A 144,179-nucleotide genomic window follows, 5' to 3' on the forward strand; every position below is an offset into this window, starting at 1 on the left:
ACCAAGAAGCAAAATTTCCTTTCATACAAGGGAACAGTATGCTAAGTTGATGGACCCACTGTGTGTCAGGGGAAAGAATGTTCATAGCACCTTTGAGTGTTCATGGTGTGGAGATATGGTTAAGAGCATAGACCCTCGAGTTAATGCTGATGGGTTTAAATTCTAATTCTAACACCAATACTCTAAGAAACTTTGGATAATCCTCCAGTTTTCTCGACTAAACTTTGGGAAATAATTATCTATGTCACAGAATTCGTGAGATAATGTGACCTAAATGTTTGGTGAGAAAGGATCAGAAAATGCTGATAATGCCTAAGGAAAGAAGGGAGGACCAGCACAGACCTGGAGATTCTTTGGTATGACTGATTATCTCTCTATTTTAAAATTGTATCAAGGAGGAGAATGGTCAAATAGGTTAAAAGTATGGATTTTGGAGCTGCTCTGCCTTGGTTCAAATCCTGGTTCCATCACTTCTTGCGTGTGCGGCCATGGGCAAATTATTTAATACTGTGACGACAGAATTGTTATGTGTAAATACAAATAATGTGTTTGCCTTATTATTATTGTCACTTTTTTTTCTGCCTATAGCTGGAAGACTTGGACTAAACATGTGACAAGATCCCTTGCTATGGACCTGATTATGCTATATTTACAAATCTATTTTTTATAAAACATTAAATTGTTCTTTTTAAAAAATCATACTGCTATATTGAAGGTGGAAATTTAAATATGGAATTGGTGTTCCCCCATTTCAGTGGACACCAAATCATCAGTTTAAGTCATATCTGGAATTTTTTAATGCATTCAGACTCAAGAAATTAAAACAAATAAATAATCATACAAATGCAAAGAACAACAAAGAGAAAACATCTGGTCTGTAGAAGCATGGATTTCCCAAGGATTCCTACAATTTTAGATAATTGGTCCTTTTTAGGTATAGTGTTCAGTATAATTGCATTGTTTCACAAGCTAAGTCATTCTGTCATGAGAACACCTTGCAATTAGATTTCTTGTCAGTGAAATGTTTTTTTAACCGCCATTGCTTTTCAGTAGGTTCAGAATGTGGTTCTACACATATGAAATCATTCAGCATTCTTGAGTGTTCCATCTGTAGTTAACAGTTTTGATTTACAACAGGTAAACTGCTCTTTCAGAAGCCAATGCCAGGATGTGGGGAGAGCCTCAATGAGAGGCAGGAATTTAATATCAGAGCCAGTAGCACAGAACTTAAGCCAGAAAACTTGTAATTGAGGCATTTGGCATTTCGAGCAGAAATTTCCAGGGCTCCAGAAATTGTCCTCTAAATCAATAAGAACTTGTGCAATTTGTAAATGTGGTCATTGTGCTTCATATGCTTTCTCAATAACTCATAAGTTTTGATTGTTAACTTTCTTGAAGGCAATGAAAAAAGAAGATAACACTGGAATTTATGCATTCAACTGCATTGTGGAAACTAAGTACAAGTACAACAAACAGCACATGAATATGCAATAGTAATATGATGTAAATAAAGACATGTTAGCTACATCTAACAGAACAAAGGAGATTCAGATTCCATATGCTTGCAGTTCTGCTTATTGTCAGAAGACAGCACTCTCAGCATGTAAAAGTTTCAAGTTAAACTATTCCAGGAAGAAGGAAGACATGTGATTTAAGAATCCTACATTATAGCTTTTATTTGGACCAAAGATGATGTCATGTTCTTCCTGATTCATGAACTAGAGTCACTTACCTATTCCTGGTTCATCCTGTATATAATAACTAATTGAAATTTAGGCCAAATAAGTAATGAGAAATACAACCAAACTGAGATTTTTGTGCTCTTTGTACAAATACTATTATCAGAGGGAGGTGGGTGAGAAATAGGCTAGATGGGTGATGTGTATTAGGAGGGCACTGGTGATGAGCACAGGGTGTTGTCTGTAACACTGAATGCTACTTCTGAAACCAATATTGCACTGTCTGTTAACCACCTAAAATTTAAATAAAAACAAAACAAAACAAAAATACTGTTCTCAGTGTGCCCTCATGAAATAAAATTTGGAAAATTTGGTAGTTTGGGGAGCTTAAACATTTTTTTTTACTATTGCTAGTTGAGTAACCTTGAGAAAGTTAAACTCTTTGAGACTCAGTTCTTCCATGATCAAGTGGAGATAATAATGGTATCTACTTCTTGTCATGAAATTGTAGGATCAGCTTGGAGTCTGACACAGAACAAGCACTGATGTGGTTGCTGTTGCTATTATTCTTATTCTTATTCTTATTATTTCTGTGTTTTTATCTAAAGCCTCTCCTGCCTTGTTGGGAGTAGGCAGGAATACAAGCAGTAAGTAATCAAAATGTTTAGATTTCACGTGAATATGTTTTTTAAAATATTCTTTTTCTACTTTCTTTTTAGAAAATTCTTAAACACACAAAAATGAAGTTCCATATAGCCATCACATAGCTTAAACAACTATCAATATTTTACCAATTTTTTTTATCCCCAACATTATTTCTCTGGAATATTTTAGAGCAAGGAAATTATGTCATTCTACCTTAAATACTTGAGTAGGCATCTCTAAATGTAGGATTGTTTTAAAAACATATTCACCATGCAAGATTAAAAATAAATTCTTAAGATTATCTGATACCATATTTAAATTTCCATATTTGGATCGGAAATGTTGTTCTGCAGTGGTTACCAGGAGCTGGGACTGGGGGCAATGGGGGAATGTCTGTCAAACGCTGCAAAGTTTCAGGGGTACCTGGGTGGCTCAATCAGTTAAGTGTCTGACTCTCAGTTTCAGCTCAGATCATGATCTCATTGTTCGTGGGATGGAGCCCCACGTAGGGTTCTGAGCTGGCAGCATGGAGCCTGATTGGGATTCTCTCTCTCCCTCTCTCGGTGCCCTCTCCCCCCGCTTGTGCCCTCTCTTTCTCAAAAATAAATAAACAAACATTAAAAAAACACAAAGGCTGCAAAGTTTCAGATATGCAGGATGAATAAGTTCTGGAGATCTAATGTATAGCAGGGTGATTACAGTTGACAACGCTGTACTGTGTACTTGAAATTTGCTAGAATAGGGTTTTGTTTTTGTTTTCCAAGAGAGATCTTGATTGCTCTTACCAAAACAAGTTAACTATGTGAGGTGAGAGAGATGTTAATTAGCTCATTGTGGTAAATATTCACAATGTATACATATATCAAAATGTCACCTCATACACCTTAAATATATGCAATTTTTACTTGTCAATTATACCTTCATAAAGCTGGGGGAAAAAGAAATGTCACTTTAAAATTGATTTGTTCAAAACAGGATCCAAACAAGGTCTACATATTTTCTGTTTGTTGTGTCTTTGAAGACTTTATAATTCACTTTTTTTTATGCCATTAATTTGCTAGAGAATCAAGTTATTTGTCCTTTCTGATTTGGTTGTTTGCTTCATTATGGTGTTAACTTCTCTGTCCTCTATATTTCTTGTAACTTGGTTTTAGATCTTAGACAATTGATTAGATTCCGAATCTTTTTTTTTTAAAATTATTTATTTTGAGAGAAAGAGCTCGAGCAGGGGATGGGCAGAAAGAGAGAGAGAGAGAGAGAGAATCCCAAGAAGGCTTTATGCTGTCAGCACACAGCCTGATGCAGGGCTCAAATTCATGAACTGTGAGATCATGACTGAAGCTGAAGTCGAATGCTTAACTGACTGAGCCATCCAGGAGCCCCTAAATTTTTTTCTTTAGCCAAAAATATATCACAAGTGATGCTGTATACTTCCTGGCTGTTAGTGTCTGGATATCCCAAATACAGTGGAGCTAAGATTGGTCAGTAGACTCAGATGTTGTAAACCTGACCCTTCATTGTAAAGTTCCTTATCAATCTTCTACCTGATGAGTTTAGCCTTCACTGATGATTGTTGCTTAGCTCTGTGACTGTATAATAATGAACTATCTACTTCAATCATTTCTTCTTCATTTATTAGCTGATATCCGTCTATAAGGAAGAATATCCCCCTCATTAATTATTTGATAACACTGGAAAAACAATTTCCATATAAAAGACGAAATAAACTTAATTTTCCCCCTTTATTTATTATATTTAGTCATGAATTGGTTCACTAGAAACCTCTAAGTGATAATTTTGTTTAGATAAATGTATGGATTTTATGTATTTCTAGTGTTTCAATCCATTGCAGTCATTGTTCTTTTTGATACTCACATTGTCCCATCTTAAGCCAAATGAGAGTCCCTTCAAGTTGGCTCCTATGTCCTTTTAACATGATTCCCATTGACATAAGATGAACCTGGGACATCTTTCTTTTTTTAAAAAGTTTTTATTTAAATTCCAGTTAGGTAACATATAGTTAGTTTCAGGTGTATGATATTCAACTCTTCCATACAGCACCCAGTGCTCATCACAAATGCACTTCACCCATTTAACTCAAGACCCATCCACCTCCCTTCTGCTAACAATCAGTTCTGAGAGATCTTTCTTGATAACTTCTTAGATTTCATCTTCTAGGTACTCAGCCACCATTTCTCCATGGATGCTTGGTTCTTTTTAATGGAAAATGATATTTAGGGACCACAAACTGAGTACTAGGGTTGTTCATTACTATTTTTTATAGTTTGTTGTAAAATCGGTTTCCATATAACACCCAATGCTCATCCCAACAAGAGCCCTCCTCCATGCCCATCACCCCCCTTCCCCTCTCCAACACCCTCACTTTGTTCTCGGTATTCAAGAGTCTCTCATGGTTTGCCTCCTTCTCTCTCCCCAACTATTTTTCTCCCTTCTCCTCCCCCATGGTGCTCTGTTAAGTTTCTCCTGTTCCACTTATAAGTGAAAACATATGGTATCTGTCCTTCTCTGCCTGACTTATTTCACTCAGCATAACATCCACCTTGCTACAAATGGCCAGATTTCATTCTTTCTCATTGCCATGTAGTATCCCATTGTATGGATAAACCACATCTTTTTGATCCATTCATCAATTGATGGACATTTTCATTACTATTGAGTCTACATTGTTTCTAGGTCTTTTGGATGACAGAATTCTTTTTTAAAGAAAAAAATTTATAAGTTCATATGGATATTTCCAAATCAAATTTAAGATAATATGATTTGGGGGCACCTGGCTGGCTCAGTCAGTAGATTATGTGACTCTTAGTCTCAGGGTTGTGAGTTTGAGCCCCATATTGGGTGCAGAAATTACTTAAGAAGTTAAAGATGACATGATTTTTACTTGACTTGTTTGATTTAATATTTATGTCTATTTTTTCTTATGCTGAAAAGTTTAGTTCTGATGACATTGTCATAATTATTTGTTTAATCCTAAAATACACCATTAACAGTTTCAAATAAGAGCAATTCTGCTAATGCTAGTAAAATTACTGACTACAATGTATTTCTCCTCATGTCTTTGCCAGAAAAAAACACAAAAGCATTTTGCTTTTTCCACTTAAAAATATATTTTGATGATCACAGACTGTCATTACATAGAGATCTCTCCTTATAGCTGCATATTACTCCATTGTTGTGGATGTTTATTTTTAATGTTTTTGACAAACTTCACATTATTCCTCATCTTATTGTCTGTTGAATGCTTGTGATAATCTACATATTCTAGAAGGGTTATAATTAAACCACAATTCCTAATAATCTGGCTAAATTTGGACAGAATGCAAATATTGGAAAAAAGTGTAAATTTTCAACTATAGTACAGTAGTTTGAATACCCACCAACTGAGAAAGGAAGAAGGACTCCCAAAATGTAGGGAGGGAGAATCTGGCCTGAAATTGTCTATAACCTGTAATTTTACTGCTTGTTAAAAAATGGCCACTATTTGTCTTAATACAGATAGATTCCCTGAAAACAGAGCCTGAAACAAAAGCTTATGTGCTAACACTTAATAATTTTGAGGTGAGGTGTTATGTGCAATCCCAAGGAAGTAGAAGGGAGGGGAAAAGGAAGCAAAGCAGAGGAGGGAGAGCAGATACATGGAGTATGTTTCTGAGCTGGCCTCACCTCCCTAACAGACATTGTTGGTATCACAATGGTGGCAGTGAACTCTGCAAGACTTCCTCGTTTCTCCATTGTGTCACCTGGCCCTGGCAGGCTAGTGCCTAGGCACGGGAGTCTCTCCTTGTCAGTCAGCTTCATGTGTGGGGGCTCTTTGGTCTGTGACAGGGGAAGGTAGAGGTAACAGTGGTCATGCTTTGAGACAACATAGCAGGCTTCTCAAGCCATGAAACTGACGAGGCCGCTGAGACAGGTCCAGCCAACCTGGAGTGGTATGAGCCTTGAGTCCAATTCACAATTCAAAATGAAATCTGTCCCTACTCAGAAATATTAGATAATAAAATTTGTTTTGGGCACAGAACTAGAAAACATCCTTTTTTCAATGTTTACTTATAGGGGCACAGAGAGAGGGAAATAGGATCCAAAGCAGGCTCTGCGCTGACTGCAGCAAGACCAATGTGGGGCTCAAACCCACAAACCCTGAGATCATGACCTGGGCCGACATCAGACACTTAACCAACTGAGCCACTCAGGTGCCCCTTGAGCTAGAATTAAATGCCATCTAATATTTTTCTTTGACTTTATTTATTTATTTGTATTTTCAATATGGAATGCTACATGAATTTGTGTGTCATCCTTGTGCAGGAGCCATACTGATCTTCTCTGTATTGTTACGATTTTTAGTATATGTGCTTCCAAACTGAGCACTTCCTTGACTTTAAAGAAGACTGTAAATAATTTTTGAAAATTCTGAAGGGTATTTCACAATTTCCCTGAGTAGCTCATCTAGTATCTAAACATAGCATTTCTAACCTTAAAAGCATCAGTCTATTCTATTTAAGCAATTTGTGACTTAGGTGAATAACCCCCTAGCTAGTAAAAATGCTAGCCATTTAAAAAATCTAAAACTTATGATAATTAGAGGGCAATAAGGAAAAACTGCCTCACGCATGCTCTGGGTTTTTTTATGATAAAATTCACAATCTCCTTTTAGGCAGAAGTCAGCATTTCTCATAAAATGTATTATAATCAAATTATGATAAATTCTAACAGAATTAAGTATTCTGAGAAATTAACTTCTTTCACTCTCTGTTGATTGTTGGTCAATTGTTTGTATTAGTTTAGCAGGTCACTTTTTTAAACTAAATGTCTCTAATTTGAGTGAATCTTTAAATTGGCCTGTTTTACATCTCTTCTCTTATGGCAATTTTGAAATAAAACTTCAATACATACTCATATTTAAATTATCTGAAAGTTTTAAAATAAGTACCAACTTACTGAGGTTCAGATATCAAATATACATAAATATTGCTGTGGTAATAGTCATGACTCATTTTTCTCCCTTAACAATACTGTGTGTGTGTGTGTGTGGGTGTGTGTGTGTGTGTATCCTACATTCTGTCTCACTCTGATTAGTGCATTATGGTGGCATTAACATTAGGAATCTATGAGAGAAAAAGTTCTGTTCAAACACTACAAAATTAGCTCAAGCTATTTCCTTGACGCGTCATGCTATTAATATGGTAAACATTAATTACATTCACGTGGCAGGAAGGGGTGGGGAAGAAATGGGAAGAAGGGAGAAAGAGAAGGAGATATTTCATGCAAACTCCTCTCTCCCCACCATTGGATAATATCATTATTTGTATAGTAAAAACAACACAGGTGCTTACTAGGTCATTTTTGAATCAGTGAATGGATGACTACTGCTCTGGGGCTATTAAATATTATATACTATTGTTTGGAGGCAAAGACATAGAGAAGCTATTTTCTTGTTCTATGATTCTATGTTTCTTTGACTACTAAAAGTTGGCTAGGTTGCAAATTTATTTTAAAGTCTGAGAAGCAAAATGCTTTCAGATGAAAGGCAGGGAGAAAATACTCTTCAACACGTCCACTTTAGCACCAGGAAGCCCAATCAATATCATTATCATTTACATGGATCAGCAATGTAAGTTCATAAAAGCTATGTATACTAACAGCACTAACTTATGCCTGGAATAAGAAATTGGTGCCAAAACTGATCCTATCCAGTATTAGCTGTCCTGTTTTCGGTTGTGCACGCAAGAATGCAGGTGGCCACCTTTCCGATGTAGTTTCTTGCACTGATAAGGAAAAACTGCTGAAGTCATGAGGCTGCTCCGCTCAGAGCCCTCATGTGAGTCATATGAAAGCTCCAGCATTACTGACCTCTGGCAAAAAGGGAGTGAACGAGAACAGGAGAGGCAAAGGGGAGAGGGGAGAGGTTCAAGTGCGGGTTTTCTCCTTGAACCTAGAAGATTATGGGTCAAGAGCTGTGTACAAAGACTCTCCAGCCTGGATGCAGCTGCCATCGCTGTTGGGAGGGAGGCGAAGCACACAGCTGTCAGAGGACTGCGCCTGTGCCGGCGGAGCCTGCGACCGAGGTATTTGTATCCCCGGAGGAGCATCTTCCTCTGTTGATAAACTAAGGAGCTCAGAGAATCCCTTTTTGGAGCAGAGTCTGATTTCTCTGCGGTGGGTCAAAACCAATAAAAAGAAAATTCTATTAAAGTCATTGAGAATTTATGGCTGTTGCTATCAAGTTTGGGGATGTTCTTGTAAACCAGAAGGGAAAAATAATCCTATGCTTTGGGCTACACGAAACTCTGACTCGAAGTTGAGAAAGTAGTTATTCTCTTGGAATATCTGAAGTACTAAGTTACAGAGCTGAGCCCCAGAAAGCAAGCTGCAGTATTGGTATGCTATGGATTCAAAATCATGATTAGCTTATGGTTATTAGCAATGACATACTAGAAAATTATTCCCCAAAAGAGATAAATTAAGAGAACATGAAAAGACAAGACTGAATAAAACAGAGAAAAATTGGAAACAGTCCATCAGAGAGATTTAGGTTAATCTAAGTGTTAAAGAAATATTTTTAAGTGAAGAAACAATGGAGAGTTTTAGCAGGTGATATCATTATGGCCTTTTTTAAGGATGTGACTTTCCGGAAAGGATTTGCTTTTGGGGTGTAGGAGGCTTAGAAAACATCTGAAGAGTAATAACATTCAGGTAAATGAAGGAAAAATGCTTTATGCCAGCCACTGAGTCTTGACTTTGCATAAATTTTATTCCTGTACTCTCTTTTTTCGCTAGCTAACAGACCTAAAAGAAGCATCATGTTCCATGACTTCATTTCACCCCAGGGGACTTCAGGCCATCCGTGCCCGGAAGTACAAGAGTAAAAGGCCACGGAGTAACAGTGATTCTTTTCAGGAAGAGGATCTGAGGCAGGGTTTTCAGTGGGTGAGTGAACAGCTGATGTTGAAGTAGAAGGATTTAATATGTGCTTGTCTAGGAAGCTGGCCTTTACTTTCAGGGCAAGTACTGAGAGGGCCTTCCCAAGTATACTTGGGCAATGCTGTCTAATTTCTCTGGGAAAAAAGTCAACCCTTAAAAATGTGTTCTTTCTTTCTTTCCCACCTCTCTCCCCTCCCCCATTCCCCTTAAGCAAAGGAAGAGCCTCCCTTTTGGGGCAGCCTCATCTTACTTGAACTTGGAGAAACTGGGTGAAGGTTCTTATGCCACAGTTTACAAGGGGATTAGCAGGTGAGTGACTCATAAGTGGGAGAGACTCTGGAGATGAGGCTCCCACCCCTCTGATTTGAAATTATGGAGCCAGGTGACACATGGCAGAAGTTCAGGACCGGTGTAAGACACCATAATCAAAAGCAAGATTTATAATAGAAAAAGTTAAAAAAAAAAAACAAAAACAAAGTAAAACCTGGTCACAAATGCCCATTGATGGAGTACTGGCTAAATAATCACCATGCAGTGAAATAGTGTGCAGCCATCTGAAGTATGAAGTACATGTACTAATACAAAACGATGTCCAATATTTTAAAAGACAAAGCAAATTACAGAACTATATGTATCCTATATTCTCATTTAGAAAAATTGCACTCAGTTGTACTGTACATGTATAAATTTATATGTGCATTGAGGAGTCTGGAAAAATGCAGAAGAGATTGTGAAAACTAGTTACTTCTAGTGGCTAAAACTGTGGGCAAAGAAAGATTACTCAAACTTTTCACTTTATTCCTTACCACAAAGGCATTACATTTATAATTTTAAAATAAGTTTAAAAATATCTCAGAGATGGATGCCAAATAAATTCAACATCAATTACTACTTTTTAAGACTGAGTGGGCACCTGGGTGGCTCAGTCAGTTAAGTGTACAACTTTGGCTCAGGTCATGATCTCACAGTCCATGGGTTTAAGCCCCGCATCAGGCTCTGTGCTGACAGCACAGAACCTGGAGCCTGCTTCAGATTCTGTGTCTCGCTCTCTTTCTGACCCTCCCCTGCCTGCTCTCTGTCTCTCAAGATAAAATAAAGACATAAAAAAAAAACTTAAAAAAAAAAGACTGAGCAAGATAGGAATAGCATGATAATTCCTCATTATGATGTAGAATATTTCAAATCAACAATCCACATACCTTCTTAGTTAAATACTAGAGACACTTCCACTGACTCAGAGATGGAGAGGAATGCCCATTATCCTTCACTGTTAAAGATTATAGTAAATATTCTAGCCAAAATGACCAAAAAAACCCTGAATATCATTTTCGTGGATTACAGAATTTTCTACCTAAAAAGCCCAAGGCAATCATCTAGGAAACCAGTAGCAGCAGTAAGATAGAATAAGGTGATCAGTTACAAAATCTAAATAAACTTATCAAAAGTTGCCTTAGATATTAACAATAACCAGTTACTAGAAATATAGTAAGGGAAGTTACTCTCACAATAACAAAAACAAAAAACATTAGTATCAAAAAATGGGCAAGGGTTTACTAAGGGATATAAAGACTTGAGACAAAGTCAGACAGGCATTCATTCATTCTACTAATATTTATTAAGCACCTGTCTGTGCCAGACACTCTTTTAGCCAATAAAGATTCATTGGAGAACAAAGGTGACAAAATTCTCGGCTCTTACGGAGTGTACATACTAGTCACAGTAAGATAGGCAATAAACAAACTAATGAAAGACTGAGTTTGTCAAAGAGTGAAAAGTGCTTTGGAAAAGAATAAAATGGTGAAGAGGGATGAGGAGTGTCAGAGTGGGGTGGTGGATGACTATTCTAGAGAATAGATCATCTCTCTAATAGAGAGATGAGAAGGGAACGCTTGAACACAGATGCTGACAAAGATAAGGCCTGAGCCGTGTGTGTGTGTGTGTGTGTGTGTGTGTGTGTGTAGTAGAAGAGAGCCTCATGCAGAGGGAACAGCAGGTAACAGATCCCTGAGGCAGGAGGAGGCCAGGCAATGGAGTGGAAAGTGGAAGGACATGCAGACAGGAAAGAGCTGCAGTTGCAGTAGATTGGGTATATCAAGTCTTATGGATTATTCCAGAGACTATTAAAGTACAGAATATTTGAATTAGAACATCTAATAGTGCAAAGATGTCAGCAATTCTTTAATTTCAAGTTTTAATATTTTCTATTCTTTAAATTAATTTGTTTATTTTGAGACACACAGAGAGTGTGCATGTGTGCATGTGTGCGCGCGCACACACACGTGAGTGGGGGAGGGGCAAACGGGGGAGGGGGAGAGAATCCCACACTTGATCTTAGCCAAAAGGCCGAGAAGCGATTGGAGGGGGAGAGAATCCCAAGCAGGCTCCACACTGTCAGCACAGAACCTGAGGTGGGGCTAGATCCCACAAACCATGAGATCATAACCTGAGCCAAAATCAAGAGTTAGATACTCAACCGACTGAGCCACCCAGGCGACCCTCAAGTTTTAATATATTCTCAATACGTTCAAAACCTNCCTCATGCAGAGGGAACAGCAGGTAACAGATCCCTGAGGCAGGAGGAGGCCAGGCAATGGAGTGGAAAGTGGAAGGACATGCAGACAGGAAAGAGCTGCAGTTGCAGTAGATTGGGTATATCAAGTCTTATGGATTATTCCAGAGACTATTAAAGTACAGAATATTTGAATTAGAACATCTAATAGTGCAAAGATGTCAGCAATTCTTTAATTTCAAGTTTTAATATTTTCTATTCTTTAAATTAATTTGTTTATTTTGAGACACACAGAGAGTGTGCATGTGTGCATGTGTGCGCGCGCACACACACGTGAGTGGGGGAGGGGCAAACGGGGGAGGGGGAGAGAATCCCACACTTGATCTTAGCCAAAAGGCCGAGAAGCGATTGGAGGGGGAGAGAATCCCAAGCAGGCTCCACACTGTCAGCACAGAACCTGAGGTGGGGCTAGATCCCACAAACCATGAGATCATAACCTGAGCCAAAATCAAGAGTTAGATACTCAACCGACTGAGCCACCCAGGCGACCCTCAAGTTTTAATATATTCTCAATACGTTCAAAACCTACAATAATTAAAATAGTTTAGTATAAGAAAAGACAGATCAAAGAAATATGATTTTTTTAAGTCAGAACAGTCACAAACCCAAGTATATGTAATATATAATTTAATATATACATCTAATATATAGTCAGGGTATATATGTCAAATCACTATCAAATCAGTGGGGAAAAGAGGACAGTCCAATAAACAAAGCTGGGATGATTGTTAGCAACTTGGAAGAAAGTAAATATACAATATGAATTCCTAGTAGATTAAAGAGCTAAATGAAAAAGAAGAGATAAGAACTGGAAGAATAGAGAGAGGCATTCTGTGTAACCTTTGGGCTGGAAAGGTCTGTCTCTACAAAATACTGAAGTCACAACCCTTAAGTGTCCATGGTGCCCCATCTACCCATGTATGTTCTAAGGAGCCCTAGTTTTGAGAGAACTTCGGATATTTTATTGAAAGTTACCATTGCCAAATTGTTGCAGGGAACCCTAAAACAAAATAAAAAATGTGATCCTTTATTATAGATGCTCTCAGCATCTTTAAAATGATAATGTGTACTGTGACTGTCTAAGAAAGATTAAGAAAATTTTAAAAAATTGTCTAATGTTTATTTATCTTTGAGACAGACAGAGAGAGAGAGAAAGAAGTAGAGGGGCAGAAAGAGAGAGAAACATAGAATCCGAAGCTGACTCCAGGCTCTGAGCTGTCAGCACAGAGCCCAATGCAGGGCTTGAACTCACAAACTGTGAGATCATGACCTGATGCTTAACTGACAGAGCCACCCAGGTGCCCCAACAAAAATTTTAAAGTATAAAGCATTTTCTAAACATATTTGACCAAGAAACTGTTTGGGGAGGTGGGGAGAATTTCACAGAGGTATGCTCTGAGTAAAACATTTTGGAAAATATTGAACTTCATAAAAATTTTAAAGTTTCAAATTTCAAAGACATATTAAAGTAGACAAAAGAAATTGGTGAAAAGTATATGCAACATATTTCCATTAAAAAGATATGCAAAATATTTCAAAATTCATTGCAAATGAGCAAATCACAAAAGAACAGAAAAAACCAATAAACAAGATAACTCAGGTCCACAAATAGTTAAATAGAAATTAAAATGTGATAATCCTTTTTAGGAAAATTAAGCAGGCAAAAAAAAAAAATGAAGATAAAAGTATGACCCCAAAAAACAAACCCCACATTTATAAGGGTATGTCAAAGGGACACAGGAACCAACTGAAAGAGCTCCCAAAGGACAAATATGGAAAAATTTGAGCAGCAAAATAAACTAATACTGGATTATAACTCAAAGTGTAAAATGAATATCTATGAGTCTACGCTGGTATAAATAAATGGCTCAATAAATCAATAAATGAGAGAGAAGAGACAAATTTCCTGTGCAGCAGACTTCCAAGTAATTTATATAAATAATCCACCCTCAAGGAAGTGAAGCATAAATCCCTACTCTTAAGTGTGACCTACTCATAGTGACGTTCTTCGAAAAGTACACTGCAGAAAGGGAGTGGGGGGGGAGGGAAGAACTACAGTGAAGAAACCTGACAGACACGACCTTAGCCTGGTGATTAAGGCCAATATTAAAATCAAAATTTCTGATGATAGTATGTATCCTTAATATGATGGGATGAAAATGGCACTTTACCTTCTCAAAATTCGTATCACCAGTCTAATCATCAGAAAACCATCAGAAATATTGCAATAGAGAGGTATCCTACAAAATTTTTCACCAGTACTCCTCAAAACTGTCCTGGTCATCAACAACAAGGAAAGTTTAGGAACCTGTCACAGCCCAGAGGAGCCTGAGGAGACGTGACAACTATATATAATGTGGTATCCTACATGGAATCCTGAAACAGAGAAAGGACATTAGGTAAAAACTAAGGAAATCCTGGGGGCGCCTGGATGGTGCAGCCGGTTGAGTGTCCCTCTTTCAGCTCAGGTCATTGTCTCATGGTTTGTGAGGTCGAGACCCGTGTAGGCTATGCACTGACAGCCAAGAGCCTACTTGGGATTCTCTCTCCCCCTCTCTCTGCACTTCCCCACTCCCCCCTCAAAATAAATAAATTTAACAAACAAACCTAAGGAAATCCTAATAATCATACTACAATATATAAGTGTATCAAATCAACACATTGTACAGCTTTNGCTCAAAACTGTCCTGGTCATCAACCACAAGGAAAGTTTAGGAACCTGTCACAGTCCAGAGGAGCCTGAGGAGACGTGACAACTATATATAATGTGGTATCCTACATGGAATCCTGAAACAGAGAAAGGACATTAGGTAAAAACTAAGGAAATCCTGGGGGCGCCTGGATGGTGCAGCCGGTTGAGTGTCCCTCTTTCAGCTCAGGTCATTGTCTCATGGTTTGTGAGGTCGAGACCCGTGTAGGCTATGCACTGACAGCCAAGAGCCTACTTGGGATTCTCTCTCCCCCTCTCTCTGCACTTCCCCACTCCCCCCTCAAAATAAATAAATTTAACAAACAAACCTAAGGAAATCCTAATAATCATACTACAATATATAAGTGTATCAAATCAACACATTGTACAGCTTTAACCTACACATTCTGTCAATTATATCTNTCCCCCTCAAAATAAATAAATTTAACAAACAAACAAACAAACCTAAGGAAATCCTAATAATCATACTGCAATATATAAGTGTATCAAATCAACACATTGTACAGCTTTAACCTACAAATTCTGTCAATTATATCTCAAAGTCAAAAAGACTAAGATAGATAAATTTATTGATTTCATAGTTATACATATCTACCATGATATCTACTTTAAAAGAAATAAAAAGAAAGCATTTTGAAATCACATTGGAAAACCATAATAAACTTATAAATATTATTTTAAAAGGCAATATGTAAGAGCAAATAAATTTTTAAAACTTAAAAATCATCAGGGTGCCTGGGTGGCTCCATCAATTAAGCATCTCACTCTTGATTTCCGCTCAGGTCCTGATCCCAGGGTTGTGGGATTAAGCCCACATCGGGCTCTGCATTGAGAGTGGAGACTGCTTAAGGTTCTCTTTCTCTCCCTCTGCCCCTCTTCCCTCCTCACGTTCTCTCTTCTCTCTCACTCTCACTCTCTAAAAAATAAAATAAAATAAAACTTAAAAATCCTCTGTGAGGCAGGGGGATGGCTCAGTTGATTAAGTGGCTGACTCTTGATTTCGGCTCAGTTCATGATCTTACAGTGTCAGGCTTCATGCTGTCAGCATGGGATTCTACTTCTCTCTCTGTCCCTCTCCTGCTTGCTCATGCTCTTTCTGTCTCTCTCAATGTTAATAAATAACTTTAAAAAATCATCTATAATCCATCACTCTAGCATAGCAATTGCACATGCACATTTTGTCTTCTACTTGCAGTTTATTTAAAGTAACAAACATGGTGTGCTTGCTATTTTGTGTTCTATTGTTTATTTTATCATGAATATTTTCCACTCTCTACATGTCTCTGGACTTGAGCTTTTGACATGAATTCAAAATATTCCATTGTGTTGATGTACCACACATTTTTAAATTGTTCTAATGTTGCACATTGCAGCTACTTCTATTTAGTTCTATTATAACACAGTAGTGAAAATCTTATGTGCATTTGGAATTTAAAAATCATTATTAAATAAGTTTATTGGGAAAAATTCCTGGGTCTGGTACTTTTATGGCTTTTCCTGTGTATTATCATGTTGCACTACCTCCAAAATTACCAATGTATGATGCAGCCCACAAAATACAATACAATGTTACCATAAAAAACTAAATAATTCTTAATAAACTGTAAGCTTTAGTTAATAATAATGTATCAATATTCGTTCATTAATGACAACAAAGGTATCATACTAATATATTGATAGTAGAAGAAACTGGATGGGGGTATATGAGAACTCTCTGTACTATCTTCTCAATTTTTCTGTAAATCTAAATCTGTTCTAAAAAATGAAAAATCAAAACAAAATAAAAACTCTGCCCAGTGTTGGCAAGAAAGTGCTGGAATGGCCATTCTCATGACCAATTAGTGGTGTGATCACTCTGTGGCATAATTTGGGATCATGCATTCAAAGACAGTAAAAACTTGTGCATAGCATACTCTGACTTAGCAATTCCAAATCTACCCTAAGAAAATAAGGGCTGTGTGAAAAGACTGATCTAAAAACATGATCATGACTATATTTTCATAATAGTCAAAAGAAACAATTTGAAAACATTTGGAACTGGCCAAGCATAAACACACTACAGTGTATTTATATGATGAAATATTATATCATTATTAAATACCACACAGTACAAGAATGAATAAAAGAAAAATTAAATGGTGGAAAAGCAAGCTACTAATATGATATGAATCTCACTATACTGAAAATCATATATTTATACTTGTATTAAAATCTCAGTTCTCCAGCACTTCACTTACATCAGTGAACAAAACATTGAATAAGGAGAGAGCGGGAGGAGATTAAGAGAGAGAGAGGTAATGACGGGCTTGGGCAGGTCAGATGGCACCTAGGAGGTAATTTTAAGAATTTGGCTTTTACTTAGAATGAAATGTGACTGGGGCATCCGGGTGGCTCCGTCAGTTAAGCATCGACTTTTGATCTAGGCTCAGGTCATGATCTCGCAGTTTGTGGGTTCCAGCCCCCTCCCCCCGCATCGGGCTCTGCACTGATGGTGCAGAGCCTGATTGGGATTCTGTCTCTTTTTCTCTCTCACCTTCTCTGATTTGTGCACACGCGTGCCCACACACACACACACACACACACACACACACTTTCTATCTCAAAATAAATACATAAGAAAAAAAATTTAACAAAGTGAAACGTGACAATAATGGTGGGGTTTGAGCAGAGAAGTGATTTGTTCTGACATTCCTTTAAAAAGAATCCCCTGGCTGCTCTATTGAGACTAGACAGTAGGGGTACAAACGTACAAGTAGGGAAACTGTCAGGAGGTCACTGCAATAATTCAGATGAACAATAAGGATGGCCCAAATAAGTGCACAAAAGGAAATGAAAGGAACAATATACATCAAAATATTATGAGGATGGGTTTAGTGCCTTTCTGTATTCTCCAAAGTTTCTATAATGAGTATATATCTCCAAGGTTTCTATAATGAGTAAAGAGAAAAAAAATATTTTGGTATACATACATATGACTTTTAAAACAGTTTATTTTTAGAATATTTTGGATTCATATGCTGGAATATATTTGGAAGGAAAAGCTACTTTCATTAAACTATCCTTAGTATAAACTGCTGCTATGAACCATCTCAATAAGTGTGTGTCCTCCCCATCCCTCTCCCCACCCCTGACTCTTCCAGGATAAATGGACAACTAGTGGCTCTAAAAGTCATCAGCATGAATGCAGAGGAAGGAGTTCCTTTTACAGCTATTCGAGAAGGTAAGATCCAAGAGATCTATGTTACAGGTCCTTGATTTGGTAAAAAATCCATGGAGTCTATCCATTTGGCATCTAGCTTTTGATATTTCTAGAAGTAATATTATAATTGCAACTGGAGAACAGTATGGAGGCTCCTCAAAAAATTAAAAATAGAACTACCCTATGGCCCAGCAATTGCATTACTAGGTATTTATCCAAAGAATACAAAAATGCTGATTTGAAGGGGCACATTCACCCCCAAAGTTTATAGAAATGCTATCCACAATCGCCAAATTATGGAAAGAGCCCAATGTCCATCAACTGATGAGTGGATAAAGAAAATGTGGTAGGTATGTGTGTAGATATATACATACACAATAGAATGTATGTAGATATAGGTATCTTCACTCAATGGAATATTACTTAGTGATCAAAAAGAATGCAATCTTGCCATTTGCACTAACATGGTTGGAACTAGAGTGTACTATGCTAAGCGAAACGAGTCAGTCCAAGAAAGACAAATATCATATGATTTCACTCAAATGTGGAATTTAAGAAAAACAACAGATGAACATAGGGGAAGGGAAGGAAAAATAAGTTAAAAAGAGAGGGAGGCAAACCATAAGAGACTCTTAAATACGAAGAACAAACAGGATTGCTGGAGGGGCATGGGGGAATGGGCTAAATGGGTGACGGGCATTAAGGAAGGCACTTGTTGGGATGAGCCCTGAGTGTTATATATAAGTGATGAATCACTGGGTTCTACTCCTGAAACCAGTACTACACTGTATGTTAACTAATTTGAATTTAAATTAAAAAAAATAATAATTGCAACTGTATTCTTCATAATACTTTTCAGAGCATACTTATACTATCATTTTATGATTTATTCTTGAGGAAATTAAGATGCAAAACTATTCTATTAGTTGAGGAAGCCCATGAATTCAATGAATATTTACTAAATACCTTCTGTGTGTTTGGCCCCATCCTAAAGTACTAAGACTATATCTATATAAGTCCAGACAAATCCATATAAACAGGGAGAAAGGATAAAACCACACAAATTCTCAGTAAGCAATTTACCTGAAAATCCTAAGTTGTTTCTAAAGCATTTAAAAAAACTCTTTGGGAAGACACTAATTTTAGTGTTGTCCCTCTATGTTCTCTGTACCCTGAGAGTATAGCACATGGGTAAGGAATCTGGTGTCAGAGGGACTTGGGTTTGAATCCCAAATTTGCCAATTGGTATGACCATGGTTAGATTACTTTACCTATTTTAGGCCCCATTTATTGCAGAAAGAGGATAATAGTACCTTTTTTCTTGAGTTATAATGAGGATTAAATGAGAATAGGCATATAAAGAACTTACCACATTTTCAAAGTTCAACAAACGTTGGCCATAATTGTTCTATTCTTGTTCTTTCTCTTTAGTGATGTCTTGTTCACCATCAAGATAACTAATAGTTTATAATATAAGAATCAAAATTCAATAGAGTAAAAATAAATCATTAAAAATACAATTTATTAGGGTGCCTGGGTGGCTTAGTCAGTTGAGTATCTGACTTTGACTCAGGTCATGATCTCGCAGTTGGTGAGTTCCAGCCCCGCATCGAGCTCTTGGTTGTCAGAGTGGAGCCTGCTTCCCATCCTCTGTTTCCCTCTCTCTGCCCCTCCCCTCCCTCTGAAAAATAAACATTAAAAAAAAGAGAAAAGAATCACCAATCATCTACAATTCTGTATCACAAAATTATTTTAAAAATACAATTTATTAACATTATTACATGAGCCATTTGTTTTTTAAAAATGTTTTAATGTTTATTTTTGAGAGAGAGAGTCAGAGCATGAGCAGGGGAGGAGCAGAGAGACAGGGGATTGACTGGAAGCAGGCTCCAGACTCTGAGCTGTCAGCACACAGCCCAATGCAGGGCTCAAACCCATAGACCACAAGATCATGACCTAACCCAAAGCTGGACTCTTAACTGACTGAGCTACCCAGGTGCCCATACATGAGCCATTTGAAAACAAATGATGATAGGATTGCTATTCATTTCAGAAAAAAAAAAGAAAGAAAAAAGAAAAGAATGAAAGAAAAAAAGATGAAAAGAAAAGAAATGGCTCTTTTTTTTTACTTTCTCCCTTGTCAACTATTTTATTTTCCCCTTCTTTATGGAACACACACTACATGCCCAGCATATTGCTGGACGTTATGCAGGATGAGAAGAAAAAGCCCTGATCTTTCTCTGTATCATTTTCAGTTCTTAACAGAGCAGATGATTCAAGTTACAAGTGTTATAATGGAGGTTAGAAAGAGACATAAACTAACATGAGAACCAGTTAGTCTCAGTGTGGCTAATGGAGTCAGTAGATCTTGAATTGAGCTTGGAAGGATGGGTTATGTAAACAGGCATGGAAAAAGCAATTTGGAAAATGAGTTTATAACTGAATTTGATGCGATTTTCAAAAGTCTTTTAGAACCCCTGGGAAATATGTCATTTAGAATTTGAGTAGAGGGGCCAAGTGGCTGTCAGTTTAGTAGGGAATGCATCCTGGTAGGATCAGGTGCATTCTGGAGGAAAGCATGGTTTTAAGTGTTTAATATAATGGAAGCTGCATTTACTAATGTACTTATTAGTGGTCCCCATGAAAGTATGATCAGATTTAGAAGGAGTTGTGTGGATAGGCTGAATAGTATTTCTGAACATAATAGAAATCCCCAGGTCACCAATATAATGGGAGAGCCTCTGGCCCAGCTTCACCGCATTTTCATGGTGTTGTCTTTGTGTGTTTGAGCTTGCCTATTACTTCAGGCTTGCCTTGCTCAGATTTTGCCCACAGCCAAGTTTTTCAGGTTGACATTTGACTTAACAATGAAAAATTTTGCCAGTTTTGCTAACAGATGGTTCTCAGCATGGTTCAGAAAAGCTGGATCTGTATTGTTCTGTATGGTAGATGTTTCTTTTATTGCATATTTACTGAGAAATTGCCTCTCCTTCACAGGTGTTTGCAATTACAGTTAGTATTCAGCTGTGGACTTTCTTGGTTTGTTTTATGGACTTACCTTACTGAACGCTTTGCTTCTATAATATTAAAAACCACTAGAGGATTTTTGACACATTGGAGGTTATTAGGCATCCATTTTCCAACAATGAATGTTTCTTTTTCCATCATTGAAAAAGCTAGGAGCCCTTGTTAAAGAAGCCCTCTCCCCTCAAGAAGAGATGAGGCCTCATTTGAAAACTTTGGCACTGTCCCATTTTTCCTGTAAGAACTTTAAGGATGTGAGAACAGGGAGACAGGAGGTTAAATGAGAAGGGATGGAAGGCAAAATAAGAACAGCTGGAGTTCATTAGTTAAAACCCCAGGTCACTAGCTAAAAAGGCAACCGAAAGCCACATGCAGAAAAACTGAACGAGTAATGCAGATTTTTTTTTTTTTTTTAAAGAAGCCTTGAAGCAGGAATTACTTTTCCTGAACAGTTTGGCTGCTCTGACGGGATATCTGCCAAAGATTTACTGAGTAGGATTTTACTACATGTATGGTCTCTTTATATATAAGTAGAATACATGTGCTGGTTCAGTAATCTGGTCATTTGGAATACTATTTGATCTTAACATGTAATATTATGAAATTAGCAAAAGTAGGAACAACACAAAGGAAAACCTATCTTAATACACGTGCCAGATACTTTTCATATGTTACCTCTTTCAATCTTTTTAACAACCTTTGGAGATTAGATATTACTATTATTCTAACATATAGCCATGATTCAAACCAAGTCTCTCTGATTCAAAAATCTATACACTCTCTATGGATATTCTACAAGCATGTATTGAACACCTACCATGGCCAGGAACTCTGTTGGCTTCTAGACACATAGTACGGCACAAAATAGACATGTTCCCTACCTTCATTCCTTTGCTAATTAAAAAGGTTAGCTGCCTTTATAACAACTGGAAAAAATCTTCCATAATCAGCTCTAGAATTATATTTTAAATGTTTATTTTTACAACTAGGAGAGCAAAAAAAAAAAACAACTAGGAGAAAATACTTTCATTTGAATAGGTGAATTTTTAAGCTTTTATGTAAGAACACATTCCCTAGTTTTATGAAACTGTGTATCAATAGCTTAATAATGTGCATTATTTTTTAAAATATTTTATTTATTTTTGAGAGAGAGAGAGAGACAGCATGAGCAGGGGAGGATCAGAGAGAGGGAGGCACAGAATCTGAAGCAGGATCCAGGCTCTGAGCTAGCTGTCAGCACAGAGCCCGATGCGGGGCTTGAACCCATGAACCGCTAGATCATGACCTGAGCCGAAGTCGGGTGCTCAACTGACTGAGCCACCCAGGCATCCCATAATATGCATTATTTTAAGTATCTTTCAAAAAAATAGAAACTTTTTGTTCAAACCCAGGACTTTCAGTCTCTTAGCAGCATTTGTTTAGGAAACAGTCATATAACTAACCTTTTTTGAAGACTAGGCATGTGACAATCTTTTCTCCTCCTTTCCCCCATTATTTTTTTTAAAACACTTATATCAACTCTAAGAGGTAAAGCATATTATTTTTGTTGTGCAGATGAAGGAATCAGAAGTAACTTATCTGAGCCTCAGAACTAGTAATCAGAATTATTAGATATTAGAATCTATTCTATTCTAATGCTACTTTACTATGACAAATTTAGAAATCCGTAACTCAAGCACTTCTCCTTTAGCAGAAGTAAAAATAAAAATAGGAATCTGGTTTTATGATACATTTTGTATAAACATTAAGCAAAATGCAGAAGAAATATTTTAAAGAAAATAATATTGTACATTTGTCACTTCTGATTCTATCATGTACTCTACAACATTAGTAATTGCAGTGTTTAAATTAGAAACAGTTTTAGTTGAGAATCTTTTAAGACCATTCTTTAATAGAAAACATTACAGGGACACCTGAGCGGCTCAGTCAGTCGAGCATCCAACTTCGGCTCAGGTCATGATCTCACAGTTGGTGGATTTGAGACCCATATCGGGCTCTATGCTGACAGCTTAGAGCCTGGAGCCTGCTTCAGATTCTGTGTCTCCCTCTTTCTGCCCCTCCCCCATTTATGCTCTGTGTCTCTTTCTCTTAAAAATAAATAAACATTTAAAAATTTAAAAAAAAGAAAACAATAATATTTCCCAGTCCATACATAAGAAAACTGAGCCAAAAATAGACTAAGGAACCTCCCCAAGGTCATACAATGAGGTAGAGGATACCAGTAAGAACCCCTGAGTTGCCTATTACTACAAATAGATTGTGGGAGACCTGGTTTATAAAAAGTCCTCCACTGAATGCAATCAAATCACAGCACAGACATAGCACATTTATATGTGTATAGTTATATTTTTACAAAACAAAATGTCAGGATGATGATATGTGATTGGATTACAATTCCAAAGAAATCAGATAAGTACTTATCTAACATTTGTCTTAACATTTATTTAAATTTATCTAGATTTCTTTTCTTGGAATGAATAACTCAACTCATTGACTGGATTTGTGACACCCAGGCCAGAAAAAAATGTAACATCAGGAACCACAAACTCTTTTTAATTCAATGTCCAGTGGAGGTTGGGGGTGGAAATTAGCTCCATTATGGACTCCTACATAAACTCAATTACAACAGTTTGGTCTTCATTAATTTACAAGCACATATTGAGCACCACATGCCTGGCCTATGCTAGGTACAGGAGGTACAAAAACAAGGACAGGGACAATCCATGCCTTCAAAAGCTCCCAGCCAGCTATTCACTACATAGAGCTGCACCACAGGACTTTGAGGGTCAGCCTTGTCTTCCTTATCATCATCTTTTATACAAAGTAAAGCAGAACACAGCAGAGTAAAATCAAAACATCATGACCCATTGCACTTGGAAAGCATCGATTTTCCTACAACTTCACTAAGCCACAACCCCCAGTAAAATGAACAAAACCAAGAAAATAAATATTTTCATATAATTGCAAGATGAAAACATTTTTAAAAATTATTAAAATCTTACATATATGAGAATCAAATTAAATGTCATTTAATGTTCAACAAGTTGATCATGCTACTTTTAGACATTTAAAATAAATAAAGAGGGGCACCTGTATGGTGTCGGTTAAGTGGCCGACTTTGGCTCAGATCATGATCTCGCAGTTCATGAGTTCAAGCCCCACGTTGGGCTCTGGGCTGACAGCTGGGAGCCTAAAGCCTGCTTCAGATTCTGTGTCTCCCTCTTGCTCTGCCCTCCCCTGCTCATACTCTGTCTCTCTGTCTCTCAAAAAGAAATAAATGTTAAAAAAATTTTAAATAATAGTAAAGAAATATTTTGCATTTTTTAAGTGAGCTGAATAATGCTCAGTTGTGGCTCATTTTTCCTGATCTTTGGGATTATGTTGTTTTCATCAGGTTTTCTCTTTGGTTTTCTGAGTGTTCTCATACCAAGTTAATATATGCAGAGTTCTTCTTACAACAACGCCTGGCATGTGGTAAATGCTCAATGAGGTATCATCATCACTGAAATATTTTGAAATGACTCAAAGAAATTCCATTATGATTCCACTTGTCTGGAGCTTTAAAAACTTTCCAATTTATCTGTGTGTCTTTTTCTTTGACAAAAAACAAAAATAGATATACTTAGAAAATGTGAATTATAAAAACAATAATTTTACAGGAATCAGAACGCTCTGATTTAAGAATCTTTCCCCTTCTCAGGTGGCTTTTGTATTCCTCAGCTTGTGAGTCTGCAGAACACACCATATCCTACTGTGAAGTTTATGAGGCAGGCTTGAAATTAGAAGAAAGGCCTTTTCTTCTTGGGTTTGAGACCCACACATCTGAGGCTATAGGCATTTTAGATCCCTTTGGTAGATGGACCAAACAATATACCAATACTATGAGATAAATTCCTTAAACATCATCTACTCTTTCATGTAAATTGCCTATTATTGCTCACCAAAAGTCACAGTTTCCATAGAAGTATTTCAGTAGTTCTGGGGTGTTAAAAAAGCTGTAGTAGACATGGCAATAACACCCAAACATTTATAATCTAATGAGGAAGACAATGAAGAGAACCAACGAATGAAAGCATTTCAAAGAAACACCCTATGCCAACCAATTATAGATACAGAAATGAGATTAGGTAATTAGTGACACTAATTCAATACTAAATATTTACTGGATGTTTGTAATAGACCAAAGATTGTTCTAGACACTAAAGATACAGCAATAAGCAAAAAAGAAGTCCCTGCTTTCAATGGAGTTTACATTCTTAAGGGTGGATAGAAAATAAACAAATAGAGGGGTGCCTGGGTGGCTCAGTCAACTGAGCATCTCACTCTTGATTTTGGCTCCCAGGATCATGGCATGGAGCCCCGTGTTGGGCTCCTTGCTAAGCGTGGAGCCTGCTTGGGTTTTCTCTTTTTCTCTGCCCCTCCCTCCCACCCCTGAAAGAAAGAAAGAAAGAAAGAAAGAAAGAAAGAAAGAAAGAAAGAAAGAAAGAAAGAAAGAAAGAAAGAAAATAGATATATAATATGTTAGGGGTAATAAGCAATAGGCGCTGTGAAGAATAAAACCAGGGCACAGGGACAGAAGATCACTAGGGTAGATCAGGGGTAGGGAGGCTGCTATTTCATTGAGAAAGGTCATGGAAGCCCAGATTTCATGTGTATGGTTTGAGTGGAGACCTGAAGGAAGCAAGGAGAGAAATGTGCAGAGAATGGGATAAGAGGGTTATAGGCAGAGACAAGGAAAAGTGTAAGACCCAGAGAGGAAATGTGTTGAAGTGTCGGAGGAACAGCCAGGAGGCAAATGTGTTAGAGCCAAGTGAGCAAGGATAGGAATATGAGCTGATGAGGGCAAAGAGGTAATGAGGGCTGGACAGGCCATTACAAGTCCTTTGTGTCTTATTCTGAGCGGGATGAGAGACCACTGGGGAGTTTGGAACCAGCAGAGGCATGCCTTGACTTCCCTCTGAGAAGGATCACACTACCTGGCTGTTCTGTGCACGACAGACTACAGAAGGGAAAGGAGGATGCAGTGAAACACTAGCTGGAAGATGTTTGCATTAATTCAGCAAAGATATGATGATATCTTGGCCTGGGATGGTAGCAGAGGAGATGGCAAGAAGGGAGGGATTCTGGACATGTGGTGATTTGCTGAACTGGATAAGGATATGAGAAAAAGAGTCGAGAGGAGTTTAAAAGGATTTCTGCAAAGAAATTGTGAATTGAAGATAAGACTAATAATATATAAATATAAGTGAACAACAGAGAAGTGGTCAAACTGACACTTTTCCTACTCTTATAAAACAGAAATTATCAAGAAAACTATATAAGATAAAGATTTATACCCCCAGTTGTTAGCAGTGAGCCTCATCCTAAGTAGATACTGTTCCCTGACCTTTTTAGCAAATGATAAGATGAAGCCATCACGATTAAGAAAACATGCCACCACAGTTTTAAAAATAAGCATCACAAGTTTTAGTAACATCAAATTTAAGTAAGAATAAAATTATATTAAAAATAACTTTAAAATATTTTAACAATATTCTTAACAATTTCAGCCTTACCCATGTCCTTTAAAATCTAGTTTTGGTGCATGCTTTGTAATGCGGGCATGTGTGTGTGTGTGTGTGTGTGTGTGTGTGTGTGTGTGTGCGCGTGGGCACACACAGGAAGAGAAAATGAACATAATTCATAAATAAAAATTACACAAAATACAGCATTCTCAATTGACAGTAAGAAGTCATTGCTACAAATATGGAGGGTGCTGCAAACTCTGGCAGAAATATAACATAAACAAAAGTTAAAGTCATTGATCTTCGAGTGGGGGGGTTATTGGAATTCAAGGTAAAAGGGAGAGGCAGAAGAAGCTGATGGCCGGGATATTAATTCTAATTTGCAGCCGTGTGATGTTTTATATTTTCTAAGGGTTCCACACATAACATCTGATTGCATACTTATGCCAACCCTGTGAAATCCAGTCAGAAAAGGCGTTAGCACTTTTTCATAAGGAGTGAGATACTCCCCAGAGCTCACTCAGATAGCAAATGATGGGGCCTCTGGCTCCACAATCCGTTTCTGGTTAAGACATTCAATAAGTATATTTGACAAATTAAGTGCTTACTCTTGGCTGAGCGGCATCCAAAAGAGAGGGAGAGTCACAAAGTCACTCCCTGTATTCCCAAGCAACCTTCAGGCTGGGGCTAGGGACATCAAACAGATGCCTGTGAAACAGTTTCCTACATTTACAAAGCAACATGTTTGTAAAAATGAAATAATAAATTTAGTTCATAAAGATTCAAGGAGCAAAAAGTAAAGTTAGATTATTAGTCATAGAGCACAGTAGGGTTAGCAGGTATAATAGGGCTCCTTTGCTGATTAAAGGTTCCCAGCTCAAACTGATGTTAAGTAAAGAAGGAAAGTCACTGGCTGATAGTTCTGCTAACTATGCGCTAGCAGGACATAGATGATGTAGATGATGTCACCAGGAATCCATACCTCTCCATCCCCAACATTGTTTTTCTCTGTCTTAGTTTATTCCCAGACATGCTCTCACCATGTCAGATTGGTAATCTGGCCAGAGCAGCTCCTGGAGAAATCCTACAAACTCAGCGTTCTTTTCACAGTGGAAAAGAAAGCACTTCTTTCTGGATGACACCAGCAAAGGAGGGTTTTGCCTACCTCTGAAGCAATCACTACGGCTAGAAAGGGCTGTGCTGTGATTAGCCAGACCTGGGGGACACACCCAGTCTTGGGTAAGGATGGGGTCAGCCCCACCAGAAAAGCATGGACTGAGTGGGTAGAGGGCTTATTCCCCAGAGGAAAATGGAGGTGTTCCCACTAGGAAGGAAAATGGCTATCAGAAGGGCAAAATAGCAGAAGATCATTACAACAGGAAAGACTCCTGAAAGGAGTAATTTGTTCTAAAATTTGGAGGTAGTAATTGGGTTTGGTTTTAATCTTATGGGATTCTGGGAAAGAGTTGGTATAGGAAATTCATGACATATAAGCATACCCTGCAGAACATTGATTTGAGTTTTGATACTTCACTTTTCCTTTCCTGTAAGTCTTAAGGACACTATTCATGCAGGGGTGTCCTGAGTCGAGACTCATCTCCCTATCATGCCTTTTCTGGTCTCCACCCTTGTGAAGAGGGGTCTTCGGATCCCTGAAGCTCCCAAAGAGAGCTTTTCAGACTCTTTCCCAGCCACTCACGGGCCTTTTATGCTGACTTCTCCCTTTTAAGGCTGCCTTTACTGACCTAATAATAATCTGTTATTAAAGATGCAAGAGACAGTCCTCAGACCTCCCCACTCCCACTCCCCTGGGCTCCCCAAGATTGGCTCTGTCCTCCTTTCAGGTTTGCATTTTCTCCTTTCCACAGAGGTTGGCAATTCTCCCTTTAAGAAATTCTCTTCCCTCTATTATGTTTCAACAATTCTTCATCCCATACTCTTATCCCTGCCTTCCACTAATCACATCCACGGGTCCTGCTGACCTTCTGTGACACTTTCAATTTTAGAGAATGGTCACATGTTGCAAAGTCCTACTCTAGAAGGCAGAATACTCCATTTCCTGCTCATCCAATGGTCTTTATCTCTCCAGGCCTCTTCTCCTGTAACTCTGAAGCAGAGATAAGATTCCCAGAGGGAAGCATTTGCAAAGTGCTCTGAGTGCTTTGATGAAATTGATTAGATAAATGGAAACATAGTTTTTTGCAACTGCTCTAGCCTGTAAGAAAAATAAGTTATGTAAATGCAATGACTTGCCACTTGACAAATGATGAAGGTCTTTTGTAATTTTTAATATTATTTCACAAGAGTTTTTTCCCAGCAATAAAGAAAAATCAGGATGATTGATTTCAAATGTTTAAAAAATAAATACTGCTTGATATCTTTAAAGCAGTACTTTCATTATCAATGATTGAATTAACATTTTGTTTAATTTGTTCTAGCTTCTCTTCTGAAGGGTTTGAAACATGCCAATATTGTGCTCCTGCACGACATCATCCATACCAAAGAGACACTGACATTTGTTTTTGAATACATGGTGAGTTGCCCCAGCATTTTATAAAGCATGAGGGAAAAGCCTGGTGCTTGTACAATGAATCTGTTAATATTTTATGGCGTGATAAAACTTTCATTACAATGTGGAAAGTGTCATGGAAATTTTCATTATTATGATTACTAGAGCCTATTGTTCTTACACTCCTTCTTTAGTCCTGCTTCTTTACCCACTGTATTTGCTGTCTTTTCCCCCCTTACCGAAAATAATAAATAAGCACTTTGAGTTTGCCTCCTCAATAAAACTTTCGTACTTATTTTTTATCTATTTTTAATGACCATCTGAGCAGAACCCAACATTTTTTCATTGACAATAAAGACATAAATCACAAGGTTTTAAAAAATTGTATACAAGCTTACTAAATAATAACTCATTTTCATATTTTGGAAAGGAAAAAACCATTCAAATATTAGCGGAAATAAATCATAGGGCATATATACTTGACTTGCCTCCAAGGAGAGTGAGAATGCCTGCACCACCATGTTCAGTGGCTGTCATTTAAAATGAGCATCTTTTTGTGATGAGAAACAAGCTTCCTTGTAAGAAGTCATTTAGAAAGATACACTGTGTTTGACCTTAACAGTGAGGTCTTGGGAAACCTGGTTATGTATCTTTTGTACTGTAGTCTAAAAAACTCTGAAGTTTGTAATACCTCTGACAGTCGATCTATGGTCTACTTTAGGACACTGTTCAAGCTCCACTGACATCACTCTCTCCTTCCCCATTTTGTGTAGCACACAGACCTGGCCCAGTACATGTCTCAGCACCCAGGAGGGCTTCATCCTCACAATGTCAGGGTGAGTACTTTGAGGATCAGGACTCAGCAGAAGAATTTTGAAACAGACTGTCATCACAAAGCAGAGACTCATGATACTAAGTAAGAAGATGCATATCATTGATATTCTAGAGAAAAGTTTTTTTTTTTAAGAGTTGACCCTCAAGATATAGAGGGGTTATAAATAGCTATAGCTATTTTCCAGGCAGCCTAAACTTGTTAGTCATTGCCATCATGCAAATGTGTCTTTAAAAGTATAAACCAGTGAGCAAGAATTGCATTAAAAGGAAAGAAGTGAAGCTATGACATTATAAAATATTTTATTCATGGCAGACTACTGTGGTTTGTGATAAAATTTGTGTTGTACTTATATTTTCCCAATAGAATCAGAAAATAAACTACCTTTGTTGGTCTAATTTGGTTATCAGTTTGCCTTTTCTATCAGATCCTAATATAAATGGGACCAAGTTCCATTTTCTAGTTATGAGAATAGAAATAATAATAAACTCTTAACTAGCTGTAATTCTCTGTCTGATATAAATTTTAGAAACCATTTTTATTTCATACTTTTCATTTCCTAAGGTTTTTATTGCATTAAATAATTGATTGGTCCTTGATATAACACATATGAAATTCATATATGATATATTCATATTCATTCATTTAACTAATATTTATATTCCTTCCTTCCTTCATTCAAGAATGATTGAGTACTTCGTATTATATTAAGCTCTGAGGTTTCAATAATGAATAAGTTGTGCTTCTTACTTTCAATAATTTTCAAACTCAGTATGATATATGGGCTTCAATAGCTAATAAGAAGCAAAGTGATAAGGGCTATGGCCATGTTAACTAGAAATGCTTTGAGAATTGATAGTAAGGGAACTTCATTGAGTCCTAGAAACAAGGGGGAAAAGATTTGAGGACAGGGAGTTGAGGAGAGTAAAAACATTTTAAGATAGCTAGTGGAGAATGGAATAGAGACCTAATTAGGCAAAAAGAAGGAATGTCTAGTAGTGTTTTGAAGACTCTGATGAAAATGAAAACCATTAAATCATCTGCATTATCATAGGATTTCTTTTTTAATGGCAGTGCTTAGCAATTCAAGTAGAAGAATGTAAAGAGTAGACTGTTAGATTGATTCAGAGTTGGGGTTTTGCCAGACATGTGAAAGAAAAAGACAGCTGGGCAAGAGAGTTGAGGAGACTGTCAAGAGAGAGGTTACAGTGATGGTCAGAGACTTCTAAATGGGAGTCTAATCTGAGGGAAGGAAGTGAAGATAGGCAGGTTGCTGATAGCTAGGGACAGAGCAGAAGAGTCAACGAACTAGAGATGTCGATTAGATAGAGGAAGGCTTAGAGAAAGAATAACTGTGAGAAAAATAGAATATTTCCAGGCTTGAGTGACTCTCATACCAGGCACTGTGCTAAATGCTTAGGAGGATAAAAAGTGATGTAAGACATGAGCCCTACCCTCAGGGGCCTTACAACCAAAAACAAGAGATAAGAAGTATGCACAAATACTATTACAGGACATTTGTGAATAACGCCGAGTGAGAAATAAGACCTCTTGTAGATGTAGAAAAAAGTAAAAGATATCTTCTCATTTTAAGAGCTTTTATTAAGGCAGGCATTAAAAGATATATTGCATTTCAAGAGACTGGAATAGGGGAAGATGTCACTGGAGGAAGGAATGTTTTCAGCAAAGGTACAGAGCAGAGAAGTAGAGGATGTGTTCAAGATAGAGGATCCCAGAGTCATGGACTGTTAGGGTTAAAGGAACCACACTGTTTTTTAGTCTTCATGTTTTGACTTATTAGTGGGTTATGAAATCAATTTGGTGATTAACACTAGCATTTTAAAAAATGAAATGGATTAGATGAGAAAAGAATAAAAAATATTAGGGTTTGTAACACCTAGTAAGAATATTATTTTGTACAACTTTTGTTCCAGTTGAAACTGTACTTATATCTATGTATGAATGTGAGTACTGGCTACAGGTGTATTTCTTATGGTAAGTTGCAGCAGGAAAAAAAAATCCTTAAAAACCCTGGGCTGGCCTAATTTTCTTAATTTGCAGAATTGGAATCTTGGAATCCAAGGTTTGAGAAGACAAATATTTTGCCGGAAGTTATAGAACCAGTTTTTGCCATTGCTAAAAATGATTCTTGGCTAAGATTCTTTTCCACTAGTGCCAGTACTGCATTTCTGGTCCTGTTGGCCCAAAATAGAGACTATATTACTGAAATGAGGGTATGTAAGTCTTGGAAAATAGATTGGGTAGATGGTTGAGAGCCTTATTTTCTAAGATGTGGACTATATTTCTTAGACAGTAGAGTCATTGAAGGGGTTTGCATTGAGAGAGAATGACATGATCAGAAGGAAATTTATGTAACTGTGGTCTGTGGGATGGCTTAAAGAGTAGGGGATTCCATTAGGAGTTCACTGATGTGGGCTGGCCCAGTGCTTCTCAAACTTCAATGAGCAGATGAAGGACCCAGGCATCTGATTCAGGAAGTCTAGAGTAAAGGCCTCAGCTTCTGGGTTTCTAACATAATCTCCTTGATCGACCAGAAGAATTATAGCTCTATTAAGAGAAATAGAAGAAGTTGATTTGAAGAAGAGGAGAAGGAGTCCTGTTTTAGACATAGTGAGTTTCTAGTTGAGGTGGAAATCCAAAGGGAAATGAGCAGCAGACAATCGGAGAGGAGATTGGTGCCCAGGAGGAAGATATACACTGGAGATGTAGACTTGAGGGTAACTGGAACATGTAGTTTGTAGTTAAAGATAAGAGAGTAGACAACCTAAAGAGAAAATACATAAAGCTTAAGGAACTGATTATAGAACTTTTGCCTTTAGATGTTGAAAGAGGAACAGGAGAGCAAGAGAAAAGAAAGAAGCTTTTAGGAATGTGGAGGATCCAGAAAAATACAGTCTCATGGAAATCAAAGGAAGAGACAATTTCAGGGAAGGCATGGTTGAGAGTGTCACTAATACCAAGAATACAGTTGAAAACCATACTTAACTATTTTGCGGATTTGTGAGGGATACACTAATAAATTGAGGAGTTTTTTAGGGGTATGTAGAAGCACAAAGGAAGTTTTCCATTCAAAGCAAGTAGGGGTAAGGATGAATTTTCCATAGCAATGGCAGCAGTGAAAATGCCTAGATAGCACTAGCCCAATGAAATTATCTTGTCCCCAAGAGCCTCACTGTTTTGGAAACAGGACTAACCGCTGGGGTATGAGAAGTCTTTCTGGAAAGAATCACCCATGATCTGGCTTGATGTTGACTAAGAAAACACCATCAGATTGAGTTCTGTTAATGGTGCTTTGGTGATGTGAAAGAAGAATCTAGGTTGCAAAGGATTCAAGAGTGAGTGGATGGTGAGGTTAGTCAGGGCATACATTAATACTGCAGTGCTTTACCATTTACGAATGCTTGTGAACATATAGGTGGAGCGAGGGAGGAAAGGGATTGAAGAGCAAGAAGGTGGGAGGCAGGTGTGACTAATTCGTGAGAGCATTCTGTACTCCAACATGAAAGGCATTTCAGGCTGGCCCACTAAGAAATTCTGTCTCTGACTCAGCCAGCTGACTCTTCCTTTCCATGTCAGGTTTTAGTTTTCTTTAGTTTCTCTGAATGGTGTAGTGGAGTTAGGCAGGTCTGAGTTTGAGTTTTGGCCCTGACTGTTTCTAGACATGTTTTTAAAGTATTCTTGAGCCCTATTTTTCTTATCTGTAAATTGAGGACAGGAGTTATCTCCCTCACGGGGTTACTTTGAGGATTATGAGAGGTGCTAGGCATACAATAAATGTTTTCCCCTTCCTCCCTTCAGTCCCTCTCCCTCCATTGTCTATTGTTCCCTCTTTCTTCAGTATTTCCACATTGAAAAGCACTGGGAAAACTCATAGACCAGTGAACATTTGAAGTAGGAGTGTCAAGAAATTTTTAACATTCTTAAATGACTCATGAGCCTGACGTAGGACTTGCACGGAGCTATACAGACACAGCTGTGACATGGTGGGCAAACCCCCCAGGCCTCTTCCCCGGTTGGACCGAGCTGCCCCTCGGCTTGGCTCCAATGTTTCCTAGTCATTGTTAGGTCAGTACAGGTCCCAGCATCTCTGAAGTTCCCAGTTTCCAGGATGTGATGGAAAAAGTGGATATATCTGCACAGCTCTGCATCTGCTATTTTGCCTGTGTCTCCAGGAATTCTGGGGCTGGGCTTTCTTTTCTAAACTGCCAGAACACGTTCTCAGTTGGCATAGGTCTTTGTAAACAACTAATGTCGGTGTTTCAATTCTTAATTGCCAGTGGCACTAGAAAAGAGCAAAAGACATTGGAATCCTAAGCATTCTTTTTTTCCTTAAGCTTCTACATTGGTGGGAACCTAATACTGTCTTTGGTTTCTATGCCTTATAACCACACCCAACATTTAAAATTTTGAGCCCAGAATGTATTTTTCCCTCCTATTTCTTCTACTATTTATTCCTTATGCTTTTTTTTTTGGTCTAATTTTTTTTTTTTGTCTCTCTTTTCTCTTTAATCAAATGGCTGCACTATAGCTTATTTTTAGCTTTGAACTTCAGACTTTAAAAATAGGTTTAAAAAGGTAATAGTTCCTTTATTTCCTAATACCATCTAGAGATATATTTCTCAGTCTGGTCTCCTTGTGTTATGTTTTTAAAAGGGCTTCATATCAGAGAGCCTGGAAAACTTAAGCAGTTGTAAACCTTAGAATATCATTTCCAGGTCAACTTTGATCTTATATGCCAAGTTCATTGGTGGGGAAAAAAATTAAATCTTTCACATCGAAATCAATAACTAGTTCCAAAGGAAACTTCAAAGTTTCCCTTTAGATTTTTAAGGAAGGGTAATTCCTCCAGTATCAAAGAAATGAGATGTCAGGAAAAGGCAGAATCCCTTTGTTTAGGACATGGTCTACTTATTTGACTTTCTTTGTCTTTTTTTCCCCCTCTCTGAATGTAAAATCTTTTTTTTTTTTTTTTTTTTTTTTCTTCTCTCAAGGGACACTTTTACTATATTCTTTCAGATGACTGTTTTTGATTTAGAGGAGAAATCAACACATAGTGGCTCAAATCTGCTTAGATAAGGTGTTCATTCTTTCCAGCTTTTCATGTTTCAACTTTTGCGGGGCCTGGCATACATCCACCACCAACACGTTCTTCACAGGGACCTGAAACCTCAGAACTTACTCATCAGTCACCTGGGAGAGCTCAAACTGGCTGATTTTGGTAAGTCTCCCCTTGAGTCTCTTTCTGGGCTATGAACAATGATGCTTTTGTGTGCACGTGTTTAAAGCATTGACTAGGCCTGGGCTTTGAAAAGTGGAGGCAAATGGAACGTGGTGCTTTGTGAGGATGTCAAACTACCATATAGGAAGTGTGAGGCAAGAAACAAGGCAAGATTGGTAGCTTCTTAGGATTCCATCAAGCCTCAGTCTATCAGATCGTAAAACTTGGGCACCACTACTGCCCCATGGCCATTTTTTATAGAGAGACATTCGCGTACAGAGTGAACTGTACCTAGTAGGTTTTCCTACATCTGAATGGATATAAAAATTCAGAATCGATCAAGGTTATCCCATGATGACAGGATAAAGAGGTAAACCCCAGATTTTAGGATGCACTCCTATTGAAATAGAGGTTCCAGGACACTTGTCCTGGTCACCTACATATAGAGCTGTATTGCATGAGTACCTGAGGTTTTTTATTCCTATTAAAGTGACACAGATTTCCCTGGAGCATCGCTGTATCTTTCCATTTTAGCACTTATTGCAGTTTATAATGATATGCACACATATATTTGTGTAATGATTTTGTCTCCTCTGATAGACTGTAAGCATTATGAAGACAGCCGGAGTCTATTTTGTTTATCATCACATCCCTAATGCCTGACACCACAGCAGGCACTCAATAAATACTTGTTAAAAAACTAGAGCTGAGAAACCACTCTTCTCTGTTTGGAAGATATCAGATGACTATTGTACTTTATTCTGATATATTAGTTTTCATCCGGACATGTAAGCATTTGGCATATATTCAGTTATGAATTCCCCACAACAGAGAACTCATCTGTTGATGTTTTTTCCAAGCTGTTCATCATGTGATTCTGCAAGATAAGTAGCTGACTAACAAAAGTACATTTATATTCCAGAGGAGAACTTGGGAGTGATGTGTTCAAGGTCCTACCAAGCTAATTAGTTTGGATTAGCAGTCCCCACCTTGTATGTACTAAACATGGAAGGCAACCACATTAATTGTGAATGGAGTTCTGTTGCTGTTACAGAGACCCCAAATTACCGAGGTGTAAACATGCTATAAGCTTAACTTTCTCTCATGTAACAGTCTGACCTAAGTAGTCAGAGCTTGTATGGTGGCCCCACAGTGTCTCGACCCATGTTCCTTCTGTCACGTGGTCCTACCATCCTTAAGGTATTGCCCCAACTACATATATAAGATGGCTACCACCTCATTCTCATTGTAGCTGAGAGGAAGAAGAAAAGGGAAGAAGGCTTAACCCCTCCAAAAGGGCATGATCTGAAAGTTCACACATCACTTCTGTTTATAGTGTATAGGCAAGAGTTTAGTCACCTTACTATACTTAGCTGCCAGGAAGGCCACATCTAGCTGCAAAGTAGGCCAAAATTTGAGGCCTCTTCACTTGATGAGGAGGTACGCAAGCGTCAAGATGATGGAGTAACTATTAAAAGCATCCAAATTTTGTGTATTTTTTTTTTAACATTGCTTACTCTGCCAGTTATTAACTCCTTGGTAGCATGCATCTCTTCCTGACTCTCCAGAAAGTCATAGGACAGTGAGTTCTGTGCTTTTTCTCTTTGGCCAGGTCTTGCTCGGGCAAAGTCTATTCCCAGCCAGACATACTCTTCAGAAGTTGTGACCCTCTGGTATCGCCCTCCTGATGCCTTGCTGGGAGCCACTGAATATTCCTCTGAACTGGACATATGGTAAGAGCTAGTGTCAAGGAAGTGAAGAAAATGTGGGTTGTTTTACCCGTGAGAATTGCTTTATCATCTGTATTGCATTTTAAGTAATAATGTTAATAATGACAATCACATTTATATACAGAAACATAAAGTACTTTCAAATACATATCTCATTTGATTTTTGCAATCATTCTGTAAGTTTTTATAGTTAAAGAAACTGAAACTCAGAGAGATCGTGCCCAAGGCATATTCTCAATCAGATGCCTCTCCTCCTAGTTCTTCTCTTCAGTCCTTTGTTTCCTCCCCGCCCCTTGTCCTCAGAGAAACACACACGCACTCCCCAACCACACACACACACACACACACACACACACACACATCTACACACTAATGCTCACACATGCCCAAGCACAATTCAGAGCTTAGAGAAAAAGGCACACAGACCATGATTGAGTAGACCCAATTTTCACACAAGTTCTAATTATTCTGAATTATGTTATCTTGAAAATTCAAGTATCTTCTTTGTGTCTATGTCTCTCCATTTTTAAAATGAAGATAATAAACTCTCCCCCTGAGGGGTTAAATGGGGCTATAGTGTAAGTATAAGAATCAGATAAGCATTTCCAAACAGAACCACATCACCGGGGAGGCTCTTCGATTAATGGGGTGCAATAGTGTGGGATCACTCATCATCCTACAATAGCAGTGTTACGTTATCAGATCTTATTTCTGTTAATATCGCAGTCATCCAGGGGCCACAGTTAAATGTGTGGTAACTTTGCAATCATAGCCACCCCCTCAAAGTTAACAAAATGTATAGACATCCTTTAGTTCCTTAGGAGGTCTTCTATAAACAAAAAGCCTCGTTTTTAAAAAATCAATAATGGGTTTTTAAAAAATTAAACAGTATTCTGAAACGCTAAACTAAGCTTTTGGATTTCCCAAAGAATTGAGAAAGATTGCAGAAATATCCCTCCAATGTCTCTGGAGTCATTGATTTCCCAATACCCGGTACCATTTCTAGAAATATCACCAGCTAGTCAAAATCCTCCTGAAACTGTCAGCTCTCACTGCTCTGCACTGTCACTTCAAAGGCCTGTGCAGGCTCTGGCTTTCTCGGCGCTTAATGATTACTTCCTAGTTGTGCTTCACAGACAGACTGAAACTTCTACTCATCACTTCTAAACTTTGTTTTATTATGGAACATTTAAAACATTCAGAAATGTATCATATATATATACCAGTGATTCTCGACCAGGGCCAATTTTGCTCCCCAGGGACATCGGACAATGTCTGGAGATATTTTTTACTGCCACAGCTGGGAAGCAGGTGCTACAGGCATCTAGTGGGTAGAGGCCTGGGATGCTACTAAATATCACAACAAAAATTTATCCAGTCCCAAATGTCAACAGTGTCAAGATTGAGGAAACTGATGTAGATTAAGAAGTATAATAAAGTGAATTTCATGAACCTGCTACTCAGTGTAACAACTAGAACATACTGCCACATTTACCTGTACCCCCTCTCCCATCAACCTGCCCCTCCATCAGATGGGCTCCTAACCTGAAGTTTTTTCTTGTCGCCATTCCCTTACCCCTTTCAAAAATAATATTTTGCATTTTTGATGTGTTCTAAAAATACTGTTTTGCTTTACTTGTGTGTGAGTTTTGTAAAAATGGTATTATATTGTTTTTTTAATGTTTATTTTTGAGAGAGAGAGAGAGCATGTGCGAGCGGGAGGAGAAGGGTGAGGGGCAGGGGGGTAGAGAATCCCAAGCAGGCTCCACACTGTCAGTGCAAACAGCCCAGTATTATATTGTTTTTAGCCTTCTGTGACTTGCTTTTTTCCACCAAGGTGTTTCTTACATTCATACATGTTGATCTATGTAGCTATGCTTTATTTCCTGTTGATAAACATTTCATTTATTTAGTTTGGGTTTTTTGTGTGTGTGTTTTGTTTGCTTTTGCTGTTATGAATATATTTGTTATTTATATTTAAGGATTTCTCTAGAGTACTTAGTAGATTTCCTGTCTCATAGTGTACATGAATGTTCAACTCCCTGAAGTAGTGCCGAATTATTTTCCAAAGTAGTTCTAACAATTTACATACCAGCAGTGTATTATAGCCCTTTATCCACATCTGCACCAACTTTATAATCAAGTAGAGCGGTATGTTGTGATCTAAATTTGCATTTTCCTAATTACTAATGAGGATGGATAACTTTTCATGGATTATTTGTGTTTCTCATCTATGAAATACCTACTTGCGACTTTTGCTTATTTTCTTTTGGTCTCTCTGTTTCTGTCCCCCACTGTCCTTCCCTCCCTCCCTCTCGTTCTTTCTTTCTTTCTTTCTTTCTTTCTTTCTTTCTTTCTTTCTTTTCTTTCTTTCTTTCTTTCTTTCTTTCTTTCTTTCTTTCTTTCTTTCTTTCTTTCTGTTCTTCTAATCTGAATATTAATCTTTTATCAGTCATGAGTGTTGCAAGAATTCCCATGAAAACATGGCTTATGTTTTCATATTTTTATGTTGTCTTTTTGAATAAAAGTTCTTAATTTTAATATTGTTGATCTTATCAGTCTTCTTTTTTTGGCTGGCCCTTTTCTTTCTTGTTTAAAAAAAAAAATCCTTCTCTCCTTGAGGTCAGAATGATATTTTCCAATACATTCTTTAAAAAATTGCTGGGATGCTAGGTGGCTCAGTCAGTTAAACATCCAACTCTTGGTTTCAGCTTGGGTCATTATTTCACAGTTGATGAGTTTGAGCCCCATGTCAGGCTCTGTGCTAACACTGCAGAGCCTGCTTGGGATTCTCTCTCTCTCCCTGTCTCTCTGCCCCTCCCCGTGTGCACTCTTTCATTCTTTTTCTCTCTCAAAATATTAAAAATAAATTTAAAAGTTATAAAGCTTGTCCTTTCATTTTAAATCTTTAATATATTAGAAATTGACTCTTGTCTATGCCAATCAATTGTCTCATCCCATTTTCTTCTGTGATTTGCCATGCCAAATCTCTCATATATCAAGTTTCCATGAATACAGAAGTCTACATCTGGGCTCTCTTTTCTGTTTCACTGAGATCACTTTCTCTGTCCTGGTACCAATGTCCTACTGTATTAATTTCTATAGCTTTACAATATTCGATATCTGGTAGGACAAGTGTCCCTACCTATTTCATCTTCCTCACGAATGTCTTAGCTATTTTTCCCCTTTGATTTTTCATATACATTTTAGATTAATGTTTCAAATTTCATGAAAAATCCTGGTGGGATTTCCACTGGAATTGCACTGATATTATAAAACTCTCTGAGAATAATTAACACCGTTGTGATATTGTTTTCCAATTTTTAAACGTGGTATATTTCTTCACCTGTTTGGCTTGTCTTTAATGTCTTTTAGTGGTTTTATTATTTTTTCTCTAAGCTCTTACATATCCAGGGCAAAAGTCCTTAAGTCTATTTCTATTGTCTATTATTTCTTTTGGTTCTTGCATATAGTATCTTTTTCCCATGCATATTTAGTTGTTTTTGACAGTGATATGCTAGCTTACCTTGGAATTTCATTTGTGGGATTTTTTTTTTGAGGACTTGAATGAAGTAGGTTTCTTCAGAGAAGATTTGCATTTAATTCTGCTAGGTGCATTATTTTTAAAGAAATTAATTTTTGTATTTTATATAAGTATTGGTCTGCCACACAGATCTTGATTTTCTGATACCATTCCCTACTAAAAAGAACTAAGACTTTTCGGAGAAATGGCCAAATCTAAGTCTGGGGCATGGAAAGTATAAGATGAGCCAGGAATATCTTGTTGTGCCAGAACATTTTTTTACAAAGTGGTCAAAAAATGAGGGGATTATGTCAAAAGGACAGGGGGAGTAATTTGAAGACATACCCACTAGCTAAAGATGTACAATTTGAGTAGAATTTGATTTATAACCAAAGTAAGTGATGTAGGTAACAGATTATAGGCCACTGAATAAGAATGCATAAGTCCATACCAAAGATAACTAGCTAGCTTGATAAGAAAGGAAGCATCTCCTTATAGTAGAATGCCAACTAATAACTGGAGAAGAAATGATGGACTTAGAAAATCACTATTTTGCAATATGGTAGTGATTGGTTCAAACAAGAATTAACAATGCTAAACTAGAACAGAAAGTTTGATGAAGACTAAAAAATTTTCATAGTCTCAAAGTACATCTCCACAAATTACTTACCAGTTACAAAGGAAAAAATAGTAACTTTATAGGGGAAAAAAACCCAACTTGGCAGATACCACTTTCACCAAGTGATTAGAGTTAATATTATCAATAATGGCACTGACTGACACCATGGGCCTCCATGAGGCCCTGAGATGCACTGAGAAGGATACAATATCACTTATGCGGCTTTCCAGCAAAAAAAAAAATCTCAACCTGAATCAAACAATGAGGAAACATCAGATAAACTCCATTTGAGGGACATTTGGCAACATAAGTGGCCTGTACTCTTTTAAAGGGTTGTAGGAGAGGGAAAATTTTCCTCTGTCCTCTTAGAGTTTGTGGATGAACCTGCAAATTGACAGCAGATTAATGGGAGACAAGCATATAAATTTTATTTGATGTTAAAAGTTTTATGTGGCATGGGGGAGGGGGCTCTATGGAAAGAAGAGAAAACACCCAAAGAAGCAGCTAGGCTTGGAGGCTTTTATACCATTCTGACAAAGAATGATAAATTGTAGGGAAGTGATAAGACAAAAGAAAGGGGTTTCTGGACTCTTTACGGGCAGTAAGTTGTGGGATAAAATCCTCATAAGGGGAATTTATGCCCCACTTTCAGGCAGATACAGGGAGGCAGAAAGCTCATCCTATGTTTGCTTTTACTCAGTTGCCTTCAGCTCAATATCCTTTATACCAGAGTGGCATATTTTGGGGTGGCATATTTTTTAATGTTTTTATTTATTTCTGAGAGAGAGAGAGAGAGAGACAGTGTAAGCAGGAGACGGTCAGAGAGAGGGAGACACAGAATCCATAGCAGGCTCCAGGCTCTGAGCTAGCTGTCAGCACAGAGCCCAACATGGGGCTTGAACCCATGAACCTTGAGATCATGACCTGAGCTGAAGTTGGACGCTCAACCGACTGAGCCACCCAGGTGCCCCTGGGGTGGCATATTTTGATCCCCCTACTAGGTAAAGAATTTAAAAGGCAAAGAAAGACTGAGGAATTGTTCCAGATTAAAGAAACTAACAGGATATGCCAACAAATGCAATACATGGTTCTACATTGGATTCTGGAGGAAATGGAGCTAAGGAACAGGACTCAGACAATATGTGAAATTTAAATATGGACTGTGGATAATTGCACTGTTGTTATGTAAGAGAATACTTTTGTTCTTAGAAAATACAAAATATTTGGGGGCCAAGAATTATGATCTGTAACTTACTCTCCATGGCTTCAGAAAAAAATAGAGAAAAAATGAAAGGCAAAATGTTGGCATTGGTGAGTCTGTTTGAAGACAGTTCATTCTACTATGCTTGCAACTTTTTTTAAGTTTAAAATTATTTCAAAATTAAAAGTCACCCCCAAAATTGAGAAAAACCTGGTGTTTTAGCAGAGGTAGTATAAGTAGCACTAACCTAGTATGTGATCTCTGTTTGCAAATATTTCACACGTGTTTGAGAAGAATGCAGATTTCTGAATTGTTGGGTACATGTTTTTACATACGTTCAAAAATTCAAGGGTAATTGCATTATCCAAATCTTCTTTATATCTTTTATGTCTGTTTCACTTATCAAAAGTGTGTTGAAATTGTTCACTATATTTTTGATTTGTCATAATTCTGTTCATTTCTGCTTTATGTACTTTAAAGCTATTTTCATTAAGTGCAAATAAATCCAAAACTGTTCATTATTCCTTCATGAACTTTAGATTTTACTTTTGGAGGGTTGCTCGCTGGCTCAGTTGGAGGAGTGTGCAACTCTTGATCTCAGGGTTGTGGGTTCGAGTCCCACACTGGGTGTAGAGATTACTTAAAAATAGTATCTTTTTTAAAAATCTTACTTTTGGAATAATTTCCTTTCTTTTTTATTTCATTTTTAAACTCACTTTTTTTTAAATTTTTATTATTTTTTAATTTATATCCAAGTTAGTTAGCATTTGGTATAATGATGATTTCAGGAATAGAATTTAGTGATTCATCACTTACAGATAACACCAAGTCCTCATCCCAACAAGTGTCCTCCTTAATGCCCCTTGCCCATTTAGCCCATCTCCCCACCCAAAGCCCCTCCAGCAACCCTCAGTTTGTTCTCTGTATTTAAGGGTCACTTATGGTTTGTTTCCCTCCCTGTTTTTACATTAGTTTTGCTTACCTTCATTTATGTTCATCTGTTTTGTATCTTAAATTCCACATATAAGTGAAGTCATATGATATTTGTCTTTCTCTAACTTATTTTGCTTAGCNGGACATTTGGGCTTTCTCCATACTTTGGCTATTGTCCATAGTGCTCCTCTGAACATTGGGGTACATGTGCCTCTTTGAAACAGCCCTCTTAATAACCTTTGGATAAGTACCTAGTAGTGCAATTGCTGGATTGTAAGGTAGTTTTTTTTTAAAAATTTTTTAACGTTTTATTTATTTCTGAGAGAGAGAGACAGCATGAACAGGGGAGGGTCAGAGAGAGAGGGAGACACAGAATCCGAAACAGGCTCCAGGCTCTGAGCTAGCTGTCAGCACAGAGCCCGACACGTGGATTGAACCCACAAACCATGAGGTCATGACTTGAGCCAAAGTCGGATGCTTAACCAACTGAGCCACCCAGGCCCCCCTCGGTAGGGTAGTTCTATTTTTAATTTTTTGAGGAACCCCCATACGTTTTTCCAGAGTTGCTGCAGCAGTTTGCATTCCCATAATTTTCCTTTCTTTTGAAGTAAATCTTTTAGAATTTTCTTTAATGTAGGCTAATCAGTGGCAAATCTGTTTTTGTGTTTTAAGATAAACTCTCATTGTTGAAAAGTAGACTTGCTAGGGATGTAACTCTAGATTGATGCTTATTTTTTCTCAGAACTTTGAGGATATCATCTCCCTGACTTGTCTTCCATTTGGGTTTTACTGGGCCAACAAACAGTTTGTGAAGTCTGCTTTTAGCCTAATTGTGGAGAAATTTGCTTTTAGACTTACTGTCTTTCTTTTGTAGGTGATCTCTTATTTTATCCTGATGCTTTAAAGAATCTTTGTTTGCCTTTATTGTTATAGCATTTTCACTTTAAGGTGTGTGGTGTGGGTTTCTTTTTACTTACACTGCTTGGTATATATTGTGCTTCCTCTGTGTTATGAATAGTGTCTTTGGTCATTTCCTCTTTGAATGTTGCCTCTATTCCCTTCTCTCTCTCTGGAACTCCAATGAAAGTCTATCAGAACATGTCTTTCTATTATCTACAGCTCTCAACCTCTTTTTCACATTTCTTGTCTCCTTAACTTTCTGTGCTGCTTCCTAAATAATTGCCTCAGCTCACCCACCAGTTCTTTAAGTCTGTCTTTTTAAAAAAAATGTTTCTTTAGGGGCGCCTGGGTGGATTAGTTAGTTAAGCATCCGACTTTCGCTTGAGTCATGATCTCGCGGTTGGTGGGTTCGAGCCCCGCGTCGGGCTCTGTGCTGACTGCCAGCTCAGAGCCTGGAGCCTGTTTCAGTCTGTGACTCCCTCTCTCTCTGACCCTCCCCTGCTCACGCTGTCTCTCTCTCCTAGAAATAAATTTAAAAAATATTTAAAAAAAATAAAAATAAAAAAATAAAAAAATGTTTATTTATTTTGAGAGAGAGAAGGGGAGGGGCAGAGAGAGGTAGAGAGAGAATCCTAAGCAGGCTCTGTATCATCAGTGCAGAGGCAGACACAAGGCTCAAACTCACAACTGTGGAATCATGACCTGAGCTGAAATTAAGAGTCAGTCACTTAACTGACTGAGCCACCCAGGTGCCCCTAAGTCTGTCTTAAGCTACACATCCCTTACCTTTTTACTGCATATACAAAAATGTGTGTTTTTAACATTTCATGAATAAATGTTTCATAAATTTAAGCATCAATAATAATAACACAAAGTAGAAATTCAATTGTAGTTAAAATTATTGTCATTACTCTTATTCATTCTATTATTATTATTATTTGCCCAGTAAAAGTCAAAAAGTAATATAAAAATAAAACAATAGACATCTTCCATTCCGTTTACTATTATTTGCTCACTCTCTACATAATTGCTAGCTATTGAGTGTTTACAGTGAGATTCCTCTTCCTCCATTTTTTTTTTTTTTTTTTTTTTTTCAGGGGGGAAAAAGGGGAAGGGAGTANGACAAAGGAAGAAAAGGAGGAAAAATCCTATTGTGCTAGGTCACGAAACTCCATAGGGTATAAACTGAGTGCATTTTTGGAGGCAGATGACAGTGGGTGAGCATTAGAGACTTTGTCTTAAAGAAACTAATTATAACATGTAGTGCCAGAGCCTTTTATTCACAGTGAGCCCTGGTGTCAGCAGCGTCAGCGGGGGGCTTGGGGCAAATAGTTAGATTATGGAAAACATACAAGTAGGACGCATTGATTATTCCCACCCTTTACAACCAACGCTCTCTAGTCTCCTATTGTCTCTTCTTTCTTTCTGTCACCTTTTCAGACCTCAAAAGATTCTATTAGCAACTTTGGTGAGAAAATTTAATGTTTTACATAATTACATTTTTTGGTTTTGTTTTTACTTTTTTGTATTATGTTAAAATACATATAACATAAAATTTACCATTTTAACCATTTTAAAATGTACAATTCAGTGGCATTGAGTACATTATTGTACTTAACCATCGCCATTATCCACCTCAAAAACTTTTCATCATCCCAAACTAAAACTCTGTACCCATTAAACAAAGACTCCCTATTACTCCCTTCCTCCAGCCCCTGGGAACCACTATTCTAGTTTCTGTCTCCATGAATCTGACTCTTCTAGGCACCTCATATAAGTGCAATCATACAATATTTTCCTTCTGTGTCTGGTTTATTTCATTTAGCATAATGTTTTCAAGGTTCATCCATGTTATGGTAAACTGATTTTAAAGAAAGATTTATTTTGGCACACAAAGTGTTCCCTTCCAAACTGACTTCAGGCAGCTGCTGGTTTAGGACTATGAAAAGTTGCTCTTGCTTGAGAGAGTGCAGATTTCCTGCTGCAAACTTCCAAATATAAAGAGTGGCCCAGGGAAAAGCAAATGGAAATGTCATGTCACTGTCATACATTATGTCATTCTGAACTAATTTCAACAGTGAAAAATGAAATACTGACTCATTTCTCCCTACAACATTTTTGTATGCTCCTTACACTAAACCTAAAACTCCTGAAATGGTTGATTTCCCCAGAGACTGCCTAAGGAATTTGAAGAATCTTTTCCTCTCTTTTGGAAGAATTTGTTCATGCTCAGAATAGAGAAAAGGTTAGGAAGAGAGCCAGAAAAAGCAGAAAACCTGGAGGCTGTTTCCTCTAACTTGACTGAAGAACCACAGTTAGAGCAATAAAATGACCCAGTGCATCTCTCCTTTCTGGAAAGATTCACTGGTTGATGCCATCAGGTCTTTTCCCAAGTGTAGGAAGTTCCCCTTCATCTACATGGGCTGCCCCAAGTGTATCTCCACAGAGCAGAAATCCTCTAAGAAGCCTAAAGGTAAGAAGGGTAAGAAGAAGAGGTAAGAAGAGCCACAGGAATGAAGATTTAAGAACAAAACAGAGGAGAAAAAGGAAATAAGAGCTGGTTTCTTTCTGAACATAAATGTTCAGAATATTTTAAAGGTTTGCTTAAGGCTAGACAAGGGGTGGACAAAATAGATGATAGTCACACAACTTGTTTACAAAGCAAATTAAAAAATACAATAGCTTTGAAAAACAACTGAAGAAAATAGGATGATGAATTGAATAGTTTTTAAAGAACAATGCTTACACCTAGAAATCATCTTCTGTTTTTCAAACTTAAGGTGCACAGAATCATTTTCTTACCAATGCACTGATATTTATGATACTTGTGGATATTCCAGGTACAGAAATAGAATTGATTTAGGAATTCTGTTTGTCTTACAAGTGTCCCAAGTAGACACATGGGTACTCACACGCCTGTGCTCACTCTCTCTCTCTCTATATATAGGTATATGTATAAATATTACAAATATGAATAAGTAGCCTTAGACTCTATATATTTGTTAGGTTAGAAGTTTTTTGTTTTTTTTACATCTATTCATGTTTGAGAGAGAGAGAGTGTGAGCGGGGGAGGGGCAGAGAGAGAGAGGGGAAAGAGAGGGGGGAGAGAGAGAGAGAGAGAGAGAGAGAGAGAGAGAATTGGAAGCAGGCTCCAGGCTCTTAGCTGTCAGCACAGATCCCAATGTGGGACTCGAAACCCACGAGTGGTGACATCATGACCTGAGCCGAAGTAGGACGCTTAAACAACTGAGCCACCCAGACACCCCAGAAAGGTTTTAATCTACTGCTAGGTGAAGCTTAAAAAGAAGGACTCAAGAAAATGCCAGTAAGGTACCCACCATACAAATGCAAATGGAGAACTTCAACCAAATATTAGCATATTATTCTGTAACACAAATACCTTATGTTACTTTGTACTACTTGCATAATGGCCTTAATGTCCAGCTTTCTCCAATATTTTACATGATTTTGTACACTGTTCTAGTGGAGCAGAAGACAAAGGACACTAAGAAATTGTGTGACAAAAGGACTTCCTTCTTGGTTCCCTACAGCCACTAGTATGAAAAAACAAGTTTTTTCCAAGCAATGAAGACCTTTGGAAGGGATGAAAAAAGTGGACTACAGGTTTAAACCTGATAATAACTATGGTTTTGAACCTTATTTAAAATGCCATCAGGCCTTCTAGTGGCTTGTGAGCCCCTGGGGTTTCTAGAAGGTATTAGAAGGGGCACCTGGGTGGCTCAGTCAGTTAAGCATCCAACTTTGGCTCAGGTCATAATCTTGTGGTTCGTAAATTTGAGCTCTGTGTCAGGCTCTGTGCTGACAGCTGAGAGCCTGGAGCCTGCTTCAGATTCTGTGGCTCCCTCCCTCTCTGCCCCCTCCCTGGCTCATGCTCTGTCTCTCTGTCTCTCTGTCTCTCTCTCAAAACTGAATAGGGGTGCCTGGGTGGCTCAGTCGGTTAAGCATCTGACTTTGGCTCAGGTCATGATCTCACGGCTTGTGGGTTCGAGCCCTGTTGAGCTCTGTGCTGACAGCTGAGAGTCTGGAGCCTGCTTCAGATTCTGTGTCTCCCTCTCTCTCTGTCCCTCCCCTGCTTGTGCTCTGTCTCTCAAACATAAATAAATGTTTCAAAAAATTAAATAAACATTAAAAAAAATTTAGAAGGTATTAGGGTATTCAATAGATAGTTGGCTCAAGTCTTCAAAAACCAGTACATTTCCATTTCTATTTTATATTAGTTAATATACAATTACATTTGTTTTACACACACACACACACACACACACACACTTTTTTTTTTTTTCATTTCAAAATGAAATGGTTTAAGACCTTTCAAGCACATATAAACATCATGGGTGGTGGCTAGAGACCATTTGATGGCATTCACTAACTCGGTTTCCTAGTTGGCTTATCTTATAATTGACCACTGCTAGCAAACAGGATGGTTTTTAACCATTTGACAGTATTCTACTACTTTTATTTTCCTCCACTTTTCCTCATACCTTTTATATCTGTTGCTTTAAAGACAAAAAGTAAAAATTAAAAAAAACCCCAAACTACATGGATTCTAAAATACAACCTGATGAGGAGCCTTAAAATGGCAATAATTCTAAAAATTCACCTCAAGATAATAGTCACCAGATTCTTTTTTCTAAGTTTATTTTATTTATTTATTTTCAGAGAGAGAAAAATGTATATTATTAGCAAAATAAATCTTACCCCTTACTGTCCCTCAGGAATTACACTCCAGTTTGACTACTTAGGAAATAAATTTTATATTTCACCCTATTCCATCTATTTTGAGATGCACACTTTCCGCTAAATCAGGGTGTACCTTATAATCAGTAGTGTCTTACCAAAGCTGTCAGCCAGGCTGCAGTTATGACTCCAGCTACCATTGCACATGTGCGAACATCAAATGCCAGCATCAAAAGTTGCAGAATGGATGTCAGTGACTTGGAAGAAAGTTTTGCAAACAGGAGAGCTTTTTCCCCCCTTCTTTTTAACTAGGAACTGAATGGTGGTGGAGAGGGAGTTAATCAGACATGTTTAACAACATTCTTTAAGGAGTCAAAAGTAGGTTAACTATGTAACTGCAAGGTCAGTTTAGGAGCCCAGAACCAATGACTCTTAGTTTTCTTATGGATTATTTTAAGAAATGCTGCATCATCAAACTCCTGATATAGAGGATGATCCCATGGATAAAAACAGACATCAAAGAGTCTGAGTCAAATGCTGAATGTAAAAAAGTTTCACGAGTACCCAAACCAATTTATTTTACTTACTGTTCCATTTTTGCATGTACAAGTATGATATGTGGTAAAATAATCCTTCTAATTAAGTTTATAATAACCCTTGCCATAGCTATGAAAGAAACATTCTGATTGTGTCATGGTTCAACTTGCAGGATTTTTTTCTTAATCAATACCTATACTAATGGTGCCTCTTACAAAGATAGCATTATAAAAATTTTTTTTAATGTTTATTTATTTTTGAGACAGAGAAAGACTGAGCACAAGCTGGGGAAGGGCAGAGAGAGAGGGAGACAGAATCTGAAAACAGGCTCCAGGCTCTGAGCTGTCAGCACAGAACCCAATGCAGGTCTTAAACCCACGAACTGGGAGATCATGACCTGAGCTGAAGCCAGACACTTAACCAACTGAGCCACCCAGGTGCCTCCAAAGATAGCATTTTTGATTCTGTGAAAGAAAGTAGTCAATGTGGAGATTCAATACTTTCCCCTCTTCGCATAAAATGGATAATGAACTTGAATGAGTTGAAATGTTTATTATCTGTATTGTGTTCCTAAATGCTGGTTGCAGATCATTTTAACAAAAAGCTGCAGGCTGTGCTTATATTTCTTTTTCTTTTCTCTTTCCCAAGACTTTTAATAGCATATGGCCCCTATTTAACTCTCCAAAATATTTACCGTGTGGAGAAATATTGGTAGTTCAGTTTTGCATGTATGGTTTCCTTAAAAGTGTCCGGCTGACTCTTGTCTCCTTTGCTAGGGGTGCAGGCTGCATCTTTATTGAAATGTTCCAGGGTCAACCTTTGTTTCCTGGGGTTTCCAACATCCTTGAGCAGCTGGAGAAGATCTGGGAGGTAAGGGAAGAATTCCTCTTAGGAAGAAGAAATATCTGCAATTTAAACTTTGAACCAAATTCGCTTTAGAGACAGTGAAGTAGTCCATCTGCTTTGAGATATTATGCCTCATAGTAAGGCTGTGGAAACTGTGGAATTTGCCACAGGTGGAAGCACCTAGAGAATGAAGATGTGGTCAGGAAACCCCTGTTGTCCTGTAGCAGCCCCTGAGTCTACCTGCCCACTCTCATTATTTTCTCAACTTCCCAGGACAATTGCTGCTGTGGATACTTAGGCACGTCCCTGCCTTGCCACCCTCAGCTCTAATTCTACCATGCATTTGGTCGTCTGTCCTTGTCAACAGAAGATGAGATGCTAAATATCCACAGAACCCTGATGAAACAATGGCTTACCATGTTAGTGTGAGAAAAGCATACTATTTGTGCTGCTCTTTCAAAACCGAATTCCTAAGGTGTGAGGTGCTTTTCTGTGTGTGGTTCCATTTCTTTCCTTATTATTTATCCTGGCCTTATTTGCACCCTGATGCACTTCATTCTTTTGTCTCTTGTAGCTTATATGCTACATACTATAGTCATCTGTATATGTATAATTTTTGTGGTGATTTGTTGTCATTGTGGTAAAATACACATAAAAATTACTATCTAACCATTTTTAGGTATATGATTCATTAAGTACATTCACTGTGTGCAGAAATCACCACCATCCAGTTCCAAAAGTTTTTTTTATCACCTGAAACAGACGTTCTGTATCCATTAAACATTAATTCCCATCTTCCTTCCTTCAAGCCCCTGGCCTGTCTCTACGAATTTGCTTATCCTAGGTATCTCATATTAGGAATCATACAGTCAGTATTTGTCTGATTAACAGTATTTATTCCACTTTTGTTTGTTTGTTTGTTTTAAACTTATTTTTGAGACAGAGAGAAAGCATGAGCTAGGGAGGGGCAGAGAGAGGGGAAGTCAGGAACCAAAGCAGGCTCTGCAGTGACAGTAGAGAGCCCAATGCAGGACTCGAACTCACAAGCTCGTGAGATCATGACCTGAGCCAAAGTTGGACACATAGCCAACTGAGCCCCCAACGCGCCCCATATTTCACTTATATTCTAAAGGTTCATCCATGTCGTAGTGTGTGTCAAAGTGCTTTAAACTATGCTGTTGTTATCCCAGATCCTGCTCCCTTTCAAGTTTGCTTGCTTCAAGCAGGCATCTGGAGCATTCTTGATAATGAGTTTCTTGAGAGATATTGCCAGAGTGGGGGGTTTGTGTGTAAATGAGGAAATTTGTCTCCTCTTGAACTGCTTTACAATTTTGAGGTAGAGACACGGTTTTGTTATCACAGTCACTGTTCCACGCTCTGAGGACAAATTGAGAACATTCAGCAGCGTGTTGTCTTCTATACTACTTTGTTCAAGCAAGTTAGAAATGTAGACATTACAAACAACTCCGGAATTAGTGCTTCATTTAACGTTGTCTACATGGATGTAAATAGGAAATCTCTTTCAGGTTCCGTGATATTTGATGTAGGAGTTGGTTCTTTGAAAGCAATAGGTCCAGGGTGCCTGGGTGGCTCAGTCATTTGAGCATCCAACGCTTGATCTTGGCTCGGGTTATGATCCCCGGGTCATGGGACTCAGCCCCGCATTGGGCTTTACACTGAGTATGGAGCCTGATTAAGATTTTCTCTCTCCCTCTCTCCCTCTCTCTGTCTGTGCTCCTTTCCCCTGCTCATGCTGTCTCCAAAAATAAACAAATAAATAAACAAACAAAAAATTAAAGCAATGGGTCCGTTCTACTCTCCTAATCTTTAACCCCAATATCTCTTACATTTTTGCCGAGATCTCACTCTCACTCTTAGGAATGAAAACATAATGAAAAATCCCGAATCTTTATTTTGCCATCTTTCTAAAATGCCTGTGTGTGTGTGTGTGTGTGTGTGTGTGTGTTCATCTGAATAGCTGTCACCTCTTTCTGATCAACTTTTTAGAAAGTGAATTCTTATAACACGTGTTTTTGGCAAATAATCCCAGATGTAATTCTAAAATCAGAATAAAATAATCTATGCAAACTTTAAGTCCACTAATCAAAATGCCTTCAGTTTCCATTCCAACAAAGGCAGAAAACAGCCCTGTTCAGTTCACTATGTTTTCAAACATAGCACTCACTGGCTGCCTTTTAAGAGACTTCAGGGAGGGAATAAATCAACAATTGTTGGTTTTCAGTTTCCCAGACAGTGAAGTGGAGATTTAGTAATTGTCTCAACTGAAAACAAATTCAGTAACTTTCAAATAGAAACTGAGCATCAAATTTCCAAATGAAGGAGATTGAATTTTTAAACTTCAAAAAATTGCAAGCTTAAAGTTTTTAGTATAATAAGTTGTTTGGTATCCACTTTTTTGACTTTAATTAAACATAATACAAAGTAACCAATAATTCTAGTAACTGTCACCTTAGAGAAAATATGGATGTGGTCACTATTGATTGCCTTTGTTGCTTTTTCTTCATTGTCTTTGCATTCTTTTCATTGTGCTTTGCCAGCCACCAGTATGGGTGCCTGTGAATCACTTGTTTACATGCACATCTGTGCAAATATATAAGACGGTAGGTTAAAAAAGAAGAACCAGCTTCCCATCCTCTCCCCCTCTCCCACAAAAGAAGAATTAGTCCAGTTGGTTTTTCAAAATGGATTCCAGGATTCTTAGTGTTCCCTCAGGCTCAGAATGGTTGATAGGAAAAGCCTATAATCCTCTCAGTAGCTTTTCAGTTTGTTTAGGGAATGGATCAAAGAAAGATTTTCCTGGGTGGCATGATTTTTTTATTGTATGAGAGAAAATAGCACTTCAGTGTCTTTTGTTTGAGGACAGTCTTAGCCAGCACCACAAAATGTACCTCTCAGCCAGAGTCCTAGTCAGCAAGCTGGTAGACATTAAGATTCTGAATTCTTAATTGATTATTATTAGTCATTGTTGGGCAGTTGACTTCCTGCCATAACAATTGGGCTGGTATCTATATCTTGCATTTTGTAAATGGATTGATTAGATTCTTTCTATGAGAGATGCTTCTAAAAAGGGTTATACTGAGATATGCTTCTAAGGAGAGTTATATTGGGTAGTGGTGTAGTGAAAGCTACTGGTACTTCACTAATATTTTGCAAAAACTATGTTATTTTAGCTCCCAGATATAACTGACAGTGGGCTTTTAAGGTTAAGGTAAAAGAATGGTAGAATCGTGCCCACAAAAGAACTCACAGTAAAAGCACTAACCAAAATCTGAAGTTTTGACTTTGTACTTCAACAGACTTTTATTTTCATGTTAATTACAAACTGGAGCTTCAATTTGGTAATCCAAAGCATAAGTGAGCTCTTTTTCAAGTGATGTTACTTTTTGAACCCACCAGTTAAAAGTCAAATACCATACTCCAAGCTGCCAGGCCACCAAGAAAACAAGGTGAGATGAATTTGGTAGAAAGGACTAGAGTTAGGTTTGGATCACTTTTAGCCAACATTCCACTGCCTAAAGGTCAGTAATCTGAATCCTTTTTAATTTGAACACATCGGGAAACAGCTGAATGCTCATGCTGAGGCATAATTCAGGCTGAGTGTCTTTTGTTGTGTGTGTGTGTGGGGGGTATTTTTTCATCTAATGTAAGGTAAAAGGACAGTCACTCCTGCTTCTTTATATTCCCAACTCCCAGAGTAGCATCCTGCTATTTGGTGACCATGCAATGGATAGTGATGAGAATATGACTTTAAACAAGGCTATGTGATCTACCTCAGAATAAGAACAAGTGAGTTAGTAAAGACACAGGCTCAGGACCTATATTCATGTTCTCCCAAGAAACAGAACCAATGGAATGTATAGAGATACATAAGAGGAGATTTATTATGGGAATCAGCGCATGTGATTATGGCTGAGATATGCCGTCTGCAAGCCGGAGAACCAGGAAAGCTGGCGGTATAATTCAGTCTGACACCAAAGGACTGAGAACTGAGGGGATGCTGGTGTAAGTCTGAGTCTGAAGGTCATAAAACCAGTAGCTCAGATGTCTGAGCAGAGGAGAAGATGAATGCCCTAGCTCAAGAAGAGAGAGAGAGAATTTGCCCTTCCTCTGCCTTTTTATATGGGCGCTCAACCAACTGGGTGATGCCTGCTCACATTAGAGAGGGCATATTTCTTTACTCTTTACTCTGCTGATTCAAATATTAATTCCTTCCACATTTCATAGACACACCCCAAAATATTTTACTAGCTATCTGGATATCCCTTTGCCCAGTCAAGTTGGGCATCAAATTGACCATCACAAGACTTTAAGAATACACTACAGTTTTGCCCACGAAACTGCAAATGTTGGACCCTCAAGTTTCTTTCCTATGTACATCAGCTGGCATAATGTGACATATGTAACCAATTCTTCCCTATTCTCCCTTGATCTTTCACGTCTCCTGCCTCATCTTCCTTTGTCTTTCTTTGGCTTTATATAGGTGTTAGGAGTCCCTACAGAGGATACCTGGCCTGGAGTTTCCAAGCTACCTAACTACAATCCAGGTAATATTTATTTGAGTTTCTGGACTACTCTGAGAATTAGCAATATGAGAGCATTTGCCACACAGATAGGGTGACCTTCTTTTATTGTTAACTCAACAGTAAAGATGGACCTAGATGAATTTTTAAATTCCTATATTCCCTGATAATCCTTTTATGAGAAGGACACTGAAATAGTAGTTGAGGTTAGATCAGTTCTCCAACTCTATACAACACAAGTAGCAAGCTGCATAAGAATTTGGAATGACTATTGCTGTGGAGTCCTATCCATTTCCAAATATCCAATGGCTCAGAAGAACTCAATAGATGGTCTCATTTTTTAGCCTTATGACTATTATTGACTTTATTTGTTAGGTTATTATACCTCATAAAGTATAAAAAGAAAGCTAATGTAACAGAGGGGAGGTAGAGGCTCATTAGGCCAAGGACTGGCCAAGTAAGATGTTTCTAGTTTATACAAGAGTTCCTCCATTGTCTCTGAGCCTAACACTTGGTCGTTCTTGTCACTCATTTGGTCCTCCAAGACTGGCTCCTGGGAATGGATTTGGAAGTGTTGGAAGTGTTGTCTTTGGGGGAAGTCTTTGAGAAATGGTCCCAAGGCCATGCCAGAGAGATCAGAATACCCAGTAGTCATTCAAGGATATTGAGATGGAAGGAAGGAGACGAGCAATGAGCTATAGGATGAAGGATTGTATCAGAGGCTGGGGAAGCAAGTAATGGCTCTATCAGAGCTGGTCTCCATTGCTGGCAGGATTAAAGGGGAGGTAGATATATACAGATAAAGACAATATTGGGGTGATTATGGTCATTATGGCTTAAGTCAGATTTTCTAGTCTTTATATTCTTAGAGTGACCTATCACTAAAAATGGACTTTCTCCAAATTGTTGTCATTACTAACTTTGGTATGAGATTATCCTAAAAGGATCTCATGAGAGCAAAAAATTGTAGGAAGATTTAAAAAGCAGTTAAGGGGTGGGGGAAAGGAGAAAATGGATGAAGGGCATTGAGGAGGGCACTTGAGGAGGGCATTGGGATGAGCACTGGGTGTTATATATAAGCAATGAACCACGGGAATCTACCCCAAAGAACAAGAGCACAGTTTACACACTGTATGTTAGCCCATTTGACAATAAATTATAATTAAAAAAAAGGAAAAGAAAAAAGAAAAAAGCAATTAAAAAAGCAATTAAGCAATTTATAACAGGGGTGCCTGGGTGGCTCAGTCAGTTAAATGTATGACTTCAGCTCAGGTCATGATTTCACCACTTGTGGGTTCCAGGCCCATGTCGGACTCTGTGCTGACAACTCAGAGCCTGGAGCCTGCTTCAGTGTCTCTCTCACTCTCTGCCCCTCCCCCCCTCAAATATAAAAATAAACACTAAAAATTTTTGTAAAAAAAAAAAAAAGGAGTCTAAAAAACAACATAAGAGGCAGGGGATTTTTTTTTTCCTTCTTTTCTCCGTCATATAATACTTATGCTCAAACAGCTATTCATAGGGATCAGGCATCTTGGACTGACCAGGTTATGAAAGCCCTACCACAAGTGAAAGACTAACTGTTAAGTCACTTCAGCTGCCTTATATTATTTGCATTGCTAAATGGCCTCAGGGTCATTTATAAACAGTTTATCACTTCTAACTATTTTGCTTGAGTTTAGCACCTGAGAAAAATGCCACTCTGGCCATAAGGCTTGGAATAATGCCTCTTCCTTTTGGTCTGAAATAGAAAAAAGAACAGACTTCTCATAGAGACCATGGTACAGTCTGCAATAGTTCTGTCTCCAGTTGCCATGGTTTCTAGGAGAACTTGGTTCTATTTTCCCATCCTGCCTGTACCTCTCCTTACCCACTCTCCTCTTGCAGGTGAAAATGGCTCAGCTTCCTACCATGATTATGCAACCAGAAGTTTAGGGTCACAAATGGGTTATAGAAAACAATTTGGGTGATGTCAGTACTAAGCTGCCATGGTGGGCATATGCTATTTCTCCAAACTTCAAACGTTTGGGTATCAGGTTGGCTCAGGCAAATAAGCAGTGATCCTAAACATAGAATGCCTTAGTGAGAACAATAATAATAGAAACTTGTTCAAAATGCTTCCCTGCCAGATTCTGTACTAAGATAACTGGGTCCCAATAAAACAGCAAGAAATATGTTGCATTTTTCATTTTGCTGTCATTTCAAAGTAATGTGCAATTTTTTATTTATGAAGAGAATTCTCTAGGCCCAACATCAATAGGGTTCATACTTTGCATTGTTTTTCTAGTAGGGATTCAATTTAATTCAAATAAGCCAAAAAATTTTGAACACACTACTATCTGCCAGGCATTATATTATGTGTTGGGTCCACACAGACAGATATGGTACATTCTTGGATCTCTGAGAACTTGGGTTTGTATTCGTTCATCTACACTGTCTCACCAGCTCTCCTTATTAGGGGTGGGGGGAGGGCAGCAGTGATCATTTGTGAGCCCTGCTTCCATAGGTTCAGGCAGTGGGTAGCCATAGGCCAGGCCAAGCTTATGAAAGGAAGAGAGTTGTAAACTTAGCTACCATGAGGATGTCCAACACTTAATTTGTAAATCTTAAAAGTCCAGCATGTCTTGAGCATGGGGTCAGGACTATTGATAACTCAATCATAGGGACTGTGTTTTAAAAGGGTTATCATTTTTGTTCTGGGACCATCCCCTTATATCAATTGAGAAGACCCTTTGAACTATCCCGCACCCACCCCCATCACTGAATGGCCACTGCTGCTTCCACACACTTGAACTCCAGTGATCAAGAGAACAGAAGAGGGCATGGGAGCCAGAAAAATATCACAGAGAGAACAGTAACAGTATTCGGGATGAGATTTCCATTCCTTTCCTTTTCGTTCTAAGTAGTAGTAAGAGCCCCCAAACTTGGAATTCAGTCAGAGCCAAGAGCTCAGAACTTGGGAGCACCATCCAGTGTCCATCTCTGCCTACTCTACCCTTTCTCAGACCTTGTCTGGACTATGTCTAGGAGGACAATACAGTTTCTGTTTGCATAGGTTTAAAAAAACACTTGGTGCTGACTCACCTGGACAGGTTTGTCTGGCCACTTACTTGTTTTGTTGGGACACTGATGAGCAGGACTGTAGGTTTTTAGCCATCATCAATTCAGACTCGTGTACCTGATGAAATCTGGGCAAGGGAAGAGAGTATATAATTTTAGACACTAGGCTTCTTTCTTTCTTTCCTTCTTTCATTCCTTCTTTCTTTCCTTCCTTCCTTCCCTCCTACCCCCCATTTTAAGCAAGCTGGCTGAGAACTCTGTGTCCTCTACTTCAAAGGGCCAGTTGTCTTATTTTGATGTGGGCAGATTGAGAAGTAGGCTTTGAAAAGTAGGCTTTTTTTTGTTTAATCTTTTCTCCTGGGATAGCTTTCAGAGCAATATATCCAAGTGTCAGTAAGGGGGTTCTGACGAGCACAGATTCCCAGACTCTCAGCAGGATCATTCTCTAACAGAAATATAAAAGTGAAATATTAAAAACCCTGGAACGTGAACTCCATCTGCAGAGTAGCCAGTGGCTTGCCTGCTTGCACCATGGGAAAAAAAAAGATCTTGAAAAAAGAGGGAGGAGAAAAAAGTGCTTTGAGTAAGAGGTTTACAGGTTTAGTAGAGCATAGTAACATCCCCTCAAAGAAGTGGGTGTTGCTCTGTGACCCCCCAAAATGCTCCACCTTTGACTCAGCCGCCAGAACACTCACCCTCTCCCCCCCCCCCAGAAACACCCCCTTTTCACATGCTAACTGAGGCGCCTGTGATTGGCTGAACAATAAACTGGTCACACTTGCTAAAGGCCTGCCATCTTTCACACAATTAACCAAGACACATTAATCAAACTGGCGGTGAACTGGGGCTGTGCTGGCCTCCAGCAAAGGGGGAGGGGCGAAGTTTTGATGATCCTTAATAAGAGTCCATAGGAAGCAATAATAAAGAACGACATGCTGGACGGAATTCTACTGTCAGAAAGTCTGAAAAGGTTAAAGCCCCCATTGATACCATCTCTGGGATGTACTACTGGGTTTATGGCAGAGAGGATCCCAGAAGCTTAGAGCAAACTGGATATTGGTCTTGGCTAAAATCTGCTCATACAAGACAACAGTGTGAATTTAAAGGGTAGACCCCTATAGACAATTTTACAAAGTTCCCTGGTGCTCTTAGCTTCACCTCCAGCCTCCCTGCCCCCAAAATGTACTCAGGAGTTACTCCCCTTCTGAGCCTCAAGCACTTCGCGAATCCAACTAAGCCAATAGAAATAAAGCATATATAAGAACTAGAGAGCCACTTAGAATCAATTAATGCTGGCAGGGTGTTGTTCCTAAGCTAAATATTTGGAGGGCATAAAAATAATTAATTTTGAAAGAGAAAAAAGATAAGCAAACATTTATAATTTGAGTGGTAATATCTTCGTTCTTTTCTTTTCCAAATTCCCTTTAAATAGATTTTCCAATGGCAATATAGAGCTAATAAGATCATACCTTAGAGACCAGTTTGCTACAGAATCATGTAAGGCTTTTAGGAGAACCAACTAAATATTTAGACGTTTCTCAGTGAAAGTAAGCGAAGGCCTTACTCCTCTGGAGGTTGTCCAGTCACCATCTCATTAGATGCAAAGATCTTGTGATAAAGAAAAACTTTTTTTTTGTGCCCACATGATTGCAGCCCAGTTGTGGTTTTTAATGTGTCATTGATTGTTTCATCCAACTCCTTTTGCTCCACTGAAAGGGTCTGCCGTGGCTCTGTTTGCTTCCTTAAACACGGGTTTTGAAAGCACTCATGCTGTGTGAGCTCAAATCCTAGCATTAATGTACTGCTGGGTTCATTTCACTACACTCAAAAGCGCTGAGTTTAAATCCCTCTCAATTCCATTTGAGGCACCAGAAGACTTTATCCTTCTCCACTAATGGTTCCAAGTTTACATCTAGATACTGGGGGTCAAGGACAGGAGAGGATTTAGAAATAACAGTGCATGACATTAGTCAATGCATTTGCCAAATTGGCAATTAGTTCCTGATGTGCGTGCAAAGCATTTTATTCCTGTCTCTTTGATGCCTATTCCCATTGAGAAGGGAATAGAGTCCACAGAGGCCTTCAAACTTTTAAAGAAATATCTGCTGAAAATCATGCCTGATTTGTGACATGAGCTCAGCTGCAGGGAAGCATCCGGGATTATCCTGGTTCTTTCAGCCCCAGAAAAGAACACTGCACATGGAAAGATTTTCCACTGGAGGAACTTAGTGGAAATCAAAAGGCAGGAAAGCAGTACTAAAAGCCCTGCAGGGACCCAGAATCAGATGTACTATAAACCATAGGCAAAAGGATCCTACTGATGCCGTTATTTTCAGGACGCCTGCTTTTTCAACTTTTGACCACCAGGTGGAAGCAAGAAATAACGGGCATGGAATACCAACCTCAGAATTACATTAGAGCAATCTAACCTCACTCTTGAAATGTTTCAGTTTGAGCTGAAATCCGGTGTGAGAGCTTCATTTCATCTGACACCACAATGGGACAGATGATGATTGCAATCTAAAATGACCCTTGTCCCTATTGGGATGACAAAGAGCTACCATGCTTTGGGCTCAGAGGGTTCTGAGCGTGTCTTTGTGTGTTTGCTGTGAACACAATGTAAGATCTGCATCAGCATCCGCTTTGTCACATGAGCTGTTCATCAAGGGAGTTATGCAGTGGGCTTAACTAGGGAAAATTACTGATAGGAGAGGTTTTAATTATGGACATCACCTCCTCATGAAACAGCAAGTCCAAGCTCCACTTTTTACTACCTGGGGCACTTGAGGAAGTTCCCTAATCTGCACAATGGGAGCAATCCTGTCATTTTAAGTGTTCCCACATACCAGGCACAGAACACACATAATTACTCCTCCTTACTACTGCCTACCAGGGTCCATGCTGCTGAGAATAGCACAGTTTTATGCATGAGGAGGCAGGTTTTCTCCCAGGTCCACCCAGAGGCATTTCCTAGATTGGAGAGGAGTCAATCCATGACCAAACCTTATTCTCTTTCCATTGGGCATGCTGCATCCCTCTGTCTCATTTTTCAGGGTGGTTCTGAGAAATAAGTGAAATTATTGAACCTTATCTGCCATGGTTCCTAACTTCTAGTAGGTGCACAAAACAAGTTAGTTCCCATTCTGTTTCACCCAGTACGGAAATTTATTCAGTGGTTCAGTGACTTACCAGTGTTCAGAGTCAATGCAGGGTGTGTGAGAACTGAAGCTATGCCTGTTTGTCTGTTTAGTTTCCTTAGAATTCCTGGCTTCCCTCTAGATGTTAAGCACACCTCCAAGTGCCAGAACTGACTTCTATGTTAGCTTGCTTAGGCCTAAACCTTGCCTGAATTCATACTCTCTAAAAGCCAACCCTCAGTTTTCAAATTTCTACCTAAGTCAGTGTGAGCACCTGTTAAGACCATCTCTTGCGAAGGCTCCATTCTGCACCCCCCACTTAAACTACTGTGAGATGCCTGCCTGCTATGACATGGGCTCTTCTCTGGCAGAATCCTTAGTGTCTGTATGCTGTGTAATGGGTGTCTAGTAAAAGCTACTAAATCACAAAAGACATCAGTATCATCTTTATTGACTTCACCGAAAGCCTAGTGTGGTAGAAAGAGTACTTAAGTTTTCTACAGAGCAAACTTGACCACATCTAGTGCTTTTAATATTTAACACATGTCCCCTAATTGGCACATAGTAGTGAGTCAATACATATTAGTTAAAGGAAATTAGTGATCAGGAGTTAGAAAATGTGCAATTCTAGTTCCAATCACATCCTCTAGGACTCTAAGAGTCCTTGTTCTACATGCTTGGCCAAGGAAGTACATTATTATTCACCTTATTTCTGGGTAATAATGACTACTGTTTATGGAGCACTAACTATGAGTTAAGCACTTTACTCACATTATTTTACTTTGATTCACAACAGCCTTATCACATAAGGGCAATGTTATCATCCCTACCTTACCCTAGGGTCACCTAGCCGGAAAGGGGATACTCCAGAATATCCAGACCTATTGGGTCTATATTCCAGCTGACTTTCCAGCTATCAAAGGGAAAATATGATGATATAGTAATTAAACAATGCCCTAGACTGGCGATCAGCTAATAACACTTTCCAAGTTCATCTCCAAATAATTATGTCCTTCTAACTAGACATGGTCTTAAAATCTGTGAGCTTGGTGACATGTTTTTGGAATGTAATGTGAATAGAGTCCCCATCCTGGGACTCGGCAGCCCTTGCTTGCTACAGCTAATCTGTGAACCCTGATTGGGCTCATTACCATTGCACTTCTGCAAGGCTGCTGAAGGCTCCTGGGGAGTTACTATTAACATCTTTATTAACCCGTCCCCTAAATCAGTCAGTGAAGTTCATTTAGATACACAGCCTACTTTGATCTTCATTAATAGTTTCTTCTAGTTTCTACATTTATTTTTAGTTTTCTCATCTTTAATTTATTTGGTGGCAATTGTTAGTTTTTATTGAGAAGGACTAGATGATCTTAAAGTAGTTAAGATGAGGAAAAATTGCAAATGAGTGAAAGCAGGTAAAAAAAAATTTTTTAATGAAACCCTGCTATATTCCTTCCCAGTCCAAGAAAAGGGGCCTTAAGATCCCAAATATTGTGAAACTGGCTCAACCTAGAGTCTCCCTCCCCACCTTCATGGGCAGTGCCTCATTCCACCCATCTCTGTAAGGCACAGAGCAAAACATGCACGTAGGCCCTGTTGAGGTACTTTCACATTTTAAGGATAAAGTTTAGTAAATTTATTTCATTTTTATTTTTTATCCAGGCATCAATTTTTCATTCATTTAACAAATATTTATGAATGCTAGGTGTTAGGGACTAGGAGATTAAAAAATAAATAAGACATTGATACCTACCTTCAAAGAATACAGTCTAGAGGGGGAAAAATATAAATAATACAACTTGGAAAGTATTATTCTAGTAGCATCCCCTGGGAACCTCTGAGAACACTAGGAAAAAGGCACCCTTAGTTTGCCTGGGGAATTTAGGGATTTTTTTTTTTTTTTTTTGAGAGAAAGAGATAGAGCTGGGTCTCAAAGATGATGAAGTGGGCTTTCTCTAGGTGAGCAATAAGGGAAGGACATTCCAGACAATGGAACTGGGCACAAAGGAATAAGAAAGGAGGTTTAGGGGCACCTGGGTGGCTCAGTCGGTTAAGCAACTGACTTCAGCTCAGGTCATGATCTCACAGTTTGTGGGTTCGAGCCCCGTGTCGGGCTCTGTGCTGACAGCTATCTCAGAGCCTGGAGAAAGAAAAGGTTTATTTGATATTGTACCAAGCAGGTAAATTGCTCAAGGAAGCTAGAATGTTAGCTTTGTGGTGGTACATTGCTGGAGATTAACTTGGAAAGGTAGACAGGGACTAGATTGAGAAGTTCTTTGTAATCATCCTAAGGATTTGGACTTTGACCAATAAGCAAAGAGAAGACATTGGATAATTTTTAACAGGGAAATGATATGGCAGGATTTAAATTTAAAATTGCTTGCTAAGGAGGGCACTTGTGATGATCACTGAGAGTCAGATGTAAGTGATGAATCACTGAATTCTACTCCTAAAACCAATATTGCACTGTATATTAACTAACCAAAGTTTAAATAAAAATAAATAAATAAATAAATAATCATGATCAACAACAACAACAAAATTGCTTGGAATACTATATGTAAAATTAAATTGGTGGTGCAACCGAACTCAAGTCCATCTGCCTTATGCACAGGAAAGTCAATCACTAAGACATCAGGTATGCATCAAGGAGATCAGAAGCAATGTGGCAATGCTTTAGATTCTAGAAGATGGGGGTGCTTGGCTGGGTCAATTGGTAAAGCATGTGACTCTTGATCTCAGGGTTGAGTTCAAGCCTCATGTTGGGTGCAGAGATTACTTAAATATAAAATCTTAAATAAAATAAAAATTGGGGTGCCTGGGTGACTCAGTCAGTTAAGCTTCAGACTTCAGCTCAGGTCATGATCTCATGGTTTGTGGGTTCGAGCTCCACGTCGCGCTCTGTGCTGGCAGCTCAGAGCCTGAATCCTGCTTCTGATTCTGTGTCCCTCTCTCTCTGCCCATCCCTTACTCACAGTCTATTTTTCTGTTTCTCAAAAATAAATAAACATTAAAAATTTTTAATAATAAAATAAAAATCAATAAAAAAAGAATAGATTCTAGAAGACAAATAACAAGTCTCAACTAGAGCAGTGGCAATGAATAAGGAATGAAAGGTACAAATCTAAAAAGCATCTAGGTGGTTACAGTGCAGGGGAGATTGTAACTGATGGGATTCTAGTGGGTGAATGAGAGCCCCATTCACTGGCACAGAAAAGAAAAGGGAAACAACAGATTTGTGGGGAAAGTAATGAGTATAAAATTGGAACATTTTGAGATTAAGATATCTATGGGACCATCAAATAAAGATATCTAAAAAGCAATGAGAAATACAAGCTTGTGATTATAAGAGTCCAATGTAGAAAACAAAATTGGAAGGAATCTGACTGAAATGATATTTGAAGCCCCCTTGTGAACTCACTTACCCAAGGGAGAGTGTGAAGAGAAAGAAGACTATGATAGAGCCCTGGGGCACCAGTCCTGAAGGGTCAGGCAGAGGGAAAGGGGTCTTTAGAAGCTGAGAAGGAACAGCCAGAGGGGCTGGAGAAGACCAGGAGATGAAAATAATCATAATACCACTAAAATCATATGGACATAAGCTCACTGGGGGACAGGCAATATGTGTCTGTGCATTCCCAGTCCTGAGCACATGCGATGGCCCTTAAACATTTGTAGAGACTATGGAGCAGTGGTAAATGTCAAATAATGCATCATCAAACACCATACACACCAAAAGCACGATCAAGCTATAGCTCAAACATCATTTGTGGAGGTGGACAGATGTTAAACCTGATACTCTCCCAGAACCTCTGCCCCGGGGAGATGAAAGACTTGGATTATACCCATTCCCTTCACCTTCTCCACCTACCAGGAGCAAGGCCTGGCTTCTCCTTCATCTACAGAAACCATTACCTTAGGAAGAGGCTTCAGAGGATGGAATGTTTTCTTAGAATCCACAGAAAGTTTTGATACAAGGTTAGAAAAGTGATAAAGTATAAATGTGAGTTGGAGTGCCAGGTTCCAATGCCAAGGAGCACCCCTCATGGGCTTTCAGCACTCTGGTGACAAAGCCCAAACAGAATCTAAAGCCTGGTAATGCAAAGCACCGGAAGCGCCAACTTTAGACTCCTTGAGCCAAAGACCAAGGAAGTAAGGAGCTGTGAGGGCATGAGTATGGTTAAGGAGGAGGTGAGAGAAGAGCTACAGATTTTTGCAGTGCAATTTTAAAGTTACTGCTTGGGCTAACAACATTATCAACTATTTAAATATATGGTATCTTAAGAATGCATTGTATTTGGGAAATTCCAGAGGTGTAGTTCAGTAGGCTGCATTATAAGATAACCTTAGGGTGATTGTGGTAAGACTATAGAAACCAGAAAATGTTTTACCTTGAGCTAAGACTCAAGATGATTCTTGTGATGTTTTATCAATCAACCAGCAAATCTCTATTGACTTGAATCTGTTGTGAAATGAGCTTTCTCATTTCACTTACGAAATAAGATTTAAAGAAAAAAATGCATTATTGTATTATGGCAGCCACACTTCTGCCCTCATTTTAATTTTATTTCATTTACTTTGGAAATTAATATGTTTGGCATTTTAAGTTTCCCTTTGCAACTTTCTTCACTTTTCCTACCGCAAATTCCAAATGAACTCAAATGAGAACTCTTTTTAAAATAATTACAAAAGAAAAAGTAGAGAATTGTAGAAGGAGGAGATGGAGAAAATTTAGTCTATTGATTTACCATCATTTTTGGAAAGACAAGGGAAAAAAGCTACCTATAGACCTATTATGTTAAAGGCTACAGAAACCAGAGAAACAAACTTGAAATGGTGCTGTGTAGGATGCCTGTTTGTGGATCATTCTCTCATTGATCGCTTGCAGCTTAACTACTGATAAAAATCAATGGGAGAGAGGCAAGGTCATCCAGCATCAGGTTATCTGCAGGAGAGTGGGGGTGGGATGGGGGGGCGGGCAGGTTGCAAGCTTTGGGCTTTAGCTGTGCTTCAAAATAGCAAACTGATCGTACCCTGGACACATCAATCCCCCCCATTTCAGCTAATGTAGCTACAAAACAGATGGGGGAAGAGAGTCAAGCACTGTCTTGCAAGATATGGAACCTCAAATTCAATGTTACATTGCCTCCTGGGACAGCTCTCAGGCAGAATGTATGAGGACTGATCTTTCCCTTGCCATGCTTCCTCTTTTACATCTTTGAAAAATATATTAAGTATGCATCAGACACTATGTTCTGCAATTTTTACATACATTGATTAACTGAATTTTCACAACTAGCTTGTTTGAGAAATGAGCCTCAGAGAAGTGTATGGAAGTCACTGATGAGTGGTGACTTGCTAGACCAGCACCTTCTGTCTTATTTAGTGGGACACTAGAAACATCTGGAGATTATTAAAGACAACAATAACAACACAATAACAGACCAATGCTGGGCTGTCCCCAGGTTCATTGAATCAGACTCTGCAAGGTGGAGCCAGGGTTTCCTTTCGGTTCGAAACTCTCCCAGTTGATTCTAACATACAGCTTAGCCTGAGAACCACTGTGTAGACCATGCTGCCTCTCCAAAATGAAAAGTGAAAACAAGACAAAAAAAAAAAAAGAAAAAGAAAAAGGAATAAAACTAACATTTATTAAGCCCTTACCATATTCCAAGTGCTTCATCTTATCTAATCCTCCCAAGCAACTGGAAAAGTATTCCTGTTTTACAGATTTGGAAACTTCTAAGTTACTTAACCAGAGAGGTTAGTTTCCCTCAAATCCCAGAGCTCGCAAGTGGCAGGAGGGAGATTTGAACCCGTGTTTGGGCCTGTGTTCATATGACTACGTCACACAGCTAAGAAACACACCTTTGGTCCACGCTGAAGATTCAAAAGAAATCGAGTGGGGTTTGTAAGAACTAGAGCTTAAGGCATATTAGAATTTCACTACAGTGCAATGGCAAGTTATTGAAGGAGAACAATAAGGCAGAAATAGCTGAGAGGTGAGAGTAGAGAGAAAAACATGGTACATGAGACCAGAGAAGAGGCAAAAAGAAAAGAGACAAAAAGGTGAGGAAATACTTATATTACACTTAATCATCCTTATTCTCATGACAACTCGGTGGAGCAGAAATAATAATTATCCTCCTTATGCAGATAGGCCTGTGGGGTCCTAAGCAATACCCTTAGGTTTCACAGCTGGTAAGTGGCATGGTATGGACTCAAAACCCAGGTCCTGGGTCCAAACCACACAGGGTTTACATTGCTCATCACTTCTCAAAGGAAGAAAAAGAAGAACAGGATTTATTTTTGTTTAATGCTGAGAGGCAGGCACTTTACATTCACAACCTCACAAATCTCAATGAATTCAATGAATCACTTTGTCCTTGTGGGATGAATCTGACCTCCAACTTGAGTTTAGGAAACAGGCTGGCCATGGTTATACTATCTTGCTTACGGTCTCAGTGAGGCTGACACAGCAGTTTCAAACCCCAGGCTCAGTATTTAAGCCCTAATTCAGCTAATTCCAAGCCTATGTTGTGAAAGAACAACACTTACATTAGAAACAGCTTTAAATACTAAAGGCCCCAAAACACAGTGCATAGGGCTCTAGGACCAGAAAAACAAAATATGGGAGGGCACTGAAATGGATTTCCTTATGTTGGTTGGAAATTGATTTATTAAAAAAATATTTTTTCATTTTGTTTTGAGAAAGAGAATGTGCACACACACACGTAGGGGAGGGGCAGAGAGAGGAGACAGAGGGTCCAAAGGAATCTCAGTGGCATTATGAGCACAGAGCCCAGTGTGGGGCTCGAACCCACAAGCAGTGAGTTCATGACCTGAGGCTAAATCTAGAGTCAGCTGCTTAACCAACTGAGCCACTCAGGCGCCCCTGGAAATTGATTTATGACTGAATGAGGAAATATTTTAATTTTGTTTGGCCAGAGAAGAATTGTAAATAGGCAGCCAAAAGTGGTTTGGAAATAAACATTCTAAACAAATACCAGATATTCTTATTTTTACTGGTTAGTTGTATTCAGGCATAATCATCTGAATAGAGAGTGAAGAAGTGATATATACAAGCACTTCCCTTTGTGCCTACCTGGGACTGTAAATCACCAGCAAAGTGGTTCTCATTTGATTACATCTGACCTTGAAAACTCCATGGACATCACCTTCTTTGAACACTGGTTCCACTCTACAAAGTCTTAGCACTATAAATTCTATTTTTAATTGAACTTACTTTTGAAGTTATAAAATCATGGTTTTTTTAAATACATTTAAGAAAATAAGCATAGAAGTAAAGGGGTAAGCCCCAGAACCATTATCCCTACCAGATGCATAGTCTTCCAGATCTTTTTTTTTTATTTTTTTTTAATGTTTTATTTATTTCTAGGAGAGAGAGAGAGAGAGAGAGAGAGAGAGACAGCGTGAGCAGGAGAGGGTCAGAGAGAGAAGGAGTCACAGACTCCAAAACAGGCTCCAGGCTCTGAGCTGGGAGTCAGCACAGAGCCTGGCGCGGGGCTCGAACCCACGAACCGCGAGATCATGACCTAAGTGAAAGTCAGACGCTTAACCGACTAAGCCACCCAGGCTTCCAGATCTTTTTTTAATGCATATACAGACAATGAATATGCTAGTATTATCAAAATCATTTCTTTGCCCAAGTATGAATAAATTTTTTGTTGGGTAAACAGTCTTGGTGTATTCCATTCCTCTAAGAGCTGGAAGAAGAGCTCTTTTAAAAACACTTACATTTCAGGCCCAAGAAAATATAAGGAAGAAACAACATTTTAAGCGAGAGCTGAAATACTCTTTTCTCAATCTTGAGTGGGTAATAAAGGGATTTGATAAGGAGCATCAGTTTATAGCCCCTGCAGCATCTCTTGTTGCCTGTGCATAGAGGAAGCATTCAGTTAGTACTTCTTGAATGAATGAGAAATTGTCCCCTTTTCTGGTGGTTTTATTTTGGGTTAAATAGTGTTGATACCAGGAATAATAGAAACACATGTGTTCACATGTGAATGTTGTAAAGAGTGCTCCAAAGAAAACGACAAGTCTTATCATCATTCATTTGGAGTTATTCAAGCCAGAATTCACTTCCATTTTTACTGTAAGTGACATATAAAATTAGTCCCATCACTTTTTACCACTTTGAGCCTTTGAGACTTTACCTCATCATTCATCACGTGACTTTTTATGCATGTATGTGTGTGTGTGTGCATACACATGCACACTTTGTTCTTGCAAATGAATTGTAGGCTCCACAAGGTTGGGGAGGGTTCTTTTGATTTCTCCCCAGCACTTGGTACATGTTCTGCACACAGTAGTTGTTAAATAAATGTTCATTTGACTTTAGTGAATATGGTGACCATATTAGTTTGCTAAGGCTGCCATAACAAAGTACCACAAACTCAGTGACTTAAACCACAGAAATCTGTGGTCTCACAGTGCTGGAGGCTATATCTAGAATTGAGGTGTTGGGGGCCACCTGGGTGGCTCAGTCGATGAAGCATCTCATTTTGACTCAGGACATGATCTCACAGTTTATGGGTTTGAGCTCCACATCAGGCTCTGTGCTGACAATGCAGAGCCTGGAGCCTGCTTCAGATTCTATGTTTCCCTCTCTCGCTGCCCCTTTCCCCACATAGGCTCTGTCTCTGTCTCTCAAAAATATCTAAATGTTTAAAAAAGTTAAAATTGAGGTGTTGGCAGAATTGTTTCCTTCTGAGGGCTCTGAGGGCAACTGAGAGGCCAAGGCCTCTCTCCTTCTCCTTGGCTTGTCTTCTCCTTGGGTCTTTTCACAACATCTTCTCTTACCCTGTTTCCACATTTTCCCTTTTTTTTTTTTTTTTTTTTTAATGAGGACACCAGTCATATTGGGCTAGGGCCCATCCCAATGACCTCATCTTAACTAATTACAACTGCAATGACCTATTTCCATATAAAGTCAGATTCTGAGGCAGTTGGGGTTAGGGCCTTGACATACCAATTTTAGGGGAACATAATTCAACCCATGATAGTGACGTTCCACAGCATCATAAAAATCCACAATGAGAAGAGGCCTTAAACATTGCTCACTTAGCCTACCTGATGCCTGAACTCTCTTTGCCTGAACCCTCAAGAAGAACATGTAGAATTTTTCTCTTAATTCTTTTAATGTTTATTTATTTTTGAAAGAGAGAGAGAGAGAGAGAGAGCGTGAGCAGGGGAGGGGCAGAGAGAGAGGGAGACACAGACTCTGAAGCAGGCTCCAGGCTCTGCGCTGTCAGCACAGAGCCCGACATGGGGCTCGAACCACTAACTGCGAGATCATGACCTGAGCCGAAGTCAGAATTAACCGACTGAGCCATCCAGGTGCCCCAAGAGCATGTAGAATTTTAATAATATTTTGACAATGGGAATTTAGGGTTATTTTTGGTTTTTAATGTGTTTGTTTGTGCTTTCCAGAGTGGTTCTCACTTCCTAAGCCTCAAAGTCTTCAGAACGTCTGGAACAGGTAAGCACCAACTTGGAAAGCTTATCTTTCAAGCAGGGTTAGAGGAACATTTCCCTGGACCTCAGTCCACTGTGAACTGTGAACACACAGCCCTCAGCACCTGGATCCCTGGGGCCACAAGCCCCAGGAAGATGCCTCTGGGAGAGCCAGCCACCTGTGAGTCTGTTAGTTTTTCTCTATGAACCATTTTACTTTCAGGGAGTTTGGTCATTAAAATTGTTTTGTGCCCCTCGACCATGCCAGAGGCCCCGAGAACGAGGGAGTGTTGGTCTGCAAGAAAACCTAGTGGGTTTATTATTCTCCAACACAGAGAAACCAAATAACATCATTGAGTGGCTATTGGAGGGGGGGGGGCAACTTGATTCATGGAGGTCATGCTTTCCCAGGCCCTCTCCACGCAGTCTCAGCTCAGACCAGGGCAGACTTTTATTACCAGCTTTCAACAAATCCCTAGTTTCTTTTACAAAGTAAAACAGATAATAGAGACATTCCCGGAATAGTTAGCTAACTAAGCCGTGCCAGGCAACCTCGGGGCTAAGAAGAACTCAGTGTTTTCGGACAATGACCAATTACAATAACCAGTATTATTTGATCTGAGAGTAATTAGCCGAGGCTCTGTTCTTTTTGCTTCAGTGAGGAGGCAAAAAGGGCAGTGAGGAAAACATCAGAGACAGGGGGAACGAGCTCAAATGTCAAAGAAAAACACACTCTCGCAGGTGGGGAGAAGGAGAAGAGATCCTAACTGAACATTTGAACATTGTTCTTCCCTGAAAATGTGGTAGGGTTTAAACCAACCAAATTTTGTTTGATTTTTTTCATACTTACTGTTCATGTGCTTTAAAAATCTTCCCTGGAGAGTGAATATCAGAGCACAAAGAGGTCAGAACATAGAGCTGTGGGCTACCAAGGATCTCTTGTTGGAAGGGACAGGTGTCCTCTGGAGGGCTGCACTCTCTACTCTTATTTTCAAGCTCACTGTATCACCTGAACACCCCCCCCCCCATTGTTTTGGAGACAGGTTCCAGGGAACCACTGTTTACCATTTCGTTCAAGGTGTGCAAACTTTCTCTTGCCTGTACAGTCAGGTTCCCTAGACCCAGCTAGAGATATGTGGGTTTTAGCATTGCCCAGAGCTTTCCTCCATCTCACTATTGGCTTCCAAAATAAATGGTAACTCCAAACCTAACAATCACCTTAATCCCCTATTGCTGCTGCTGGTGGCACTGTTGCAGAGCAGAAGAAAGTGCCACGAGCCTCCTGCTATCACGCCACCAACCCTTCCTTCTAGACCTAGCAGGACCTGGATCCACTGAATGTCCCTCTGGTTTTACTGACCACACAAAAGACCAACCACCTCTGCCCATTTCCTTGTCTCAACAATAACTTTGCCTTAGCTCAGACTTCTGGTTTCTTTTTGCTCAGGGCTTCAAATCAGGGAGCAATATCTAGCGATGTGCTGCTTAATACAATAGCCACTAGCCACATGTGGCTATTTAAATTTAAATTTAATTGTTCAGTTGCACTAGACACATTTCAAGGGCTCAATAGCCACATGTGAGTAGTGGCTAACATATTGGATGAGGCAGAAATAGAATATTTTTATCATGATGGAAAGTTGTATTGGACAACACAGGTCTATATTATCATATGAGAAAATTCTTAGCTCTGAGAACAACGTTGTCATTGAACTAACATTAGGCAGAATGATTGCAATGTGCCTAGCAAGGTGCTGAATATATTATTGCATTTATTCCTCACAAACCAAAGTCCCACTTCAAAGAGGTGGAAACTGAAACTCAAAGAAGTGAAGTAACTTGGCCCAAGTCACCAAGCCAAGTGGAGCCGAGATTCATCCGGTATACAGGTCTCTGTGACTTTGTCAATTGAGTCAGGTTGCAAGTGTGATGGATAAAGAGGAGCTGAAAACTGGCTTTTCTACAAGATATCTGCAAGGTACAGAAGAACTGTGCATGGACTTCTGTGCATAAATGCACCTCAGGGCATTGCCTTGGGTTTGGTGGTGACCCAATCAACATGGGCCTAGTAAGTGCACACTCACTCGTTACATTGATTGGAAAATTAGAGACAGCCTTTGATGTTGTTTCTTCCTAGTATTGGATATATTTCTTATTGTGGGTTTCTGCTTTACCATGTCCTAAACTGGCAACATTAAAAAAGTACCCACTCTCCCGGAGCAATGGCAAAAAGGTAATCATTGAAAAAAACCAATGATATTTGAATAAAGCCTGCAGCTTAGTAGCATTGTGCCAATGGTAATTGCTCAGCTTTGATAATTTGACTATGCTTATGTAGAATGCTAACATTGGGGAAAGCAGGTGAAACATACAACTCTGTGTATTATTCCTGCAATTCTCCTGTAAACCTAAAATTACTTCAAAATAAGAACAAATAAAACTGAAAAAAGAAATTGAAAAAAAAATCCCTGCCCTTTTTTCTTTTTCTATGGATCTAGGGCAAAACAATAAAGAACCCAGGGGAACTAACAATGACCAGCCTTGAGCTGCAAGCAGATAAAACCTTCCACTGCAAAGGTCAGTGGCAGTAATGGCAATGCAGATTTTTATACTCAGAGCCAGGCTGTGCTGAGAAGTCAAGGTTATTGCCCCAGGCCTCTGAGAACCACCAGATTTCACATGTGTGCAGTGATGGCCAGTGGATGGAGCTTCACACAACCACAAAGCCCAATTTTCATTTTTTCTTATTGTTTATGTTTCTGTTCTGGACTTCTAAAATTAAATGTGGATGTCTTCACACCCGGCACTTCCTTTAGGATTGGTTTACAATTTTAATTCTTTTTACAACTTTCATAAGTGATGAGGTCTGTGGCAACTCACGTCTGCTGGAATGAATTTGTTTTCTGTGCACACAGAGAAAGGAACTCTACCAGACTGCTGGTGGAAATGGAAATTAGTACAACTAGCTCATAGTCTTAGTCAAAAACTCCAACATGTTATATGTCCTTCAATCTGGGAATTTCAATTTTCAGAATTTATACTAAGGAAACCACTGCACAGTTACACAAAATTTCTCATTGAGGAGTCACAGCATGATTTTAATTGTAGCCTCTCACACTCCAATAAAAAGGAAACAACTTTGACAAGGGTCTGTCTATGGAAATTATGGTATGCCCACATAACAGAATGCTACGCAGCGATTAAAATTATGTCCTAGAAGATGATCAAAATAGTCAAGTACAAAAAGTAGGTTACAACAGCATGCAGAGTATGATCTCATTTTTTTTGTGAAACAAAAATATGTCCACTTAAAAATAGAGGACTAAAGAAGAAAAACAACATCAAAGCAAAAATGATCATCTTTGAGTGAAGGGGGTTATCTCAGAAGGATGGAGCAGTTTTAATTTTCTTTCTCTGCATTTTCTAAGTGTTTCTAATAAATATGTATTATGTTGTCAATGGAACACTTCTCGCTTCTGGAACTGTTACTACAAGGAAGTGTTCATTGGAGGATTTTTGTCTTTATTAATAGGCTCCCATTAATTGGGTAGGTGGGTTCACCTAACTCTGCAAGATGTTCCTGGCTTGTTTGGGATTTAACATCACAAGCCTAACACATGATATTTACTGACATTTAGCCTATGTGGAAAGATGCTGGTAGGCAAATTAACATTTGTTAATGTCACTTTCCCTCCCAACTTCGATTTCCAAAGTAGTGGTTGTAACCATTGAAGATTTGTTCTAGCAAGAGTTAGAGGAGGTGGCAAGCTGTAGAAATGTGATGATAAAGGCAGTGGATAGTAAGCAATATTATAGATGGCAGAAGGAAGTAGAATGATACAAACATGGAAATAAATTAACATTTGTGCCCAAAGAAGCAAGATTTTTATTCCTAGGGCTCTTTTTGCAGCTCCCAAATAAGAGTGCAACATGCCAATCACAAGGTAGAGATTATCAGGACGCTTCTTCAGATGGGGTAGTCTCACTACAAGTGCTGCTAGTAAAGGCTCATATTCAGGAGGGCATGGACTTGGTGTATACAGGGAAGAGCAACATGAACTTGGCTCATGGGATAAGGAGCAGAAGTGTGCCGTAGCTGTCATAGCCTGGAGGCCATAAGACTGGAACAAACGGAGGTGCCAGGAAAAGCCTTGATACAACCTTGTGGGAAGGATTGGGGGAGAGCTAGTTAGTTGAAAAGAAAAGTCCTAAAAAAAAGAAGCGTTCATATTGCTGATCAGTACCTACTCTCCTTTCTTTCATTGGCGTGGTGAAAATGGCCAGTTCTTCTTATATGAGATCCTTCTACTCCATAAGAAGCTCTATCAGCCTTTCCCTGCTTCCCCAGCTACCTCGTCCAAATACAAAGCGTATGCATACCATGCTAACACAAGTTCAAGTAGGTTTCCTAGTCTTCCTTATCCAATGAGATTGCAGTTCCTAAGCCCCGTCTATAGAGCAATTCTGTAACAATTCAATTATTGTGAGCCAATGGGTAGGAGGGTTGAGAGAACCAGCCATTCACTGGGGTGGGAGTGTGGAGGTGGAAGCTGATGCCCCCCTCACCATCAACACCTACCCACCCACCCCTGGAGTTTCATAGAGTGGGTTCAGGCCCCAAATTTGGCACACATCCCATCCTCCCACCTATAGTGAGAGTGGACTAGGTAGAGAATTTCACGAGATTTTTCCTTCTAGACTGATATCAGACCTTAGTGATCTGTATCACCTTCCCCATTCCAAACCCCTGTTTCATTGTCCCTATAAACCTGTGCCTGGGCAGGGCACCCTGGATGCAGAAAATACCCTCCAGCCTTTTCTCAAGCCACAAGCGTGTTCCTTTCTCTTTTAACTAGTCTGGAAATTGGCAAGGACTGGGGATTTGCAAATTGTCCTCTATCATAAGTCTATGAAGTAATTATTCCTAGGTTTGAGGGTAAAGTTATCTGTTTGTAGAAACAGTTTTATGTCATGGGAATCAGCTACCTGAAAGTTTTTTTATGTAAATCTTTTGCAAAAATTGGCCAGCTTACAGCTCTGGGCCAGAACTTCCAGCATCAGTGCATCAGGGCACCAGGAAAGGGAAGGTATCAGTTCTTTGTTGCTTTAGGTTGGTATGTATATTCAACATTAAATAAGCCCATCTATTTTTGCTTAATTGGGGATTTGCGTGGCCATGCAACTTCATTCTGAATGTCAGACATCAGGCCTGCAGTTAATTGCCTCCTGGAATCTGCACACTTTTCTGTCTTGTGGCTTTCCACTTGTAAACCTGGCTGTGGGCTCTAGAGATGGGTGCACTTAAATGATTGGCACTAGAATAGCAAAGACTTTCAAATGCTCTAAGTGAATAAGAAAATTAAGACTCATAAGTCCTGCAGGCTCAGCCCCTACCACCCTCCTAGCTTCAGGTCTGTCCCCTCTCTCGCTCTGTTCCAGGCCAGCCAACTGGCCTTTCTTCCCTTCCTTAAACTCACTCTTCTCCCTCTAATCCCAGGGTCTGTGTGAGCACCACAGATCTCAGCCTGCACAGCCTGCCCCTCCCTTGCCCTAATTCCTTCACTCTCAGCTCAAATGCTTCCTTCTCAGGGAAGCCTTCCCTGACCAGCTCTGACTCTAAGTCAGATATCTGGGCTTTTTCTTCACAGGTAATTATGTATCTCTGTGATAATTTGGTTAGTGTCTGACTCCCTCTAGTCCAAACTGCCAGAAGGCAGAGCCTTCCCTGTATCTTCCACAGCCAACCACCTACTAGCATATAGTACTTGCTCAACTAATAGATTTGCTCATCTTCGAATTTACAATTCAACACAGATCAACTTGAGGATCTGTCCTTACTGTAATTTGGACACTTCATTATCTCTCTTTCTATGCTCCATCTCAGCAGGAAACCAAGAGAACTTCTTAAGTAATATCCTAGAAGCTGAGCTTCAGGAACACTGTAAATAGGGGTATTTTCCACCCAAGCTTCACCTTCCAAAATTGCTTTTCCTCCTTCCCCTCCAGGATTTGCCCTCGGAACATATGTCCAATTGGGCTTTTCTGTTTGGTGGGCACTGTCGCTCATAGAAGCATCCTTAATTACATGTTTCTGCTTCTATAATGATATTTCTGGGTCCTTTATGTATGTACGTGGTACCCAGAGCCAGTGGAGAGGTAGAAGCTGAATGAGAGCATACTGAGGATAGGTAAGAGTACCTGTGCGGGTATTATTTTTCCGCTTGCCATCAACTATACTAATCCCAGGATATTCTACCTGAAACACTCTTCTAGGCTTCTCCTTTTCTCTCCTTTTCTTCTTTCCCCCTTTATTTCTCAGAAGGAAGACCTCTGGAGAAACTATTTTTCTCTTCTACTTTTCCAGGTTGGGCAGGGTTCCTGAAGCTGAAGACCTGGCCTCCCAAATGCTGAAAGGCTTTCCTAGAGACCGAGTTTCTGCCCAGGAAGCACTGGTTCATGACTATTTCAGTGCCCTGCCTGCTCAGCTGCACCAGCTCCCTGATGGTGAGTGAGGGACCGTGTGTGTGTGTGTGTGTGTGTGAAAGAGAGAGAGTACACATGTGTATATACATGCACATGTGTAAATCTCAGTGTCTAAGCGTCTTCTCCAAGCACTGGAGAATCAGAATTTGCAACCAGAAATGAGCCTAGAGATCAGCGTGCCTGGGAGAAGCAAGAGGGGACCCAATCTTGCCTGAGTTTTCTATGAGATTCTCTAAAACTGAAAAGCACTGGTGGGTTGAAGTGACACAGACCTCCTTGTAATGATCCAAACATTTCACATATACACTCTTAGAAATTGGATGAGATGAAAGTTGCCTCTGAGTTGTTTGTTTTCGCTAGCATCTGCCAGGAGAAGCAAAACCAAAGTTTGTAACAACCCCCTTCTCTCTCCATAGAGGGTAAGATGATAGGTGACATGGAGATGTCACAAGAGGAGAGCTGGCCTGTCTCGATTGGTAATTTGATGCTGCTGAAGGAAGTACTGGGGTGGGGCGCTGTGGGGAGGGGGGTGTCCTCCCAGGCCGGATGCCCACGGGGAAACACAAGTTACCCTGAAATCAGCCTTGTTGCCTGGGCCTGAAGTCATCCTCCAAATCCGAAATCTGCTGAGGGATCATGTGGCTGGAGCTCTCCTCATGTTTCTCAGAATGTGGCCAGGAAGGGCTAGGCAGAGGATGTGGGCAGTGTGGTCATGGCCTGGCTATTTGGGGGGGACCATGCTTAGGTAGAGTTTCTCTGGAAACATCCACCATTCAACTGAAAAAAAGTTTCAGAAGCCCTAAGCAGGAGTAAAGAAGGCTAATAAGGAAGGTATAGGGACTCCGACTGGGAAGAGGGCACTAAGAAGGCATGCAGGGGTGACAACAAGGACAGAGGAGAGAGCTGCTGCCCAAGGGGCTTAGACATATGGTCCAGCCAAAGGCTCCATGGTCTGCAAACACAGCCCTACGCAAATAGGACATTGTCCTGCCTCAGCCCAGAACTCTTAGATTGGGACTTCTTGAGGCATTTCATTATTAAAATGAGTTATTTAGGATCTCCAAAAATAATCATAATCATAAACTGGGGTTAATGTCTTACTTAACCCTGTAGGAAGAGTTAGTCATCAGTATTTATTAAGTCGCCATTAAGTGTCAAGAACATATTAAGTGCTATAAAAATTGAGGGAAGAAAGAGGCTTGTCCTTGACCGCAAGGATCCTACAGCGTGGGAGGAAAAGAGGGTGAGGAAGAGGAAACAGGGCACCTTTGTACACATATTAGCACAAATCATAGCTAAACAGCTCAAGTCTGTACATAATCAGCCACAGATGTTCTGAGGATATGTGTATGCTAAAGGCAATTCTTTGGAAGAATTAGAATAACTCACATGAGATGGATTGGACTGGAGGTGAATCTGGATTGGAATGTGGAAGGAGGGTAGGGACACTGGCATATGTGTGGAACAAAGGACGTTCCAGGCAACTACACTTCTTACCCGCTTTCCAGGACCCTCATTCCCACTGTACCCTCATCTGCTCCCCTACTCTCATCCTGATACACTGTCCCCGATCTGAGCCCCTAGAGCCCTCTTTAGCTTTCTTCTCTTGGGCCCAGGCTTTCTAACTACCACTGCAGGCAAATATCCACATTCAGGAGTGTGCACGCACACACATACTCACACTCTCACACTCCTACACACTCACACTCCCTTCTCTCCACTTAAAGAAACTCCTTCATTGGTCCTCATCCAGGATCTATTATTCTACATACTGAGAACCACTGGGGACTTTCAAAATTTTCTGGGCATAAGCTTTCACCTGATGAACAGTAATTAGGAAGAAACAGTCATTGTCCAAACTGATGTGTTGTTAGAAACTTGGGTTTTGATTCTTCTTGGCTATCTGAAGCAAAGCCACCAACAGAGGGACTCTGCTGCGTGTGTGTGTGTGTGTGTGTGTGTGTGTGTGTTAGCATGCACACCCATGTGTGGGTAGAAGAGAGAGACCCATCTGTATTCCTTCTCTGTTCACCCAGCCACAGAACCTAAATCTACTTTGACACTTTTAGAAAAATGAAAAGATGGAATCTTGCAGAAGCCTGCCTGCGCTGGGGGGGAGCTAAGGAGTACTCACAGCAGGAGGGAAGTTGACTTTTCTTTATACATATAGGGGTTTTTCCATGCAGAGTTTAAATTATGCCTGATAAAAGGAGTTTCGTGGATGTTTCAGTTCTTTCAAATTCTCCTGGCTTCCTCCCAATTAAATGAGGTTTGTCAAAGCCACAGGGCTCTGCTGCTGCTGCCTCGGCCGACAAGCACTTCCTGCAGCGACATCTCGAATCCCCGAGGGAGAAGATGAAAGGGCCAGCGCCAAGAGACAGGGAAGGGGGGGGGGGGGGCGGGCGTGTGTNGGGGGGGGTTGTGTGTGTGTGTGTGTGTGTGTGTGTGTGTGTGCATGAGGGAGGGGGTGCAGAAATAGGTTTAGAGACAGACCAACAGATAGATAGGACATGGGACAAGTAGACAGAAAAAGCAAGGCTATCAGGAAAATTGGAAAGAAAAATAGAGGAGGAGAGAGAGCAGCTGGAGCCAATCTGTGCACCTTGACAGCAGTGGCCCTTACCAAGTACATATCTACTCAGGGATGCACCCCCTTGGCTTAACAGTGCCAGCCTACTTTTACATTGCCAATGGCAGTTAGCCTTTATTAAGAGCCTCCTTTGTGGACAGAGAGCACCAGACAGTTATCACAGTTCCCAACCTGCAGGGACACAGAATCTCTGTCTCTGTGGTGGGCTGCCCCAGGCATAAGAATTGTGCAAAAATAAGACATGCTCTTGTGAGTGGTTTGTAAAGAGAGTTTCCCTGCTGTAATTATGCAAGAAATTTTGTTCTCTGGTGGCATTTCAGTATGGAATCATTTAGGAGCTTATATTTATATCATTTTATTATTCTGGTTTATTCTGGTTGCAGGATAACAAAGTTGTCACTTTAAAATATATTCTGTTTCCCCTTTGATCTGAGAGATGCCAGCTCTTATTGTTTGCCCTCTGAAGAAGACAATTTGAGCATGAAACCTGTGGCTGAGAAATATGTGAAGCGTGGAGGGACGGCCTAAATCCCAGTGGAAGAGTGGCAGAGAGACTTCCCACAATGCGCAAGAATTGTTCCCATCTACCCACCCATGTCTATTTCCCCAAACTTGAGTCATCCCATACAACACTTTCTCTGGATCGTGGCAGTATGCTTATAGCCAGAGGAAAGCAGGGGGTTACTTGCCATGAAATTCAGGGTTTCCAACATTAGTTCCCTTTTGGAGCACTCTTAAGTGGAGAAGCATGAATATTAGAATGGCAAGAATGTGGGAACTTCTGGCAAGCGCTGACATTTTCCCTTATTGACTCTTGAACACCTGAAGAAACATTTGTTGATGGGGAAATTATTGGTAGTCTCTCTCAAAACACACCCAACAGCAAACTAATTGCTTTTGCAGATGGCAGGGGAGATGCTCGCCCCTCTCAGCCGCCAGCTCACGGCCACACTTGCGGTCCGCACGGCTGAGCCAGCAGCACAGAATGTCAGCTGGGGCAGTGAGGACCTAAAATTAGGTCCTTGGCAACTCTCTAATCTTAGCTGCAGGTTCAGCTTCTTCATTTAATTCCCTTTGCCCTCAGCATGAACTTGGGCTCTGGGAAAGGAACACTGTTTAATGATTTGGGGATGGGGGGAGTAGAAAATCATTAAGCTGCCCTTTCTAGAAACTGGCTCCACTCCGTTCTTGCAGGGAGCCTTCCAAATGTTACCCTTGGAAAGTTAAGACTGATTTTGGAAGCTAGCCATTTTGAACCACAGACACTGATCCACGAAAGTTTTTTGTTTTTTTTTTTAATCTGGGGCAGTAAATGCCACGTGATTTAAGAGTCTGGTCCTTAAGCCTCGGTCCTCGATCGTCAGGACATCAAAGGCTGTCTCTCTCTGTGGGTTGGTCCCATTTTGCTTTCCAAATCCCAGACTTGAGTCTCATTCCTTCCTGGAATAAATCCCCCTTCTCCTTTAAAACAGGTTTCAGCATCTTAGTAAAAAAAATCCTGAAACTTGAAAGCTTACAATTGTTTCACAAGTAATTTTTGCAAAAACAGCTTACCAGGGTCTTTTGCCTCATCAAATATTTTCTTCCTTTGCAGGCATACAGAAGGCAAGGCATTTACCCCTCCAGTATGTCATACCACCCTAGTGTCTATCCTCTGGAAGTTCTTTAGCAGGCCTTATCCATATTACCCCATTAACATCTGCGTAATTTTTTTGTTTTGCTCCAACAAAAGAATTTCAGGCCTCTTTTAATATTATCTCTTTAATAGATTTGAAGATCCCTTGATATCACTTTCCAAAGTGATATCACTTTTCTAGGCTGAGTGGCTTTGACTTCCCTTCTCCCCAGTATAGATTCAGCCTCTCTCACTCTTTAATCATTCTGTTTCATTATTCTGTTCTGAACCTTCCAATTATTTTGCTGATCTCTGAGACTATGGACCCAGTGTAGACTCAGATTTCTAACATAGTGGGAGAATTATGTTCCAGTTCATTCATTAAAGATTTACGGAGGGTCATTAGTATGATACTGAGTGATACAAAAAGGAATTAGTCATGGAGTCTGTCCTCAAATAGCTTATAGTCCTTAAGGAAATGAGACAGTTATATAAACACCCACAGATCTAGTGCAAGGTGCTCTGGGTATTCAAAGGAAGTGAGATTAACTCCAGCTGTGAGGACCCAGGATGCCTTTGTGGGTGGTCCTTCAAAATGAGGGGTCTGGATGGTTGAAGACGAATGACATCCAGGGAGAAGAATGTCATTCTCCGCTTAATACCATCTAACATCATAGGGAAGTTGTCCTCTTTTTGATAATAGTGGCACAACCCTGACTCATAATCCATCATGGTTTTTATGGCTTGTTGCAATAACTTAAACATTCTCTCTCTTTTTTTTTTTAAAGCAAAAAATTCCCAGTGTGGGGCTCAAACTCATAACCCCAAAACCAAGAGTCACATGTTCCACCAACTGAGCCAGCCAGGTGTCCCAGTTTAAACATTCTTTAACATGTACTAGTAAAATTTAGTTTCATTCTTTATATGCTAATTTCAAATCCATTTTGTTCTTGCTTTTATTGTCTAGTCATTCAAAATTTAACCAGAATATTTTGTCATTCTTTTTTTTTTTTTTAAATGTTTTATTTATTTCTAGGAGAGAGCGAGAGAGACAGCGTGAGCAGGGGAGGGTCAGAGAGAGAGGGAGTCACAGATTGAAACAGGCTCCAGGCTCTGAGCTGGCAGTCAGCACAGAGCCCGACGCGGGGCTCGAACCCACAAACTGCGAGATCATGACCTAAGCGAAAGTCGGACGCTTAACCGACCAAGCCACCCAGGCGCCCCGAATATTTTGCCATTCTTGAGGCCAGTTCTCAGGGGATGGGAGGAGGGAAGGCAGATTCTGAGCCAGGTCTCTCTTTTCTGCCTTCAGGAGTTTGTAACCTAACTCAGACCGCCTTCTCTAACCTTTCAAATCCTTCATTATTTGATATGTAGGCAGTACATTAAGAAGCAAGAAATTAAAATGTATCCTCCATAACACACTTCCTTACCTTCTATGCTCAGAACTGTCCTCAAGAGATTCCAGTACATGAGAAGAGATGCTGGGAAGAGAGGGAAAAGTTAGAGATTCTTGGAGTGGAAAAGGATTTCAGAGACTTGCTATTCCATATCTTCGTTATACAGATTGAGTCCCTGACTCCCTGGGAATAATAGTGGCTGTCATTTATTGGGCATCTATGTGCTTTACACAAATTCTCATTCAATTTGTAGACTAATTTGTAAGGTTGGAGTTATTATCCTCACATTACATATTAGAAAATCGGGACTGAAAGAGGCTAAAGAAATTGCTCAAAGTCATGCATCTAGTAAGTGGGAGAGCCCAGGTTTGACTTTAGGTCACCGAAGCCACTCTTCCTACTATTCATTGCTGCTTGGTAACCATCAATGGGAACTTAGTAGCAAAATGAGGATTAGAACCAAGGTCATGACTCCCAGCCCTGTGACCTTTCCACTGTCTTATGCTCTATGTTTATTTTAGAGCCTCCCAGGAAAGACTCCACTTGTCCCCAGGTAACATATTTAATATCTCACAATTAAGAAGGTTCAATTTTATGTTTAATAGAGATATCCCTCACCACTTCCTTAATCCTCAATGTCATTTTGTCTTAGTTTCTGTTCCTCTTTTCTTTTCTTTTTTGTTTTTGTTTGTTTTATAATCCACAGTCACCCTTGGGTTTTAAGACTTTTTATTTTTTGAGAGAGAGCACACATGTGCATGAGGGGGAGGGACAGAAGGAGAGGAAGGGAGAGAATCCTAAGCAGGCTCCATGCCCAGGGCAGAGCCCAATTTAGGGCTCAATCTCACAGCCATGAGAGGATGACCTAAGCCTAAATCAAGAGTCTGACACTTAACTGACTGAGCCAACCAAATGCTCTGGGTTTTAAGATTTGTTAATCAATGTTGGGTTTTTTTTGTTTTACTATAACTCATTAAATTTTATAAAGTAATTTCAGGAGTCCAACAAAAAAATGGGAAAAGGCACAAAGTAGCAATTCACATAAGGAAAACAAAAAAAGCGTACCAACATATGGAATAAAAAGACAGCCTTAACAGTGATTAAATAAATACAGATAACTGTTAAAGTAGTTAATTTTTCCCTCAACCTAATGACTCCCAGTGTTAGTGAGATTGTGGTAAAATGATATTCTGCTGGTGGTGTTGTAAATTGGAGCAACCTTTGCAAAGCATTATGGCACACATATCGGGAACCTTAAAAATGGTCACAACCTTCAACCCTACACTTTAGTTTCCAAAAATTATTCAAAGAAACAATTGAACCCCCCCAAAAAAAAGAAAGAAGGAAGGAAAAAAGATGCATAAAAGTTCATTGCAGTGTTTTCTATAATTTTATCTTAAAAAATATAACATAAAAATAAAAGAAACATTCTAAATAGTCAATACTAGAAAACAGGTTGGAAAATGTTATATTGACTCAGCATATAGTACTATGTAACCATTTAAAATAATTCACAGAAGGGGCGGGGCACCTGGCCATCTCAGTCAGTAGAGCCCATGTGACTCTTGATATCAGGGTCCTGAGTCTAAGCTCCCCGTTGGGCATGGAGCCAACTTAAAAAAAAAGAAAAGAAAAGAAATTCACAGGAGTGTTAGGTAATACGGAAATGTTTATGCTATTATGACGTGAGCTAAAAGAAAGGATACAAAATTGCATATTTTAATATACCTGCAAACATGTATTATGCATATCAATAAAACTGAAAGAGCACAAGGGGGATTGTGGGTAACTTTTTTCCTTTTTCAAAGTTTTCTTTAATGTTGATGTTGTATTGCCTTTATTGTTTAAAAGACTGAGGTGAGGCAAATGGTATTGGGAGTCCACGCTCCTGACTGAGAATTAAAGGACCTGAGTTATCTTCTTTTTTTCCAACATAGCATGTGTTACTGGCCTTCATAAACCTCAATTTCTCAGTCTGCACAATGGGTTAACATTAGTTTCCTTTACCCCAGATTGACAGAATGTTTATTTTATAAAGCTTTTAACTCACTGAATGTAAGGGTTCACATAAATGTGGTCCTAGGAGAATGAGAGGTGGGAGGGAAAGGAAAAGATAAATAGGCACTAATTAATTTTAAAAGGAAAGATCATCTGCTTTAATCGGAAATGCATGTGTGCTGTGCCCCCAGTCAGAGTTCTAAGTGCACTCTATGTTAGTTAGCAACTTCAACGTAAAGTAGTACTGTGTGATCCTTTGGGCTTTGAAGATACGAAGCCTATATACATACACATGAGCTAAAATTACTGCGTAGTCACGAGGCTGTGTGCACTCTGAATAATTAAATGCACTAAGCAACTCCAGCTGATGGATTGACAGTGTGTAAGAGCAGTGCAAAAAACCACGTGACTGGGAAATTACAAGACATTTTGAAATGATGGTTTAATTTCCCAGCTTTCTTTTCAGCTCGTGCTTTCTCTTTTAGCCATTACAGGCAAGTAAAAGAGATTTGATTATCTTGTTTCCTGTGAAAGGTTATTTAGCTCCTCAATCCCATTAAGTCACTTTCTGCACTCCAGTGCACCCAGCCTTCACCAGGTTATCAGCCCAGGAAGAGTAAATGGAGACACCAGGATCAGATTTCTAAAGGAAGGAAAGTTAAAGCAAAGTTTGAAAGGGGTGACAGCCAACAGCCAGGAGCTTAGGAACTCAATTAGACTGAAAGACAACTATCTCATTATCTCGTTCCGAAATGATCTAAATACATAAGAATCTAAAAGTTTTAAATAGACTTGTCCTACTGACTGTCTAGATGACTGAATTTCCCTTCTCAAAAAATTTTAAACACCCACTTTCGTATTTATTTATTCTAACTGCGAAGCAGCTGTGATAATTATGCTGTCAGCTTCAGTAAGCTAATGAGGAGTCAGTAGAATGGAAGGTTTTGCATCTGTGAGATTTCTGCAGAACCGCTCTGCTGCTTTTTTCCTTCTCTCTTTTTCTTTCTCTCTTCCTTTTTTTTTTTTTTTTCTTGCTCTTGTTTTCTTTTTCTATGAGTCGGGAAGGAGAGTCAGGCAGTCCATGACCAAATAGGAATCCCTTTGATTAACTGGTTGTTTTCCCAACACTGTTCCACCAGAGAATTTGTCTCTCTCTCCTTCCTCTCTCCCTCTTCTCCCTCTCTCCCTTTTTTCTCCCAATTCCCTCCTTTCTCTCTGCTTTCTTCCTTTCTTTTTTTTTCATATAAATATCTGTTTCCTTTTTTTAAATGTTTTATTTTTTGAGGGGGGAGGGGCAGAGAGAAGAGGGAGACAGGATCTTAAGCAGAGAGAGTCCTATGCAGGGCTTGAACTCATGAACCCATTTGATCATGACCTGAGCCGAAGTCAGATGCTCAACCAACTGAGCCACCCAGGTGCCCCTCTTTCTTCCCCTTCTGCCTTCCTCTTTTACTCTGCCTCTGATTCCTCCTCCTTCTTCCTCTTCTTCTCCCCTTCTTTGGCCTCCCTCACTTTTCCTTCTTTCCCTTTCTTCTCCTCCCCCTCCTTTTTTAACCTTTTCCTCTCTCTCCCTCCTCCCTCCTTCCTGGCTTTTCAGGTGCTGCTGCTTTTGAAGGACAAGGAAGCCTGAGAGAAATCTTCATACCATTATCCCCAAGGCAAGGGGACACTTCTCTCTGAGGGAAATTCCCAAAGTGGTTTCATTTTGCGTTGATAAGAGAATAATCTGTGAAGTGTATACACTGTTTATTTTAGCTGTTTGTTTATGCTATCACATGAGCTAGGAAAAAAGTAGAATACAAAATTATGTATTATAATGTACCTGTGATAAATGTATTCTGTGTACCAATGAAACTTGATGCCTCCCCTTTATAGCCTAGCGAATGTGTAATTCCAAACCCAAGCACTCAAGGCCACAGACTACTCATGACCTCGAAGGCAGATGTCTAGGCCAAGCGAGGCAGAGACGGCCCTGCAGATTCATTTCTTCCTCTTTGGGTGTTAGCGGCCTCCAGCAAACAATATTATTGAGGCATCTTATGCTTTTGGTGTGCCAAAGCTAGAATCTTCTCTTCTTGTTAAGTTGTCAAGTATTTTTTTTTCCCTAAAGTTTATGTATTTATTTTGAGAGAGAGAGAGAGAGAGAGGGAGGGAGAGAGAGAAAGGGAAAGGGCGGGAGAGAGGGGGAGAGAGAGAGAGAATGAGTAGAGGAGGGGCAGAGAGAGAGGGGGACAGAAGATCCAAAGTGGAGTCTATGTTGACAGCAGCGAGCCCAATGTGGGGCTTGAACTCACGAATGGTGAGATTATGACCTAAGCAGAAGTCAGATGCTTAAATGACTGAGCCACCCAGGCGCCCCAAACTGTGTAATATTTAGAGCCACCCAGGTTTGCGTACATTGTCAGCCTAGGAAAAGTGATGCCCAATGAAAGGATGCCCTGAGTAGGTTTGTGGATGTGCTTTGGTAACAATGTGGCTATTGCCTCTTGCTATTTTTCCCAGATGCTATCTATGCTGATAGTTTGTAACAAAGGCTACTAGTTATTAAAAATATACTGTGTTCTGCTTCCATAACAAATTGTCACAAACTTAGTAGCCTTATAACAACAAATGGTTATTAACTTATAGTTCTGTGTGTCAGAAGTCTTACAAGGGTTTTGCTGGGCTGAAATCACGGTGTGAGCATGGCTATAATTCCTTCTTCTAGGCTCTGTAGGAGACTCCCTGTACACTATCAGGAAAGGCTTTCTGCTTTTAAAGATCTTCTAGAATATCCTTATTAGAAAATCTAGGATATTCTCCGCATCTCAAGGAGCTTATAGATGACATTTTTGAAGCCCCATTTTTGTTGTAAATAACATTCACAGGTTTCAGAGATTAGGACATGAACATTTCTGGGAGGAGGTCAAGAGTGTATTATTCTGCTACTCCATCAGACATGCGTTTTGAAAATATTTTCTAATTGATGGTTTGTCTTTTCATTCTCTTAACATTTTAACAGTATCTTCCACAGAGTTTTTAGTTTTATAATGGGAAATTCCCAGCTAAGCCTAGCTATTCCTTTCAGTTTTCTAGAATTTGGTAAATCTTTTTTAAGTCCTTCACACCAGCCCATCCATAGCAACATATCACTGAGTGACCTCCGTTGATGCCACATGGAGTGGGGGATTGCCCAGCACAAACTCTGTCCAACTTCTTGTCTCACAAGATCATGAGTATAATAAAGTGATTATACTTTACAAAAAATAAAAAATAAATATTTTTTCTTGATATTGTGTGTCAAGAACCCAAGATGTTTTGCATATATTATCTCCTTTAAACTTACGGCAACTTCTAGGAAGTTATATCATCCCCATTTTGCAGATGAGTCCTTTAAAATGTTTACTTTGGGAGAACTTGACCTATAACTTTAGTGTGATAAGCACATAGGAACCATACACACTTAACAAACACAGGCATTTATAAAAATGCAAACTTCCAGCATACTAAACCAACCCAATACATAAATCAGATGGCAAAGGTAGTGAGTGTGTGTGTGTGTGTATACATTATATATAATTTACAAAAGTTGTACCATAGAGTCTATTAAATAGATTGCCTGATGTAATGAATACACTAGGATTTTCCAAAATACAACTAGCCCCAGCATGATACTCATCACCTACCATCACTGGGACCCTTATCCAGACTCCTTGGCTTGATATTACTCCCTTCACCATCTGGTTCCAACTCATTTTTCCAACTTTATCTACTAGTCTGTCTTGCTCTAACCCTTCAAGATTACTTTGCAGTTCTCTCAAACACTTTCCTTCCTCCCTGCCTTTGCTCATGCTGATCCCCAGCCAGCAATAGCCACCCTGGAATTCGTTACCTGTTCAAAGTATAAACCTCCTTCATGGGCCCCCAGTGTGCTTGTCCATGCCTTTCCTGTGCTTCCTGGGAGATGTAGGAGAGCGACTGTCATAATTCTTTGTTTGCACCTCACTTTCAGCCCTTGTTTGTCAGTGTGTGTCTGTCCCCAGGTCTATTCCTGTTTTTGGATCTTCAACACCTAGCATAACACCTTTCCCAAGTGTTCATTTGGCAAATATATGTTGAACTGAATCAAATGAGAGGCATTTGGCAACTATTAGTAGATTCAGTAAAGCAAGTTATCCATGAGTCAGTATAAATTATTGGTGGGTAAGCCTGCCTCATGTTTTGATGTCTCTTCAGGTGAAAAATATTACAACAGACATAAAAAATACACCATGAAAGATTCCAGGAAATAACATGTTCGTGCTTTTCTCTTTTCCTTCCTACAGAGGAGTCTTTGTTTACAGTTTCAGGAATGAGGCTAAAGCCAGAAATGTGTGACCTTTTTGGTCTCCTACCAGGAAGGTCACCTCCCAGCCCAGTTTAGCAAATGCTGGTAAAAAGAGGGGGCAACATCACCAACCTCCTTTCAGGTAAGTGGTCCCAACAGTGAGCTTCCTTATGGGTGGGATTGAACAGTCATCACTGCCAGGTGGAGAGAACATTGTTCACAGATTCAGAGCACCACTGCTGTGTCTGGCTCTTTCTTCCCAGTCTAGGACAGGTGGCCTAGCCTCTTCTGGGCACATTGGGTCACAGGGAGGATGATAATGTGCATCTCCTGTCTCTCTCACTCCCAGAGGAATAGTAAGACTCCCAAGACAAAACTGGCAAGTCACTATAAGGCCTTTAATTCCTAAAACAAAACTGGCAAGTCATTATAAGGCCTTTAACTGACACACACGGGGTAAAGTAGGACACTGTCATGTCTCATTCTCTCAACCATGAAGTTTTCTTCATCAGCTGATAGGACAAAATCAGAGGTTGGAAACCATCCCCATTGGCTCAAGACTGAGGAGTGTCCTGGGATGTGGGACATTCAGTGCTAAAAATGGCACAGCCCTGGGTAAACCAGGATAGTTGGTCACCACAGTGGTAGAAATTACTACCTGGCCTGCCTCCAAATACCAGAGAAGACCTGGTTCAGGGCCTGGGCCCATCCAGGAGATGGTTTTAGATTCCTATGCGAGCCATCCTTGCCCCAGGCCTCTTAGGCCACCCCTTCTGCACAGTTGATCACAGGGAGTTCTCTCATTCAGGGTGAGTTCTAGGAACAAGGTTCTGATTGGGAGCCATCCACAATGTCTCAGACACAGCTACTCTCTTCAGTCAACCCAGGGTAGCCCAGCCTTCCAAGGCAATCTTGAGGAGGAAGGGTACGATGGAGAATTTTTCTGGAATTACCATACCCTAAAAGGAGTTCTGCTGGTAGGCCCAGGAAAGCAGGTGAGACAACTGCAAAAGCCACCCGAGTAGAGCCACCCCTAGATGTGACCAGAGCACTTCCCATACTGGGCCTTCTACAGTGGGTAGGGGGGACAATAATCCAGATAGAGAGATCAAGGTGGAGCCCATGCACAATGCCATCCAGTCACCTGGCTCTTTAGGTGACCCTAGCTATATCCCGAGCCACAAGCATTAGACTATGGTTTGACCACCCATTTGGAAACCACAGCTTGGCCATGCTTCCTGACAGAACTTTCAGGGCCTGGTGTGCTCCCCAGACCTGCCGGCTCATAATGTCATCCACAGAGCAGGGTTCAACTCTTTGCCACTTTCTCTTAGATCTCTTTTTGGCTGTTGGTATTTAAAGGCATGTAAAGATGTTTGCCTCCTGGATTTTCTAAGATCATTGCATTTAGAAATTTGGAAAGTTCCAAGGTATCTGGGTGGCTCAGTTGGTTAAGCGTCCAACTTCAGTTCAGGTCGTAATTTTGTGGTTCACGAGTTCAAGCCCTGCATCTGAGTCTGTGATGACAGCTAGAGCCTGCTTCAGACTCTATGTCTCCCCCTCTTCCCCTCCCACACTCACTCACTCTCTCTCTCTCTCTCAAAAATAAACTTTCTTTTAATTTTTAAGAAATTTGGAAAGATTAGAGAAATTTAGAATTATAGCTCTTCCTCAGAGCATTTTATAAAATATCCAAGTTTGTATTTTGACAGTACACAATTGGAATTAACAATAGGTAACACAATAATATGGTATTTCCCAAGCACAGTATTTTCTAAAACAGAGATTTTGCTGTATATTTATGTCATTTCAAACCCACTAGTTATAAGAACAGGATGTACTTTAGCTACATTCTATAAAGTAAAGGATTTGCCCATCATAAAATTATCAAAGACATTGATAGAAATGGTCTTACATGGTGGTGTTCCATAAGTATTACTATTATTTCTGTTATTGATATTTTATTTTACAAGCAGCCTGAAGGTAAGGAGGTAACCCTGCCTCTCTGATCTTCAATGACTTTCCACATAGGATTGTTACCTGTAGATATAAAATGGTCACAATAGAAAGTCAGTTAAATGCAGCACGTCGAACTTAGTGCCTGTGCCAGCAGTTCACAGGGGGAGGAGGCAGATTTAGCCTCAATTGGAGTAATCTCATGATATCCCTAGGCCCTTGGTATTAATATAAGGAGATAAAACCGTAGGAGATGAACCACAATAGGGAAAATCTAGAGCAATTAAACTGTTTAATAAATGACTTGGGATCAGCAAAATCTGGGTGTGCTGGAGTTAAACTAACTAAAGGTAATCACATGGACACTTGGGGCCTGTAAATCTTTTCCACTAAATTGAATTTATGTTAAAATATTCACTTTTCAGAAGATCCAAAATGTAAATTGGGATATTAGGACCTGTAACTGGCAGTAATGTCTCAAAATTAAAACTCATATCCTCAAAATGTCAGTTTCAGGAATGGAAACAAAATGTATACTGATGTCTACGATAGAGAAATAGAAAGGAACTAAAATTTACTGGATATATTATTGTGTGCCATGCACTTTACATGTTTTATTTTCAAGCTTGGCATGTTTTGAACAGTGGAGTATGGTATATCTAGAGATCAATTTTTATTATTTTTAAAGCTTTTTTAGTTCTTATTACCAGGGGTAAGATAATGTCTCTGTTATAATTTATTATCTTTTCTATCAATATATGGAATTCCATCAATAACTTTGCATTAATGTTTAACACATTTTCCTTACTCAATCTGATTCATATCTTTTGATTTTGTTTATTCTTCATTCACTTCCAGGGCCACATTACTACTGTTTCCGTTTTAATTTGCTTTACCTTACTAAGAAGCTTCAAACCTAACTCCACAATGGACCAGGGTTTTCATACCGTCAACTGTGATCTGGAATATTGCAAATGTGATGTCCAAAGCAACGGACATGATACTTGAAGAAAAAGCAATGAATGGTTATTGCTCTTGTCATATGCCTAGAATTTAACAGTGATTAGCTCAAAAATTAGACATAGAGTCAAAGAGTCTAAGAAGAGGATTTCTGAAAATTTTCAAATGTTTTGTTATTTGATAAAGAGATCCCTAGGCCAGAAGGGCTACAGGACAGATAAAAGGCTAACAATTAATAGAATCTGGAGACTGAGCTGGTGCTTACAGAGGCCTGTCCCTCCTGCGTTCACTTACAATTTCCCCCAACAAAAGGACTTCTGTGGCAAGGGGAGGATTAGTCAAAAGTTTAGAAAAGTCTCAAGGAAGATGGTTTCTTGGATAAAGTTGTCAACAAAAGGACTTGGCTAAGACTCTTTGTTAAGATTTCCTAGGGGGTGCTTCTTTCTTCATTAACTGGATTATCAAAACACACTACTACCCCACTCCAGCTAGATTTTAGAAGTTTAGATTGAGCTCCTAGTTAGATTTAAATTTTTGGCTATCTCCTTCTACTGAATCCCAGTTATCAGTGATGATAGCAAAAGCCATGAGGAACCTAAGCTCTGATTTGATGGTAGAGATATTGAACAGTAGGAACAAAGAATTCCAAAGATGGAATTCAAGCCCTGTTACACCATCAGACATACACGCATGTGCTCACACACACAACCCCCAAATAAAATGAGAGATCTGTCTCAGCTGAAACATGTATCATTTTCTATAATGACTCCTTCTAAAACAAACCAGGGAAACTCAAATTACTTCATCTACACATCATCTACTCAGGAAATGTAGTAGTCTAGAAACCAGAGACTTCTATGTATCCTTTTAAAAAAATGTTTTATTTATTTCTGAGAGAGAAAGAGACAGTGTGAGCAGGGGAGGGTCAGAGAGAGAGAGGGAGATACAGAATCTGAAACAGCCTCCAGGCTCTGAGCTGGCAGTCAGCACAGACCCCGACGAGGGGCTCGAACCCATGAACCGTGAGATTGTGACCTGAGCCGAAGTCAGATGCTCAACTGACTGAGCCACCCAGGCACCCCTTCTATGTATCCTTTAGAAGAACAAGGAAGAACCAATGAAGAAAGAATTTAAAAAATAATACCTCTAGACTCAAAGTCTTCCCAAAGATGGGAAAAGGAAAAATGCATACAAATAACCCAAAGAAATCTACCTTAGTAAGTATTTGATTTTAGTAAGGTATGTGACAAAATCTCTCCAAACATACCTGAGAGATGAAACTGTGGGCTGGATTATGGGACAGATATATGTCTCAATGAATGGTGGTTTTTCAACCTAGAGAAAAGTTAATAGTGGTGTGGTAGAAAGTACAGTCTTAAGTCCCATCCTGGCCAAATATTTGTATTTATTACCTGAATAAAGTCAGAGAAGGTCCACAATTTATTCATACAACTCACTGAAGTAGTTATAATTAATATATTACTTCCATTTTACCAAAGAGGAAACTAAGACTCAAAGAAGTTAAATGGTAGTATACCAGAGTTAAGCTACAAACCTCAGGTCTGGCTGTCTCCAATGTGTATGATCTTACCAGTAATCACATACCTATCAGATCTGGAGAATCTGATCTGTTCTCGAAGAAGCAGATGATATTTAGCACTGGATCATAATTCAAAAGACTAAGCCCTTGCTAAAAGCTAATGTGTATGTACCACTATATACCTATTAGGATGGCCAAGTTCCAGGACACTGACAACACCAGATACTAGCAGGGATGTGGGGCAACAGAGGAACTCTTGTTCGTTGCTGGTAAAAATGCAAACTAGTTCTTTGGAAGATAGTTGGGCAGTTTTTTACACAACTAAACATACTCTTACCATATGATCCAGCCACAGTGCTCCTTGGCGTTTACACAATGGAAGTGAAAACATGTCCACACAAAAATCAACACATAAGTGTTCATTCATAATCACCAAAACTTGGGCACAACCAAGATGTCTTCCAGTGAGTGAGTGGATAAATAAACTGTGGTACATCCAGACAAAAGAATATTATTCAACACTTTAAAAACAATGAACTGTCAAGCCATGAAAAGACACGAAGGAGCCTTAACTGAATATTACTAAGAGAAAGAAGCCAATTTAAAAAAACTGCATATTACATGATTACAAGTGTATGACACTCTGGAAAAGGCAAAACTATGAAGACAATAAAGACAGCAGTGGTTGCCAGGAGTTAGGAGGGAGGGATGAATAGAGTACAGATGATTTTTAAGGCTGTGAAAATAAGTATGATACTATAATTGTGGATACATGTCACTATAAATCTGTCCAAACTTACAGGATGTACAACACCAAGAATGAATCCTAATGTAAACTTACGGGCTTTGGATGATAATAATGTGTCAGTATAGGTTCATCAATTATAACAAATGTACCATTCTGACAGGGGGAGGCTATGCATGTAGGGGTGAGGAGGGGCAAGAGTTATATGGGAAGTCTCTGTAACTTCTGCTGAACAGTGCTATGAATGCTAATAATGCTCTAAAAAGCTAAGTCTATTAAAATCAAATGGGGTGCCTGAATGGCTCAGTCAGTTACGTGTCCGACTCTTGGTATCAACTCAATTTCTGATCTCATAGTCGTGAGATCAAGCCCCACATCAGGCTCTGCACTGACCGCATGAACCTTCCTTGGGATTTTCTCTGTTCCCCTCCCCCACTCATGCACACAGGCACACTCTCTCAAAATGAATAAGTAAACATTTAAAAACAAATAAAAACGTCTAAAAAGCTATTGGGCAACAAACCAATATGACTTTTATTCTTATAAAATTTTATCTGATTTAATTTCTTACACTTTAGACTTAAAATGTCAACAAGTTAAGTAAGGCTATGACTTAGTAGACGTTGGCATTTTTAAGTACAATGTGTCTGGCTGTTCATGAAAGGTAATGACAATACTTTTAGGTGATATAAATGAAAGAATAATAAGATGGTGTCCCTGAAGGGTTACTGGGTGGCTCAGTTGGTTAAGCGTCCGACTTTGGCTCAGGTCATGATCTTGCAGTTTGTGAGTTCGAGACACGCATCAGGCTCTGTGCGGACAGCTCAGAGCTGGAGCCTGTTTCAGATTCTGTGTCTCCTCTCTCTCTGCCCCTCCCCCACTCATGCTCTGTCTCTCTCTGTCTCAAAAACAAATAAACTATAAAAATAATTTTTGAAAAAGATGGTATCCCTGAGAAGGGAAATAGTTTACTCTCCACTGATCAGGTCACATCTAAATTATCATTTATCTGTACCCATCACACTTTAAAAGAAAAATCATATTGAAGTAAATATTTATTGTGCATCTATTAGCTCACAGATCTAATTATGCTTAGTCCTTTTCACAAGACTAAGAGGTAAGTGTAGTTATTTTACAGAGAAGAACACAAAACCAAATTTAAGTAGATTTAGTGCTCAGATTCTCTGTCCCCGAAGTCTATGCTTTCCCTACCTCAAAATGCAACTCTGTGCTGCACACACCAAGGATGGCTACTAGGAGACTAGAGGGTGTGGAGGCCAAGGCACAGGGAGAAATAATCCAAAGAAAGTAAACCCAGGGGGCAGAGAAACTCCCTCCAGAGGCTTGAGGGTTCTCATAGAGCAAAGAGGCTGGCCCTGTACTGGATGGTTGTGGAGCCAAGACAAATACATTGAAAGCTCAGAGATCCTAGTTTTGATATAGCAGGAAGAGTCCTTGAACAATTTCACCAGCCCACTACCGATGGAATGAGTTTGCATAACAGTAGGGGGCTTCCTCTGCACCCCAGGAGACATGGAAAGCTGTAGAACAGATCTCCATATTAGGGATTAGAGTAACTGAACTTTAAGGTCCCATCTGATTCCAAGATTGTTGAGTAAGGACTTTAGAACAGCTGTTGACAGACTATACTTGGAATTATAGTGAGATCTTATTGTTGCAAGAACAGGTAGACTTTTGGGTTTTTTAAAAGGTTTTTTTTTAAAGTAGAAATTGATAAAATTATGCCCTTTAATTATAATGGAAAATAAATCATGCTTGTGCTTTATTCTTTTTCTCTCTTAATTAGTAGATCTGAGGCACCGGGGCAGCTTAGCTGGTTGAGCATCCAACTCTTGATTTCAGCTCAGGTCATAATTTTACAGTTTGTGGGATCAAGCCCTGTGTCAGGCTTACATTTCACTGACAGTGCTGGACCTGCTTGGAATCTCTCCCTCTCTCTCTGCCCCTCTCCTGCTCTTTCTCTCTTTCTCTCTCAAAATTAATAAACTTTTAAAAAATGGTGGATCTACCTACTCAAAGGCTTAATAAAAATTATATATAAAACACCAAAACATCATTACAGTCTTCCTCCCTTATTTTGTAAAAGGAGCATTCCTGGCACTCATATATACTTTTTCTTCCCATGTTTTTGTTGATTCTTCTGCATAGACATACACTTGACCTTTGAAAACATAATTTATAATTCAATTTGACATATTATTTTAATGATGCTTACTTTCTCAGTCACTAATACTACTCACCTAATATTTCTGTCTCCCAGGCTCCATAATTGGATGGCACTCCTTGGTCCTCTGGTAAGTGGATAAGGCTGTATGATTAGTGCTGGCCAGTGAATTGTGAGGGGAAGTGATATATGTCACTTCTGAGCCAAGCATTCATTTGATTGCCTGTGCAATACCCTCTAGATCTCTTTTTATTTTTTCCTCTGTTACAGTGACTAGCGGCATTCAGGGTGGTCCCAGAATGAGGAGATGTAGAACAGAGTCCCCAGATGACATATGATGAATATATAATAAGAAAGACAAATAAAACTTTGTGTTAAGCCACTAATATTTGGGGATTATTTGTTATTGTGGTATTACCTAACCTATCCTGACTAGAACTGAGTCACTGTCCAACATGGCAGTTACTAGCTATATGTGACTCTTTATGTATAAATTTAAATTTAATTAAGTTAAAAATTCAGTTCCTCGGTCACACTAACCACATTTCAAGAGGTCAAGAGCCACATGTGGCTAGTGGCTACCATAATGCACAATGAAGGTATAGAACATATCCATCCCTACAGAAAGCTGGTGATATACAGCAGTAGGAGGTTTAATGACATCTTCTTACTTTTCTTGATACTTTAAGTGTGCATCTAATACCATCTTGGAGTTATTCTCAAAAAGTGTCACTTTTCTAAAACAAAATCTCTGGCAGTGTAGAATGGAGATTACCTTCTGGAGGAAAATAAATCACTTTGAAAAGTTACATTTCTTAGAACTAGAGGGCTCAGAGGTCTTTTCCTGTAGGATATATAGCAGAAGATTGACACCTTTTGGTTACTCTTGACAACTTTCATATATGAATTCTCACATCTCCACACCTATTTTAGTCCATCTTCTCTGAACCTATTCACATTTTCTACTTCTAACTTCTCTGTATCCTTAAGTAGGTTAATAGGCACCTGGTATAAGATCTGAGGTGCTCAGTAATAATTCATCCAAGTTTATTAGCATCCTTGTAAACAATTGTTTCTACTGTAAGAACTGTCATTGGATAGTATAAGAAAATCTTGTAGGAGACCCAAACTGAACCAAAGTATAAAATAATTCTTCCCATATATTTATTCATTCATTCCACAACTAAACACTAGAAATAGAAAAAAGTAAATTTCTCCCAAGGATTTTATAGTCTAATGGAGAATTAGAAATAAATACAAGATCCAGTGACAACATAACCATCTGTCCTATCACAGAGGAGATTACAGTTAATCTTTGTCTCAGAATGAGAGTTTGTCAGGCAGGCAATCAAGGGAGTGAAAACAAGACAGCTCTAATATAACACTCCATGTTAATTATACTTTAAATAAATATATACATACACACATGCATACATACATAAAGAAAGGCTGTATGAGGGAAATACGGAAGGGATAAGATATTTTTAGCTGAAAGGAATTGAAAATCCCAAATCAATAGTTTAATCCATGAGGATATTATTTCACATAAGAATTCCAGACATAGGTGTTTCCAGTATTGATTAATTTGATGGGTCAATGACATTAACAACAACCCAGGTTCTTTCCATTTTTCTTCGCTGTATTTTTGATGTCCTTCATTGCCTTATTCTCAAGCTGTTCTAATCATTGTCACCAGATGCTACCAAAGTTTCAGGCATCACATGGGGGTACAACAACGTCCAGATGAAGAATAGGGCATCTCTTCCTGCATGCTTCTTTTTCAAAGAAAGCACCTTTCTCTTCATATCTTAGTAATCAGACTGTCACATCTCCACTCCTAAACTGCTAGCAAGGGTAATAAGATAACTGATTTAGAATGATCAGGAACTATTCCTGATATGAAGCTAGGATCACCTTTCCTGGGGTGTGAACTCCTGAATAATCACAGCTTTCTTATAACTGAGGAAGAAATGAGAACCACTGTTGAATAGACAAGCAACAGTTGATTGTGGAGTCTAAGAGTGCAGGGAGCAGTGTGGAAGGTGGTGAAGAATGGCCATAAGCTTTCCAGTCTGGGGCCTAGATAACTTGTTATATAATTTACAGTCAGATAATTAGTTTGGGAGAGAAGACTATGAGCTCGTTTCTGGACATAGTGAGTTTGAGGCATGCATCAGACAGTTGTAACTGCTGACTTGGGACCAGGAAATGAGGACTGGCTGTATGTGGGCGTCACCTACATAATAATATCCTTCAAGTCTCAAAGATAATGATTGTCAAAAAGAACATATATAAAGAGAAGAAGCACAAGGCTGAGAGACGAATCAGCAAAGGAGACAAAACATTAGTGGCTACATTTTGATGGGTTGGAGGGGGTGGGGCAAAAAACAAGAATCATTCTGGGTGACAAAATATAAGAAGAATGTTCTAAGAATGAATGACTTACAGAGAAAAATGTCAGGGGACTGTGAACTAAGGCTGGCCATGGATTTTGGTGGGTACTGGTCATCAGTGACCTATAAGGGAGTAGTTTCTATAGATAGAATGGTGGTCATAGAACAATACAGTGGGTTAAAGAAGGAGTGGTAAGAAAGTAGAAGCAAGGAATATCTTTCAGAAATTTTCATGAAATGATGCAAAGGATGGAGTACTAGCTGAAGTGTGGAAGGCCTGAAGGAAAAAGAATTAAAGAAGTTGGAAGCATCCATGCACAATCTAAACACATGAGGCATGCTCCCTCCTTAGACTTAGACTTCCACCAAACATCCACACAGCCAAATCCCTTGCCTCCTTCAAGACTTTGAGCCAACGCTGCCTGTCTCCTTCATAAAATGGGGATAATGATAGTATCTATCTCATAGAATTGCTTGTGAGGATTAAATGAATTAATACACTTAAAGTACTTTAAACAATGCCCGGCAGATAGCAAGCATTATAAAAATCAGCTGGTAGTAGTATTGGTGGTGATGGTAATAGTTGTAGCGGTGGTTTGTCTATGGAAATGGTGGTCGTGGTGGTGGTGGTAGTGACGGTGGTGATTGTAGTCACATGATGACCATGTAGTCACATGGTCACAGTAAAATGGAAGAAAAATGGACCACGGAAATTAAAGGTGCCAAAGCCATGGTATTCTAGCTAACATGGTAAGGCAGGGGTCCAGGAGGACAATAAGAAATCAAGTAATATAAAGAATGAAAGAGTTACATTAGGGGTTAGAAGTGAAGTTGAGGGAGGAAAGGTGACCACACCTGGTTCTGGCTGGGTGTGACTGTGGTTTCCTATGGTGAACCTGGCCAAGTTAAAGTTTCAGGCACTTTTACAATGAAGTACACTTGGGTTTTATTAGTGCCTTGCTCTAATAAACACTCAAAACTAAAGATAGGTATTTAGGGGCACCTCGCTGGCTCTGTAGTAGAGCACACAACTCTTGACCTCTGGGTTGTGGCTTCAAGCCCCACGTTGGGTGTAAAGGTTATTTAAAAATACAATCTTTAAAAAGGGGGAAAAAGATAGCTGTTTTAAAATATAAATGTTTTTCGGGACACCTGGGTGGCTCAGTAGGTTAAGCGTCCGACTCTGGCTCAGGTCAGGATCTCACAGTTCATGTGTTCGAGCCCCGCGTCGGACTCTATGCTGACAGCTAGCTCAGAGCCTGGAGCCTGTTTCAGATTCTGTGTCTCCTTCTCTCTGAACCTCCCCTGCTCATGCTGTCTCTCTCTCTCTCTCAGAAATAAATAAAACATTAAAAAATATATATATATGTAAATGTTTTTCTTTCAGACAAATTTCAATTGATACAAACTTGTATGAAATATAATAGTAGCACTGATTTGTTTTTGGTCCTCCGAGATTTTTTGTCTTTTTTTAGTTTTGTAGGTATTTTGTAATTTATTATGTTTAAACAATATTTGAGGAAAGATCTAGGGGATTCAAGGTAGGAAACGCAAAAGGTCAAGCTAATAGTACTAACAGAGCCCACTACAATGGCCACAAAGGGCCACATATCTCTAGAAAAGACAATTCCCCAAAAGGGTGGCTGGGGAAAGCAGATAAAAGACCAAAGTTGGGTCATGTGACAGGTGTCACTTGAGTAACGGTACTGGGGCCAGAGATAAAAGCCCACTCCTTCTGGTCACATGACACAGCTTCATTACGCTCCCAGCAGGGGGTTAGAGAGTCTGGATGCCATTTTTACTTATTTATTTATTTGTGTGTTTTTCCCCTTATTCTGTGATAATGAGAAAATGTTTAAACTCCCATCTCTGTGTTTAAACATTTCTCCCTGCTGACAGCAGCGGGATACCCCTTGATCAACTGTCAGATTGGAAAGTGCAATTTTTCTGGAAAGTAAACAGCATGTTAGCTGGTTGGAAATAATTTTCTGTTTATTGGTAGCTGTTAGTCCAGGAGTGATGGAGCCCTGTGACAGCACTTGTCAAGTGAAGAATACAAAACAAGTTTGGAAATACCTTTAAGACATAGTTTTGACAATAGGGCCTTACTATTTTTTGATAAAAATGTACTCTAAAAAAGTTAAGTTAAAATGGGCAAAAAAACTTTCCCAGTGTCACCAGCTCCTGGAGATCCTTCTTGCAAAACTGACACAGAATCAAAGGCAAACTCATGGGATGCTGGAGTTGGAAAAGTCCTTAGTAGGACTAAATCCAACCCCCCTTGTTACCACTGGGGAAACTGAGACCCAGCCAAATGCCTTGGCCTCATCTACAAATAAGAAGAAAACGTATAACTACCAATATAATAAAGAATAAAGGTTATATTTGATTTTCTCAAATTCACGTGTGAAAATAAATGGAAAATACTGGTGGAAGCTTTTTAAACATTTGGACCTACATTTACTTAACAGACAAGTTTAAGGGCTTAGGTATAATGTGGATCTTTTTTTGTGGAGTGGCTATAAAGACATTATCATAGTCCTTCACAGATTAAACATATTGTCATCAGGAAAAAAAATGGCTCCAAGAGAAGTAATATATATTCTCAAGCAATATATTGTAATCAGTCAATACCTGTCTTGAATTGGGCTAAATTTGAGGTCCCAATTTGTCCCAGAATTTGCCTCCCTTCTTCCTGATAGAAAAGTATTGCCAATTGTTAACTAGGAGCCTTTACCTAGATGTTTCCAACAAATATGTCAAGCCTTATATGTCTAAATGTCTTCTCCCCCATATCATAAACAGAGCATTCTGTTTCTCCATTCCCATTTCGGTTAACAGCAGCAACATCCACCCAGTTGTCTGATCCCCCTTCTACCTACTTCCAAAATACCTTCCGATCTGTTTTCTCCTCTCCACCTCCACTGCCAGGCCACAGATTGGTGGTTCTCACGGTGGTTCTCAAAGTAAGGTTCCTTCATCAGCAGCATCAGGATCACCTGGGAAATTGTTAGACCTGCACAGATTCAGGCCCCACCCTGGGTCTTCATAATTGGAAGGTGGGGGCTGAGGCCCGGTAAGTCTGCATTTTAACAAGACTCACAGGTGATTCTGATACACTGAAGTTTGAGAATCACTTCCCTGGCGGTGGTATTTTCCAGGTCTTGCCCAATAGTCCCCTAAGTGGCCTCCCAGCCACCAATTCTTTCTTCTCCATACCAGTGATTCTCAACTTTGGCTGAATTGGATTCACATTGGAGAGGTTTGGGTTTTTTTGTTTTGTTTTTGTTTTTTTTTTTAAGACCAATGCTGGGTCCCACTGCCAGGAATTCTTATTTAAGCTGGTGTATAGCATTAGGTGTCAGGATTGTTTATAGCTCCCCATGTTATTCTGATGTGCAGCCAGAGCACAGCTGCACATTGAAGCCAGGGCTCTCTTGTTATGATGTCACTATCTCCCTAGAAAGACTTCCATCAGTCATAGGATAATTCTGAACGGGATTTTTTCATCATTCCGAATTTTTCATCATCCCGAAAAGGCAATATTCTGTTTGTAGCCCTAGACTTTCTCAAGTTCTGTTCTCTCTGCTTGGAACATTCTTCTACCTTCTGCCTGGTGGATTGCTATTCATCTTCAAGACTTAACTCAAAAAGTCACCTTCCCTGACTTCTCCAACCCATAGTTAGTTGCTTTCTCCTCTGGGATTCCAGAGCACTTCTTTGCTATTATAAATCCTATGCTCCCATAGGATTGTAATTATTAGTTGACACTTCTTCCTTTACTAAAACTGATGGCATAAGGAGCAGGTCAAAGGAATACTTAGTTTTTAAAATTTTATCCCCAGTGTCTAGCACAGACATTGAGAAGATATTCAGTAAATGTTGGTTAAGTGCATGAAATGAAAACATAATCAACAACATTTGCTATCTTTCACTGAGATCAAATCATAGTGCCATTCTGCTTTCCATTCCAGAAACAGTAATGCTCATATGGCTTGATTTATATATATGACAGGGAGTCAACCAGACCTACACTGTCATTTGCTGGTCTTCAATTTCTAATCTTTAAAAGAGCATCAGAGCATCTGGTTAGCTCAGTTAGTTAAGGATCCAACTCTTGATTTCAGCTCAGCTCATGATCCACAGTTTGTGAGTTCAAGACCCACCTTGGGCTCTGCAATGAACTAAGCAGGGAGCCTGCTTCAGATTCTTGCTCTCTTCCCCCCCCCCCACTTTCACTTGCTTAAACACACAAGCACTCTCTAAAAATAAACAAATAAACATTTAAAATAGCATTACTACCTCAACTGCAGTAATTTCTTATTTGACACATCCCCAAAGGCAAGGGAATCAAGAGCAAAAATGAACTATTGGGACCTCACCAAGATTAAAAGCTTCTGTATGGCAAAGGAAATGATCCATAAAACTAATAGGCAACCAATGGAATGGGAAAAGATAGTTGCAAATGACATATCAGATAAAGGGTTAGTATCCAAAATCTATAAGGAACTCACCAAACTCCACACCTGAAAAACAAATAATCCAGTGAAGAAATGGGCAGAAGATATGAACAGACACTTCTCCAAAGAGGACATCCAGATGGCCAACAGACACATGAAACGATGCTCAGCATCCCTCCTCATCAGGGAAATACAAATCAAAACCACACTGAGATACCACCTCACGCCAGTCAGAGTGGCTAAAATGAGCAAATCAGAGAACTCTAGATGCTGGCGAGGATGTGGAGAAAAGGGCACCCTCCTACACTGTTGGTGGGAATGTAAACTGGTACAGCCCCTCTGGAAAACAGTGTGGAGGTTCCTCAGGAAACTAACAATAGAACTCCCCTATGACCCAGCAATAGCACTGCTAGGAATTTACCCAAGGGATACAGAAATGCTGATGCATAGGAGCACATGTACCCCAATGTTCATAGCAGCACTCTCCACAATAGCTAAAACATGGAAAGAGCCTAAGTGTCCATCAACAGATGAATGGATCAAGAAGATGTGGTTTATCTATACCATGGAATACTACATGGCAATGAGAAAGAATGAAATCTGGCCATGTGTAGCAATATGGATGGACCTTGAGGGTGTTATGCTGAGCGAAATAAGTCAGGCAGAGAAGGACAAATATCATATGTTTGCACGTATAGGAGGATTAGGAGGAACTTAACTGAGGAACAAGGGGGAGAAGAAGGGGGGAAATGGTGGGGGAAAGGGAGAGAGGCAAACCATGAGAGACTCTTGAATACTGAGAACAAACTGAAGGCTGATGGGGGTGGGGGGGAGGGGAAGGGGGGTGGTGGGCATGGAGGAGGGCACTTGTGGGGATGAGCACGGGGTGTTATATGGAAACCACCTTGACAATAAACTATTTTGAAAAATAAAATAGCATCAATAATACCTATTTCACACAGAATTAGTATGAGGATTTATCACATCACACTCAGCAGCATGATTAACACAGAGTAGGCCCTAAATCAGTTACAATTTTTATTATCATAATAAGTAAAACTAACTGAAAACACAGTTGAACTAAGCAGCACATCTGTTTATTCATCTGTTTCCACCTTCAGCGTGTGAGCTCCTGACAGGCAGGAACTGTCTTATTTATCTATGTGTTTCTGGGGCTGGGAACACAGTAGGCATTCATTAATTAATTCAGTCACTCACTCAAGAACACTTATTAAGCCAATGAATGAAATAAATAATATCTGGGTTAGAAGGAAGGCATATGGAGGGCATAGGCTCACACATTTGCCCATCTTACCAAACAGAATCCACAATCTTACCAGTTGTAAGATAGAGATTATCTTTAAAAATCCTTATTTACAAGTGAGGAAATGGAGATACCCAACCAGGAAAGCTAGTTTAATTTCAATATTTAATACAGAATGTCTGGGTTATGAATTGATGCTGATCAGGTAGAAATTCAAGTCTATGTGTATAAAAGTTGGCCCTAACAGAGGCTTGCTGAGTGAACAATAACAAGGCAGGACCTGAATTTTTACACTATGAGAAACTGAAAGGTTGAGAAGGAAAAAAAAAATCACTGATGGCCCTTTGATTATTGTCAATTCCAGACTATATATAAAACAAAACAAAACAAAATAAAAGCATTTCTTACTCAATATGTATGGGTTACCCTGTCCTTTCAAAAGGCAGGCAGAAAACACAATTTGGATCACTTAACAAGTGTTTATTTAAGCAACAACAAAATAGATAAAAGTGTTGACCAAATATAATTGCAGAAATGAGCCTCGTTTTAAAAAAATCACCTCAATAGATGGGTCTCCAAAATCTGAGTCATTCCAAGAGATCTGATAGCCACTTTTAGGTTTCAGGTCAGTGGAGTGTGGAGTTTCCCGGGTGAGCCAGAGTGACTGAACTTGGAAGTCAAGAAGGCTGCACTGGTGGTTAAGATGGTGACAGCCAGGAGTGTTGATCATAGATGTGTGGCAGGAAAACACAGGGGGCTATTTGTGACAAACATCCTGTGCCACCTGGCCTCTGTGCGCTGATCTGCAGGAAGCACCTCCATGAAACACCCTTCCTAGGAGGCATCCGCACCCTCCCCTCACCCTTCTGTGTGAGCCTTGCATTAGCTTGCTATTGCCATCCTAAAATATCACAGACTGGATGGCTTTATTTTTCTCACAGTTCTAGAAACAGGTAGTCCAAGATCCAGTTGTGCGCAGGGTTAATGTCTTCTGAGACCTCTCCCCGGCTTGTAGACACCTTTTTCCTGTGTCCTCACATGATATTCTTTGGTATGTGTTATCTGTGCCCTAATGTCCTCTTCTTAAAAGGACACTAGCTCCCACCCTCATTTAAATTAATCACCGATTTAAAAGCCTTATCTCCAAATACAGTCACATCCTGAAGTATTGGGGATTAGGACTTCAGTATATGAATTTTGTAGGGGACACAATTCAGCCCATAACAGTCCTCTAAGCTGCAAGACCCATTGCTGACTTTTCTCACACAGAAGAAAAATGAATGAATGAATGAATGAATGATAATGAATGATGAATAATGAATGCTCTAGACCAGACAGACACTAAGCTGCAAACAATGCTATATTTTCCCCTGGCTACTCTGGTTTTTCTTTTTTTTTTTTTAATATTTTATTTATTTCTAGGAGAGAGAGAGAGGAGGCGTGAGCAGGGGAGGGTCAGAGAGAGAGGGAGTCACAGACTGAAATAGGCTCCAGGCTCTGAGCTGGCAGTCAGCACAGAGCCCGACGCGGGGCTCGAACCCACGAACCGCGAGATCATGACCTAAGCGAAAGTCTTAACCGACTAAGCCACCCAGGCGCCCCTACTCTGGTTTTTCTTAATGTCGCTATGTAAAAAGGCACTATCGGGTGTGGCCCCAGGCAGGAGTGGGGGTTAGCAGGCAGCCCCCAGCCCCAGATAACAGGCTGCTCTCCAGGAACACGTGTTAGAAAAAGTGCTTGATCAGAGTGTCAACTTGTGGGCCACGTAGGAACACTAAGTGGTTCTGTCTGTCACCTCCTCCACCCCCACTGGAATTTGGCCGTAATCTGATGGAAACACTTTGCCTACTTTCAGGAGAATTTTCCACTATCAGTAAGGCTGTTTTTCATACTTAGGCTATCACCAAAGGCTTTCAGAACAGCGGTACTGCTCTCCCCCTGGGAGGTGTATGAATCTCAAGTGTAGCAGGATGTGGAACCAAAAGCCACTCTGTGCAGAATGTTCTATTAATTGAGCTTCTCATTCACATTTAATTACAACTTATTTCCCAGCAGTAACTCTGGGCTAGAAGCTACTCCTGCAGCATTTCTTCATTAGTCCCACATTACCGAGGACAAACCTTGTGGGGGCAACATGACAGATAAGTGATAAGCAGACAGGCTGTTTTCAAACTCAAATCCAGCCTATGTGATTCCAAAGTCCATTCCCAAACCCTTTTGCATGCTGTCCTCACGTCCCTGTGAGAAGGCCCAACTGGCCTTAGGCAGCAGCTACGTGAGAAACAGTTACAGGTGCCAGTATAAGAATCAGAGTGCTTGACTTCACGGCTTCGTTGCTAAATATATTTGGGCAAGTTATTTAACCTCATTAGGCTTCAATTTCCTCACCTGAAAAATAGGTCCAATAATTGTACTTACCTCTAAGGGGGTTATAGTGAGACTTGACCCACGCTTATAGGGTCTGACCCACCAAGCGTATTCAATAAATCAGTTACTAGTATTATTATTTCACCAAGAATACAACCAAAACTACAGATTTGTTCCCACTTAGGGGTGAATAAGCATGTGTGTTTATGTGTACAGAATGTTTCCATGGGAAAAAAAAAAATAGCCACTATTTAGTGAGCACTACTATGTGTCATGCAGTAGAATAGGTGCTTTATATACATGATCTGATGCTTTATATATATGATATTATTTATTCCTTGTGGCCATCCTCCTATTCAGATGAAGAAAATTAAGTTCAGAGAGGTTGAGTGACTTGCTTGAGGTCACACAGCTAAAAAATGATGGAGCTAAACTTTGGTTCCAGGACTGACTCCAGAACCTATGATTCTAGTCACTAAGGTACACACTATCGCTCTGAAGTAATAAACCTAAAAAAAAAAAAAATCCTAAGAGTTGCTACCCTCAACTGTGTATAATCTTTTAAAGAAATTGCTTTGAAAGGTGCCAATTTATCCCATCAATGCTGCCATTGTTCCTACTCTTCGGCCCTCAGAACCATCCACAACCCTCACGAGAAAACTAGTCTTATCCAATTATATCAGCCTCATCTTTTAATCTAACGTGGTATTACTTAACTCGATTATTCACCTTATTCCCCAGACTTTGATCTAAATGAATTTTGGCTGTTGTTAAAAATCAAATCCACCTTTAAAGCATAAAGATTTGCCCCCATCAAGATACTCCAAAGAATGCACTTAAGTGTCTAAAAAAGAAAGGAACCAGAGTGTTTTTAACAGTATCTTTGGAATAAGTGATTCGTCTTCCAAGGAGACTGCTTTGAAGGGGAGACTCATGTGGGATGCATAAGCTCTGGTATGTTTATTTAAAACATACCTTAAATTTCCTCATATACATTCACAAGTAACTTGCCAGGAAGCCCCAGACACTCAACTCTGTTAAGGCAGGGGAAGTTGATCAGGTCCCTGAGTCCTTTTCAACTTTATCTTTCTTAGACTTCTAAACTTTTATGCAGTGGATTATAAACATGAGCAAAAGAGTTCACTGAGGAAAGCAATCCCCACCTAAACAGATATCTCTATACATACACCTTGGACCAGTTCTCTGTTCTGCAATGCTGGGAGCTCTAAGCCAGAAATGGCAGTTGGTGGGTTTGAGGCTCTGAAGGGACAAATGAAGGGACAGAATTGAGNTTTGCTTTTGGGAAGATGGCCTGTCACTTTGGTTTAAGTGTGCCCTTTTTTTTTTTTTTTTTTTTTTTTAGGAAGACAGCAATTCTCTTATTCACGGAGCTACCCTGAACTTAAATGCCTGCCAGTTGCTGGAAGCCTCATGTCGCATTGATTTGGGCAGTGCTGGATAGCTTTTGACAAATTTCTCCATTTGATTTTTACATGGCCTCCCATTTGATAGTTAATTCAATGCCAGACGTGTGGGACTGTTCTTCCACAGCCTTTCTCAGGAACCAACACTTGGTGAGTCAGGGCGGCTACTCCAAGCCCAGACATTCTAACTGGGCTTAGTCTCTACATCAGACTCTACTTAAATCCCTCCTTTCAAATCAACTCCAAGCACAGATCTTCTACTTTTGTAGTAGTCTAACATTGGTTTCTTTAAGCTCTTGTCATCTTACGTTTGCCTACACTGCTGCCCCATTTCTCACAAAGCTTCCCCAGCAATCATACTGTGCTTCCCAGATGTCCACAACTCTGAAATATCCCAGACAACAAAATGTATACACATTGTACTTGTCCAAGTGAGTCCATCTTCACTTACTTTGGTCTAGTTCCCCTTTGTCTTGTCAGTTAAATAGTAAAACTTTGATTAGCATAATAGGGAAAAATCATGCCTCCCCCAAGATATCCAGATTCTAATCCAAGAATCTGTGAATATGTTACATTATATGGCAAAGGGGAGTTAAAATTATAAATGGAACTAAGGTTGCTAATTAGCTGTCCTTAAAACAGGGAGACTATCCTGGATTATCCAGGTAAGCCTAATGTTATCACAACGTCTCCAAAAGTATGTCATTGAGGGGGAGCGTAGAGCAATGTGATGCAGAACTGGAGGCAGAAGAAGAGGTCAGAGCAATGTGATAATACAATCGGACACACTATTGCTGGCTTTGAAGATGAAGAGGGCCATGAGCCAAGGAGAATGGGCAGCTCCTTGAAGTCAGAAAGATCAAGGAAATAGATTCTTCCCTAAAGCCCCCAAATGGAATCCAGTCTTGCTGAAACCTTGCTTTTAGCCCAGTGGGCTGCAAGCCCATTTTAGACTTAGGAACTATAGAACTTAAGATAGTAAATTTTAGTCTTAAGCCACTAAATTTATGATTCTGTGATTTGCTACAGCAGCAATAGAAAATATAGTTAGCTAGGACCTAAATAACCAGAAATTACAATTCACTGACATTTTTTCTGCTTATCACTTTCAAGAGAAGTATCCAAATCTCAAGAAAAGTTTAAATTAACAACTTACTAAGGGGTCCCTGGGTGGCTCAGTTGGTTAAGTGTCCGACTTCAGCTCAGGTCACCATCTCACGGTCTGTGAGTATGGTTCAAGTCATGATCTCGTGGTCTATGCGTTAGAGCCCTGCGTTGGGCTCTCTGCTAACAGCTCAGAGCCTGGAGCCTCTTTCAGATCCTGTGTCTCCCTCTCTCTCTGCCCCTCCCCCTCNTAAACATTTTTAAAAAATTTATATATTTTTAAATTAACAACTTACTTTTAAGCAAGATCTTAAATGGGGTTCTTTGGAAACAGACTCTGACATGGAAAGTTGGGGGGCTGCTGGTTTCTTCGGGAGAGCTCTCATGGGGTGCACCTGTGAAGAGTGAGGACCCAACAGGAGGAGACACTGCAAGGCAACTGGATCTGCAGACCCCACAAGCACCTCTGCAGCTGGGGTAGCCCTTTAGAATTGTCCGAAATTGAGGCCATGGAGCTGAACTGTATCCACATAATCCGACGTAGGAGGGATAATGATCTTGGGTCAGAGCATTCCTGGTTGCTGAAGGCAATCTCCATCTAGGAACACAACTGTGAGTCATCAGCTGCTGATATTCCCAGCTGCTGGGGGACTGGTAGATCAGCCCTGAGGAAGGGATCTGTGTAGGCACTATAGTATTCACTGCAAGCAAGCAATATTTCCAGGATATGTGAGATATGAAATGGATCTATAGTCTATCTTGTCATGATACAATGGTTAAGAAGAAGAGCTGTTACTTGTTTGGTCCTTATGCAGTGCTTAAGGACTTTGCATTCATCTTCCCCAAACCTAGCAAAGTAACTACTATTAGCTGCATTTTACAGATGAAAACACTAAGGCTCAGGAGCTCAGATGGGTGAAGCAACTGGCCCCAGGTCACCCAGCTCATTCAGGGGCAAAACTGGGTTTTCACATCAAAGCCAACCCACTTCATCTCCAGCCCACCAGAAAGCACATGGAACAAGTTCTTAGGAAGCAAATTAACGTTTACAAACATTAATCTGACACTGCAGGATTCCTGGCCCTCAAAGGAAGATAAGATTATGTTTGTTAAACTCTGCTTCCTAAATAGGAAAGGGGACCTGATGCCAAATGATAAGATATTAAACAAGGGTCGAAATGAAAAAGAACTTCTGGTGGCCCAGAGGGTTGAGCAGATCAAGGTTTGTACTACACACTGTAAATCAAAGTTAATTACATTTTTGCTCCACATTGTACATGGTGAGTTGGGTCATAATTTTTACATGTGCTTTAGTGTTCTCTTTCCGAATGGAAGTTCCTAGGGGAAAAGCATCAAGTTGGTCTACCTTACCTTGTATGGCCCCTGGCACTGCATCAACACAGGACGGCACATAATAAATACCATTTGATGATTTTCTTCCCTTGCAGTCATGACCCAGACCCTGTCTAATGGCCTATAATGCAATATCATTCACTGTAGCACTCTCCCTGTGGGTTGGATCTAGAAAATGTGCTCTGAAAAATGCTGTAAAAGCTCTCTTCTTTAATAAGAATCCTGGTGTTCTATGATGGATGCTATAAAATCGCGGACTGGCTGGGGTGTTCATAGCCGCGTGGGCCTGTTAACAATGTCTGGTTCTGTGGTAACATACTCCATATCCTGGAAAGGAGAAGGTAGTCACCAGAGTGCAAAAGCGAAAGCATTTATTATAAATAACACTAGGTGACCCTGGAGTAAACACAGCTGTGCCCTCGTGGTGTCTTGTCAGTGGTACTCCCTCAGTAGATTAAAGAAATTCATGTTTTATGGGGCCATTACTTATTCTGTATACACACCACAGAAGGCTGCTTTTCCATCAGACCTTGCTTACTGCATATAAGGTTTCAGGCCCTGGAGTTGAACAAAGTAGAGATGCTTCACTAGAACACTTAGACTAGCATGTTCTAATATTTTCAAAGGGGGAATGAGGATCAGTTCCTATTTGTTCCTAAATGGTTTACACAGCATTTCTGGATCTGCACAACTTGTAGCTGCCCTACTGGTTTCTTAGACTCATCTCACCCAGCCCGGCAGCTAGGGTGGGTGGAATAAGCATGAGACTTTATTTAGGAAGGTTGGAGGCCTGTCTCTGTCATCTACTAGTTGTAAGGACGTGGGACTGTTCTTTTAACTGACTAAGACTTATTCTTCTCATCCTTAAGTGGAGACAATGAGCTCTGCTTTTTCGAATTGTGCTAAGTTATATGGGTGGTCCCCAAATAGGGGGCAGAATGGGAATGGAGTAGTAATACACACTGAGAACTCCTTAAGTTGCTGAGGAAAAATTAGAATATATATGAATATAATCCTATTTACATAATATTATAATATTATTATATACATATTAGAAAATATAAATTTTAAATATATAAGTTTAAAATCAGACAACAGTTACATAGATATGGTATATGTACATGTGTATTATGCATGTGTATATATAAAAAACCTTTGTGGGATTGTTTCTACTCTTTGGCTATTATGAACAATGCTTCTATGAACATTCATGTGCAAGTTTGTGTGGACATATGTTTTTATTCCTCTTGGGTATATACTTAGGAGTAGAATTTCTGGATCATATGGTATCTCTATGTTTAACATTTCGAAGAACCTCCAGACTGTTCTCCAAAGCAGTGGTACTGCTTCACATTCCTACCAACAGTGTATGAGCAGAACCTATTCATTTTCACGCCAAATCCTCATTAACTCCTACAGGAATTCCCCTTTGGATGGAAGGACTGGATCCTAGCCCTTAATCCTGAGGGAAGGAGTAGGAAGTGTTTGCTACGGCTGCCTCTGCTCTCAGCTCTGCTTGGAACTTGTCTTGGAGTATCCGGGCCACCCCTTTTGTTTCAGGCCTTTTCGGTCTCTGGGATGGTTGGAAGAGAACGTTTATTTTCCTGTTTCTTAGGAGTGTTTTGAGGAGGGAAATTCTTTGTGATCCTTGGAATGAAATACCACAATTTTATGGAGTCTGTTGGTGGTGGTTGCCACAACAAAATGAATAGCTGTGATTCTTAAAATTATTGAATGTTAGCTTTGGAAGGATCAGTATAGAGACAATCTAGTCCAGGGCTGGTAAGTAAGCTGTGGCTCACATGTCCCTCTGATCAATAATAGGTGCATGGGACTGGGGAGCTCTGTCCAGGCTCAGGAAAAGGGCTGGGATTGATTAGCAATGTCTGCTCCGGTGGCAGGAGGGTATCTGTGGTGGCACTTATGCTACCTATTTGCTTTCCCTGATTAAAGCCAGCCACAGTACCTCTGAGGCTGCAACCAGGGTCACACAGCTGGTTAATGATAGAGTTGGAACAATAATCAGTTCAATGTTTTTTCCTCTGTACCATACTGTTTTCAGTACTAAAAAGTGGCTCATAAAGGGTCAGTTTAGGGACAGATAACCAAGTCAGCAGGTCAGTTTCCATCCTGCTATGTTCAGACAATTCCCGTCAATGCCTGTGGGAATTACTCCATCAGGGTTAACTAGTTAATGATTATAAAGTCTTGGTAAATGCTTACTAATAAAGGGGGGGCCATTCCCACCTCCAGAACCCCCATATCTCCAGCTATCATGTGGAACACCCTTTGAAGTCCACAAACTTTATGCATTTGTACACAGGGAGTGTGGAGGGGGATGGGTTTGGACCAAAGAAAACAAGTTAAGCCCCTTCTGACTTGAAAGGGAATGGCCGTGTGTGTGCTTCTACTTGAACAAAGAGAAAAGGAGCTCCATAGTCAGGCCTTAGATCAGTCAAACTCCAAAGTCATTGTGGCAGAGAAATAGGATTTATCCACGAGGGAGAAATGAATATTGACAATTAAAGATAGCCATTTTTTAAATTCTCAAATCTATTTGAATTTCATTAGAATGTAAAATGTGCACAAGTTTCTCCTTTTCTATTTTATTAATGAATTAAATTCTATACTAGCAAAAATCATGTTGAAGAACTTAGACCTTGGGGTACTTGGGTGGCTCAGTCAGTTAAGTGTCCGACTTCGGTTCAAGTCATGATCTCCTGGTTTGTGGGTTTAAGCCCCGCTTCAGGCTCAGTGCTGACAGCTTGGATCCTGGAGCCTGCTTCCTATTCTGTGTCTCCCTCTCTCTCTGCCCCTCCCCTGCTCATGCTCTGTCTCTCTCTCTCTCCAGAATGAATAAACATTTAAAAAAATTTTTTTTTAAAGAAAGAAGAATGGAGACCTTAGGTAACTAATCCCTTTTCTTTCTTTTCTAAATGTTATTGTATAAAAAAGAAATAGCATGAAAGTTATTTCCTCTTCCTTCTGCCCCCTACTTTCTTTTTCTTTCTTCTTCCCATCATCACTTGACTACCTCCTCAATGTGCTTATGTCAGAATTCAAGTGAATGAGCCACAGGGATGGGCTCAAAGTCACAAGCTCCCTACTGCCCAAGGGGGAGGCTGAGATCAACTGTCTCCAGGGAAAAGGAAGGTCAAGAAGGTTCTGGAAGGCAAGTAGGTAGTAGGCCGAAAAACAGGAGAAAGCCAGTCTCTGGTCAGGAGGCACAAGAGCACAGAAGGCTTCCAGAACTGCAAAGTTAAAGGTGCTGAAGCATGAAGGAGATGTGAAGGATGGTCATCAGAGGAGCAGCAGGAAGTGAAGCTGGGAGAAAGGACCTCTCTTCCCAGGCTCCTGGGGTGAGCCTGGCTCCAGACCCATTCTGTGGAAAAGATTCCTGGGTTTTTCATCAAACTGTTGAAACTAAACTGTAAATGCAGGCAGAGATGTGTGTTGTGTGTCTGTGTGTGTGCACACACACGTACGTGCATGCATGTGTGCTTGTGCTTGAGTATATATGAGAAAGAGAGAGAGAGACCACATTTTACTTATCCGTGTATTCTTTGACAGACATTTGGGTTGTTTTCACATTTTGGCTGTTATGAATAATGCTGCTATGAATATTTATATACAAGTTTTCATGTGGCCCTATGTTCTCATTTCTTCAGGATATGGACATAAAGGCAGAATTGCTGGGTCATATGGTCACTCTGTTTAACATTTGGAGGAACTGCCAAACTGTTTTTCCAGATACCTTTTAAAATCTGAATTTAAAGGTAATTTTAAACCTTTAAAATATATGACATTCTTCTAACAGTTGTACACCACAATCCTCCTCAAGGATTATGTGTTTATCATTGTCAAATAACAAAACTAAAACAATTTAGTAATGAGTTCGAGGTCTTTTATTCAAAGGAAAACAAGCCACGGGTTGGGGGAGTACAGTGCCTAGCAAGCAGCAGGAGTTCTCTTCCCTAGGGATTTTGAGTGAGAGAGTTTTACCATATGTTAGAAACAAAGAAGCCATCCTGGAAATGGGGCGTGACTGGAGAGGAGGTTGGGAATCTCCTTATAAGGGTAGCAGGTCCTATTTGCTAGGTAAGGTGAGCTAGCTAAAGCTGAGTTGGAGGATTGTGATTAGTGTTTTCCTTGACAATGAGGCATTTTTTGTAAGACCAGGCTAACTTAGGTTTAGATTTGTGATGTGGGCTGGGCCCTAGGCAGGCTTCCTTTTTGTGGGTTCTGATATAAAAATTAGCTTTATCATCATATTAGCAAGACATCTTTTATTCTTGTGGTTCAGGGGTGGAGCATGATGGAACTTAGTGGGGCTAAGCTTAAAGGGGTGGGGGAAGGGGTAGGACAGGTATCTCCATCCTCCCCAGGGAAATCCCAGGTTAGTGCCCCAGACTCATGGAGAATTAGTTCCTTCCTACCTGGCCTAAATCCTTTTCTGGTTTTATATAGAGGTATTGGCTTTGATCAATACTCACAGCCCTTAGATTCTCCCTCCGCCTAACATTGGACCAGTGTCTATGGGATCAGTTAGGTTGAAGGCAAACGTCTACATAGTTTTGGAGCTTCTGAATTCCCAAAGCAATATAGGAAAGGAAACACCAAGTAAAACTCTCATCATGACCAGAAAGAAGATCTGGGCAACACTTCCCTTGATGGCTGGGTCCCAGAAGCCCAGACTGGGGAGGATAATGGGATAAAGAAAGGTGTCTTTGAGCTAGGCAGCAAGTCTGGGGTGGGGAAGAGTCTAGCCTCTAGAGCTGACTGCCTTCCTACTATGTGTCAGCTACTTTAGGTCCAGCTCCTTATTTATCCCCTTTTTTACGGAGGAGGAAACCTTGGTGATGGGAAACCAAGAGTCCGGTGCCCACCAGCAGACGACTGAACTGAGCTGGAGACAGAGTAGGTCTGAGTCCCCCAGACTGGCCTCAGAACCAGGCCACCGTCCCTGCCATCTGGAGCACAGGGGCTGGAACAGGCATCCATTCCACACCATTCAGGGGCCCTCGGGCACCAACACCTGGCCTTGCCCGGCAGAATGGCTGTCGCTGCTATTTTGGAGGCAATCATATATTTTTAATGACCTGCAAAATCTCCCTGTGAGAGGAGGGAGAGTTGAAATTATGGCCAAGCAATTTGCATTGCGAATCAAGTTATCCTCCCTCCTGCTCTCCAAGAATATGCAGAAATAAATGCCTCCTAATGAACCCTGGGGGGCTGAGGCTTTGATATGAATTCTGCTGGAAGGGTAAAGAGTTCTAGCCAGACTGAAACCCAGCGTGAAGTTGAAGCAGGAGGGCCAAGGCCCATTCCCTTCAGAGCAATGGGGAAAGGAAATTGGATTATCTAGCTAGCAGTTGGTGTTTTTCTGTCTCTTAGAACCACAGATGAGAGTTCCTCACCTTCAAATAGGGGAGGGCGGGGGGATTCGATTTAGCCCTATTTACCAGCCGGCTCTCACACCCTGCTCCAGTCTCCCCACCCTGGCCTCACACACCCTTAAGTTCCTTCCATACTCGCTGAGCTTGCTGAGACCAGGAGCTCCAAAGCTTTCGCGTTTTCCAAAACTAAAGATCTGTTACAGATGATAGACAGAGCCACCCCTCGCTGGCTCAGTTGGAAGAGCATGTGACTCTTGATCTCAGGGTTGTGAGTTCAAGCCCCACACTGGATTTAGAGATTACCAAAGAAAGTACTAATAAACTTTAAAAAAAAAAAAGATGATAGGTAGGTAGATAGGTAGACAGACAGACAGACAGACAAACTTTCTATCTAAAGTCAGGTAGCCTTCAGTTCTGGCTGCCTCTCAGAAAACAGCAGCCCTCTTCCCCTCTCCCACCACCTCCAGGGTCTGTGTTTATTCTGCACAATGAGAAGTGTGTGCCGGCAAGTACACGCTTGTAGGAATGAGCCATGTGGGGCTGGCCTGGGAGCTGAGTGGTGTGGGTCCTAGGGCATGTGGGTGTGGTATTTGTGTGGGCTTGAGAGTGTGTGGTAATGAGGGTTTGTGTGGACTTGTGAAGTAGAGGAGGTGGGGAGACCTGTTCACAGCCTCCCTCTGGGAATTTGTGGGGATGAACTCAAGCCGAGCTTGGACAAAGGAAATCCACAGAAGATACTGAGCTCAGTGTCAGCTCTGCCTCTCTGCCACATCCTTGCCCCAACACCTTTCCCTGGAACTGCACACACATCCTCCTGACTGAGATACTCCTCTTTCACAGCTGGTCCTGCCTGAGAAGAGCCTGAAAACCCCTCAAAGCCCTCGGTGGGAAATGAGACCTTGACATGACACAGGGGCGCTCCATGGTTAAGCAGGTGGATGTATCTTTCAGAGAACCTGATCAAAGCCCAATTCACTGATCAGGAAGAATAGAACAGATTCTTCTATCCCTCTCTTTACTTATTTAGAAAATAGGGATTAAGAAAAAAGGAAGAAAATAGGGATAGTAAAGGACCAATCCTAGTGGGCTGTAGTAAATACTTATGTGCTAATAAATATGAGTTATTATTGGGGTGAACGGGTTGGTAACCATTCAGCAGTTTGGGATCCCATTATTACAAACAATAATGGAATAAGATGATTAACCTCTTTAAGATATTCTGGGGCACAGAGAGGAGAGGCCTGTGGGTTAGGGCCATCGTAAGGGAATAAATAACTTAACCCATGGTATGAGGAAAGTCTCTGCTTTCAGAATTTCCTTTTTGGGGATGGCACAGTGTACATAGGTTTGGGAAACTTGTCTACATCAAGATTTCCTGGGAAAAAAAAGAGGAGAAGAACTGTTATAGATTAAAAAGAAACAGAAGAGTCTCATTAATCAAATGCAACTGGGAACATTGATTAGATCCTGACTTAAATGATCAAATATTTTTAAATTATGGGACAATCAAGAAACATTGAAAGCTGAATGGATATTAGATAATATTAAGGAATTATTGTAAATATTTTTGGATATGATTATGATATTGTGGTTCTATTAAAATATCAGAGTATTTACCTCTTAAAAAATGGGTGATTTGATAAAATGTTTTGGATGTAACTTAAAATAATCTAGCTGGTAGGGGCAGTTTGGGAAACAGAGAGGAAATAAGAATGGCAAGGTGAAAGTTCAAGGGATTCTATTATATTATTTTCTCTAATTTTGTGTGTTTGAAATTTCTGAAATCAAAATACTAAGAAATAAAAAAGGAGGCACCTGTGTGGCTCAATCGGTTAAGTGTCCAACTTCAGCTCAGGTCATGATCTCAGGATTCGTGGGTTCTAGCTCTCTGTGGGGGTCTGCACAGACAACTCAGAGCTTGGAGGCTGCTTCAGATTCTGCGTCTCCCTCTATGTCCCTTCTCTGCTTGTGCTCTCTCTCTCTTTTTCTCTCTCAAAAATAAATAAACACTTTAAAAATGAAATAAAAAATAAGCTCCTTCTGGAACTGCCACTTGGAGAGTGGCTTCTGCCCTCCCACAGCGTCACCAGGACAAGATGATTCAGTTGAGCCCTTGGACAACAGGGAGGGGCACAGCTGAGCAGTGCTTTCTAAGCTCTATAAATCTACAAGCACAGCTGAAGCCATTTAGTAGGAAGCTTGTTAATAAGAAAAATCTGGTTTAAATGGGTCATTTTATTGGGGAGAGGGAGCAGGGCATGATGAAGAACAGGGCTGTCCTGGCAATGAGGGGGTTTGTAACTAGTGCCAAGCTCTCTCTCACAGGCAAGGATCGGACTGTGTTAACTCTATCGCCACCTCAAACCTTTCTCAGAAGGATGGAGAATCCGAGGTACTAGCAACAGGAGTAGGGGATGGGCCAGAGCATGTGCAGAGGAGAATGCCATTGGCATATCTACTTCACCACTAATGCAGGCCCTCAAGGGGGTGCTGGGAGTTTTTGCACTGCAGAGAGGCCACATAGGGGATGCAGCACAGACTCTCCCGCATGAGGACAGAAAAATGAAGAGCGAAACAGTCAACTTGATAAGATGATTTCAAGTAGAGTAACCTGAGCCAAAGAGAGAAAGATGCTGTCTAGAGAAGTGAGACTTTGAAGGGGAATCTCCATGGAAAAGGACCCAAGAGAAATCCTGACAAGTAAATAATAGAGCCAAACCAAGGCTAATGCTTGTGGTTACATTGCACTGGAAAGTGGTTTTTGAGGATAGTTGCCATAGAGGGTCATGTGACTTGGCTTGGTCAGCCAAGGGCGAAGAGGGCCGAGACACCTGAGTCTGGCGCATAAGTAGTGACAGGCCAAGACAAGGGGCTGTGGAGGAATTACAAACTCATTCTTCTCTCCTTTCTTAATTTGCCAGTGACCCGGGGCTGCTGCAAGGGTCAGTGGAAGAGCACTGGATTTGGAGTAAACCCAAGTTCCAGTTCCAGCTTTGCCATTTCCTAGTGGTAAAACTTTGGGCAATCAATCCTTTGGACACTCTCAGCCTCAGTTTCCTTATTGGCTAACAAGATGAACAATCCCTGTTTCTCAGTTACTATAAAGGGGTATTTGCACTGGAAAAAGTGCATAGGATTTGGAAAGTAGGTGCCACAGAGCCTCAAGCTCAGGCCTCACCAAATTATGAGCCATGTGCCTTCAAGCCAGTCAGCTGGTGCCTTTGATCCTCTATTTTCTTATCTGAAAAATGGGAGAGGAATACTAGCTTACTGTGAAAATATAAAGAGAAAATGTAAGAAATCAGTTTAGTGGAGTACCTAGCACAGGTGAACATTTAATAATGTTAGCAATTAGCAATGATGCATTAATGTTATAAAATATAAGAACATAAATGAGGTTAAGTGTGGGAAGTCACTAAGAATGCCACAGAGAAAACACTTGGGGGTCAGAGAAGGGAACTCAGATCTTTCCAGACTTTGGGTCGTTTCAGCATTTACTTTGTGTGCTTTGTTCTTGTTACTTGGAGCACAGAGATCACCTGGTTTTAATGCAGGCACCCTTCTGTTTTGATATGCAATAGACCTGGTAGTGTCTATTAGATCAATAAAGACTGTCAATTGTTTGAGATCGTTCTCCACTTGGGGAAAATGTACAGAAACTATAACACGGCCATGATCCGAGGTTTAGGAGGAGAGAAAAGGAGCTTAGAAGTTGGAAGAATAAAGGCAGAATATTGTTGTTTTCAGTCTTGAGTTCAACTGGGTAGCTTCAGAAAAATCTTTAACATGAACACTGATTTTTAGGCCAAAAATCTTAGCACCAAAACAAAAAAAAAAAAAAAAAAAAGAAGTCCCATTTGCATTATTAATACTTTAATCTCGCAGGTACACACAGATCTTTAAATAAGGGCCTGCAGACAGTCATCTTTCCCAGAGTTTGTACCTTGTGGTTACTGAAGAGACAGTTATGGTACTTCCCTTGCTAAATTAAACCTCGTCCACTTCACCCACATTTGTTCCTGGCTCCTGCCACACAGTAACAGCCCACCCTGTCCTGGCTGGCCCCCAACCCTCCCACAGAGCAGGAGGCAACCTCAGCCAGATCACGGGGTGCTTTCCTTCCCGTCTGCCCCATCTGTCCCCTGATGGTAGACGCCTGGGGTGTGAAACTGAACACCTACAAAGTTGGCCTTCTGGTTCGGAGGGCCTCAAGAGGAAACCAACAGTCCCTCCATTTCCTGTGAATGAAGGATTATGTGATTGAAACAAGTCATACCCTCTTTCCTCTTTCCAGATCACACCAGCCCAGCCCAGCCGCTGAGAGTTACAGAAGCAGTGACAGCAAATCAAGGCTGGGCTGAGACCCCAGGATTTGAAAATAGATGTGTGGGCTTCCAGATGCTTGTCTATCTTCCTTCCTGCTTACACCTTCTCAGTAGGAAAGGCCCAGAGGCTGGTGTGCAGAAAGGGTTAATTCCCTCTGCATGGGGGGAGGTGGAGGAGGTAGATTCTACCACCCCCACTGGCTTGCTGCTTTGTTCCCATTCCTTTCCTTCCACTTTCTTGTCTCTTGAAAGCTGATTTGTTTGAAGGGGTTGGTGTCACATCACCTCTGCCACTGCCAGCTGGGCTCTAGGCAGGGGATATACACTCTGTTGACACGGGACAGCACTGCCCAGTGCCCAGTGCCCCAAGGGCCCCTGGAACCCTTTTTACATGGAGATGAGCAGCCACTTGGCTCCTTTTGTAACTAATCACCACTGTTGTTGATATATTACTACTTTTGTTACAACCACTAATGTCCCAAATGAGAAACAGGCGCTTTGGGGGAACATCATCTACGGAATGGTCACTTCTTATTTGTGATCCCCCAGCCTGCCCACTGAACATGCGGGGAAGCCCAGTTTGATTGCACTGTTGGCAGGGCTGGAACAGTCTCCTGTTTGTTTTTGAGGGTTTCAAACGTACTTTATTTCTTCAATCATACCATTTTTTAATGGGTACATAATGCTTTTACTTGGCCTCAGTTATGAGCTGGCTTTGAAGCAATTCAGTATTACACGAGCTGGGATGATTACTGATCTCTCCATTGCTATTGGGCGACTGCCAACAGGGGACAGTTTCCATTCTATTCTAATTTGTATTGTCCTCTGTGCTCATACAGCAACACAGCTAATACAACATTACCCTACTTGTTGTGGAAATCAGATGTCCAGGTCTGTGGCTTTGGCTTGCTATTGTTTGCTGAATGCTTTGAATTTGGAGGTGACTTAGTGTGTTTTTGTCCAAAGGAAACATCATCAAGCTGTAGCCAGAACTGCAGTAATTACCCCCAAGGGTTTCTTGCAAAGAACCCTGAAAAAACACTGTCTACTTTTAAATTCAAGGCTGTTTCCTTGAGGAAGGTTTTGGGGTATAGAACCTGAAAAGCCTTATAGGGGAATGAGTACAAAGAGTATGGGATTGGAAGTCATCCAGCCTTAGTTTGACTCTTATCTTTACACCTCACTACTAGCTGTGTGCATTTGGATCATTGCTTGCCTTCTCTGAGCTTGTTTTCTCATAAAAAAACAAAACAAAACAAAACAAAAACCAGAAATACTAATTGTATCAGGTTCTTATGAGGGCTCAAAGAAATGTGGATGGGTGGTTAGCACAGTGCCTGGAACCCAGTGGGGGCTCCATAAGGAAAGCTATGGAGTCATGTTGATCTTGGTGTCTGGCGCCTTTCACCGACACCCCTCCCCTGCCCCCACCCACATCCCAACCCCCGCACATATACGTGCACCAAGCCAGACACACCAAGCATCCCTTAGCAAAGTAACTAGCCTATGATTTTCACTTCTCTCCTCACTGGCCCTGGATCCAGGGAAACCAGATGGAGGTCATAGTAATGACAACAACCCAACATTTCCATCTCCCTTCCTGGCTTAAAAAACACAAACACACACACCCTACTATTTAGTCCTCAGAATCATTTTGTGGGGCGTATAAGTATCTTCATTTTTTTTTTCAGAAGAGAAAGCTAAGGCCCCAAGGGGTTAAGTGAGGTGCTCAAGGTCACACAAGTTACAAATGATAGATCTGGGACTGATGTTCAATGTTCTTTCTCCCACTCCAGACTTCCTACTACCCAGCGCTCTGCCCACACAGGGAGGTAAACACTCTCACTCTACCATGTCCATGTCCCAGAGCTATCTGCTAGGGAATTAGCTTACTTACCTGTGACATTATAGAACTGTCAGTGAGTTACCTCTCCCAGATAAAATATTTGTATTTGGGTGGGGACTTCTGTTTACTAGACCTTGACCCAAAGGATTTACTATAATGGGGACTTTTAGGTCTTGTGTGGTGAATTACACTAATCCCCTGAGTGACTGCCTTTCTCTCCTATGTAGAAGACTTGTCACACACATTGAGCAGTGGCCACATGAAATAAAGGGGAAACATCACACAATTGTAAAGTTGTCAGTGATCTTTACCTCAGTAGGACATAGCCCAATGGTTGGACCTCTGTGTTCTAGACTTAACTCCATCTTCCTTTCCAGTACTCAGCCACTGAGATCTGGCCAAAGGGAGCCAGCTTAACCTTTCTGGGATGAGCTAAAGGAACCATAAGCTTTTCAATAACATCCACATCTCATTTGTTCTTAACAATATATGGTGAGGTTGTATGAAGTAGGTGCCATTTCCCCCTATACAGATGAGGATGCTGAGAGATCCAGCAGGCTTAACTAAGTTGCCCAAGACCCCAGGCCAGCATGCGATGGTATCCATACCAGTCTTATCCTTTTAGGATGGTGGCTCTTCTACTCTTTCCTGCAGACCCTACACTTCCTGGGTGTGTACAGAATGGAGCAACCACAAGTTTATCCTCCCATAAGGCCAACCCTTGCTCTGCAGATGGAACAGTAAATCACGGAGACTGAAGGAACCCACAGAGACCACCCTCTCCACCACCACATTGCATCGGGTGTGGACCCTGGAACTCCACTATGATGTGGGTTTGGAGAGAACCCAGAGACAACTCCCTCCCAAATGGAAGCAAGGAGAAGCAAGCTCTAGCTGGCTTTGTAGGTGGAGGGGGAGGTCAGGGGTTGAGCTAGTTCTACTCTCTAAGGATGTGAAGGGTTAACTGTGTCTGCCATTTCCCCTAGGACTAGCAAGGAATTGTGGTTTTAAATCATAGCAGGAAAATTCAAGATTAATATTAGAAGGAATTTTCTGACCATAAAGGCCACAAGAAGCTGAAGCAGATTCATATGAAAGGGGAAAGGAAGCTACTTCTTTAGAGAGCTGTAGGAAATAGGTTAGCCGCCGGGTTGGGTAGTATACCCATCATGGAGATGAGGAGATTGAGATCTCGGATTACTAGATTTCCCTTTGAGCCTTGTGGCTAAAAACTGCTAGAAGACACCACATAAACAGAAAATGTAACTACACTTATTTTTAATTGAATAATCATTGCTTCTAATTTAGGATGATTTCAACAATGCTTCTTCTTGTACTTCTATTTTGGCTCTCTAGGGGAAATTTGAAATTTCCTGGTAATTTATAATTTTAACCACAGTTTTCCTGAGGCAGTAAGTTTGTATGGGAAAATAGTTCACTCTGAATCTTAAAATTTTTTTCTGTGTTATAATTTGCCATCACCCTAAACACACATGTCATTATCTCATAAGCTCATAATTGCTAACTCCTCTAACCCTGACATCTCCAGAACAGGTAGCTCTTCTTCAAAGAACCTATCATTGCAGTATCAGTACAAAATTCAGGTGTCCCTATGTGAAAGGTAGAGAAGTTAAAGAAAATGGAAATGACACCCAAGAAATAAAGAAATAAGGACATTCTGTGACCCTGAACTTTGAAGTTTTCTCCTCCTTGGATTGGAAGATCCTGTCCTTCTTAGATGCAGCTGAGAGTGATGACTTGCACCCAGAGGGCATGTGCTCCACAGGCTTTCTGGGCGGTGGTGGGTTTACACAGCTCCAAACCCACTCTCACTTGTCCCCTCCCCCTGTGTTTATGAGATGGCTCCCAGATGAGTGAGTGGAGGCCTGGGGGACTGAATCACCAGGCTGCACAGTTAAACCTGTGACCTTATTTTATCCTGAGCTGGCCAGACAGCATGAACAATAAATGATTGAATCATCCATCGAGAGTATATTACAGAATAGAGCAGTACTTCCCAACCTTTCTCACATTGTGGCACAATGATATGATCCAATATTTGATAACACAATAATAATAATCTGGGATAAACAGATGAGTTATTTACAACCAGTCAGGTGGCTCCAGCCACTCTCAGTGTCTCGGCTAGACACCTAATGGCTGGAGGGCCAATATTTTCTACCTCATATTAGGAGGCTCTAGAGCAAAACAAAATGGTTAGGCAGAAGAGTGCCCAGGTAGGAGAGGGCTCTGAAATTAGATGGCATGGGTTTGAGTCCTGGCTTAGTCACTTCTGACCTTGGGTGAATTGTTTAATCTCTCATTGCCTCAGTTTGTTCACAGATGTAATGGGATTAATAATAGTACCGGGGTGCGTGGGTGGCTCAGTTGGTTAAACGCTTTGACTCAGGATATGATCCCAGGGTCACGAGATTGGGCCCCATGTCAGGCTCCACGCTGATTCTCTCTCTATCTCTCTGCCCCTCTCCCCCACTCACATACTCACTCATTCTCTAAAAAAGTAAAAATTAAAATATAATAACAATAATAGTATTTATTTCATGGGGCTGTTCTTTTTTTTTAAGGTCTTTTTTTTTTTTTTAAGAAATCTCTACGCCCAACATGGGGTTCAAACTCACAACCCCGAGATCAAGAGTCACATACTCCACCAAATGAGCCAGCCAGGCACCCTTTCATGGAGCTGTTCTAAGGATTTAATGAATTAATCCCTGTAAAATGCTTAGAAAAGTGTCTGGCCCAAAGCAAGCACTGGATAAATGGCAACCACCACTGCTCTTGCTGTATTAGCTCCAGAGTCCCAAGGCCTACTTCCCAGCAGAGGGGAGCAAACATAAACAGCATTATGTTCCAAATCTAGTTAGAAATTGCAGTCAGATGATTCATTGTCTTATCAGAATCATGCCTCTTCCCTTCTCTCTCCCCCCTTTCTTTCTCCCCTTCCCTAATGTGGCTGTGGATGCTTAAGAGGTAACAAAGAGGAAAGAAGTTGACCTGGGAGCAGGAAATTCACATCCCAACTTCGGTCCTTCCACCCACTCCAGGTGGGCTGCCACTGGATATGTCATCTCACTCCTCTGGCCTTCAAGCCCCTCATGGATTGAGAGACAATGGTTGACCAGATGGCAGCAGAGGTCTCTTTCTGCTCTAATGTGTCATGGCTGTTCTGTGGTACAGAATTACATAGCACAGTATGTGTGTGCCTGGTGACTAGGGCTTAAATGTGCAGCACCAACATCTAAGATGATTAACACAAAACAAGTTAATGTTTACTGTGAATCAAAACACAGCAACACATCCCCACCTGCGGTAAGAACTTCAATTTGCCAATGTTGCTCTCCCACTTGCTGAATTCTAAATTAGACCCTTTTTTACTTCAAGAATAAATCTGTAAATATGTCTCCTAGGTAACATCTTGTTAGCTTCATTACTCAAAGCTCTTGAAAATAATAGAAGTGCATTTCTGTTTAAAAATAATCAGTAATTCAGTCCTCTCATTTAGGCCTCCCACCCAATTAATCTGAATTAGTAAAGCATGTTCATTTCTGCTCAGATGAGGACATTGGATAAAACACACAAGTTTATATTCATCCATGAGAAATATAATTTAAAAATGTCATTTCCCAGAATCTGGGGTTATTCTTTCCTAGGTCTGTTTTATTTAGAAGTGGATATAACATGTACATCTTTCTTGCTATTAAAAATTAATATTTAGCCCAAATAGTCACTCAGAAATAACAGCCAGAGCAACATCTCAATTTAATCCTGATCCTGACAAGAACTATCCCACCTTCAGGTTGAGGAGAATTTGTTCACCCTTTCTCTTTACCCTGTCTTCTACTCTGGAGCCCTTTCCCACTTCTCCTGGAAACCAGCTGTATTGCTCTTGCAAAACCATGCCAGAATGTCCTAGCAGAGGGGAGGCATGGCAGAGACTTGTGGCCTGAAAGACTTGGCAGAACAAAGCCCCACCAAGCAGGGCCTGAGGCTTCACTTTGTTTTCACTGAAATAAATGCCCTTCCTCCAAGAAGCCCAGCCCAGGCATGTGTGAGAAAGACTTTCCTGGAGTTTGGACACCTACCACAGGTTCAAAACACTGCCAGTCCCATTCAATGTTCTCAAAGCCTTAGAGAGAGTGCTGACCTCCCCCTCAGGAACAGACGGGCTGACAGCCTGGACCAAGCCAGGTCCAAAAACTGGTCATCCTCAGAGTCATCTTATGGGGCTGTGGGGGGACCCCAGGATCAGCAGCAGTGGCATTCAGAGATTTGCATCCTGGAGGGGGAGGGGAAGGGCAAGATGAATGTGGCCAGGACTTTTATTGCCTGTTGCCTTTGACAAATGATGGTGGTTAGCAGAATGAGTTCACCAGCAAAGAAAACACAACTCTCAGGGCAGCCATGGAGCCGTTTGAGGAGTGCATTTTCTCTCTCCTAGTGGCACAGCCATCACTAAGGCAGAAAGAAACAAGTCCCTGAGCATGGCCTGGACCAATCAGGCTCCCCCATGGCCTGGTTCCTGTGGGAGGCTGAATAATGGCCCCCAGAGATACCCAGATCCTAATCCTTGGAGCCTGTGAGTGTTCCCTCATATGGCAAAAAGGATTTGGCAGGTGTGATTAAATTAAGGACCTTGAGATGCAGAGATTATCCCGGATTATTAAGGTGAGTCCCAAATGTAATCACAGGTGTCCTTATCAAAGGGAGACAGAGGGAGATTTGGCTACGGAGAGAAGGCGATATGAGGACTGAAGCAGATTGGAGGAAGGGGTCACAGGCCAAAGAACAGGGCAGCCATGAGAAACTGAAAAAGGCAAAGAAACAAATTCTCAAAAGCCTCCTAAAGGAACCCATCCTGCTAACCTTGACTTTAGCCCCATGGAACTGATCTCAGACTTCTGGTCTCCAGTAAGTACTATAAGCATATAAATTTGTGCTGTTATTGTTTTTTAATGTTTATTATTTTTGAGAGAGAGACCGAGAGAGCAAGCAGGGGAGGGGCAGAGAGAGAGGGAGACACAGAATCAGAAGCAGGTTCCAGGCTCTGAGCTGTCAGCACAGAGCCTGATGCAGGGCTCAAACTCAAAGACAGAGAGATCATGACCTGAGCTGAAGTCAGCCGCTTAATCAACTGACCTCCCCAGGCACCCCTAATTTGTGTTGTTTTAAGCCACTAAGTGTGTAGTAATTTGGGTCAGTACTAATAGGAAACTCAAAAACTTTCTGGGGAGGGGGTATGCCCCGATGCAGGGCCTCTCTTTATTGCAAAGGGATTCTTGAATAACAAAAAGGAGCATCAGTACACCTCCAGGCAGATATTCCCACAGCCTGAACACTGCATCTTTGGCCAGCACTGGAAGTGTTCAGCGCAGGGATGGTGGAAGGAAACTAACTCATCTATTGAGCACCTTCTATGTGTTTCACTGTTTACGTATTATATCATTTGACCCTCACAGCAACTTTGTAAGGTAGAAGCTAGCACTTCCTTTTCTGATGAAGACATTAAACTCAGAGACTTCAGGACATTTACCCAAGTTCACATAGTTGGTCAGCAGTTCCCCAGGGATGTTTAGTTGTGGCTTGACCCTCCCCTGACCTGTATACCCCCTCCTTAAGAATCCTCCAAAGTAGGAGATTGGATGAGACAGTTGCTATGACTGTAGTTCCAAGGAATTCATTCATTCATTCAGCCATTCATTCATTCACCCATTCATTCATTCACTAAACACATAGTCATCACCTCCCAAATGCTTGGTCCAGTGCTGTGGGAGTACAGTGACCTTCTGCCTCAGGTCACTTACAAGCCAGGAAAAGATATTTATGAGACAATTTATGTTGGTATTTCTCTCTAAAAAGTATACCACCCATCTTGGGCAAGGAAAAATGGCACAGAGGATCATTCATGGTCCACAATAAAAATTATTCTATTTTATCAAGAAGGAGCTAAAGCTTGGCCTTGCTGGTGACTTGTCAGAACAGAGGGAAGAGGAAGTGGGATTCTTCATGCCAAGGGAATAACACTGGTTTGAAATCAAAAAGTTTTCCTGGAGGTATACATAAGTTTGCATTGGGCCCCAACACACCCTACACACCACAGGTGAGTGTTGGTTAATGATTGGCCAGTTTAGGGGTATAGGCTATGACCTGGAACGGTTCTGCTAAACTTGCTCCAAAGTTTAGCATGGACTGACTTCTATCACATCAGGTTCTGTGGGAGGCAAGAAAGGAACCTAAAACTTGCACTTACATTAGCTGCTCTGTACCTGAGGCATAAAAGACAGGCACTGTTGAGTTCTTACTGGTATTTCACTCTTTATGCCCTTGCCCAGCAATGATGCTGACTTGTGTCCCATTTGGTCTGTTAGTTATTTCAGATAAGATGCTTTCAGTTGCAAATAATGAAAGTCTAATCCAAATTAGCTCAAATAAGCAAGGTATTTTACTGGATCCATTTAACTGGAAAGTCTAGGAGTAGGGCTAGATTTGAGGGAGGCTTGTTCTAGTGCCTAAAACAATGTGGCAAGGCCTTTCCCCCCCTCTCAATTCTCAGCTTCATGTCCTGATCAGACTCTTCCCACATGAGGTTGTCTTCTCATGACCCCCAAGACAGCTGCCAGTACCCCATATTGAGTCTTGTTGGCCTTAATGGGCAGAGTAGGATAATGTTCCCAACTGGGTGCCAACCAAGAAGGCCAGGAGAAATGTAATGCACTGGTGGTTGAAAGCAGATCGCATGCTCCCTACCTAGCATTGGGGGTGGAATCACCTAGGTGCACACAGCTGAGGAGGGGAAGAAGGGTGATTCCCCACAGGAAACTGGGGATGTTATTAAGAAGAGAATGGGAGAATGGATGGATACTGGGGAACCAACCAAAATGTCTATGGAATGTCTATAAAATGGACAGAGGTTTTTTTGTTGTTGTTTTGATCTTAAATGAACAAATTTTCTACCTTCTTAATACTTCCTCAAAATGAATAATCTTGCAAGGGCTTCCTTAATTGGGTACTTATGATATCACATACTCCTTAACACTCCACTGAACAGATTTCTTCTTCATTAAGGCTACAGGGCTTTTAGATGTCAGCTCTTCCCTCTGTTCCCTCTCTGTACTTCCCCTAAAAGAAGCAGTGCTGAAATATTGCCCTTGATTAATCACAGGCCAATTATCTAGTTTGTGAATTATCAGGACTCCTCCTTTTTCTTCCCACATCCTGCCTGCCTTTTAGCCATCCCCCTGCTCATTAACAAGTCTGCCTGAAAAGATAGGGTAAAAAAAATTTAAAAAAAGAAAGAAAGAAAAAGAAAAGAAAATAGAACTCCAAATCAGCCAGTTTAGCAACTTACCAACCCTGGAAAATTTTTTGACGGGGAAATTGAAAAGAAATGATGGCGTGAGATTATCCTGAATTTCTATGATCTATGATAATTTTATTGGCTCCTTCCCCAAGCCCTTTCTACCTCTACTTTCATCCTCCTCAAGAGTGAAAACAGCTGAATTCTCCAGAAAAGGCACATTTCTTAGACACTCAAACATTTCAAATGTCTCTATTCCTGTTCTCTCATTTCCCCAGTATCTCGATAACTTCTTTAGGTAAACTTTTTTTTTTTTTTTAAACCAAGAGAATTGCTTTTGAGATCTGTTGGGAGGATAACACTCAACCCTACTGCCCAAATTGAGAATTCAGATTCCATGTCCCAGTTTCCTAGTGAATAGAAGTCAGATAAGCATAATAGCCCTTGCTAAATCAGGCAAAAAAGTGAAGGGGGTTTTGGGTGAGGTAGGGCCACTGAGCACCCTTCCCAGCAAGCCAGGGTGCTTCCATTATCCTCAACAAGTATCTGGTCACCATTACCACGCACCAACCGCATCTTACTGGCCCCTTCTAATTCTGGTAGGCTAGAGACTAGAATGGTAGCAACCTCCTAGGGTTTTCATCTCCTCAGCAGAATTCAAACAAAAAGGAAAAGGATATCACTCTGTTTCCCAAAGATCATTTCCCCAACATCTAAAAACACATGATTTCCCTTTGGGATTTGTCTTTCTCTTGAACACACCTAGTGGAACAGAGACGTTCCATTTGGCTATTAGATGGGAGTAGTTATTAGAAGAATCTAGTTCCTTCATGCCATAATATGAGAGTAACCCAGAGTTGTTTCAGTAATAAAGCCGGGGAAAGTGTTTTCAAATCCAAACTGCTAGTTCTGCATTCTGCCTGTAAGTCTTGGTGTAAGGTACGGGGTCAGAGACTTGCCTTAGTCAGTTCAGGCTACTATAACAAACTAGATTAGTGGCTAATAAACAATAGAAATTTATTCCTCATTGTTCTGGAGATTGGGAAGTCCAAGATCAAGGCACCGGCAGATTTGTGGCTGGTGAGGGACCACTTCCTGGTTCATAAATGGTCATCTCTCTGGCTTTTCATTATGTCCCCAAAGACATCTCTGGGATCTCTTTTACAAGGCCACTAATCCCATCATGAGAACTCCACCCTCATGACCTAATCACCTTCCAAAAGCCCCACCTCCAACCCCCATCATCACATTGGAAATAGATTTCAACCTATGGATTTTGTTGCAACACACACACTCAGTCTGTAGCAGGGCTGCCACTTCCTTTTACTGGTAATGTGCCTTGGCCCAAGTGAAGGGCACATTTACAGGCAGAGTTAAGTCACACATTGACAATGTCTCCCAGCAATGCTTGGAAGGGTCATAAGCAATCCATGCCCTTGGCAATGTTAGTAGTGACAGTCATCATGGCAGCATAATGCAGTGCTGGGCTCAGAAACAGAAAAGAACTGGACTCCAGATCACTTTTGCACCCAGCCCTGTGGCCAGCTGAGGCAAGTACAACCTCTCTGAGCCTTTGTTTTCTCATCTGGAAATGTGAAGCTCAATAAACCTCACAGCGTTGTCCTGAAGATCAAATGCACTAATGTGCATAAATGTATGCGAACTGCACTCCAAATCTGGATAATGATAATGACAGTCATGATGTCAGGATACATGCCTGCCTTCAAATGGCCACAGTAAGTGAGTAAGCTTGGGAGGAGGGCATATCCCACATTGGAGCACCCACGGATGCCTTCCCTCATGTGAGTTATTAGCCCCATAAAAATCTAAGTTTTAACTCTGCTAAAACTTGGTTGACTTCACAGCTGCCTCGCATCCCCACCAAAGGACATGTCGTCTTCCCATTGCCCATCATTTTCAGTTCCCTCTGCCAACTGAGGATTGAAAACATCTGTCTTTGGCTGTATGATTTCATTTGCTTCTCCAGTCTCATTATGGCCCTAATGATCAGCACCAGGCACTGTGCTAAGCACTTTACATCTACACTATTATGTAATCCATATTTGTAGGTGACAGTATAATAATAGTTGTTGTTATCCCATTTTTACATGGAAGGACCCTGAAGCCCAGAAAAGATTAGTAACGGTAACTTTCCCAAAATCATATGGCTAATGAGAGACAGAATCAGGTTTCAAAACTATCAGGGCCTGCCTGACTATGTATTCTCTAACCATTGAACTTTACTGCTTCTCTGTTTCTTTGCCCGGGTTGCAAGGAGGTCCCCAGCTGGCCCAAGAAGGACAGTCAAGCCTGCCTCTTCATAGTGCTAAAGAAAGGCTAGAGCTTCCTTCCTGGATCCTGGCAGCTCCTCCTTGGGATGACTGAGCTTCTGGAACCCACTAAGTTTCATGCAGGACCTCAGGATGAGTATCTACTCCCCTACCCCCACCCAACAGGTTCACAGATAAATGGATGCCCACGAAGGGAATAGATCCTTACATCAGCCGGGTCTCAGGAACCTGAGGATTAATTGCTCTGCAAGCAGCTTGTTAGAAGCTGTGTTGGCAGATGAGGAGAGCAGCAATAGAATCAGCCAATTAAGCAGCCAATGGTGCTGAACTAAACGTGACCTCGTACTTAATTGTGGATGTTGTTTCACAGCAGTTTCTCACCAGTCTGGGTTTGGGAGAAAGAATGGGGAGGGTGAGTGGCAAAAGGAGACTCCCGTTTCTTTCTTTCTTAAGGAGACAGTAGCATCAAGGATTCAGTGATTTCCAGCACAGTACAGTTGGGGAGGGGTAGCCAGTCTCTTGGCTAAAGCCCAGGGATAGCAGGCAGATGACAAAGGGACCAGGCCTTGTCAGCTGGACGAAACATTTCCAAATAAGCCAGAGACCCAGACTTGGGGCCATATCTCTAACAGGAGTTGGACAGTGCTAGAGGCAGGAGCCTGCTGGTGTGGCAGGAAGGAGCCTGGATTATACATTACAGAGAGCTCACACACAATTTGAAAACTTCTCTTTCCTCTCTACTCATGATGATTAGGGAGCCCCTTGGTCCTGTCCACACTTTGTCCATAAAGTATTTGGAGCACTATATTCAGAAAACATGTGAGTCTGGAAAGCAATGGAATGGGGGCTCAGGTGGAGGAGGAGACAGTAGTATCTCCACACCTAGTTGGGACCAGCCAATCTGACTACTTCACCAATGCATCCATGCAGCCCTGGAGGGCACCTTTCAAAATTCCCCCTCAAGAAACAACTTGCCTTTGAGCTTCAAGGAATGCAGTTTGCTGATAGCCTCCAAGTGTTAGAGCCTTCAGGCCCCACCTCTGCTCTGAGGCCAATTCTTCCTTGGGAGCCCCCAGGCAGTGACTGAGCATCCAGGAAGACTACGGCTCGGCTGTCTCTGCTGATGTGGGACTCCTCTAATGGGCAGCCTTGGCTCCAGAGCTCTCTATTGAGTTGGCTGAGACTCTGTCAGATCTACATTATGTTCTGAGGCTCTCTCTACCCAATTCTGCTTCTTTACCCTTTTATCTTTCACAGGAATTACCCCCCTGAATTAGTCCATCCAGTCTGTCCAGGTTGTCGTTAAAAAAAAAAAACAAAAAACAAAATACCAGAGACTGTATGGTTGACACAACAGACATTTCTTGTCTTACAGATCTGCAAGCTAGAAATCCAATATCAAGGTGCCATTAGAGTTGGTTTCTGATAAGGCCCCTCTTCCTGGCCGGTGGATGCCCACCTTCTTATTTTGTGCTCACATTGCCTGTCCTCTGTGCAAGTAGAGAGTCTCTCTCTCTCTTTTTATGTTTATTTCTGAGAGAGAGAGAGAAAGCCGGGGAGGGGCAGAGAAAGAGAGGGGGATAGAGTTTTTGAAACGGGCTCTGCGCTGAGAGCAGAGAGCCTAATGCAGGGCTCAAACTCATGAACCTGAGATCATGAGCTGAGTCGGATGCTCAACCACTGAGCATCCAGGCACCCCTCTTTTTCTTCTCTCAGGACATTAGTCCTATTGGATCAAGGCCCCATCTATATGGTCTCACTTGACCTTAATTACCTCCTTAAAGTCTCTGCTTTCAAAGAGAATTACACTGGGGTCTCAGGCTTCAAGATATGAGTTTGGAAGGGACACAATTCAGTCCACAATACATCCCAATAAACTTAGATTCCTGACTCTGTCTTAGCATCTGCTTCCCAGAAGACCTAACCAACACAACCTCCTACCTAGGGACATATCCCACACCTAAAGAGCTGTTCCTTTCTCCCCATTTACTTCTAGCCCTATTCTGATTCCCTAAAAGATAAATATCCCCTCCCTACTTGCTCCTGTCTCAGTTCCACAGAATAGGCAATGTCAAACCATTGCTCTCCCAGCTAGTGCCTACACTGGTTTCTCCCAAATCTTAGACTCCTAGAAAAGCAAATATAATCCCCAAACTTTAGATGTTCTACTTAACATGGGGGAAATGTCAGGTGCCTGAGTGGCTCAGTCAGTTGAATGCATCACTCTTGATTTTGGCTCAGATCATGTTCCCAGGGTTGTGGGATTGAGCCCCGAGTTGGGCTCTGGGCTGACTGCGAGGAGCCTGCTTGGGATTCTCCCCCACCGCCCATCTCACTCTCTGCCCTTCTATTTTTAATTTTTTAAAATTAACACTTTTTGGAAAAGTGTCTATTCACGTCTTTTGACCATTTCTCCACTGGATTATTTGGTTTTGGGGTGTTGAATTTGGTAAATTCTTTATAGATTTTGGATACTAACCCTTTATCTGATATGTCATTTGCAAATATCTTCTCCCATTGTGTCGGTTGCCTTTTAGCTTTGATGATTGTTTCCTTTGCTGTGCAGAGGCTTTTTTCTTGAGGAGGTCTCAATAGTTCATTTTTGCTTTTGTTTCACTTGCCTCCAGAGACATGATAAGTAAGAAGTTGCTGTGGCTGGGTTAAAAGAGGGTGTTGCCTGTTTTCTCCTCTAGGATTTTGATGGCTTTCTGTTTTACATTTAGTTCTTTCATCCATTTTGAGTTCATTTTTATGTATGCTGTAAGAAAGTGGTCCAGGTACATTCTTCTGCTTGTTACTGTCCAGTTTTCTCTACACCATTTGCTGAAGAGACTGTCTTTTTTCCACTGGATATTCTTTCCTGCTTTGTCAAAGATTAGTTTGCCATACATTTGTGGGTCCATTTCTGGGTTCTCTATTCTGTTCCATTGATCTATGTGTCTGTTTTTGTGCTATTACCATACTGCCTTGATGATTATAGCTTTGTAATACAGTTTGAAGCCCAGAATTGTGATGCCTCCAGCTTTGGTTTTCTTTTTCAGGATTGCTTTGGCTATTTGGGTCTTTTCCAATTCCATACAAATTTTAGGATTGTTTGTTCTAATCTCTGTGGAGAATGCTGGTGTTATTTTGATGGAGATTACATTGAATACGTGGATTTCCTTGGGTAGTATCAACATTTTAACATTTGTTCTTCCAATCTATGTGGATGGAATGTTTTTCCATTTTTTTTGTCTTCTCAATTTTTTTCATAAGCTTTCTATAGTTTTCAGTGTGTACATTTTTCAACTCTTTGAATAGGTTTATTCCTAGGTATTTTATGGTTTTGATGCAATTGTAAATGGGATCAATTCCTTCATTTCTCCTTCTGCTGCTTCATTATTGGTATATAGAAAAGCAACCAATTTCTGTACATGATTTTATATCCTGCAGGTTTGCTGAATTCAAGTATGAGTTCTAACAGTTTTAGGGTGGAGTTTTTAGGGTTTTTCACATAGAGTATCATGTTGTCTGTGAAGATCAGCTATAAGAATATTTTCAAACCAGAATGTATCAGAATCATCTGGGAGGTTTGTTGAAATGGAGATTCTGGGCCCAACCCCCAGAGTTTCTAACTCAGTAAACCAGTCTGGGATTCTCTCTCTCTTTTTTCTGCCCCTCTCTGGCTCATATGCATGCATGTGCACACGTGCTTTCTCTCACTCTCTCTCAAAATAAGTAAGTAAATAAATAAATAACTTTCTATTTTTTAAATGCTTTTTATTTATTTCTGAGAGAGAGACAGCATGAGCAGGGGAGGGTCAGAGAGAGAGGGAGATACAGAATCTGAAGCAGGCTCCAGGCTCTGAGCTAGCTGTCAGCACAGAGCTGATGCAGGGCTCGAACCCACAAACCATGAAATCATGACCTGAGCTAAAGGTGGACACTCAACTGACTGAGCCACCCAGGTGCCCCAATAAATAATTTTTTTTTAAGTGAGGAGAATGTCACAAGCTGGAGAAAGTTTTTACCTCTCAAATATAGAATCTAAGACTGCAGAGATTTCTGACAAAGCATAGACATTGACAGAATGCCTCCACAATGAATGAGGTGCCAAATGTAAGAGGTGTAAAACCTGCCCTGGGAGCAGTTTGTTAAGGGGGGGTTTCTATGTCAGAGACACATGGAGAATAGAAGCATCAGAGTTACAATCACAGACAAGGAAACCCAAAGAGGGAGAGATTAACACAGTTTAGGAGGACCCTGGAGTACTTTTTTAATACAGGCAGCATTTGGGTTATTTTTAAATAAAAATATTTATCAGCATTGGTTAGAATAATAGGATGTATTTAAATAATGGAGCACTTTGAATGCTGAGATATTTGGATTTTATTTTGTTGGTATTGGGGAGCCATGAAGTGATGCTCCGTAGGAGTGATCAGAGTTTTAGAAATATAGGTTCTTGGCAGGACACGAATGTAGGGATGATGGGTGAGTAGAATAGTTAAAGGCTGCTCTATCAGTGATAGTAAGAATGCTAAGGGCCTGACTAGGTCAGAGAAGTGGTCATGGAAAAGAACAATAAAACTGGAGATTTGCTACAGAGGAGAATGACCAACAAGATTAGAATGGGATTAAGTCAAAGAGGAAGAGTATGGGCTGAGATTAAGGCAGTTGAACATAGAGTTCTGGAGTCTGGCAGAATGGTAAGATTAAAAATACAATTCTAGAAGTCATTCCCAGTGCCATCTTCACACCTCTTCAGGTGCTGAAAAAGAAGAGCGAACCCAAAACCAAATCTTGAGGAAGCCCCCATTTACTGGGATGTGGGTCCAGGGAATGATTGAGAGGACATCATCAGAGCATGGTGGAGCAGAAGCTCTGGAAAGAATTCTAAGTAGAAGGGGATGGTCAACAATGTCAGTGCTATAGAGAGGCCACCTCACAAAGGATAAGGATCAGAAGTATTAAGACACTGCCAGGTGGAAAACATTGGGAGTTGGGGCACTGTGGTGTTGGGCTTAAAGAAAGTGGTTCAGCAAAGTGAGAATTGTGGGCAGAGGACAGTCCTGTTGGGTTGAGGAGCTGAAGGTAGGGAAATGAGGTAGAAAGAAATGACTCCTCTTTCAGGACCTTTGTTGATGATCAAAAGGAGAGAAGGCAATCCAAGGTTATGTAACAACAAGGCCCCAAAAATTGTTGATCTAAGAACATAAAATTCTAAAGACTTTTAATTTGAAAATAATTTTAAAATGCAGAAAATTTGCAAGAATTATAAATTGGACATAGAATACCTTTTCATCAGATTCACCTATTGTCAACATTTTGTCTATTTATTTCATTATTCTCTCCCCCTCTCTTTTATTTTTATTATTATCATTATTATTTTATTGGTTTTTTGTTTTTGTTTTTAGAGAGAGGTAGAGTGGGAACAGGGGACAGGGGCAGAAAGAGAGAGTATCTCAAGCAGGCTCCATATTCAGCATGGAGCCCAATGCAGGGCTCGATCCTATGACCCTGGGATCATGACCTGAGCTGAAATCAAGAATCGGACACTTGGGGCACCTGGGTGGCTCAGTCGGTTAAGCGACCTACTTCAGCTCAGGTCATGATCTCACAGTTCGTGGGTTTGATCCCCACCTAGGGCTCTGTGCTGACAGCTAGCTCAGAGCCTGGAGCCTGCTTCAGATTCTGTGTCTCCATCTCTCTCTGACCCTCCCCTGCTCATACTGTCTCTCTCTGTGTCTCTGTCAGAAATAAATAAAACATTAAAAAAATTTTTTTTTAAATCAGACACTCAACCAAGTCACCCAGGTGCCCCTCTTATATATATGTATACATACATGTACTTACACAGATATACTTATGAATGTAAAACATTTTTCAAAATCTTTTGAAAGAAAATACATATATCATGTCCCTTTACCCCTAAATACATCAGTGTGTATGTACTAAGAACAAAAATATTCTCTTCTGTAACCACAGTGTATTATAAACTTCAGTAAATTTAATATTAATACAATCCTTTTTTCTAATTTTAAAAAAATGTTTTATTTATTTCTGAGAGAGAGAGTGAGAGAGACAGCATGAGCAGGGGAGGGTCAGAGAGAGGGAGACACAGAATCTGAAACAGGCTCTAGGCTCTGAGCTGGCTGTCAGCACAGAGCCCTACACCGGGCTCACACCCACGAACCGTGAGATGATGACCTGAGCTGAAGTCAGATGCTTAACCAACTGAGACACCCAGGTGCCCCTATTTTTTTCAACTGACCTAATAACAGTCTTTATCACAATTACCCCTGAAACTGAGGTGAGTGTATAGGCTTGCCTTTCTTCATAGATTCTCAGCAGCTATAGCCACTGGGGTCGGGTAGGATCTGGATTAAGGGGTGTGGTCTCCTCCATTAGCAGCCACTTAAGCTGTGTATCAGTTACCAATGGCCCTAGTTCCCGAGAACATGGGCAGGATATGGGTCTACATAGGAGGTGAAGAGAGGTAAAAAGACAGAATTGTATAGAGGTAAGTTGGGCTGACCTCCATATCTGCTATGCTCCTGACCTGTGTATTAGAAGAATTCCTTTTGATGTCCCTTCTCACTTTTATGAATAAAAAATATTTATCAGTCTTCTAAATCTTGTTCAGCTGAATGAACAATACTTTACATTGGCTCTGCATTCTCTTTGGGCAAAGGATGCATTTCTGAGCCTACATGATGATATCCATGTCATCGGAAATTGATCCTTCATGGAATCCAAACCCATCTCAAGGACTTTATTATTTACTTGAATGAGCAAACTGCTAAATCAGCCTTTTTAGGATAACCATATGTTTCTCCTCATTTCTTCACCATCTTTTGCATTCAGGTTTTCATCCTTTTCAAGACTGTTTACTCCCTGCATTGACTATTTCTAACTCTGAGACAGAATATATCTGGTACTTTATCAACTATAAACACAAAAACCAATCTGACAAGGAGATACAGAGGTGTTTCTGACCTGAATACCTTTAGTAGGATTATTTGGCAACACAGAAATGTGTTCTCCTTAATAGCACTTTGTGGATCTTGGCAATCTCAGTATTTCACACATATTCTTTTTTTTACCAGATGAAAATTATATATTTCATTGTATTTCTACTTTGCATTGTCTGCCAGAAATTTCAGAGCTATACTGAGTACTCAATCACAATAAATATATTGGCATAGATAGTTCTTATATTTTATCTCGTTACCATTTATATGTATATATTTGACTTTTCTTCTATTTATATATATCACCATTTCCTATATCTCTCTGGGTCTCTATGTATAACCATCTTTCTACATACGATTTTATGGTATATGTGTCTTTAACTTTAAACATTCTAAAGTCATTTTTAGAAGCTAATGGGGTATGTCTCATAAATATATAATTCCTTACAGGATACTTGTCTCATTCTGGCCACTTATTCTACTCATCCCACATATGAAAGTAAGTCTAAGACATTTTCTTTCATGCCTGTGAACTACCCCTTCTGGTCCCAACCATAAATGGCCTTGCCACAGAAGGCAATTTGGTTTAGGGCAGGAGCTCTTAGTTAAAATAGAAAATTCTCTCCTGGGATTACATCCTGGATCCTTGTGTTTATTCAGTTTCTTCTGAGGAATTTGAGCCTGATGCTGACATAAGCCAAAGGGAATGCTGGTCCAGAAGGGCACAACTTCCCAAGCTGACTTTTTTAAGAGAGAAGGAGAGAAAGCCTGGCCTTGGGGAGGTAGATGCTCCCCCAGCCACAGCAGATGAGAGGTTCAGAGGGCAGAGTTTCCTCACAGGTGATCCTTCTTCATACCAATGTGGACTCCGAACTGATTAAATAGTTCAGGTCTAAAGAGTGGTACCAACAACACCAGCAGACAGGTCTGTGAGGAAATTTCAGGGTGTTTCCCCTGTTACACAGAAGGCATCCCAAGGCAGGGAAGATACTTTCTCTGGTGGTTGTTTCTGGAGCCAAGTCTATATTGGCTTTCTGCATGTTTCTAAGAGGAACCAGAGAAGGTATAAAGTAGATATGTAGGTGAGGTCATTTTGCTCCATCTCCAGCATAGAAAATAATAATAGCTAACACTTGTACAGACTTTTCAAGTGCCAGGTATTGTGCAAAGCACTCACACACGCACATGCACACACACACATACATCACCCGTAAGATAAGCATATTATCATTATCTTCATGTTACAGAGGAGGAAACTGAGGCTTATGGAAGAAAAATAACTTGCTCAAGCTTACACAGCTAGTAAGATGGCAGAGGTGGCTTTTAAACCCCAGAAGTCTGACTTCTAAGTTTGTGTTTCCTACCTGTGTACTCTATACTCATCCAGCAGCCAGTACACAACTTTTAGCTGGCCCCCATCCCATGCAAGCCAGAGGAAACAGACTCTCACCCTTGAGTCCCAAGTAGGGTAGAATATTTCTCTCAAGCCCTGAGAATGCCAGAGACAACTTGTTCACTAGAACTATGTCAGCCCATTTTCTTACCCATGGGCCAGAGATGGCATGAAGTGCGCTGATTTAGAGTCTCATTATAAGTCTCTTTTGAAGAATTTCATAAATATCACTCTTGAGATTTCTAGAAGATGAATTTAGATCACACATTTACTTAAAAACATTGATTAGGGGCCTACAGCATGCCACTCACTTTGCTTGGTCCTAAAGAGATGATAACTCAGCCTCAGTGGTCCCTGCCCTCAGATCCCTGGTTCAGGACACTGCCAGTCCTGGGACATGACAGAAGGCGATTAAGAATGAAGGATGCTTCATCAGGTAAGGGGAGGCCTGAGTTGGGGGGTCTCATCCTATTATTTACCTGTTGTGTGAATTCACTTAAGTGAATTCACTGGCCCTCAGTTTCCACAGCTGTAAAGTAAGGGAATGCTTCTGGACAATATCTGAAGAATCCTCCTAGCTCTGAAGTTTGGTTCTTATGGCAGTTGCTGTTAATGCTTTTAACTAACATTAACAAAAATCTTCTGTACCAACCACTGAGATAGGTTCTGTCACACACATCTCTAGTTTTTCAAAGAGGCATCAAAAAAATGCAGTGAAAAAGTAAGAAGATGATTTTTCAGGCTATTGAAACAGGGAGAGGGGCACCTGGATGGCTCAGTCAGTTAAGCGTCCGACTTCTGCTCAGGTCATGATCTCAAAGTTCGTGGGTTCAAGCCCTGTGTTGGGCTCTGTGCTGACAGCTAGCTCAGAGCCTGGAGTCTACTTCAGATTCTGTATTTCCCTCTCTCTCTCTGACCCTCCCCTGCTCTGGCTGTCTCTCTCTCTCAGAAATAAATAAAAACATTAAAAAAAAAAAAGAGAGAGAGAAAAAAGAAACAGGGAGAATGCTTATTAATGAAGAATATATCTCTCTGACCCTCCCCTGCTCTGGCTGTCTCTCTCTCTCAGAAATAAATAAAAACATTAAAAAAAAAAAAAAAGAGAGAGAGAGAGAAAAAAGAAACAGGGAGAATGCTTATTAATGAAGAATATATCAAAGAAAAGGAAAAGGCCTGAGGTTTTATAGAGGCAGGTAGACAAGGGAGTCATCCCCAAGTCTTATGGGAGTCACATGGAAGGATTATCTTGGAATATTCAAGGGCAGACAGAGGACTCCTTTGCAGTTAGCCATTTCCAGAACACAGAGTGGGGAAGGGATTTCTCAGTTGTTGCTGTTTCCAGGAACATAGGACTTAGGTCAAAGTTCAATATCGTCACAGGGGCCGCATACTTCTGTATGTGTACAAATGTACAACCAAAGGATACCTAAAACCACAAAATTAACATTGAAAATCTTCCCAAAGCAGTATCTACTTTTACTTGAAACTGTGGGGGCAGAATCACTATTTATATAAAACAAACGCTTAAAGAAAATAGTTATGATTTTTTTTGTTCTTGTTTTTTTTTTTTAGAGAGAGTCCAAGAGAGTGAGCGAGAGAGAGAGAAGGAGGCAGAAGGAGAGAGTCTTTTTTTATTATTTTAATTTTTATTTATTTATTTATTTTTCTTCTGAGAGAGAGAGTGTGAGTAGGGCAGAGGGATAGAGGGAGTGGGAGAGAGTCTCAAGCAGGCTCCACACTCAGCAGGGAGCCCTAGGCAGGCTAGATTTCATAACTGTGAGATCATGGCCTTAACCAAAATCAACAGCCAGACACTCAACCGACTTAGCCACCCAGATTCCACAAAGTATTTATGATTTTAAAGGTAAAATCTTCAAAGAGATTTCATCCTTGAAGTAAGACTCTGAAATAGGAAACTCTCTCTCTCAACCATTTGGGGTACCTTCGTACAAGAAGTTGAGAAGTCATTTATTCTCTTACTGAATTCCCACAGCAACTCTGATAATACATGTTTTTTATTAAGGCTTCATGAGAATGATGGTATCTTTATGTCATGTTTTGTTTCTTCATGTGGCTTCATAACTGTCTTTTTTCTAATCTTAAAAATTTTTTTAATGACAAACTTTCCATTTGGGGAATATTATAGAAATGTTTCAAGGATAGTATGAAGAGTTCCTATATACCCTTTACCTCTATACCCAGCTTCTGCTAATGTTAACATATTACATAACCATGTATTTTGGCCAAAGCCAATAAAATTAATGTTTGCCATTGATATTAACTAAACTACAGATTTGATTTAAATTCCACCCCATTTCCCCACCAATGTTTTACTGTTTGAGTATCTAATTCATGATTCTACATTGCACTTAACATATGTGTCTCTTTTTAAAGTTTTAAGTAATCTATATTCAATGTGGAGCTCAAACTCACAACCCTAAGATCAAGAGTCACATGTCCTTCCAACTAAGCTTGCCAGATGCCTTAACATATATGTTTTTTGATTGACTGAAAGAATCTTCATGAGGCCTCCTAAGTGCCAAGCATCACCCAATGTGTTAGGGAGCCAGTAAAACCAAGAGTTCTGATTTATGGGCATATAAAGGACACAGTGGTGAAAGTGGCTTATTGTCTGCTCTGTGCTTCTTAGACGTGAGAAGTCTTTATTACCAAGGGCTGTGAGTTTGCATCTGAATCTATTTGCAAACAAGTGTGCCAGCTCTGGTGTACACCCACTGGTTATCAGCGAGAGGGACCTCAGCACTAGGGTGATTGTATTTCTCAGCCCCAGCCCCCCAAATCCTGGCAGCATTTCTGAGCTCATGATGTGACCTCTATTAGTCTCTCCATTGGGCTGCCCCTCCCGAGCCCTATGCTGAAAGGTTAGCACCTTTGAAATCAGATAAAGGGTGTCAAGACACAGCTGTGTTTGTTTTATTAATTAAAGGGCGAATCATTAAAATGATTGTTTTCCTGAAAATAAAGAGATTAAACAGGTCTCCCTTCTCCCCTACTGCTTCCCTCCTTTTTCTCCAGTTTTTCTCCAAAGGACTCCAGCTTCATGTTAAAGAGCAAAGAATTATCTCTGTTTCAATCTTGGGGACTGGGCTGGCTCCATAACAATTATAATCTCTTATCTGAACCTGCCTGGAGGCAAGGGGGCCATTGCAGCCAAATTCTTTCCAGCATTAACTGCCATTCAAATGGATCCTGGAGAATAATTGAGCTTGGTGGGGCTGGGGGCTGGGGTGCCTCAAGGGGCTTCTCAAACTTTCCTGTTTGGTATTTTTCCCTTAACCCTTTTCTGTGGAAAGTTCGGTTTATATTGGAAATTTAAGATTTTAAAACAGGAAAGGAGAAAAAGAGGATCAAATAAGCGTGTGAAAGTGCTTAGAAAGTCACCTGACCCTCAGTAAGTACTCAGTAAACATTAGTTATTGTTACTGTATTAAAGAGGTCTGTTAGAGACATTAGTACTTAACATGGAAGACAAGGAGGAGCCTTCAGGGTTTTTTAGAAGGATGACAAAGTTGAACTGGAATGGTGGTCTTCAAGGGGCTTACAAACTAGTAAGATCTTTTTTTTTTTATGTTTATTTATTTTTGAGAGACAGAGCACGAGAAGGGGAGGGGCAGAGAGAGAGGGAGACAATCCCAAGCAGGCTCCAGGCTCTGAGACTTCAGCACAGAGCCCCACGTGGGACTCAAAGCCACAAACCGTGAGATCATGACCTGAGCCAGAGTCTGACACTAACCGACTGAGCCACCCAGGTGCCCCACAAACTAGTAGGGTCTTAAGTCACGTGAATATAACAAGATACAAGGTAGTAAATACAGTAACTAATAATAATTAAAGTCACTTCACCTGCATCCTCCTATCAAGCCTATCTGATAGCCATTATTTTATCCCCGGTTTACAAATGGAAAAACAGAGATTAAGAAACTAGTAAAAACAGAGAGGCGCCTGGGTGAGTCGGTTAAGCATCTGACTCGATTTCTGCTCAAGTCATGATCTCACAGTTCTTGAGATGGAGCACCCAGTTGGGCTCTGTGCTGACAGTGTAGAGACTGCTTGGGATTCTCTCTGCTCCTTTCCCTGCTCACACACTATCACTCTCTCAAAATAAATAAATAAACATAAAAATTAGTGGCACCTGGGTGGTTCAGTCAGTTCAGTCTCTGACTTTGGCTCAGGTCATGATCTCACAGTTGGGAGTTCCAGCCCCACATTGGGCTTTGTGCTGACTGCTCAGAGACCAGAGCCTGCTTCAGATTCTGTGTCCCTTTTCTCTCTGTGTACCCCTGTCCCACGTGTGCTCGTTCTGTCTTTCTCACAAAAGCAAATGGATAAACATTTAAAAAAATTTTTTTAATAAATAAAAATAAAAAATAAAATCTTAAAAAACAAACAAACTAGTAAAAGCAGAGCTCCAAGCCTGGTTGGTATCACACGGAGATGTGTGGTGGGAGTCCTATCTC

General features: G+C 40.3%; 1 protein-coding gene, 1 non-coding gene and 2 pseudogenes across 3 annotated transcripts; 1 reads left to right on the forward strand and 3 right to left on the reverse strand.

Annotated features, from left to right (window-relative positions):
- Positions 1-6,602: 6,602 nt before the first annotated feature.
- Positions 6,603-6,710, reverse strand: LOC144217907 (U6 spliceosomal RNA). Its single transcript, XR_013330985.1, has one exon. It is a non-coding gene; the product is annotated as a U6 spliceosomal RNA (small nuclear RNA).
- A 1,574-nt stretch (positions 6,711-8,284) lies between these two features.
- Positions 8,285-88,533, forward strand: CDK15 (cyclin dependent kinase 15). 2 transcript variants are annotated; one of them, XM_077747627.1, is made up of 13 exons: positions 8,285-8,407; positions 9,120-9,269; positions 9,475-9,572; positions 17,683-17,762; positions 28,708-28,802; positions 29,552-29,614; positions 34,726-34,849; positions 36,462-36,582; positions 49,767-49,860; positions 54,338-54,401; positions 70,022-70,070; positions 76,410-76,549; positions 88,436-88,533. In XM_077747627.1, the coding sequence occupies exons 1-13, from the start codon at positions 8,285-8,287 to the stop codon at positions 88,531-88,533; spliced, it is 1,299 nt and encodes a 432-aa protein (XP_077603753.1). The 2 variants fall into 2 exon arrangements, with proteins under 2 accessions (XP_077603753.1, XP_077603754.1); XM_077747628.1 differs by having other exon boundaries at positions 88,454-88,533.
- Positions 11,395-11,618, reverse strand: LOC144217919 (U2 spliceosomal RNA; annotated as a pseudogene).
- LOC144217921 (U2 spliceosomal RNA) lies at positions 11,958-12,181 on the reverse strand (annotated as a pseudogene).
- Positions 88,534-144,179: the final 55,646 nt, after the last annotated feature.

This window comes from Crocuta crocuta, unplaced genomic scaffold (assembly GCF_008692635.1).
Source record: "Crocuta crocuta isolate KB4526 unplaced genomic scaffold, BGI_CrCroc_1.0 scaffold159, whole genome shotgun sequence".
Taxonomy (NCBI): Eukaryota; Metazoa; Chordata; class Mammalia; order Carnivora; family Hyaenidae; genus Crocuta; species Crocuta crocuta.

Bases quoted from the DNA above. Each gene is read 5' to 3' on its own strand.
- CDK15 (XM_077747627.1), top strand. From the start codon at position 8,285: ATGGGTCAAGAGCTGTGTACAAAGACTCTCCAGCCTGGATGCAGCTGC. The intron at 28,803-29,551 runs GTGAGTTGCCCC...CATTTTGTGTAG, and splicing joins CATTTGTTTTTGAATACATG to CACACAGACCTGGCCCAGTA. The intron at 36,583-49,766 runs GTAAGAGCTAGT...CTCCTTTGCTAG, and splicing joins TCCTCTGAACTGGACATATG to GGGTGCAGGCTGCATCTTTA.